We start from the raw sequence: 103,156 nt of genomic DNA, 5'->3' as shown, positions 1-103,156 counted from the left end.
ATTATAGACACCTTGTTCCATTTTTATAGACCTTGTTTCATTTTTATAGAACCCTCATTTCATTATTATAGACACCTTGTTTTATTTTTTATAGAACCCCCATTCATTATTATAGACACCTTGTTTCATTTTTATAGACACCTTTGCACAAAATTTATTTTACTTTCCTTTAAAATTTTTAACCCTTAAAATATGAGAAACCTAAATGTCAGAGATGAACTTAAGGAATATCGTGATAAAGATCATTTGCTAAGATAGAAGATGAAACGCAACCTTCTACCCCAAGAAAAACCAGGAAGATGATTACCAGGTCGAGTAACGAAAATTCTTTCGTTACTCGGCCTGGTATGAAATTTATTGATATGGAAGTTGCTTTAAATCTCAGTAAGTCTAGCCTTAAACGCCTATATAAAAAGAATCTTACGGAGAATTTACCAACCTTTAACTTTTAAAACGGCAGGACAAAAAAAGAGCGAATCTTTAAAAGATATTTCTATGGTTTCAAATATTATTGCAACAAAAATAGCCCGTAATCCTTGTCTAGGTCTATATAATTTATCCGATAAATTGCAAAATTTAAATTCCACGGGACATTACTCTAAGTCAACTGTTTACAGACTTGTTAAAAAAATAGGGTATAGTTCTAAACCCCGACTTTAATTCCACTAAGTAGAAACAGTCCTCAGAACAGGCTGTTACGGTGTCAATATGCGAGAGTAATAAATATCATATCAAATGATAATTTATTATTTCTCGATAAACCTGGTTTAAATCTGCACCTTAACAATACTTTTGGTTATCCTTTAAGAAATACTAAGTGTTGTGTAACAATCCCGAATTCGAAAGGGACTAATGTTTCTTAAATGTGTGCTATAAGCGTTATTGGATTATATGCGCATAAAACTAAAGTCGGAATTTTAAATCTACAGATTTTGTCAATTCAATAACAATAATTTACCTATTTGTGAGCAAGAGGAAAACAGATTTATAATATTGGATAACACACCTATACACAGAAAATCCGAAGTAGCTGCTGCATTTAGAAACAAAGGATACAGTCTAAAACTTCTCCCTCCTTATTCTCCACAACTAAACCCCATCGAGGAGTTTTTAAACAGTTTCAAGTCCCGAGTAAAACAGAGAGCTCTATGTAACAACCACTCCTTTGTTAATTGATTGTATTGAGGACGTGTTTAACACAGAAGTATTCGTCATAAATGGTTACTTTTCTCATATGAGAGAATTTATCGAGAAAGCTCTTGTCAATGAGAATTTTTTTCTGAATTAATATTAAAAATTTTAATTAAAAACTTCTAAGATGTTTTCATAGTTTGCCATGTAAATATTGATGTTTATATCTATATCGTTATCTCTTCTTTACGATTCAACTATATAAATAAATTATGAAAAAAATAAAAATAAATTTTATGTTAACCATTTATTTATTAAGGGTTCTAAACCCTGCATCCCCACTCCAGACGGGTAGTCTCTCCATCTTCTAAACAACTCTTCCTTATCTCTTTCAAATCATAATGCCTCTTTTTAACAATTTACCATCCAGTAGTCTCACAATATATGAATCATTTTCACTTATAGCTACGATCCTTCCGCGACCCGTGAATCTTCCCTTGTCTGTTTTCGCACGTGTACCTTAATTTTCTCTCCTAGCGATTCTTACCTCTTGGCCTACTGTAAATGTCTCTCTGTGTCTTCTCTTGAACCGACCAGCATATTTTCCATTTTCATCATTTTCAATTATAACTTCAGCAGTTTGATCTCTCCACGCTTCCATCGGCGTACATTTTATTGCTGTATGTAGTGTATTATTATATCCTTTGATTGCTCTTTCTATCTTTTCAGAAATATTCCCATCATTTTGCTTTATCAATGTCTCTCTTATAGTTCTGATGCATCTCTCGATTCTACCATTACTCCTATGAGCTTCTAAGCCCACTTTCCTATGTTTAATATCATTAATACTACACCATTCTTTAAATCTATTACTTACAAACTCTTTTCCGTTGTCTGTCACATATTCCTCTGGAAATCCATCTTCCCTTATCCACTTTTGTAATACCTCTATAACTTCACTACTCTCTTTACATCTCAAATTCGAACCCCACAACCTTCTAGTAAAGTAATCAATACCCAGTAACACATACCTATTCTCTCCACCTATGTCCATTAAATCCAACGCCACTTTCTCCAATTTCTTTCTAGTTACTACGAAATCACATCCTCCTGTGTTTTTCCTATTGTTAATCCCACATATTTCACAATTCTTAATTACCTTATTAATATGATCTTTCATACCAGGCCAATACCATCTTTGTTTAATGTTATAATAAGTGCCTTTGACACCTCTATGGTTTAACTCCTCATGTACTCTTGTTATTTCATGTTCTCTACTATCTAGGCTCAATATCTCTTTCACCTCACCTGTGGAAAATTCCCAATACTGTTTACCGTCCTTTTCTTTAATATGTTTCTGCTTTTTTCCCAAAATTTGTTTTTCGATCACTTCTTTTCTCTTGTTGTCCTTTTCTTTTTGTTCATCCGAAACTTCTACCTGATCATACTGCCTACTTAACGCATCTGCATCTGTCATCAACTCCCCTTTCACATACTCTATTGTAAAGTCAAACTCTTGTATCTGTTCTACCCATCTGTTTATTCTGTTATTATTGAAGTATGGCTTATTTCTGATCTCTGCTAATGCTTTATGATCCGTCATCAAATGAAATTTCCTTCCTCTCAAATCACTTTCAAACTTCTTTATTCCAAAAAACACCGCCAACATCTCCTTCTCACTTATCGTATATCTTCGCTCGGTAGGAGTCAACATTTTCGATGCCCATTGTATCGGAATCCACTCACCCTCTTTATTTTCTTGTAATAGAATTGCTCCGATCCCCGTATCACACGCATCAGTTCTTACTCTAAATAGCTTTTTTCCGTCCGGAATCTTCAACTTTTTCATATCTCTCAAGCCTTGCTTCATATCCTCAAAAGCTCTTTCCATATCCTCCGTCCAATTCCACTTAACATCTTTCTTTAAAGCCTCAGTAAGCCTTACTGTTCTATACGCATAGTTGGGAATAAAGTCTCTAAACCAACCAGTTAGTCCTAAAAATCTTCTTAACTCTCTAACATTCTCAGGTTTTCTATATTCCAATGTCTCCTGCTTTTTAATCTCATTCGGTCCCATGACCTCCCCATTAATTGTTACTCCCAGCAACATCACCTCATCTTTTTTGTATTGTATCTTTGTTTGGTTTATTCTCAACCCACACTCTTTAAACTTTTTAATTACCCTCTCTAGTAACTCGTCATGCACTCTTACGTCTTTACCATGAATAACTATATCATCCATATATACTTCCACGCCTTTACCTCTGAATTCATCTAAAACTCTGTTCATTACTCTCTGCATTATATGAGGCGAATTCTTAAACCCCATAACCATACTATTCCATTCGTATACTCGACCATTCACTTCAAATGCTGTTTTGTGCTTATGGTGCTCCTCAATCTCAATATGATAAAACCCTTCTTTTAAGTCGATAACCGTAAATACTTTTGACCCCTGTGTGGCTCTCATAATATCCTTAATTAACGGTAGTGAGTACTGGTCCTTGTCAACCAAATCGTTTAACGCCATCAAATTGCTTACCAATCTTACGTCCCCATTTGGTTTTTCAAGTGCTCTTATTGGACTCCTCCACTCACTTTTGGAACGTCTTATAACCCCTCTATTTTTCAACTTATTCAAGTACTCCTCAAATTTCACCCTAAGGTAGTATGGCACATTCTGCCCTCTTTTCACAACCTTTTCACCTTGCTTAGTATTTATTGGACACTTCTCTCCTGTGAGATATTTTATCTTTTCTTCTGATTCTTTAAAAACTTCCGGATACTTTTTAATTAAATTTTCTAACTTATTTACTGTTTTACATCTTTTCCCTTCATTGTTGATAATTGGTTCTTTCTGTAAAACTTGTTCCTTTTTAATTTTATATTTTTCCCTACCAGCTACACTTTCATGACATTCTCTAGCGTAATGCCCTTCTTTCTTACATATAAAACATTTTGTAGTTTCTCTGATTTCTCTTCTTTTCCTATACATCCTAAGATTTTCTTTTCTTTCTTCCCTAAACTCTTTCAACACTTTATCCATAATCTCTTTAATCATTTCTTGTCTTTCTTCTGACTCTCTCTCAAATTCTGCTCCTTTTTGTAAGCCTTTATAAATTTCCTCCCAACTGCTCCTTCCGTCACAAAAATTTTCAAAAATATAATCCTGCAAGTTCGCAGATGCCAAATCCATAACATCTTTCCACTCAACTTTCTCAACTTTCAATATTAACTTTAGTCTCTTATCTATCCTAATTGCCTCTTTCTCTAATGTTCTAGCCTCTTGACTACGGGACTCTCTTGTTTCCCTGTTCATCCTTGTGTTCGCCATGTTAACCATTTATTTATTAAGGGTTCTAAACCCTACATTTTATAACAAGGTGTCTATAAAAATGAAACAAGGTGTCTATAATAATGAAATGAGGGTTCTATAAAAATGAAACAAGGTGTCTATAATAATAATAAAATGAGGGTTCTATAAAAATGAAACAAGGTGTCTATAAAAATGGAACAAGGTGTCTATAATTATGAAACAAGGTGTCTATAAAAATGAAATGGACTGTATTAATTACAATAAAAATCTTATTAAACAAAATTATAAAACTATAACGAATATAGTAGAGAGTTTTCTTTGTACGGAGAATGTCCCACTGAGAAATACCACAATAAATATTTGCTAAAAAGTATGCAAGCAAATGGCTAAAGATAACTATCAGCCCACGCATTTGAGGCGCTACGATTTTTTTTGAACCCCAAAAATGAAGAGCAAAAAAAGGAGGAGAAAGTAGAGGAAAAGAAATATTGACCACTTTCGATAGTTAAAATTCTTTACCTAAAATAAAACGACTTTAATTAAATTTTTAAACCAAGATTTTAAGTTAAAACTTTTATTTAATAAGATTAGTACGGGTTTATATGAATTGTTTCTTCTGAATGCAAAAATGTTTGCAAAGCAATTTATATCATTTTATACACGATTTTTTTATCGGTATTACTCTTTTTACTGCAGACCAAGTTCCTTCGATCGTATTTGTATGGACTCCATTAATTGGATTTACAAAACCGATTGAATGATTTACCGTATAGTGGTCATATATTCTTATTTTTGATAGATTTGAGTATTCTTTCCAACAATCTGTATAGATTATGGAGCCAGGCAGTACGTACTCTTTGGTAAAACCTTCGAAAGTTTCAGTTTTCCTATTTTTTACCTTAAGTAAGACTATACCCCTTTCTTTTGTCCTTTCGATCATTCCAAGTTCCTAGACTCCTTCAACTTTGTGTTCTTTATTGTATTTCCTTTCCCCAAATTTAGATTCTTCAATCTCTACAATGATACCAGGTCCCCCAATCTTTTTATTACCGGTAACATTTTTGCTAACATCACTGATAATTGCATTAATTGTTTTTCTACTTATATATAATATATATTTTTTTTTAGAAGGAGTATTATGAATAAACAAAAAAATCACCTGACATATTTTTAACCATGGTAATAGTGCGTTAAAAAAGGCTTTTTATTTGTAATAATAATATTTTTTCTACATGTTCTCGTCGAACAAATGAGTTTATTCGAGGTTTTTTGCATCTTTTTAAATTACCAATGCAAAGTGGACAGAAAATAGTAGTTAATTTAATTTCTTTGATGCATCCATGATTCCTTAGATGTTTTATACTTCTCAATCATTTGTAAGGATTTATTTATTACAAATTTAAGAAATTTAAAAAAATTGTAAAATGTAAATTATATATTTAAACACAAAAAAAGGAAAAAATTTGGTTTAAAAATTTAATTAAATGTGTTCTATGTTATAATTAAGAATTTTAACTATCGAAAGTGGTAAGTATTTTTTGTCCCCTATCTTCTCCTACTTTTTTTGCACTTCATTTTTGGAGTTCGAGAAAAAAAATCGTAGCGCCTCAAATGCGTGGGCTAATAGTATCCTTTCTCCATTTTAGCAATATACATTGCGATAAAAAAGATTTCACATATAAGATTTTTTTAATTAAGAAACATCAATAAAATAATTGAAGAACTTTGTTTTGTGTCAGTAAAAAAGTTGATACTTTTTGAGACTATTTAAGTTAAAAAAATTAGTTTCATTGTGACAGGTTTATTGAGAGACTAAAAAATGATTGAATTTTGAAGGCCTATTTGTGTAATTAAGGCATATAGAACGACTATTTTACAAAAATAGTGACAAATTTTTTAAACGTAAAATCCTCGATAAATAAACAAAAACACCTTTGTGAGATATAACTAATCAATGACCACAAACTTAGACTTTTCAAGCGCAAATAACATTAGATTTTATAATGTAAGCATGCATATTAAATAATCAAATCAGGCCCACAAAAAGTCTTAACACTCAAAATAAAAAAATAACAACGCGATGTTATTATTAACATCGCTGTCATGTGGCTAACCTACGCCGACCATCAGAATTCCTAGTCAAAATGAATTCTGCATTTGTTTCGAACAAATGAGATATTTGGCACTTCTGGAATTTCCAGCAATTATGTTATTAATGTATGTTCTGCACATATTTCTACAACTTTTGTGTTACTTTTATTTCCTATCCAAGTGCTACATTTTAGGGGAAACGTTTAGAAAATGTATTTAAGCAAATTGCCTTAAAAAAGGGCACAATGTGTAAAAAAAATTCATTAATAAAACACTATTTTCTAAAAAGCCACTAATTATTGTCTTGAGAGTAACTCGACAACAATCACATGGCAGGTGTCATTAATACCTATAGGCAAACGTTTTATTAATAACTTCGAAGTAGTCGATAAACATTTAAAGAATATCACAGAAATCTAAAAGTAAAAAAGCACAACTTTTGTATTTTTGATTCAAAATTTTATAATATAAAATATGCAAGGAAGTATATCAAATAAAGAAGAAAGCGGCAGTGAAACTACCAGCGGGTGTTAAAATATTAAGAAACAATAAATGAAATATTGTTTTTGATTAATAAAAAGGGATTTTAAAAATAGGAAAGTCTTATTTTAACAACGCACTGTAACTTTTTCAAAATAGACTATAATGTCTTCACATTAGCTTAAAACAGATTTAAATCTTTATAAATATAAATAAAACAAACATAAATCGCATTTTTTTCTGCTTGAAATTTTATTGAATCTACATGTATATAAAGATCATTTTTTTTATTCGAATTAGATGTTAACAAATACTGTCCGATATCACGATATTCATATATGTCCTTTATCTACATTTACATTTAATCCTGCAGTTAAAAAAATTTCAATAAATTACATTAGAAAAAGGTTGAACATGGAAACTACATTTTTTTTAATTGCACATTTTTTTATTAAGAACATTAAAGACTCTATATTAAGAATTAAATAATACATGGGACGGAATTGTGACAAAATACCACAGTAATTATTTTATGCCATCGGCCTATCGACTAGTACTGAAGCTTAATACTAATTAGAATTATAAAGAAAACACTTGAAAGCATCTCCTTTGTGCACCGGAAAGAACTCGGCATAGGAGGATCTGGAACCAAGAACATAGTAGAGGTAGCTAGAAGATGATGTGACCATATAGAGGGCGCGGCAGTGGAGGTAAATTAAAAAAAAAACCCTATATGCATTTTTGTTAGCTAAAGCTAACTTTAGCCTTATATTTATCTAATAATTACCTTATGATTAATTTAATTTAATTCATAAGAAATTTTTTAGCAAACTAAAACAATTTTTAAAAAGTGAGGTATGGATTCAATTATTATACAATAGGCGATTCGCATTTATAAATTTATTAAGAACCAATCACATGACCAATGTTATATACAGCAGTTAATCTTTTATTGTTTATTATTATCATCTTTTGTATATTTAGAAGCAATTATATTATCAATTTTTTGTAAAATAACAAAAGATGTCAACGGAAGCAAAATTTAAGAAAAAAACAAAAATTTTACAATTTAAATACCGCACACAAAAAGATACTTTAGTTTTAAGTTTTTATTGAACTTAAGGACTAAAATGATTTAGGCTGCTGCTGAAACAATTGGCTGTGGCTACAAAAATTAAATACACGGGCAACATAGAAAGCAGACTATTTTTCAATTAAATAGTAATTTACTTATTAAAACAAAAAACCAATGTTTTTTATAACCAATCTTTAAAATTGGAAATATATTGCAAAAATTTGCAAAAAGGGGCCACGACAACATACAACGCATATGGAAAAAGTTTTTGCATAATGATCTTATGTAAAGAATTTAAGATTAAGATGTATATAAGTATCTTAAGAAACCCATCGGTTATCAGGTAGCTTCTAATTCGTAGTTATAAATCTTGACGCTACTTTACAACTTCAAAAATCATGCTTTAATAATTAGACATAGTAGTTATATAGAAAGTCAATTAATAAATTTTACCCGATGAAATATTAGTCACATAGATTGACAATCTTCTATAATGAATTGGGAAAATTACATAAGTCAACATTTTAAGAATCAAAATTTGGTCTATTGATGGATGTTTAATCAAACTAATTCTATATGTCTACTTGAAAAGACTTACAAATTTAGCAACATGCAAGATTTAAAAAAGCATAATTTCAGGTATATCTTAATTTATAACTCATACAAGGACCTTAAAAACATCGAAGGAGAATTTGGAAAAAAATATCATGTGCAAAGTAAAAAAGAGGATTCGAACGAGATGCTAATTGTAAAATGATGTTCTAATCATACAAAAATAAAAAATAAAGGCTTTTTATGATTTAAACAATATGCGCCGATAGATATTCTATCTTGATTGAGCTAAAGCATTTTTGTGTCTGTAACTTTTTGGCAAGCAGGGCCAAATTTAGGTAGATATTAGATTTTTGACAATTTTACATATTAAAATGGATTTTAATCAAACTAATATAAAAAAAATATTGATCTAAGTAAAATCAATCATTTATTTACATTAAATTTTTTAGATCTCAACGAAATGTTATTATCGTTGTTTATAATAATACAACCTCTATTTATCTTTAGATGTACATAAAGAATTAAATTCTGTTAATTCCAACACATTACTATCAGATTCGTATATTTTGCGAGTTCCTTTTTTGTTGAAGTATTTCCTAAATACAAAATAGTAAATAATCATTATAACAATAATCAAAACCATCAAAGCAGATGTATTTACTATAAAAGAAAAGTTATTATCCCAAAATGATTGGTAATACTCACTTTTTAAAAAACCAATGTTAGTGCTACCATTATTTGTATAATTTTTAAGGTTCTTAAATCCATCTTCAATATCATTATTAACTCTTGTATCCTCTAAAATGGCATTTTTGTAATTGTTATTATTTATGGTATTATCAATGGCTTTAGTGGTATTGATTTGGACAACGTCTTCAGTTACAATATTAGAGTCGATACCTTCCGTTACAGTTGTATGATCAATTTCTCTGGCAATAGTATTTATATAAACATTTTCAGTAATGGCAGAAAAATTAACTAAGTTAGCAGTAGGTATGTGCTTAAAAGTATTGGTTATAGTAGCATTAATAATCGACTCAGTAACGTTAATAAACTCGGGCAGAAAAGTAGTAGATATATAATCAATACTTTCAGTCGTAGGAGCATCAATAAACATCCTGGAATTACCTTCATATCTTACAATACCAGTAGTGTTATGATCAAAGTTTTCCATTATATTAGGATTAGTGTTTTTGCTAATATCATTTTCTGTAGTTATATGAGGATACTTTTGTATGTCGTCAATATTGACAAAATCATGTATATTAGAAGTAGAGGTATAATTAATACCTTGAGTTTTATTAGTATCATTAATCACACTGGTAAAATTGCTATAATCAATAACACTTCTTTTAGAGTGGGAACGCATATTTTCGATGTTGATTGGTGCTTTGTTTGAGATGTTGTTATAACATACGGCATTCGATATGAGCTTCTTGTTATTTTTTAACATTTGCAAAATTTTTTTTTTTAACTCAATTTCACATCTTACATGGTATCTTACAAGGCCGTTGCACATCTTGAAAATTATCGAAGGAATTTCATATTCCCCATTATATATATAGCACGTATTTTTATATATTATATTTTTTATTTCGTCTCCTATTAACAAGCTTTTATCAAGACTCTTTTTATAGCAAAGTCCTAACATCTTATAATATCCCGTTGCCACACCTACAGCGTTATTAATAAAATGTTGTTCCGTGTTCCTAAATTTACTTAATGAAAAATCCCTATGCTTCTTTAAATTAAGTTGTGGCATGACCAATTCCAAATACGCAATCTTTAACTTGAAAACTCTTTTGTAAAAACTTTTTTTAATTTTGGTGATATCAATTAAACTTCTGAATATATCATTTTCTGTTAAAGCATCCCACACTATTTCAAGATAAGTCAAAGGATGAATATAAGGCTGACCTGTCGCCACTGCAACTCCATCCAAAGTATGACAAATTTTATGATGATCAATTATATAACGTTGTTTGCTTATTGAATTCTTTTTTGTTGATATAAGATTTGGCCTAATAATAATTAGATTAAATATAGAAAATAAATGTCTCATTGAGGGTTGCTTAAATTCTTTAATGATAGAGTGCATTGTAAAATTAGTATTTTAATTTTTAAATTATGTTTAAAAAGCATATATAGACTTTAACATTTTCAAGTCAAACAAACTTTTTGATACATTAAAAAATTAATAATTTTTTTGTTATAATTAAATTTTATAGTTAAACTATAAAAGTGCACAAATAAATTTAAGGTACAATTAATCAAACAAAAAATTGATAAAATTTATTTAAAAATTACAAATTTAGTTAGCAATCTATATACTTTTATGTTGAATTTTCTACGAATACAAACTATTATTAAATGATATCAGTACCAAATAAAAAAATGATGGATTTTCAAGCCGTTTTAAAACAATCAGTCTTTAAAATAAAGTTACAAATCGACAAACAGCTATGAATGTTATTGTAAATATCTATAATAAAGGCCAATTTTCACTTTAGCCTCCCCTTGTCAATATAAATACAGAATTTTTTATTTTTGGCCTTGTTTTTTTGAAATCGAAGCGTCCAGAGCGGAAATGAACAAATAAAAATCTACATAAAACAAAAAATTAATCTCATTAAGATCTGATTTGATCAATATTTATTATATACATTATTTGAAATCTTTATTAATGACGTATTACTGTTTTATGTGGTTAAAGCAGTCTAAATTTGTAGAAATATGTAATATTCTTTGTCATTAAAATGAATTTGTTATTAAAAACAGATTCTAGGTTATGTTATTATAGTTTTTAGGAAACAATATATATTTTATTAAATTCTTTTTTAATACTTTATTGGTTTTTATAGTAAAAAAATCTTGTAATATGTAATATTTATAATCTTTTTTATCATAAATCAATTTTATATGATATTTATATTTCCCGTCCAAAAGTAGAAATGTATATTTATATAATTATAATTTATTAAAGAAATATTGTTTAAAATGAAGTAAAAACCATATATAATATAGTTTATATAGAGATTAAATAAGATTTATCTCTATTATACCAAGCAATGTATAATAAACATAAGTCTTGATTAATAAACGAAAGAAGGAATAATTTATTTATTTTTGGTAATTATGCTATTTTATTACAACTTTATTTTTTTGATTTTTGCTCCTTCACATTTTTTCCGCTTCGACTTTCGAAAACAAGGCTAAAGATAAAAAATTTTGTATTTATATTTGTAAAAGGAACTAAAGTGGAAATGCTCCATAACAAATTAATATTATATCTATTTAAATTACAGAAATTTTATAATTTACAATTGTGTATTATCTTTTTTACAATATTATATTTTATCAAATAATATACGAGCCATTTTGTTTATAAAATTATGCCAAAATTCAAATTTTAATAAAGAGCATATTTCTTTAAAATAAATTTTTTAATTTAGATCAAAGTTATAAAAAAAGATTTTAAGTGTCTCTTCGTTTGTCTATATCTCTTAAACATCTTGGTCAAATTAAATTTTTATATTATATTTTTGAATCTTAATCAGATTAAAAAATAAAATTCTATGACAATGTACCGTATATAATTAGAAAAACTTAAGATTTTGGTATAATGAAAAAAATACAAGATATTTTGTGTTTTTATAATAAAATATAATAAAAAAAAATACATCTTTCGAAGCTACATAAAAATTTAATTACAAGAGAAAATTTTAAGGCTTTTAGAATTATAATAACATTGTTTTAAGCTAGAACAATTCAAAGTGTTGTTGTACATTCGACAATTTCATCTATTCTAAAAACTCCCAAATCTTTACTTCTTCTTGACCTTCTCATATAACGACGATTATCAGAGACAAAATATTTCTTATATAAAAAATAATATAAAACCACCAGTATAATTATAATAACAATGGCAACAATTGTCGTCGGTATTAAAGAAAAAATCTTATTAAATGACGTACTTCTGTCATTAATTATTGAATTTTTTGTATTACTATTTGTTTTATCAATATTTAATTTGTAATCGTCATTAATAGAGAATTCTGATATTTTTATGTTCTTTACGTCGCTATTATTAGCAAAATCATTAACAAAATAAGTTTGGAAAGTAATAGCATTATCAATGGTGTTATTATTGAGAACACTAGGAATGATGTAAGGATAAGTAACGTTGGAAAAAGAAACACCTTCGTATATAGTAGTATTAGTGTTTATATTAGAAATACTCGTTGTATAATCAATAATATTAGTATCACGTGTATTATTAACTAAATTTTGCAGTTTAACACCAGAAATATCACTTTTTTTTAAATTATTAAAACAATAAGAAGTCGATATTTGTTCTTTTGTTTGTTTTATTAAATTTAATATTTTGCTTTTGGTACCAATCCTACAATTTACATAAAACTTTACTACCCCGTTGCACAATTTATATACAACTACAGGTAACTCGTTTTCACGATTGGGTATAAAACATATGTTTCTATTCATTATTTCTTTAGCTTTGACCTCCACGAAAATCGCCTTATCAAGAACATTCTTATAACATAAGCCTAACATTTTATAATATCCAGTTGCAACACCTATCATGTCATTAATAAAAGTTTGTTCATTTGTATTAAATCTTGTGTGGTAATTAAATTTTCTACTTTTCAAACTAAACATATGTTTTGCTAATTTTTGATACGCTTTTTTTAATTTAATTTCTTTATTATAAAAAGGATATGTTGTAATATTATTACTTACGAAATATTTAAAGGCAGAATGATCAGTTACGATGTTCCATATCATCTCAATAAAAATTTTTGGAGCAATGGCAGGTTGTCCTGTTATTTCTGCTACACCATTCGTTGTATCACAAATTTTATGGTGGTTCTTTATATACATACTTTTACTTATAACGTTACTGATTCTATTAGTATTATTATATATTAAACTGATAAAAATTATAAACTGTTTCATTGGGGGGGGCACCATAAGTAATTTTTTAATAAATCGATCTTAGTTTAAATTTCACGAAAACATTGTATTTTTTGCAAGAAAAATTTCATTCTAGTAATACATTTTCCAATAATGTTATATAGGAGAAATGACTTGAGATAAAAAAATTATTGTAAACTTAGGGTAAACTATTTGGTTATTATTTTTGATCAATAAAAACAATCAAAAATAATTAGTATTTATCATGTGTAATATCATATTTAAAGCATAAATACATATATAATCAACATAATTGTAAAATTTTCCATATATTTATTTAATATCATAATTTCATAGAAATTTTATCTGACTTTATTTGTTATAAATTATATACTATAGATAAATCGCCAACAATAGAAAAAAAAAATGAAAATATGCTCTGTTTAGTTAAATAAAATTCATTTTCATCAATACAATATTTGTTATATAATAAAAACAACTATATAAAGATTTCTAGAACTACGAAATACAATGTATTTCTATGATGTTGCATTTCGTATAAATTTTAATTAATTCTAGAACGATATGCGTTGTAATGCCTGCAATTGAAAAATTTCTATTTTTTATTCTTAACCTCATTATTAAAATTTTAGTGGACAGAGAATTGTTTGTAAAAATATGTTTAGGCAAAGATTTTTCGTACCATTTAAATTACTTAAAAATATAAAATCAGAGTTCTCTTATAAATTATCAAAAAAAAATTAAAAATTTAAGAAATTTAGACTTTACATTAAAGGAAATATATTTGTAGATTCAATGTATACAAAAAAAATGCGTAAGTAAAGAACAATAAATATTGATTTAGAAATTTATAGATTAATTAATATAACCTGATACTATATTCATTCTTGATATTTAATAATAAACAAATGCAGTGCAAAATTTATAAATTTTAAATTTGTAATATTTGATACTTTTTGCATAATCTAATTCTTTTATATTTTCCGAATGGTTTTTGGGGGTAAGGATTATAAATACCCCCTCCTTAAAGGGTGTTTTTTTTTTTCCTGAACCTTAAAAATGAAGTGCAAAAAAAAAAAGGACAAGCATAGCACTAGAACCAATACTATATTTAAACAGTAAAAACACCAAATAAAAATTTATTTGTATGTAAAATATATTTTTAAATAATTAAAATTTTTTAAGACTATTCTTCTCTAATTAATAGACTATTTTAATGTTGATTTTTGTTTATTTTAAATTTTGTGTAGAATGTAGAAGTCGTGTTTAACAATTCGATATCTGACTAGTATTCCTTTTTAACAGTCAGTTTATTATAGAAGAAGATTTATGAAAGAAACCCCTTTTATTTTAAATATTGAAAAAAAAACAAAAGGAATTAGCTGACAAAAATTTGTATTAAATTTATGTATAGTATTTTATTGTTTAAATCAATTTTTGTTATATATTTATGTTAAATTAATATTTTTAACATATAAGTACTTTGTTATTTTTGCCCTCTTACCGCTTCTGTTTTTTTTTTGCACTTTATTTTTAAGGTTCAAAAAAATTAAGTTAACTCCCCCTGAGAAGAATATTTTTGGTACCCGCCTATGGTTTTTGTAAGATTTATTTAAGTAACATCAAAATAAAAAATGATTCTTTTTTTACATTTTAAAAATATAATTATAAAAAACTTTCAAAGATAAAGAACTATATGGCTTTACTCACAGTTTTACAATCATTTGTAAATAAAATTATGATAAAAGATAATAGAAAAAGTATGGTAAATTATTTGATACATTAGAGATTAATGTATATCGTTAACGCCTGTAAATCATTTCCAAACTGAATTTTATCGATTTTTTATGATTCACAAAAAAATTTATTTAAATATAACTAAAAAAATTTTGAATTTTCAATTTAACATTTATATCATTTATGTGATTTTTTTTGAACTTTATTATATAAAAAAATCAAAAATATAAATTTTTATACTGAATAATATACATCGATCATCATAAATACCTAAATTAGAACTCGAAAGTAAATCTTAAAAGATTTAACCTTGGTATAAAAAAAATCAACTACATTTTCATATATAATAAATACACGAATAAACACATAACAACGACAATTTTACAAAATCAAAAATTATCTTTTAATCCGATTGAACAATCAAATGCTACTAATTAAAATATTTAAAACTTATAAATAATTTATATAGAAAGATATTCAACTCGACTGATTCTATTAAAAACAAATATTTCAATCTTAAGACTCCAATTTATTTAAATAAAAAATAAAATAATATGGCGCTACTTAAAAATTCGCACCCCCTAAAAAAATACGTTCACTGAAAAAATTATTTAGTATAAAATGAGATTAAATCAAATTTTAAAGGATTTTTTTCCGGGGGTGCGAATTTTTAAGTAATGGTATTTTGAACGTGAAATTTTTTTATTTTATCTATCCCTTATAATGAGCAGGATGATGGACGAAATGCTTCAATTCAATCCATACAATCCTATTTTCACTGACTATGACAGGGCAATCGACTACGGATTGAAGAACAACTTGTTATATAATTGTATTCCCTGTACTAATGATCAGTGCAAAGGAATTATGTTTATTCAAAACATATCTTTGTTTTCTCAAGGAACGGGGCACAAATGTAGCAAAAAAATTTGTAACGAAGATGTTCATTAAATAAAGGTTCTAAATATGAATCTTTAGATATTTAATTTAAAAAAAATTCTTCGTTGCATTTATGGTTGGTGTTTGTCATATACTAATTTTCAGGCTATCAACATGTGTGAAACTTCTGAACCAACATATATTTCTGTAAAAGAAATAATAATGAAAACAATTTCCAAGTCTTCTACTGTTGTTACAACGATAGGTGGAGTTGGTCAGAGGATACAAATAGACGAAACAGCTATTTGTAATGGAATTATAGTATCGAATCCGTCAAGTCGATTGGATTCTGAACCTGGAATTCAGTGGATAATAGGAGGTGTGTTGGAAGGAAATTGTAGAGAGTTTTTTTGTGCAACTAATACCCAATAGAAAATGGGAAACGATTTTACTAATATTAAAAAAATATGTAAAAGTAGGCACGGATATAGTAACTGATGGTTATCCATCCTATTCACGGGCTATAAGTAAATTTGGTTCTCACCATAGTGTGGTAAATCACTCTATGGGATTTTGTAATGAAGAAGGACAAAATACAAATTATGTAGAAAATATGTGGTCGCATCTTAAGCATGATTATAGAAAGCGTGGAGGAATTAATAAAATAAGAATTAAATGTTGGTTAGATGAGTTTAAATGGAAAAAGGAAAATATAGAATATTCAAAACCATTTACAATCAAATTAGCCTTCGTAAAAATATTTGATATTTTTCCTATGTTATAGTAATTAAATTTTTGAACTAAATAATATGTTATAACTGTTTTTTTAAATATTTTAACTTTTGTAAATTCATATTTTCATAAAAATATTGTTTTAAATATAATTTTAAGTGTTAAAAATTTTTTTTTTATATAAATTTAATTGGTCAATGTAATTTTTTTAGGGGGTGCGAATTTTTAAGTAGCGCCAATAATATTATAATTTGTTATTACTAACTGTTGTCTAACATAAAAGTGGCTTAATATATATCATTATCATATTAAAAATGATTGCACTGAATCACGAACACCGACGGTCTTAGTAGATCCAGACAATTCAAATATACATTATATAATTTAAATATATCTATAAGTCTAAATATAAAAATAAATCAAAAAAGTCATCATTAAAGTCTTTGTTGTCACGGCGATAATCCATTGAGCAAGCAATGGCTGTATTTAATCTCTTGGACACCAAATTGCTTCTATTTTCATGTGTACGGATAAATTAACCCAGATTATTCAAAAATCTATGATAATTATTAAGTTGATTCAAGGAAACTTGTGTGTGCCCCAGCCAGAAGAGAATTAGCATCTAGTGTAGGAACGGCCTCATGACCGAAAAACAGCATCACCCCTGTGGTACCTAATTTGAGCCCATGATATATGTTTTTAGTGCGAGATTATGAGCTAACTAAGAGACTATACGAAGTAGGACAATGGACGGTCTAGTGAACCCTATTCTACAAGATTCTAAGCACAATTGCAGAAACTATTGGAAGACTGGAGGTCAACGCAACTCAATAAAAAACGCTGGGATGATGGTGTGGGCATGTAGGAATCGTGTGTGCATTACAGATGATTATAGTGACTTTTGAATTAGTACGATGACGTCTATCCTTGAGTTATAATTAACCAATTCCGTTAAGTATATCCGGGACGAGATCACTCTGGACGCATTTTGAGTCATAAATGGAAAGTGTTCTCCTGAAGCCAAAGTTCAATGTATATGGCAGCTTGCTGCGTTGAAAAGTTATATTAAGAGTATTTTAGATAAAAATTCAAAGTACCATTTTAATGTGGATACAGCTCAAATCCCTTTGGTCCTTATGTAAGCTTTCGCCCCATCTTTTACTTGCAAAGAAAAAAACTCAATTGTCAAATCTTGTTAAATGCATATACACACCAGTATTACAGAACTACACAGTCTGTTTTGTTGTAATTTATTAAACCTAGAAAGACTTTACATTAAACACTCAATAAAATTTATAAATATTATCTTAGAAACTAACAAAAAATAATAACCCTAATCATTAAAACCCCTGAATTCCAAACTAAAGAACAATCTATACATAAATTTCAAGTATTTTTTGTAGGTCAAATTTTTTTTGAAAATCAAAACTTTTTTTCTTCATTGACGTAATCCAGAGGAGCTACCTCTAAATAAATAAAATTTTATAAAACTAATTGTTTTATTGTTTTTATTATGGCTTCGTTGGGCATCCTTTACGGAAGTCTGATCCCTAGCTGCATAGCCCTTCACTGGTCTTCTCTTCCAAGGGAAATGATCGTAATCTTTTTCATGATCCGGTGGGGGTCAGGGCAAAAAAGAAATAAATATTTGATTTTTGGAATAGACCGGTCGAATGGTCAATTTTTTAAAAAAGGAAAATTGAAAAAATAAAAATAAATGATTTGTAATATTTATAATACCACATTCATAATTGTTTCTTTTTCTTTCATTTTTTGTGGCAGTAATTTCTTAATACAAAATAATATAAAAAGCACAGAAAAAGTACGCTAATATAAGTTGTATTAAAGAATAATTAACGTAAAAAAAAACTAAATCTTTATGATCGATATATCAAGTCCAGGTTGGTCATTTCTAGTAAAAAATTTTGATTTATTTAACATAAGAAGTCGAGAAACTTAACAGTGCTATTTACAATAGATTCATCATTATGGTAGTATATGTTATGTAAGAATTACCATAATGAGCAGAAAGAATATTATTATAACACACAGAATCTTTATAACTTTTTTTTTTAATTTATTAAATGTAATTTGTCATTCTTATCTCCGATTTACAACCTATAGATCACTTTAATTGGCCTTTCAACATTTTATAAGCAATACATGTCATTTATTAATAGCTTTTGGAAAAAAACACAATTGTTAAGTATCATATCTTCAATTGTATCTTCCTTTGGTACCCCACTCTCGAGGAATTTTGTAACAAAAACTCAAGATTTTAAAGAACTTATTTTTTTGTGGTACCTACAACATAAGCAAGAAATTTTTGTTCATTCTGTACAAATTTTTCTTGATGAAAACGCCCTCTTGCCTTTATATCAATTCGGACATACCTAATTATAAATATGCAAGCTTTGTTTTAAATTTCGTTTTTCAAATAAAAAATATATCGAGCGATTTTCTAAACACTTTTATAGGTATTCATGCTCTGTAATGATATTTTATAAAATTTCAAAAAAAGCCAATGGTGGTATAAACGACTGGCCAATATCTGCAACACTACTTAATGTGTAACATTTTTTACTAATAAAATTGCTACTTTTTATATAATTAACGTTAATAATTAGGTTATATTAATACAATATACTTGACATCATTAAAGGGATTTAATTTTTTATCTAAAAATTTTGCATCACCAGAATAATTTTTTTAACACAAAAATGTTAATTAGACTTTCTTAATAAAATTAGTTTTGTGGTGCTAGATGCCTTCCTGGCCGCTCGGCTTGTTTAAAATCTAATTATTCTTAAAATTTTTATTGATTTTTAAATCTTTCGTGCCAACGTACAGGCTAAAAATTCATCTTTTTATATTTTATTTTTATTAAATGTCAAACTTATAATTCATTGGAGGGAAAGCTGGTCCCTTGTACAACTTTCCATATTCTTACATTATTCACCAGATTAGACATTTTCTTATTCATCATTGTTTGTTGACGAAGACGTATTTGTTTACGTCTATAACTCGGCTGTTTTAAGGCGTGGCAGCTGAGGGGTTTAAGTCTTAGAGTCCTACTTGACCATACTAGGCACAGGAATTATGTCGCGTGACAAGTTTTGTCATATATTTTTAAGGTTAAAATTCAACATATAGGTTGAAAACATTATAATAGATATTATATAGAAATGTACAAATTTAACTATCAAAATATATAATTGATAATCTTATTTAAATGATTACAAACAAAGCTTTATGTGACTTAACTGGCAACTTTTTTTTAATATACCCGATAAACCGTCTTTAATCGATTCATATGTTTAGGTCGTGATCTGACACACTACAGCAAAAATTTCTATTTACGAAACGAGTATTCATTTTCCAATTGCAAACCTATATTTTTTTATATATAAAAATCATGACCCTTGCGCACTATTTAAGAGATAGGTTATTAATATTAGAATTTAAATGCTAATTATATTAAACGAGCTATTTGGTCACTATAATTATTAAAACTAATTTATGAATTAGAACGTGTATAAAATTGAATCATATTCTAATTCGTGTACATGTATAATTGATATGTATATTTAATGTATAATTTTAGATTAATAATGTTTGAATACAATCAATTTTATTGAATAAGAAGACTTTTAAGAAAATTATCATCTTCATAAAATCATAAGAAATTTTTTTTAAAGTATACAGAACTAAATATCCCTATTACTTATTTTCGTAAAAACTTTATCTCTTATTACTTAAATGATAATTAAAATTCTTATAAACAAATAACTAGTAGAGGCAGTTTTTTGATGACTATTTGTCAGAAACTAGAATAAAAAATTATCTATCTAATTTAAATTGTTTTTTTTTTACTGCACATAAGAAAACGTTTTTGTTAAATACAAGTAAAAATATAAATTAATTAAACATATATCGTCAATTATTTTCTTTAACATGCAACAGTAAAAATAAATTTTTAATAAACGAATTATTGATACAAATATATCGTAGGATTATCATAGAAATTATTTTTCAAATGATTGCCATTGTTGATTCTTGTTTTTACAATAACAGCTTTCTTGTATGGATGAACTTTTGAACTAAACAACTTTTTAAACAGAAAATGATACATTAAAAGCATGAAAGCAGCTATAGAAATTATTATACACATTGTCGTTATAAATCGATAATTTTCACTGAAAAATAAATCAATTTGATTTTTTTTCAAAAAGCTAGCATTTTCGACTTCATAATCATTATCACTTTCTAAGTTATCATTTGTTTTTATAACAGTATCACTAACAAGAGCATCAGAATTAATATTATTTTTAAAATATTTAGATTTAAAAATATCATTTTGAAGTGCCAATTTAAATGGGGTACTATCATGACAAATTGAATTTTTAAGATCGTGCTCGTTTTTTTTTAAGATTTTTGTTATATTGTCTTTTCCCTCCAATCCAAAACAATTTTCAAAATAATTCTTTAATTCGTCGCACTTTCTATAAATTACTGACGGTAAGTTCCCTTTCCCGTTCGGTTTATAACATGTATTTTCATATACTATTCTCGTCCATTTTCTAGCATGTGTCGAATTATCTAGTGCATTATTATAGCAAAGGCCAAACTGCTTATATAATCCGGTCGTGACATTTATAAGGTCATTAATAAAACATTGTTCCGATATGCTATAATTTTCTAGTGAAAAAGGATTAGGTAATTTTAAGCCGAACTTGGGCTTTACAATTTCTGTAAATGCCTCCTTTAAAAAAACAATCCTTTCTGCCCAATAAATTTTTAATTTATTTTTAGCAAGAAAATTTATGAAAACATCATGTTTTGTTACAATTTCCCAAACCATTTCTACGTACTTTTCAGATATAATTGAGGGATAGCCAGTTACCTCAGCAACACCACCTAGTGTTTGACAAATTTTAATTCGATTACTATTATAGTCTATACCATTGGAAGTACATAAACATGTTTTTAAGAAGAAGATTAATTGAGCTAAGAAGTTAAAAATTCCCATATCATGTTTCATGGGGGCAATACCTATATTCAAATAAATAGTTTAATCAAAATTTAGTTATAAATTAACCTACTAATTGATTTTGTGAAATATAAAATATTGCCTGTTTTTTAAATAAATAAAGCCATTCCTTCGGTAGATATTATAATATTTTTTGATTTTTTTTTACGAAAATTAATTAATCAAAAACATTAATCATTTTTTTAAGTAATTTTTTAAAAAACTCTAAGCTACAAAATTTTACAACAAAAAAATATTTAAAAAAATTATTAAAATTTTCCGTTTTGTATATAAGCCCACATAAATATCTAACATGATTTTATAGCTTTTAGAAGCTTGTATAAAAAATTAAAATATATTTGACAGAAAAGCATTTATTCATATAAATATAGTATAAAATTAGATAACTATAATCTCAAAACTATTTTTTACAAAAATTTAAGGTATTTTTTAAAAATTGCATTTTACACGTCAACTACCTTTTCGCCCAACTTGCACGATTACATTTTCTTATGTACTTTTCTTTCATTCATGAATTATATGTAGAAATAGAGCAATTGGATTGTTTATCCTATGCTTAAGTACAGCACTTGTTAGGTTTTACACCTTTGTTAAGAAAAAATTTATAAAGATATACAATATGACTTTATTTTCTTGTAATATTAAGGTGCTCATTAGATTCATTAATATTTTTTTGTTTTTTTTTTCAGTTTTGGTTAATTTAAAATGTAGGTGACTCTAACCTGGACGAGAAGATTTTATTAATGACAATGGCAATCAACATGTAAGAATGTTATCAGCATAAGCAATTACAAATGTTTTTTTAGCTGAAACATCAGAAAACAAACTAAAAAGTTTTTAAAACTGAGTTTAAAGGTATAATTTTTAATAAAGGATTCTATGAAGTGTAAACGAAAATGTACAAATAAAGTTTTATTTGTAAAAACATATAGATATTTATACACACAAAATCTTTATATCTGTCACAAGAATTTATATTATGCGAAAAAGCTTTTAACAATTCCTTATAGTAATTTATGTGTCAGCCTAAAAAATGAGCTTTAGAATTTTTTATATTAATAAATTACTTATAAAACGTAACTATAGACTTAAAATAGCACAAAAACTTACAGTTCAAATAAATAAAATAAAAAGACAAAAAAAGATTATCAGAGTGAAACTTTTATTGATTTTGTTACTGTAATGGTTAATCCCAAACTTAATATTGCTTTAGTGGCATTAAAATTTTTTTTATTCTATTGCATGTTCATAAAATAAATTATGATTCTATTATCTTCTATTTTGTGTCCTGGTCATTGCATTATTAAATTATTAAAAATAGCACATGATGATCGAACAAAGGCCTTTTCTTGCATATTAAAATACAAGCTGTTGTAGAAATTTCAATCCAAAAAAGACCTTTTAGTGATAATATGGTAAATATATGTAGATTCTTAATTGGACTTTTGGCCTATTCAACTATACATATATTTAGAAGAAATAAAAGAATATTTGTGTAAATCCCTAATTAAATCAAAGTTTATGACAAAATTTTTTTATTTTTTATTATGCTTTATTTTCTTTTAAAATCTAAAACAGTATCTTTAAATTAAAAATTTTGATCTATTGTTTAAACTTAAGTGTTTTCAACTTAAGTAATAAGATTGTGAAATTTATTAATTTAATTAGGGTATGCTTAATGTAGTTCATATTTCTTTTTTAACAAAAATAGGTTCTGCGTTAGCTTCTAGGCTCTATGGTCTTTTCCAAGAAGATTGTGTAACAATATTTTAATTATATTTAAATTTATAATCAATACAGTACCAGATTAAATTAAGAATTTATCTAGAAAAAACAAATATAATAAACTATCAAGTTTTATTCCAGACCGAAGTAATTGAAGCAAAAAATGAAGATCAATAGGTTTAAAAGGTTTTATAGATTATATCTTCGATAATATAATGAAATTTGAATGAATATTTAGAAGTAGCATTTTTGATTTTATTATTTATATGATTTCTATATTTGATTAGTTTGTATTCTTCATATTTCTATGTTACCGGTGAAATTTATATTTATTTTTTCCTTTGTACGACAAGTTAATGTTTTATAATCTTTAAAAGCTAATTAATATTTATTCTACTTATATAATAGATTAGATTTGTCTTTTATACAATCTTTAGATTGGCAGAATAGAGGAAATAACAAAACAAAAAATATTTATTTCAAATTAATTTTACTACAAAATGTATTACTCATTTTAATTCACATTGAGTGCAATTTTTATGTAATTTAGATGTTTGGAACAGACTAAAGCTATAATTTTATTTTTCAAATTAGTAAACAGAATACACATGAATCAAACAATTTTATAAATATTTCATTGCAAAAAAACATTATAATGACATCAATTAAAAATTTATGAATTTTGATTTACTTGTATTTTTTTTCTGCTAACATAAAATCAATTATTTATAGCAGCATATGCTTTCACGTTTTGCAAACATGATATATATTTTGTTTATGGTATTTACCACCTACTTTATTCTTTTCAGTTTCCATTTTTTTAGAATGACTAAAGCATAGATGTAATTTCTAAAATAAACAAAATTAGCTATTGAATTTGACTTGAACAAAATTTAGGTCAGATAAATCTATATGATTCAATAGAATGACTTTCTTATGTTTTTAAATTCAATTTTCGACACCTATATTAATCCTTTATTTGTAGACTGTTTTTGAATTTTCTTGCGGAAGGGTTAAATAAGTTCTAAAAAACGATTCTGACAGTATTTTAAGACTAAGTTTTTAAAAAATAATAAAAAAAAAAACATTAAAGTATTAACATATAATATACACATTACAAGAATCAAAATAGACCATAAAATATACATTTGTTGTTGGTTTAACACGATTCGATCAAATACGCAGTTTCAATATTTCAAAACCACAAAAAACTTTGGGGGTAAAAAATTAAATAAAACTATTACATATATATGATGATATAATTAACTAGTATTTAAAAGTTTTTATTGTATTGTGTCTTTAATATGGTTGTAATTGAGAAATTTAAGGCTATTAACATCGTAATACATCTATTATAGTTGATAAGAATGGCTGATAGAAGTGTGTAAATATCAATCCTAAAGTAACAGATATAAATTCTAAAATCGTCTCATCTAATCTTTTTTATATTTAAAAAGTATTTTAGAATTGAAATAAAGCCTCTATTTGCTGTGATTGTTGTTCGTTATCAAATTAATTTTGTTCGGAGGATATATGACCTACACTGTTGATAGTTATGAAGATATACTAAAAGTAATTTTTAATAATGAACAAATCTGTGATTCATTTGTAAAAATAATCTACGATTTTCAATTGTCAAATAACAAGTTAAATTTTTTTTGATATTTTTTATACACAATTACTAAGCATGAAATTTTCTAATTTACAATCTCGAATGAATCTAAAGAAAATAATTTACAACAGAAGTAAATATTAAAAAAGAATATCATAAAATTTTAGGTCTAAAGGAAGAGGCATACCCATTATTTAAATTTTCTGCAAATTCCGTTAGAAATTTTTTATTGATATCTACATTGAAGTAAAAGTATATTATTTATTTTTCACTGTTATAAAGAGTATATAATTAATGACAGATATGTTAAAAGGGCCATTGAAGATATTTTTAGACAAAATACTTGTTTTATACAACAGGGCCACGATAATGAGCTCCCTTCTTTTGCTTATAAACTGCGGATATTTTTATACCTCGTTACACTTTATGTTATAGAATAAATGATGAAACATTTTCTAATAAAATTAAAAGGAATCAAAAACTACTGATAAAGCAATATGTTATAATCATGATTCTAAAATCAGTTTAATGGCACTTGCGCAATTAAAGATACAATGCACCCCTTAAATCGAGCTGGAAGGTTTAGGTGTTTTTATTTGATTTTTTCATACTCAGTGCAATTAGTTATTTAGGATATTTCAATTTAAAAGGTTTAAAAATAAAACGCGAACGGAAATGAACGAAATTTAAAGAACGCTACTAATTATATATATTTAAACAAATTTTAATATAATTCGCGCAAGTATATAAAAGAATATAAAAAATGATATGTAATAAGAATATTCTGTAGCATGGTTTTTTGAGGTATTAAATATAATAAAATATACAAATTTAATATATTTGACGCAAATAGTAAAGTTATAAACTTATGTTATAAAGATTAATTTTGTGTTTTATAAAGACAAAATAAAGATGATATTTTATTGGGGCATTAGTAAAAGACTTTCTAATTTTATAACTGGATTGTGAAGTCGTTCACGACTAATTTGTTTTCATTATTAACACCATACTTTAACAAGCCTCTTTTAACAGATCTAATAAAGCTGATTTAGATTTGAAAAATCTCTTTTATTTTTTATATTCTGATTTCTTTTAGAATTATCTAATTATTGACACAAAGATTTCTTTTGAGTTTTCAATAAAAACAACTTTAATTATCTTATAAGAAAATTATTACAAAAATCATTCTCAATTCGCCCCAATTTATACATTCTAATAGATATCCATAATATTGCGTCATATATCAACTTATTAAACTAATGTTATAGAAAATCGCCTTTTCTGTCCTTGCATTTCGTTGCAATAGGTAATACAAGTAAGGGGTTTCACATTTGCATGTCAGACTAAATGTATACGATAAAGTTGTGTCTTTCATGAGTAATCAATTTTATGTTACGTAAGCTTGTATTGCGAAGTATTGAATATTGTTTTTTTAAAAAATTTATATTAATTTGACTTGTTTTTTGAGGTAAAATAGATTAATCTTTATGTCTATTACTATAGTTTTTGAAATTAACTTATATTTCCTAAGTAATGATTTTGATTTTTATCTTGATTTTCGTTTTTACTGATATTAAAATTTGAATTAATAAATTTTTTATGTTAGAATACGATGAATCCTTTAAATATAAACATAATATGAAATTAAAAGTTTGATTAGATAACCGAAATTTTTAAAAAAATTAGTCATTATATTTCGACATTTTTATCATTATAAATACATAAATTTTATTGCTTCACATTACTGTATGTCTTGGCCTATTATATTTTTGTCGATGTTATATTTTTAAATGATAGTGGATACTTATTCTTTAAAAAATGAGGAAAGATAAGTTATAAATTGACAGTTAAGCAAAATTTATATATATATATATATATATATATGTATCTAAAGGCTGGTTAAAGGAAACAATCAGGCTAGATCCGAAGCAATTTACTGCTTCCTACAGGATAGAAATATCTTCTGTGGACAAGAGGGACAATGTCCCCATTGTGGATCTCATAGGAAGACCGTGGATCATTTAGCTACCAAGTGTGATCGAATGTTGGGTTTTGATTATATGAAAAGACACAACGAGGTAGTTAGATGCATTCATCTCTTACTATGTATTAAATATGGGTTTAAGAAGACAAAGAAAATACGTGGACACTCAGTACAAGAGATCATGGAAAATGATCGTGCAGAAATAAGAGTAGATACGAGAATATCCACTAATATAAAGGTAACCCATAATAAGCCTGATATTCTTGTGTTTGACAAGAAGAAGAAAGAAATTTTAATAGTTGAAGTTGGTATAACCAACCAGGATCGACTTACTATAGTTGAGAATGAAAAACTAAGAAAATATGACCTTCTTGCAAATGAACTGGGACTAATACATAAATCCCGGACAAGAATAGTTCCTTATGTAATGACATGGGATGGAGTGGTGACCAAATATCACAGAAAGTACATCAGGGAGCTAGAAATCCAACCCTACCTGGAAGCATATATCCAGTCTATTGTGATGAAGAAGACTCTAGAGTCCATCTCTTTGGAACGACGACGAGGATACGATCAGGAGGATGCAGGAGAAGAAGAAGTGGCTAGAGCTGTAAGCGCACTAGCGAATATGGCGACTGTTAAAGAAGTGGTGTCGGCAAAGGGGAATGAAGCTGCTAAAGTGAAGTTGGAAAACATTAATAATTCCACAGAAACCAAAGTCTGTGAAGAGCTGAATCCCATGAGCGATACCGGGGAAAGCTGTGCTATGAATATCTAAACATAATTGAAAATTAACTCAATAAATCTTTTATTTTATGTATCTAAAAATTTAATTTTATTAAATCCAACCCTACATAAAAGCATATATTCAGTATATTGTAATGAAGAGGACTCTTGAGTCCATCTTTTTTGAACAACGACGAGGATACGATCATGAGGATGTAGAAGAAGAAGTGGCTAGAGCTGTAAGCGCACTATCGAATATGGCGACTGTTAAAGAAGTGGTGTCGGCAAAGGGGAATGAAGCTGAAAGTTTGAAGTTGAAAAACATAAATAATTCCACAGAAACCAAAGCCTTGAAGAGCTGAATCTCATGCGCGATACCGGAGAAAGCTGTGCTATTAATATTTAATATTAATGATAAATTAAATAATCTTTTATCCTATTTTATTACGATTTTGATTTGAGTTTTTTTTAATAATTAATCTATAGTTCATAAAATGTTTATTTAAAAATTACCGAAGTTTTGATTTTTTGAATACCACTTCACTTAGATATATCATTTATAGTTTTAAATATTATTATGATACCCCATGGAAAAGTTTCAATTAGTTAAAAAATTATCAAATTAGTTATTTTATAAATACACTTTATTTCATTTTCTTTTTAGCTTCGTTTACTCCTACTGTCTATATGTCGTATTATATTTTTATATCAAATAATTTTTTTACAAAATGAAATAATTGACATGTCGCAGAAACACAGAAATTTGCTTAATTATGTATATGAATTTGAGACAGGCCTTTGCCCAGATATTAAATAAATCTAATTTTAGTTTTTCTAATTTTCTGTTCCTTTCGAGCTTTTTTTTGATCCTTTCTTAGTTTCATCTTATAGATATATTTTTTTTATATATTTGCTAATGTCATGCTGGTATATTTTCATTGAATAGTTTTTGCAAATATATTTTTTTACTGGCATTTTTTACACAATTATGGCAACTGGTTTGTCCTGTCAAAAGTCAGTTATTTTCTTAATCTTTCAACGGACCTGTCACCATATAATTTGTTTCTAAAAAAAGGCAATTATCAGTATGCACCTAGAATTGTCCATTGGCATTACAATATAAAAAGACTTAAAAAAAATAAAGCTTTTAATAAGTTATGGTCAACTCTTTATAAAGATAAAAGCTAAAAAAATTAAGCCCCATATGAAAATACATAAACTAAATTTACTTAAGCAAATTATTTTCTTATTTAATGTTATAAAAACGTCACATAGTGAAGACGATATAATAGATATAATTGATAATAGTAAAAACGAATGTCAATATTTTAACTATATAAGAGAAGAAAATGGACTTAAATTTGCCGATTTTCGTCAGTTCGGTGAATTTATTTTCGATACAATAACAAGTAATAAAATTTTTAAAAGGATGATACAAACTGATACATCTGAGTATAGTTTTAACAAAGAAAAGAAAAACTTAGGGAGGTATATTTAGAAAATTTCATTGACAACGAATATAGTATTATTGAATATAATAAGTTAAGACCGTATGAGCAAAAATTTACTGACAACCTATATATAATAACAGTAGAATATATCAAAACGTTACATCTTTGTTATAAAGATTTCATAAACAATGGTAGTTCTTCTAAAAAAGCTCTTGAAAATGCCATTAATCAAAGCATGTGTTTTATAGAGAATGGTTTGAGTAAAAAATTTCCATCAACTGTTAATAAATTGTGTAGAAAAGTCGTGCAATATTATAATGAATGTGAGAATGCAGATGGTCGAGTATACATATTCAACAATATAAAAGAAAAACATAATCAATTATTAAAGGCTGAATGTTACAATGATGATTATGATTTTACTAATATTACAAATATGAACATTGATAATTTTAACAATATGTTTGGTATTACTACGAAAGATAATTTACTATATGATAAACCGCCCAATGAATTAATTGATTCAATTGATAAATATATTGACGTAAATAATAAAGAAGATATTGAGGCGTCAGAAATTAATAATGTTAACTAAGAAACATATTATATTTTAAATTCTTTTAATTTTTTTGTTATTGCAGTAACTCTAATGATTTTATTTTTTGTAATTTTAGGATTTGGATATTTGCGTTACAAACTAAAAAAACAAAAGACATTAATTAACTCGCGCAGACAACATTTAGTATCAAGATGTTAAATTGAAAAATACATCTGCTAAAAAAATCATTAAAAGTTTTATTTCATTTATTTTTTATATAGTTTTGAAAAAATAAAAGATATTTGTGTTCTTCAATATTTTGAATTGTTTCAAAAAATTAATTTTTTTTCTAAATTTAATGTTTTTTTAAATAATTGTAAGTAGAAGTTATATCAAGTCGTTTTTTGGCCGTTGTTTTGTATAGTAAAAACTTAGTTCCGGCTATATATGTCTTATATTCGCACAAGTTCCGTGGATGTTCTATTTAATAAAACAGGCTCTAGTAGCTTTTTTAAAGTTAATAATGATGGATTTGTAATTTGGCTAAGAACTAGAGCAACAACGGTTTTCTGTGTAATTATATTTATAAATTTACAAATATTTATGGTATATTAATACATAAAAAAGCAACTTTCATGTCCTAAAAAATTATTTTTGCAGTGTTTTTATCACTACTCAGTAAATTTAACTCAAATTTATATATATAATAATATAAAGTAAATTCTTATCAACACGTATATTAAAAAAAGACCTTTTATTTCATATTATAAGTTTCAAGGAAAGGTTTAGACACGTTTCAATAAAGATTTTTGACACAAGTTTAGAAATTAGATATCATATTTTTTTAATAGCATAAAATTCCATAGAATACAAAAGAGTAAGTACATATTTTCATTCCAGTTCAGTCTTCTTGTATAATTAGAAATTAATAAATTTTTGTATCATTATTAAATAAATACTTTTTAGCATAAAATTTGAATTCAATTTGACAACACGATAAGATAAGTCAAAATAAGATTGTTGTTTTGGTGTTTGTAGATATTTTTTCAATATAATAGTTTTTATTAATTTTATTGCATAGTTCCTTTTTTTTTGTTAAAGAAATGTTTTTAAATATTTTATTGTTTGTATACAAAAAATGAATAATGAATGGAATTTAGTCGATTTAAATATTATGAACTAAATGATTAACGTGATTTTGTCATACATTTATTAATAAGGTCATCACAATAACATTCTTATAATCATATTGATTGTTAATTTGCATAGTATAAAAAAAATAGACGGTTTTAGAAAAAGTATTTTAACTCATCTTAACTACGAAAAAAAGAAATCGAACTACGAACCTTGTCTAGGTAAACGATTTACCAATATGATGCTCCTTTTCTGCTTCTAATTATGTATGTTTAAGCGAAATTAATAATTAGACTTCCAAGGTCACTTCAAGTAAACTATCCAATATATAATTCGTATTTCTTTAGCTTTGCTCATTTACCAAGTGTCTATAGAAATTAAAACCACGCCAAAGCATTTTACTACACATTTAATAATTATAGTAAGATTAAGATATAAGCCTAATGTTCTTTTGAGATCATACGTAAGCTCTTTTTGGTAAAAAATTTACTTAGAATTTTTATACGTAAATCAAACCTCTAGAATTTTTTTTACACTGGTACATGCAGGCTTACTCTACTTAATTTTAATTGCATTAAGTATTTAGATTGTGCTAAGATTCCCACATCTTAAATTGAATAATGTTCTTATCTGTAGTTTTTAATCTTATTACTTCATAATTACCGCTCATTATAATTATATGTTTGCAAAGGCTTACAACTCGAAATGTATTGGCTTTCAATCATATGCAATCATCTTGACTCATTGATTGTTAGTGGTAAAATGAATTTTTTTATTTATAGTAAGAACTTTATATAATATAAGTAAATTTTGTTGCAAAAAAGATTAGAATCCGCTGGTAGGTACATAGAATCTGATTTGTCATTAAAAGCTCTCATGTCATTTTGTAATATTCAAGATTTATCTAGCATCAACGAGTAATTTTAACATGTTTTTTTTAAATTAAGGGTAGTTATTTTTAATAGTTGTTGGCTTAGTAAATATAAATGAATCAATACTATGTCAAAATTAACGACTTATAATATGTTTTTCTTTTTTTTTTCAACAGTTAAAATGCGAAAATATGTTTTAATTTTTCATTATTTAATCTTATTTTGCAAAAAGTTCTTACACAATGTTATATGTAAAATGAAAAAAAAAATTAAGTTTTTTTATGGATGGATTTTCTCTACTTTCATAATGCCAAGAAAACTATTAAAAAAGATAAACGTATTAATGTCTCATTCTTATCTTTTTTTTTACTTGTCCCAGAACGCCCAAATATATCATTTTAGAAGTTTTAGATGAGTATACGACAATTCTGACCAACAAATATAGAACTTATAAATTTTGCGTTAGACTTATTAAAAATGTCTCCCAGATAAGATTGAGAGATAATTAAAATTTAATTAGCTAATTGTTAGTGTTTTTATATTAGCAATTATCTTTACTATATAAAACCAAAAATTTTTAAAATTTCAGCTACGCTTTACATCTTCATATTATTAGCGCAATTTCACCATATTTGTATTGTTACAATTGGTGTAATCATAACTAAATTTTCACGGGCGAAAATTTGTGAATATATTATCTTTTTAGAGGATGTCTGTATATTGTCGTGGAAGAAAAATGTTTATATGAAAATTTCCGCAAAGCGAAAATTAAAGTCTTACAAGATTTTTAATATATTTTCGCGTCGGCAGAGTGAATTCTAAAAATAAATGTCAATAATTAGACTCTACATTCTTTTTTTATAACTGCATTTTGTTATTACTACCTAAAGTCAAATACTTAAATTATTTTCAAATAATTTTCATATATGTTAAAATCATATATGCAATCGATATAATTTGTTTATCGAATATTTTATTTGCAATTTGAATTTGTATTATATTATTGTTGTTTTTAAGTTTGATCTTCCGACAATAGAACCTGAAGATCTTGTAGATAAGACACTCATTGTAAAATAAAGCTTTAGCGAAGATACAAAAGAATTTACCCAAACGCCAAATTAGCATATTTGTTCTTACCAACCATAAGAAAATATTAAACAGAATTTTGTTTGTATTTTCGACACGTTTTTTGAAATTTTTTGATGTTCTTAGCTACAACTTAAATAAAAATAAATAAGATTAGCAGTCTTGTAGTTAAGTAAGTGATCGAAGAAAAAAAAATATGGCGTTTTTTTTTTTCAATTCCAAATAATTTTATTATAGCTTTTATGTAGAATATACACCTATGATAAGTTTTAAAATCATAAAAAAAATAACCAAATTAAACAAGATTACTAAAATTTTTCATTTGTATATCGATATATATCTTTTTAAGATTGTTTTCGTTTTTCATGATCAGTTTAGTAGAGTTGTAACAAATATATATATATGTTTGTTCAAAAAATTTTTTACTTACTTCAAAGATAAAACATAAAGATTTACAATGTTTTTTCATTTGTAAGATGTAGTAGATAATTTTAGAGTATTTTTCAACTATGTGCAATATTTTATGGCGATAAGAAAAACACAATATGTATTGGAAACATACAAATAAAACAAAATTAAAGCTTTTTTTTTAAAATATCAGACTATAGTATTTTGTATGCCTCGAGTAATTTTGTTTTTTTGAAATGTTCAATTTTTTGTTTTATTAAGTTTAAAATCCATATTTGGAGTTTTTTAGAAAAAAAGCGCGCTTATAAATGCATTGCCTAAGATAAGAAGTTAGATCATATGCTTTATCACATAAACTTTTGGTTTGGATGTTAATGGCAATCCCACAATTGATATAAAGTTAAATTTTTCTTTAAGACATTTTTTATAAGCCAAGCAAAAATAAATACACTACTTTAATAAAATGAAAAAGAAAACAAAAATTAGTGAGTCATGTTACTTTATAAACTCAATTAATATATCTGTCTTGATTTTAATATGTTTACATTGATATCCTTTTAAATAATTTTTTGTTTAAGTCTACTCTTTGTTTTTTATAAAAAATTAATAAATTAGGTATCTAGAAAACATGTCTTAAATAATTGTTGAAGAATAAAAACAAATCAATTTCAAAGACAATGTGTGAGTTCATTGTAATTTAAAAAAACACCAATACCGTCTATATGGCGTTCTTTTGAAGGTGTTTTGATGTATTTAAAAGATATTCATTAGAAGTTGTCTCATAAATTGTATTTATTCGACTATTAAAAGACAACATTAGCAATAAGTACTATTATTACTTTATAAAAATTTTTATCAAAATATCATATAATGCATAAAGAAGACATTTTAACTGTAGTAAAATAAATCGCAAAAAAAAAATATTCAAGACATTTAGCAATAATAATTTTAGACATATAATTTCTCATGATACACTATTTTTAGTAATCTGAGACAATTAAAAGCCTATACGATTCGAAAATTAGACTTACAATAAGAAAATTAATAAATATTTAAAGTAATATATATTCTTATGATTTAATATTTTAAAAGCATAAAATCATGTTATATACAAGTATTTTTATGAAATTTTATATAAATCTTTAATAAATGTTACTTTACATGTTTCAATTAATCTGATTACCGTTGCTTTCATATATCAATATACTTAAATGTACAAAAAAAATATTTTTATTTAATTTATAAAAATATTTTTTCAGACAAAATGAACTTATTTTTAGAATTTAACATAAATTTTATGGTTAACTTTTTTTTAAGTTATAATGAAAAAATATCTCTACCCTTAATGATATTGATAAAAAAATTTTTTTTTCAACAAGTTATTTTCTTAGTTACTTTTATTAAAGGGTCATACAATAAAAGAGACATATTAGATATAATCGTTAATAGTCAAAATGTTTGTAATTATTTAGATAAAATATTGGAAATTAATAACCTAAAATACAGCAATTTTCGTTTTTTCGGTAAATTAATTTTTGATACGGTAACAAGTAACAAGATTTTCGAAAGAATGATACAAAATGATACATCAGTCAATAGTTTTAATAACAGAAGAAAAATGATTCTTGATGGTTTTTTAGAATATTTTAATGATGGGGGTTTGATGTAATGAAGTATAAAAATTTAAAAGCACACGAGCAAATGTTTATTGATAACATGCATGCAACTACCTCAGAATATTTCAACACGCTGCGTCTTTGTTATAAAGATATCATAAATGAAAATAATTCAATTAAAAATTCCATTATTGACGTTATTAACCAAAATATGTGTTTTATACAAAATGGGCTGATTGAGAATTTTCCCTCCTTTGTCTCTAAGATGTGTAAAGATGTGGTTTCATACTACAGTTTTTGTGGAAAATTAAGTGGACGGGAATATATGTTTAACGTAATAAAATTCAAACACAATCAAATAGTAAAGGCAGAATGTTTCAATGAAAATTATGATTTTGTAAATTTCAATAATATTGATGACATGGATATTGATAGTTTTAACAAGATGTGTGGTATTATTACGAAGGACAATGTTTTATATGATGATTATGCTAATAGTTTTTTCGATTCCATCGCCAAATTTAACTTTAAAAGAAATAACGTAACAAATACTATTACTACTGAGATTAATAATATAACAGATACTATTACTACTGAGATGAATAATATGACGGATACTATTAAGTTTGATCATTATATTAAAAATAGTAATATTAATGAAGAAAGCTCTTTGTTTGTTAGTAGTATTAGCTCTATATTTCTTGTAGTATTGCTAACGACAATATTTTTTATGGGGCTGGGACTAGGATATGTGTGTTTGAAGAAAAGAAACCAAAGGCGTTTACTCGAATCTCTTAGGCAACAAGAAACAAGTTTATGAGATATTAATACAATTAAACATCTTATACTAATAATTTATAAAATTTTCAAGTTTTTATAATAAATTTTTTTATTAATAATGGAGCAAACAGGCTGAATTTTGAAATTTATATATGATATATTATAACAAAATTATATTAAGTAATAAATCCAATTTTTTATCATTTTTTTCTCGAAAAAAAATAGATAATTTATTTGCATTTTTTTTTTTTTTTTAATAAAAATACAGAACCAATCATTTGAATTGTTTGATTGAATTTTTAAATAATATATTCCTTTGATAAAAATACTTTTTTTAAATTAGACATCGGTTGTCTTTTACGAGAAAAGTATTTTTGAAGTCGAATTTTTAGGGTTTTACTTACTCTAAACTTCATACTCGATTTTAAAATAAAAATATTGCAATGTCGTTACAGATAATAAGACTGTAAATATTTATTTAAAATATAATTTATAACTAATTGAATGTTTTCTACATATTACTTTTGTTTATCAAGGCATGCAACTCATCTAAAGTAAAAAAAACCCCGTTTATTATAAATTTATACATTATAGCCATATTTTTTTAGTTAAAAGTAAGTATAATATAAATGTTAAATTTTTCTATATGTATATGATATCAAAAATATGAAACATCAAATTTTATGTAAAAAGTCACTAAATTATTCTTTCAAGAAAAGTTGTTAACCATTATGGAAAAACTAAAACATTACTCCTCATATTCACTTTTTTCCGGTTTATTTCGGTTAAATAAACAGAAATTTCAAAAATTAATTTACAAATTAATATATTTGAGTACTGATACATTTCCCCCATATGCTATTAAATGAGTATATAAATAGTTTTACGGACTTTTACACTTTATTCTTTTTTCACATATATATTAAAAAAAACTTAAACCCCTCAAATGAATTCGTTATTTTATATTTTGCCAATTACGTTATTTCCTGAAGTGATAAAATGTAGTAATTTCGACAATGATTTACTTAGTAAAGTTTTAAATGACGCTAAAATTTGTGATTCCTTAGATAAAAGAATTTATGAAAATAATATTTCTAAAGACAATGTTCGAATATTTTACGAAATTTTATGGAATGCAATAACAAATCATACTATTTTTAAAAAAATGACACAAGTAAATCGATTAACAAATAGCTTTACAAGCAGAAGTACACTGATTAAAAAAGGATATTTGCAAATGTTAAATCAAAATGAATGGGATTATATGGTAGAAAATTCTCTCACGAAACCTGAAATAAATTTTATTGAATATCTATTTCTTGGTGCAAAAGAATATTATGAAATGTTACGGCACTGCTATAACCCTCATAAAACCCAAAGAAAACTTACTAGAAAATTGCTAGAAGATTTTTTCGAACAAAATACATGTTTTTTAAAAGATGGCATTAATGAAAACATTCCTTCTTTTGTTTACAAACTTTGTAAAGACCTTATTCCACATTATAACAAATGTTATGGAAAATTAGAGTTCCAATTTCTCTCCGGCGAAATTATTAAAAAGCATGATCTATTACTTAACCCAAAATGCATTAATAACAACTATGATTTTACGAATATTACAAGTATTTTCCCTAAAGGGTATAATTATTTAGCCGAAAATATGACTATTACAAGATCTTACAAATATGATTCTACTGTTTTCTTTGAGAGTGCTATTTTTATAATTGCTCTAATTTGTTTAATAATAAGTTTTATTGTTTTTTCTTATTACATATACTATAAAAGATGTAAAACTCCTCGATCTAATGAGATAGTAACACATTCGATCATTTTTACGTTATAATTGTAGTTTAATATTTTCTTTTATAATTGATTTAGAATTAGTTTATAATAAATTAGTGTATTTATTTTGAAAATATTTTTTTTTTGCTATATATGTAACAGTAATTTTAAAATACTAAATTTGATTGTTTGTAATAATTTTTTTTGTATTTTAGTTTGAATTACATTGTCCTACTACTAAAAATCAAAAAACAACGTAAAAAATATTTCTATTTTACATAAATAATCAATATATTTAATTTTATAATTGGTTTTTATATAGCATCTTCTTGATAAATTTTAAAATAGCAAGCTTTTCTATTTCTCAACGTAGTATATACCGTAGATAGAATTGGGTTATTGGCCGGCCTTGGGACTACATATTTTTTAAAATTATTATCGACCTTTATGTGTACTCTTACACACATGTTTTACATTGTAGTTTAAAATTGCTATGCAAGTTAAAAAAAAATATTATTAAGAAAGTAAATTTGCCGTAAATGCTTGTAGCTTCTCTTGATAAATAAAGGCGAAATAATTTCTTATGTGATGATTTTTAATAGAATGATAACTAATTTTCACCGCGCAAATATCAAAGAGCTCTGATTTGTGCCCAGAACTGAAGAATTTATACAACCAAGAGTTTTTAAATGACTTTATATGTCAACTTTGTCATTCAGACTAGGTATTGATACTGATCAGGAAAAATATTTGAGAATTCAATGCGTAAATTTCAGAAGGAGCTCCGGGGACTTCCAGAAGAGATTGTAAGCGTATCTTGTAAAAAGTAATTAGTAAGTAAGATAGTATATTTTTCCCAAATAAAGTTTAGTGCGCCATAGATGATTTTACAATAAAATAACGACTTCGTTATTATCATAACATAATTTTCCCAAAAACAACCAAAGTCGACGTTTTTCCACTGCGATAAATTTACATTATTTATAATAATTTATGAGCATAAATTGATAAATAATGCACTAAGATTGCAAAAAAATTATTTTTGTAACTCATTTTTTATAAAAATTTTTATTTTCCTTAATTAGCAAATTTCATTTTAACGAATAAATAATAAATTTTATCTATAATTAACACTTAGTTTTGAAATTCAAGCAGTGAGAACTAAAGACGGAAATAAAAAAATTAAAATAAAAAAGGCGTTTCGATCTAATTAAAATGTAAATTTTCATAAAAAACAATAATCTGTTTTTATGGTGTACATTTTAGGAATCTGTCTTCAAAAAAGTAATAAATAAAATACATATAGAAACCTTTGTTTTTATGTAATATAATTTTTTTTCTTAGACATCTTTTTTCATTATATGATATTCTACCTAGTTTTTAGCATAGAAAAAATAATTTATTATATTTTTATCATTTTGTCCTTTTTAGAATTTCATTGGTTTTATAAAGAATAAAAATCTAAAAATCAAATACTGAAGCTTTTCTAAAAAAATATTATTAAAAGATTGTTTCCAAAAATGTGTTAAATTTTTTCGTCAAAAATAATTGCTTATTCCTACATAATAGTGTTTATAACAATGTATAATAAAAATTAATTCCTTCATAGAAGTATATCGAGACTTTTCTTTATTTTACATTGCAATATATAATTAAGCTAAGTCTTGTTCAATTAATATTGATTAGATGAATGAAACATTTTAAAAGTTAAAAAATTTTACTTTTTTATGATATTATGCCAAATTTTATACTTTTTTCTGTTCTTTGGGTTCTACAAGGTGTTGCTTCTACTGTAATCCAACAGACCCAAACTAAAAAAATCTGTATTTAAATGTTAAGGAAAACTTTTTTAAAAAATGAATATTTTTCGTCTCATTTATTTATTATCAATGGATAAAATTTATATTAAATTAAAATTTACTTTTTGCAACTTTAATCTAATAACTAAGTATGAATTAAAAAAAGTAAATTTATATATAATCACTGGCAATTATTGTTGTTAGAACTTCGCTTTAATTTTGGAGACTAAATACATTTACTTGATTTTATTACATTTTTTTTGCTTTTTTTAGAATTCCGTTCTTTTATTCGTTCAATTAATTACACTTGTCAAATTTCATTTATAAAAAAATATATTTGAAAATAACGTTTTGGGCGATTATGTTTCAAATCCGAAATTAGGTATGAAATCTGAACAGTTTAGAATTAAAGACAACTTTATTTTTTTTTATTATATTTATATCAAAAAATTAATCGTCCCCCCAATGCGTTCATTATTTTTTATCCACTCTATCATATTCTTGTCGGGCATGATACATTCCAATGAAGAACATGCTGCTATATTAGCCAATTATATTAATACTGATAATTTATGTATAGGATTAGATAGTAGAATTAATGCGGATTTTCTTATTCGTGAAAAAGTCCGTTTCTTTTTTGATTTTTTTTGGAATACAATAACTAATCATGAAATTTTCAAGCGAATGATTGAAGATGACATATCAGATTTTAGTTACAATAACGTAAGTGTTAAACTAAAAAATGCTTTTTTAGAAAATTTATCTCTAAAAGAACCAGATGAAAAATATCTTGATGCCCTTACAGTTAATGAAACAAGATTCAAAGATGAAATGTTACGTGCCATTTTTGTTTTTTACGATATGTTACGTATTTGTTTTAAAGATACAATGAGTAAAACAATGGCTCCTCTAGATGCTATGAAAATTTTAATACGAGAAAATACATGTTTTATTAAAGGCGGCATTAGTAGTCATTTGCCGTCATTTGTTTATAAATTGTGTAATAAGGCATCTGTATATTATAATCAATGTCCTGAAACAGTAAGAACAGACGATAACTTAAAAGCAATACACTACAATAATGAGGTCTTTGATAGAGGCGAGTGTCTAAATAATCATAATATCGAATTACAAAATTTTAATACTAACTTTACAGCAGCTCTTAAAGATATAAACAATGTTATAAATGCAGAAGTCAATGATGTTGGTGAGTCAAGTTATTATTTATGGATTGTTTTGCCTGTTATTCTAATGTTCTTTGTAATTATTTGTATTTTTAGCTATTTGGGTTTTATATATTACAAAAAAAGAGATAGAAAGCAATGGGACGAAGCAGCAAACTCATCCTTTGAATATATATCCTAAAACAAAATGTAATTTATTTATTCACTAAATATTTAGACTAAAATAATTTGATTAGTAGATAAATAAAAAATTGTAAATATTTATACTTTGGCGTCTTTTTATGATATTTGATAAAAAGCTTAATATTATTTTTAAATATTATCACATTTTTCGTCAGCTAATCATAAAATTCAAAGTTTATTATAACTATAGCTAAATAATGCAAATATCTAACCAAGTAAATTTTTTTCGATAATTTTTTTTGGATTATGTATCGAAGCAGCGGTAGAATAAATATATTCTTCTGATATCCATTATCTGTATAATATCATGAAACTAGAAAAGTCTTAAAATATAATTTCTTCATACACATTAGTTTATCATTTTGCCCCATACAATGTTAAATTGCTTTTTTTATTGATTTTACTATATAGTGCTTTTTAATTTAACATTTTTTCCCTCATATATATATATATGACTCTGTTCTATATATTGTATGTTTCATAGGAATTTAAACATGCACAATCATATAAAAACGTATTTGGCTTAGTGGTATTAATATAAGTTTGTTGTATTTTTTTTTTGAAAACTTCTATATTTCCTGTTAATATTTTCCGATGTTTTTGTACATTATTATGCAACAAGAGCGTCTAAAAACTACTTATAATCTCATTTAGTCATATTTATTGTTTTATCTGTATAAATTAAACCCAATTTATTTTAAGAATACATCTTATTAAAAAAAAAGTCATACAGATTTAATTGCATATACTAAGTTTTTATGGCTCATCTCGCAGCAATAAAATCGCACAGCTCTTATATTTTTTAGATAAAAATTTTCTTTTAAATTACGCACTTATCTTTAGTAATTTTACTTTAGCACTTTTCTTATCAAAAATTTTTTTTTTATTTTTAGACTAAAAACATAAATTACTGTAAAGACTCATACGGTTCTATAGGAAGTTTCTTTGTAATATTTCAGTTCTCTTATTTAAATGAATTATGTGAGTGTTTTTGATTGAGAAACCTATAATATTATCCTTAGCTTTAACCATGTTAAGTATATTGATTACTATAATACAGTATTTTTTCGGTATAAATATATACGTTAACTCGGTATTATTATATTTTAAAATCACTATAAAAATGTTAATAAAAGATTTTTTATCAACACTATATTCCTTCAGAACAAACTTTTGATAACTTGCCCAACATAGACTAAAAAAGTCAAAAATTGTGAGCAAAAAGATAAAATATAGAAAATGTATTTTTAATATTTTTTATTTATTTAATTATTTACACCAAATTTAATTTATTTCAAAAACTAGTTTCTGATGGTATGAATAAGTTTTTTATACACGAATTTATCTTAAAGTTTTATTTATGAAATAACATATATTAACTTTAAAATATAGGTAGAGCCGTTCTTAAAAATTTTGTTTTTTTACGAAAAATAAAAAAATTTTAACAAATATATAACGAAATTAAATTTTGTTTTTTTAGATCAAAAGTCTATTTAAATTGTTTAAAATAATTCTTGGGATTGTATTTTAGGTTTTTACAATTAAACTAAAAATTCATTCATATAGTTAATAAAAAAAAGGGAATTTGAGTTTAGGATATAGTATGTCAAAAAAAATTTATTTAAACGTTGTTCTTATCTGAAAAAAAGAATATTTAGCTGATTCACACCTAAAGAGGAAGAAAAAAAAAATAATGATAATTTCTGAATGATTTTATTCCATGATAAATAGCTATATCTTAATAGGAAACTTTTTAACAGTTTACACAAAATTGTTGTCATTTCCCCATCTTACTATTTCAATGTTCAAATATTTTGATGTTTTTTTAATAATTTGAAAAATTTTAAAAATAGTTTAAGTTTGAATTTACAATAACTAAAATGACAAAAAGTTGTTTTAGGACATATTATAACTAAATATAATTATAAATGATGTTATTAAGTTCTTAACATCAATAAATTATTAAAATAAAAAAAAATTTAATTTTGCATACAAAAAACTGAAAGAGAGTTATAAAGATAAAATTTCAAATAACGAAGATGAAGAATAAATGAAAACCTTTATTGTGAGAAAGGTTTTTTTCTACTCTAAAATTATAATTTAAACTTTGTAATTATATTACTATAAAACCGAACAGAAAATACCCTTTAACATGCAAAATACTGTTGTAAAACGTCAAAAATTGTCTTATTGTGGATATAAAATTTAGATAAACGTATAGTAATTGAAAAGACATTTAGTTAATTTTTTATTTGATAGTACCAAACAACGTTAATTTGTTTAAATAAAAAATAAAACCAAAAAATAATTTTTCAATAATCTCCTATTCCTAATAGTAAATCGTATTTGTTGAGAATATAGATTTAATAAATTTAACCCTTAACTTACAATTATCTTTAACAGTATTCATTAATCTCATGTGATTTTAAGTCTTTGCATTTTCGCTGAATGACAAAATATGTGTTCAGTATTCTTAAAATTTACTTTTTTAATAAATTTAGATTTTAAGATTAGTCTTTCTCCTTATTCATTATGGCTAATGTTCCTTTTTACTTGACCAATAGATGCAAGCCTCCTTTATCATGAAATTTTCTCCATTTACACCCCCCAATGAACAAGAAAACTATAAGCGTTTATTTTATAATTACAATAAGTACAGTGATCTTCTTATATCTCATATTTTCACGTAAAAACAATGATTCTTCTTCTATAAATGAAAATGAATCTTCATTTTTAAAAGAAACCAATATTACAACTTCTGATGACAGTGATTCCTATCCATTCAAAGATGAAGATTCTCATTCTTCTGAAGAAATTGAAATTATTTCACCTCCTCATGAAGAGAAAGGTGTTATACCGTCATCTCCAAAAGACATAAGTTCTTCATTTGCAAAAAACAAAGAAGTCACAAAAGACATAAGTTCTTCATTTGTAAAGGATAAAATTGAAGCTCAAAAAATTAATAATGTTACAATAAATGATAAATATATTGATAAACTTAACATTGACAATGGCGTGGAATGTTTAAGACAAATTGGAAAAGGACTAAAAAAGGAACAATATATAAATATACTGATAGCACTAAAAGTATACTCTACTTTTAGAACTAGCTGGCTAGACTTAAATGAAAAGGCGACCAATATACAGTTAAATAAAGCAAGATCTGATAGTTTTATGTCTTCAATAAACACGATTGTATTTTTACAAGAAAATGGAATAAATAAATGTTTAAACGTTTTAGAACAGGAATACGTATTCATTTACTCTCTTTTAGTTACATTTGTTGCGAGATTTTATGATACAGAAATCAATGAAAATATTGAAGAATATTTCAAAGAACCATTTGCATCTGCAAAAAAACAAGCAGAAGATATGTGTAGTGATAATTTAAAAGAAAAACTTAATAAAACAACAATAACAATTTTAAATGCAAGAAAAAAACGAGAATGGAAAATTAGCGATTTTGTATGGGTTAGAATTTGTTTATATTTGGATAATTTAACGAAATTATATAATCTAAAAAAGAAAAAAATACAATATTCTAAAACATAAATCGAAATAATATATAATACGAGATATAAAAATTTTACTCAAAAATTTATCATCCTATGAGAATACTCTAAAAATATTAAGCAGACATTCTATTTTATATGCCCAACTATCTTACATCTATATAAATATTTTTTTAATATTGATGTAAGGCCAAAAAAACTCCAAATTTTTAATAATTGCTTACAACACAGAATCAACAAATATATCGATAGGGCATTATTAGAATATAAAATATTTTCTGACTTTATATTTCATTGAATCTTAAGTATGTTTATCTTTGTTAAAATTTGTTTAGATATGTTGCCGTTTGTTTATTATCTATTAATATTAGTTATTAGAAGACCTCTGTTTTAATCAGAAGCATAGAGATAAAAAGATTAATAAACTTCGGTTATTAGATTTAAAATGTCTTTGGGAAAATTATCTTTTTTTTTTTGAAAATCTTGAGAATCTATCTCCGAAATTATTTTAATTCTTAAATTTATATCTTTTTTATAGTATTCATACTATATTGTAATAAATGAAAAAAATTCAACTAGTATAATTTTTAATATGTTATTACAAAGAGAGAATTTTTTATATCAATTTTTGCTCTTGCTCCGTAGCTTTATTTCGCTTTGTGTTCTCCTCTTGTTAAAGTAAAACCAATTACTAATCAAATCCAAGAATAGACTCATATTAGGACAATTTCAATTAAATTTAATATAATTATTAATAAGAAATATGTGTTGTGGTATAAAAATGCAGATATTATTATGTGATTTTTAGTAAACATAAACAGAATGTGCATTGGCCGATAATTATTAAGTGAACTATGATGGTTCTGGTAATACCCACTAATTTACATTTTAAAATTTTTACTTGTTATAAACTATTAAATAATAGTACAACAATTGACTAGCTAAAATTTTTATGACGACTTGAATCTTTATAAAATCAATCTTACATGTTTAAATCATTCTTTTGTTAAAAACTTCGCCGAAAAACATTTTAATTGTTTTCATATATGATTCGAATTGAATTTTTTAAGCATCTACTTAAATTTAATGTTTTAGTAATCAATGAAATTGCTGTAAAAAATATCAAGAAAGATAAATTTTAGATTATTATATGAAAACAACATATAAAAATATTAAAATTTCAATTTTAGCGTTTTATAAATTGTAACAATCTATAACTTTTCTTTTATGTATTTTTCTGAATCATAAATGTGCAAATGTATATTTCTAGAAACATCAATATTGTAAAATTTGAAAATCTTTATAATTGTAAAATCATAAATTTTCTTTATGTAGCTCGACAACATAATCTATATTCGATATTCTTTCTTCCAAAATAAAAAATGTTTAAAATACAATTCTCAGTATTTTTTAATCACATATGTAATACCGCGCGTTTAAAGTACAGTTTTATATATTTTGAGGTACGCTTATGAATTAAACATATTCTACTAGATTAGATATTGGTGGGTTTTTTTTTAGTCTAAGCTTAAATTATAAATATTGTTTAGGCAAAATATTTCAATGATATGAAATATTAAAAATAAGCTTAAACATCTATAACGTATGCACAAAAAGTATGTCAAATGCTCTATAAATACTGACAATTAACTGTGTAAAATACAATTTTTTTAGAAGAACGAACTAATAAAAGATTAAATAAAAATTATCAATGATGTATAAAAAGTGCCAATTTAACTTTTGTATTCAACAATTTAACAATTAAATTTAAGCAAACTATATGAGAATTACGTCTCAAAGTTTTAGTTTAATCAAATAAACATATATTTTTTATACAAGACAACAATAAATAGATTATGAGTGAAAATTGACAATAATTGATTCTATGTATAGTTTTATATATTTAGAAAAGTTTATAGTGCATAGAAAAATTTTCATTGTGGTTTGGAATGCTCAATTTATCTTTTAATTTAATCAAGAACTTTGTTATTATAAATGAAATATTATATATATTTGTAGTACTTCTTTTATATTAATTTTAAACAAATATGTTTGTCATCGAATTTTATAAAAAACAAACCAAAGTATTTAGCTACTTACATATAACTATAGGACAAAATTCAAAATAAGTAAATACGTTCTAAACCTGAATATATATGTAAATTATAGCTATAGTAAATATAAAATTATTTTTTAGTCTTACTTATTAATTTTCATATACATTTGCAGATATCAGGTGCAATAGCTTCTTTTTTATTCTTTCTAATAAAAAAAAATTTAACCACAAATTATGAAATGATTTTAAAGAAACAACACATTTATTTCGGATTAATTAGTATATTCTTTATATGATGTTCTTCATAATTAAAAATAGACACGCGCTTGTTTTTAGCCGTCTAATATATTTTGTTATTCTCATTTAAGGTGATATTTACCGTCTAATTAGTGTCATTTTTTTTTAATTAGAAACTTGTCTTTTTTTAACAAGATCGTATATGATTGGCATACAAAGCATAGTTATGTTTTAATTTAATTTATCTTCCACAGATTATAAAATGATTTACTTGTACGTCAATTATAATATTTCTTATTTTCAAAAGAAACATCATATATAGTTATATTGCAAGCCAGATAATACTTAAAACCATATGTATATCATAACATAACTAAAAAAATTTCAAATTTGGATTTTTTTTTTGTTAATTAGATTCATTTACTTATTTATCTATATGGTCTGTTAAGTTAGTCGAAAAATTCGATAGGATATATTAGATTGGAATTTTTTTACACAGAATTTATATATTCACTATAATTTTTCAAATTACATTTATTATTGTAAATGGTTCTATTTTTTCTTATATTACAATAACAATATCTTTTGCGAAAAAATCGAGAATTTTAAGTCTTATGTTTTGTAAAGTGAGCTAAATAAAGCTAATTTTTGTAGGCTTTGCATTTTAAGTCCGTATTTTGTAAATTTCAAATATCCTTATAAGATGCCAAAATTTAATATACTTATTTAAATCAATTAATAAACATCGAATAAAATTTTACTTTGCTTTTACATAAGGTTAGACGGCGAAAATGTTACAATTCAATTTTAATAAGAATATAGCTATTTTTGTATAAATTTTTTTTTTAATATTACCGTCAATGCAACAGTTAAACATTTTCTATCAATTGATCATGTTTATGACATTTTTTTCAAAATGTAGTAATGTCGTTGAAAATGCTTTAAAAGAGATTATTAACAGTGATAAAATTTGTAATTCTATTGAAAGAGATAAATATGAAAAAAATCTGGCATTTGATAATGTACGAATTCTTGGAGAAGTTGTATGGAATACGATAACAAGTAATACAGTTTTTAAAAATATAACACAAAACGATACATCAGAAAACAGTTTTGCTAACAGAAGCTCTATTATGAAATTAGGATATTTAGATTTAATGAATACAGAAACTCATACTACCAATTTTTTTGAAATTTTTTCAGAAGGTGAACAGAACTTTTTAAATGAAATTATAACCAATACTTATAACCTTTTTATAACATTACATCATTGTTTTCAGGGAACAGTTCACAATGAAACGTCTGCTTTAGAAATTATTGAAAAAATTATTACGGAAAACACATGTTTTATAGCTAATGGCATTAATGAAAATCTGCCCTCTGTAGTTTATAAACTATGTGATGGGTTTATTCCGAATTACCAGGAATGTTTTGGAGAAAATGGCATGGAATATCTTAGTAATTATTTAAAATATAACGAAAATGAGTTATTAAAATACAAATGTATTATTGATGATCGAAATACGAGAGAATTTATCGAATATACTAATAAAATTACAGAGGATATAATTATCGTAATGGTATCTATTTACTTAATTTTAGCTTTTATTTTCTTAATAGGTTTTTTCTGGTCTAGATGGAGAGTTACAAGAACAACAGAACGAACACTATTGAAAGATCCGATGATTTAATGGAATTAGTTTCAATTCCTTTAAACGAATAAAAGCATGATTTTTTAAATATATCATTTTAATAAATATTTTTATTCATTAAAATTTATGAGTATTTAACAAGAATAAAAATTTGAGATTATATATTTTTCGATTAATTTTTTATTATTATAAATAAACGGTATTGTTCTCAAAGTATTAATGATGGCTGAAAATACATATGCACAATGAACTTTATAGGAGAAAAAAATACGAGAATATTTTGAAATATAAAGGCAGATTATGAAATCCAAAAGGATTAATATCAATTTTGAGAAAACAAAAAATTGAAAAAAATTTGTATCCATATGTAAAATCTACTTAATTATGATGTTTTAATTTAATACACATTTTTTTTTAAAATGCAGAATTTCATTGCAATTTTTAAAAAATTTTATATAGATTCGTTGTTCGCAAGTTTAATTATTTGCAAAATCCAAAGATACATCTGACAAAGATAAAATTGAAATCGAAACTTCAAAATGAAGTTTAAGATTATATTCGTAATTTAATACATATTACATAGTAATAACGATAAAAAAAATTTGTTGTCAAAATAAACAACAACATTTTCTATCATAAAATGCTTTTTAGTATTTTGTGTGAAAATTTAAGTAACGAACAACGAATCATTGCCATTTTAATATCTTATTGTTTTTAAAGGATCTAAGACAACAAGTTATATAAATTATAAAACTTTTCAAATGCAAATTTTTTTAAAACTTAAACAATGTTTTTATGCTAATCACAATTACACAACTACCAATGCTTCAATAATAAAAAAAAATGTATGTTAAGTGAAGGAATTAGTTTTTTTTACCGTCCTAATAATGTTTTATTCTCAAGTCTTTTTCGATTAAACGTCAATTATTAATATCTTAAATATTGTATTTGATATTGATAACTCATATAAGATCAGAAAAAAGCTTTATAAATTTTAATTTTATCTCAAACAAATCACTTTTTAAAAACTTAATTTAGCATATTGTGGTATAAAAACATAAAAAATATATTGCCCCAAATGTGGTCGTTATTTTTAATTCAATTAGTACTAAGTACGACAATTAATGTAGAATCTAATAAAAAATATATTGATTTGATAAATTCTATTATATACAACGAAGAACCATGTGATTCCCTGGAAAAAAGAATTCAAGAAAAAAGTCTGTCAGAGAATAATATTAGAATTCTTTGCGAAATGGTGTGGAATATAATTACAAACCATGATATCTTCAAGAGAATGATTAAAACTGATACTTCTATAAATAGTTTTAACAACAAAAAGACAAAATTATGGCAAGGATATATAGACTTGATTTTGAATAAAGATGTAGACAGCGATTTGTCAAATTCCTTTACTACATTTGAAAAAAAATTTATTCAAGAACTTATAAACAGTACAACAGAATATTATGACATATTGCGTATTTGTTTTAAGGATGTGTTAAATAGTACTAACTATACTAAAGATTCGCTTGAAAATATAATTAGTATTAACACGTGCTATATAAAAAACGGAATACAGAGAAACATTCCTTCTTTTTTCTTTAAAAGTTGCGGAGATCTTATTGGACACTACACAAATTGTGATAGAAAAGAATTAAGCAATCTTATTTACAACGAAGACCAATTGTATATTGCAGAATGTCCATATGATGATATTAATTTCAAAATAATTGGCATGGAAAATACTAATGTAAGTGATGTACTTGAGCATATAAATTTTGAACATTTATTTAATATTAAAGAAGAAGAAGAAACAGCAAATTTATGGAGTAGTATGTCTATTTTTATCATCATTTTAATGTTGACTGGTTTAATATTTATGTTTCTTGGGTTAAGATACATAAAAAAGTCTAAGAAATATAATATTAAAAACAAGAGCCATACCAGCCCCATTTAATTTAAGTATTTATTGATAATAATCGATACTGATGTAAATCATCACCATTTGTCGATTAATAAAATGTATATATGTCGAAACCATAATTTTCTATGTTAAATGGCGCTCATTTTTTTTTCAAGTAAGTTCGTTTATTATAATTGTTCTAATATTAAAATTGCTTTCACTCATAAAAATATATAAATTCAGATTTTGTTCTTATTATGAACATGTTTTTGTTTTTATTAATGAATTATCTAATTTATGATGTTTAAAAGATGAAGGTCCAGAATTAAATGTCTTAATTTTTTTTGATCTAATCAGTAATTACTTATTATGTATTTATTGATGACCATACTTTGAAATACTTTTAAAGTATTATATAATTTTATATTTATTTATAGACTGCATAATGGAGTCGTATTTGGGTTGTGTTTGTCAGATCTACTTTTTTTTTACAATTTAATATTAAGTGCAATAGGTTTTTATTACTTTATTTGGAAATACTCTCAAAAAACATGAAAATATATTTTTACATTTATTATTTATATCATTTTTATATCTTCACAAATAATGTTGTCACATAAAACGTATTTTAATAATTAGCGTATTCAATAATTAAACTGACAAAAAAAACAATACCATCCTGTCTATATAAATCAATAATAAATTCTTTATGCTTTTGTCTTTAAACTTTACACAGACTCACTTACATCTAATTTACATTTTAAGTAAATCTACACAAGTTTTGTAATAAATATCCAATTAGACATTTAAATTGTTTACAAAAAATTTTAAAATAATATCTTTTTGACTTAAAAAACAAATAATTAGTGTTTAATGACATATAGATGTAAATATGAATTAATCAACATAGAACCTATAATGTTTTAAAGTACGAATCTTAGTTTACATTGTTTAGCCGTAATTAGCCATAACCACTTGATTTCTGAAAGTTTTTAAATTGAACATAAAACCTACGTTTTTAATACTTATTATAACTTTCTATTGAATTAATATTGATCAAAAATATATAGATATTAATATATAAGATCATAAAATCATATCTTTTTTATAACCCATATTGATATAATAGTGAAATAAAGATTTAAATTAAATAATAAAATATAAATCAAAATGCACAATAGCTTACAAATTTTCATCAAAAATAGTCAAAATACGATTTAAATAGAAATTTTCGAGCGTGAAAAACAGATATAAACTCGTACAGATTATGTAATTTCTAAAATCATAGTTTTCGGGCTATCAATACAATGAAAGTAAAGAAAATTCTATAAAAATTAATTTATAGTATGATATTTTTTTTAAAAACAAAAAATAATTATGTTGAAATATAAATTGGTTTTAATTCTTATTTCCTGTATTATCTAAATTATTTAAAAATGCGTCATTAAAGCTTTAATTATATAAGAAAACAAGTATTTTATATTCTTAAATATTTTTTTTATAATAATTAACGATTCAGATTTTTTTTCTATTATTAAAAGTGCAAGACAATATTTGCATCATTAGCTTATGTTATTTATTGATCATATACAACTAAAAAAAGATTATTTATCAATAAAACAAGAATTGGAGGGTAATGTTGTGGTACTAACATAGACACATATGTCTATATACGTTTAACACTTTTATATGGGAGATAAATACTATAAAACAAACATTTATATTTAAAGTTTAAACTTTCTTTATCAATCGACACGTCGTCGGTTTTCAATAAAAACTCTGATCAAAACATAGTAAGTATAAAAAGACGATTTTGCCATAAACAATTCCTTTGTTTCTCTCTTTTCACGTTATCAATAATATTTTAAATCGTTATTAGAACAATGATATATTAAACAACAACTTTTCTAACATATAATCGACAAATCAAAAAAGAATCAAGTTATACAAAACCTTTATACAAATGTACATTTTTAATTAAATTTTTTTGATATATTTATTTAGTAAAACATTAGTCCCCTTAAATGAAAACTTTATTTTTTATTTATATTTTCTTATTATTTATAAGCGCTACAAAAACAAATGTTAGTGAAGATAATATGCTAGACATCATTGTAAATAGTGAAAAAATTTGTAATATATTTGAGAATAGATTTCAAAAAAACAATAAAACTTTCGAAGCATTTCGTAGTTTAGGTAAGCTTATTTGGGACACAATAACTGGACATGATATTTTTAAAAAAATGACAGAAAAGGATAATTCACAAAAAAGTTTTGCAAATAGAAGTGATTTACTAAGGAATGCATATTTAGAATACTTCGATTTAAAAGGTTCAAACTATACATCATTCAATCAACTTACAAAGAATGAAAAAAATTTTATTGATGAAGTTACGTATTCGTCAATAGAATACTATAATTTATTACTTATATGTTATAAAGATATTATTAATAATTCAAATTCAACCACAGATGCCATTAAAAAAATAATTATTGAAAATATGTGTTACATAGAGAGTGAAAAAAGTAATAATCTTCCTTCACTTGTTTATAAGTATTGTAAAGACTTATTTATACATTATAAAACATGCTATGGGACAAATGGAATAAAACTTTTATATGAAGATATAAAAAATAATTATTATCAACTACAAAAAGCACAATGCATAAATAATGATTATGACTTTAAAAACATCACTGAGACATTTACTGTTGAAAATAATACTATATCTAATAATATTACTGAAGTGGTCAATGATAAAACTTATAATATGATAACAAATGACATTTACATCGATGATACTGGCATTAAAGATATTATTTATATAGATAATCTTTCACAACTTGAATTACATAACACTACTGATATCAGTTCAACTGAAATTTATTTTATATTTGAAAACAAGACCAATTATTACGACGAAATTTATTTACTAATTTTTATGTGTATTATATTAATGACTTTTTTCACATTTTTAGGATATAAAATTTATAAAAGACGTAATAATGAAGATAATCTAGATTTAAGACGATTTTGAATTAGCCAGATTTATTTTACAAGTAGAATCTTGATTAGTCCAAATAATTTGTGAACAAATAAAAATGTATATAATTTTAAGATATTATTTATATATATATATATATATTTATATATATTTAGAGTCGACAGTATAAACAAATCATGTATAAAAAACAATTGTATAACAACCCAAGCCACTAGTTTGCAGTCAAATCAAGAAATTAAATTTTCATGAAAAACAAAGATTGACATAGTTTTAATATCAACATGCGAAAGAGACAAAAAACTTACTACCATTTTTTTCTAAAATTGCGTCTTTCTTTATAATTACAATGTAAAATTATTTTATTATGAGGTTTCAAATGAAATTATGAAGAATTTATTATTGCACATAACACAATATTTAGTTTAGAGCCCGAATGTACACATTTAAAACAAATTTAAAGGACCATAAAAGCTTATGAGTGTAATCCAGACGTAACATATATTAAGTACAAGAAAAACTACCAAATATTCAACTAGAATAAATCCTAAGTATCATAAGGCTAATACCCGAGAAGAATGTATCTCGGGAAAAACTAAAAGAATCTAAACAAGGCTAATTTACACTTTATCACGCCCTTGTCAGTATAAATAAAGAATTTTTTAGTGCAGCCTGTTTTTTAAGTTGAGGCGCCAGAGTGGAGAGGAATAAACAAAAATCTTCATAGTACAAAAATAGTTCAATTTAGATCTGATTTGATTAAAATTTATATGCAACAGTATTTAAATTTTTTTTTTACACTATTATTTAAAATATGTGTTTAAAAGCAGTCTAAATTTGTAAATAAATTATATTATTTTGTCATTACAATTGTTTTTTATAGCGTTAAACTTGTTTTAAATCAGTTTTTGTTGTTATAAACAGATTCTAGGTTAGATATTTATCATTTTAAGGTATATATATTAATTAGGTCTTTTTTAGTACTTCATTGATTTATATAGTCAAACAATTTTCAAAATGTTCTTTTGATAGTCTTTTATGTCCTTTTGAAATAAGTAAAACATCAATTTTATATGAGTTCATATATTTTCCTTCCAAAAGTTAAATATCATATATTTATATAATTAATATTTATTAAAGAATTATCGTTTAAAACGATGTAAAAGCCTTATGAATATTGTTTATATGGAGATAAGTCTTGATTAATTAACGAAAGAAGGTATAATAAAAACGAAAAAATTTTTATTTAATTTTTGTAATTATGTTATTTTATTAAAACTTTATTTTTCTGCTCCTTCACATTTTTCCCGCTTCGACTATCAAAAATCAGGGCTAAAAACAAAAATTCTGTTTTTATATTGGTAAGGGTGGTAAAATGAAATTGCTTAGTTATAAAAATAATAACATGGTTTGTATTACTAATAAGATTATCAAAAAATTTTTTATTCTTTTCAAAAAATAATAAACTCATATAAAAAAGTTATTTATTTTATTTTTTTTGATTTATTTAATTAAATTTATCATGTGCTTGATTATTTTCATTCAGGTTCTAAAGATTTTCTGATTCAAAATTTTTGATTTAAATTATTTTGATTATAGATTTTTTCATCTAAATTAAAATCGTTATTTACCGAAACATATAAAGAAATTAATATTTTGCCCTAAATGAAGTGGCTAAAACTTATTCTGTCGATAATATGTATACAGCAAATTATAAAAACTGAAGAGAGTTATAAAGAAATTATTTTCAATAAAATATTTATTAATGTTAAAAAATGTGATACAATAGAAAAAAGAATTAATGAAAACAATTTATCATTAGAACATATCAAATTTTTTTTTGAAATTGTTTGGAACACAATAACAAACCATGAAATTTTTAAAAGAATTGTTCAAGATGATACTTCGGAAAATAGTTTTTTAAAACGGAAAGATCTTTTAAGAGAAGATTTTTTCCAAAGTTTACATAATAAAGAGCGGAATCTAAGATTATTAAATACACTTACAAACTCTGAAAAAATGTTTTGCAGTCATTTATATATTTGTGCTAGAGAATACTATGATATGTTTATCAATTGTTATAAAGATACATTAATTGAATCTAATTCTCTTGTGCAGACACTTGAACACATTATTAAGAAGAATACATGTTTTATACGAAATGGGATCAATGAAAACCTTCCAAAAGTTGTTTTTAAAATGTGCAGAGGTCTAGTTAAATATTATAACGAGTGTTATGGGGAATTTATCAATGAACACCTTAACAATGAGTTAAAAAATAACCAACTTCAGCTAACAAAAGCTATATGTCCAAAAGACGCTTTAAACATGAATATTACGGAGGTGTTTTCTAATGGAATTGTCAATACAAACATAACAGATGTGTTGGAAATTGTTGACACTAATTATGGCAAAATTAATGTATTTTTGTATACTGCTTTTTTGATATTTGTGTGTTGTATACTTATAAGTTCAATTGCATTTATAATATTTAGTTGGTCAAAAAAAAACGAAAACAATCAATCTGATGAAATTGAGCTTATTTCAACTAATCCTGAAAGTATAATTATGTAATATTAAGTTATTTGACAATAAATTGTATATTCTTGTGTTAAAGCTTCAAATAATACACTTTATCATTTAAATATAAAATTAATTTATTTATTATAGTCATTTCCTATCTATTACATTTATAAACCAAATCTGATCACTTGTATTAATCCGGATTCTTTCTTTGATTATAACACAACATGTTTTTTTTTTCTATATAATATCAAGATTCATCATTTATTAGAAGCGAATTTTGAAAAAAATATTTTTGGACTTAATCGTTTTTTTTACAAACTACGTTAACATTTTCTAATCAAATTTATAGAAGTACTTATTTTCTTTAGGTTTTAGTGTGATAATTTAAACTTATGAGAAAATAACAATATTTACAGTAAATTTAAAGTTATTTAGATCATTTATAATAGATCAAAGTAATTATTTAACAGCAAATTTTTTTTTGTTCTAGTTGCGTCTCTACTATTTTGTAATATATTTTGTTACAATGAAAATTAATATATACAATATTCTTTACTCTTTTTGTTTTTCACCAAATGTCGAAGCTTACATACTTGAATTTTGTGATTTTTTATTAGGATTCTATAGATGCGTAGATGTAAGTAAGAGATATATTAAGTTAGAATTTTAAATACTTAAACGAATTTAACAAACATATACAAAAAATTTAATATGATTGATATGTTAACAAGAAAAATCCTTAAACATGACACACAAAACTTTTATTTGTATCTTCTAAATATTACAATTAAATACTAATAAATGGATCGAAAGGCTTCCTATTTATATATTTTATAAAGCAAACCCTTTGTCTATTATACTTTAGATAGTAATGTAAATTTTTATTTCAATAGATTATGCCGACTCAAAATAAACAACTTGTACAAAATAATAGATAGATTGTAAAATTTTATCTCGTATAAAGAGTGAAATCTAAAATTTAACCTTTTACAAAATGTTTTATTTGATTGTAAGACAATATCAACTAAAAATTATTTGCTTTTATATCTTCTAAACATATGTAAAATAGAAAAACACTTTTTACTATATTAACACCTATAAATGAAAGGATATTTCCCCCAAGTGTATAATTTTTAGTAATATGAGGCCTAAGACTTATTTCGTTAATTTAAGACACCTTGAACCTCTTTAATATCAAAAAAAAATGATAACAAGATCCATTTAAATAAAAAGATTTTATGAAATAAACCTTAATCAATATCTTTCATTACTTAACCGATTTATATTTTGAGACTCTGTTGTGTTTTTCATATTACATATATACCGCTCTTTTAGGAACTAAATTAAAAACTAAGTCAAGATATTTATATGATTTTATAAATGCTATAGTTGTACGTTTTATATTACAAATAGATCTAATATGTTTATATACATTAAATCAAAAAAATTCATAATTTTTTTCAACAAAACATTTTATGAATTATTATTTAATAAAAGATAACTCAAAGCTAGCGCACATATGATGATGCAAAAGTTAAAAATAAATTCCAATGCCTTAATGAAAATTTCCTAAAACTTTGATCTGCATATATATTTTTGTACATATATTATTATTTGAAAATGTAAAATGTTTTAAATTACTTAAAATAAAAAATTTTCTATCCGCATACATCAAAAATCTAAATTAAACTATGTTTTTACACCACGTAATAATGACGTAAAAACGAAGTTAACTTAGAAAAAATAAGAAAAAAAATCTACAACTGAACTAATGAGAAAAAAACTGATGTCCAATATATATTACCTAAACTTTTATTTTTATTTTCACAACTGACATTTAACAACATAATATTTTACAATTTTTATTAAATCATATGTTATTCCGTATAAGGCTAAATATATGAAGTTAAACGTCGAGTATTAATAAACCTTATGTTTGATATCAATTTATAAGGCATTTTTAATTGAATTTTATTATTGATTTATTAAATCGGATTATACCCTCTAGGTTATACGTATTTATATTTTTTTAAATTACATGTTAAATGCAATATATTAGCAAATATTTATCAAAAATGATAACTTAAATATTACCTTGTCTAATGCTTTATTCAATATACTATATATATATATATATATATATATATATATATATATAGATATTCTTGTGTTTGACAAGAAGAAGAAAGAAATTTTAATAGTTGAAGTTGGTATAACCAACCAGGATCGACTTACTATAGTTGAGAATGAAAAACTAAGAAAATATGACCTTCTTGCAAATGAACTGGGACTAATACATAAATCCCGGACAAGAATAGTTCCTTATGTAATGACATGGGATGGAGTGGTGACCAAATATCACAGAAAGTACATCAGGGAGCTAGAAATCCAACCCTACCTGGAAGCATATATCCAGTCTATTGTGATGAAGAAGACTCTAGAGTCCATCTCTTTGGAACGACGACGAGGATACGATCAGGAGGATGCAGGAGAAGAAGAAGTGGCTAGAATTGTAAGCGCACTAGCGAATATGGCGACTGTTAAAGAAGTGGTGTCGGCAAAGGGGAATGAAGCTGCTAAAGTGAAGTTGGAAAACATTAATAATTCCACAGAAACCAAAGTCTGTGAAGAGCTGAATCCCATGAGCGATACCGGGGAAAGCTGTGCTATGAATATCTAAACATAATTGAAAATTAACTCAATAAATCTTTTATTTTTATATATATATATATAAATATATTTTGAAATATCAATATTGGTAAATATAAGCTAAAGACTAAAAATATATGCAACAATTTATATTGTTTACAACGAATTATAATTTTAATAACTAAAAACTTTTACTTTGTAAGTTCTATAAACAACACGAAAAAAATAAAACAAGTCTAATGTCAATTTTGTATTAACATTCACAAAAATACTGTTGAAGTGTATAAGTTTCGTTTTTATATTGTACATTGACTTTTTTATATTTTTATAACTTAAGTAGATGATAATACAAAACAAAAAATTTCTTTTTACTAATTAGAGGTAATTAAAAAGTTTACTTATGCTTGGATTAGTTTCTTCCTACCTTACTGAAATAAGTGTAAAGTTGAAAATCTCTTTTTTGCTTAAAATCAGTTAAAATTCTTTTAAAGTCGAATAATTTTAAAAAAATCAACTTTAAATATAATTTATTATATATGAAAGGAAAGACACGAAGAGTCTTCTGGAATTTTTTAGTGGTTACAATATATATATATATTTAAAGTAGTAAACTAACATCGGCAAAGTTTATTTTATAAATATTTATAAAAAAAATTTATTGCCCATAATGAAGTATTTACATGTACTAAGATTTATTGTACTGCTATCTAACGTTAATAATACTAGTAATAATGTTGTAGATTTGTTAAAATCAGTTATTAGCAATATAGAAATCTGTGATTCATTAGATAGCACAGTTTATTTAAAAACCCAATCAGATGATAGCATTAGAAGTTTTTATGACATTGTTTGGAATGAGATAACAAATCATGAAATTTTTATCAACCTGACACAAAATAACACTTCGGAAAATAATTGGGATAATAGAAGATCGACACTTTATGAGTGTTATTTGGAACGTCTAGGTCAACAAAAATGGGATTATAACATTACAAATTTACTTACATCCTCCGAAAAAATTTTTCTAAATAATATAATAAATATTACAGTAGAATATTTTAATATGTTACGCGTCTGTTATAAGGATAATATAATTAAGTCAAATTCTACACAAGAGACTTTTGAAGAAATCATAAGAGAAAACACCTGTTTTATACAGAACAATCACAACTCAAGTCTTCCAATAATTGTTTATAAAAAATGTAAAAGTCTAATTAAAGCTTATTACGGCTGTTATGGCAAAGAGAGCGTAGAATTTCTCTATGATAAAATCAATCAAAATCAGAAACAAATGTTAATTGCAAATTGTATGGATGAGAATTATGATTTTAAAAATGCAACTTATGATATTATTACTAATTTGGAAAATATTATCGATGAAGATTATACTAGTAATAAAATTAACAATGTAACAGAACATATAGTTTATAATATGTTTAAAACATTTCATGAGAATAGAACCGATTCTTTTTTAAATGTTTGGTTCATAGTTTTTATAGGTTTTATGTTAATCGGAACTGTTCTGTTTATAGGATATAAATTTTACAGAAGAAATAAGATTCAACGATCATATGATGTCGAACTACAATCTATTAAGCGATAAAGTTTATCTTTGTCCATATTTAATTTTTAAAACTCATAACCAACCAATGCGATATTTTTAATAATTAAATTTGTATATAGTTTTTATCTATTATTTAACAAAAATACAACAATGATAATGTTTTTTGTTATCTTAAAAATCAACTTTTTTGCATTTTTACATAATTCATGATGGCATAATACACTCTGGTTTGCTTGGGTTATTGCAGAAATTGGTTTAAAATACTATATTTAAATATACACGTAATAAAGCATTAAAGAAATAAATAAATTGAAAGTTATACCAAAAAAATCATAAAAAGAAGAATTTTTAACTGTAAAGATATACTCAAGATTTATTTCTTAATTTTTTACAATTGAATAATTATAGAATGTGTGGAATTTTTTTATATTTTTAAAATATTATATTAAAAAATGATAAATGCCCTAGTTTCCAATAGTAAAAATATCTTTATAATTTATTTATTAAAAAATTCTGAAAAAACAGCACTGCGTTTATTATAAAAATATATGTATGAAAATATCTCTGTACAAATCAGAAAAAAACAATTTAGACATTATTTTAGATCCAAATAGAGTATTTTATAATTTTTTCTATACTGCGATAAAACATTTATATCTATAGTTCCATCAACAAATAGAAAACATTCATACTTCCTTATAATTTTATTAAAATACACCCATTTGTCTAATTCAATTTATCTGATCTAATTGAAAAAACATATTTCGATCTTTTTTATCTCAGATATTTCTACTAAATATATATTACTTAGCTTCTTTATTATAAGATAACATATTTTTTGTGCATACCAAATAAAAAATTTTTATTCCTGAAATATACTTCGGGTCATAAGATCCATCATAAAAAGACCACGGATCTTTTTATTGATATAAAATATTTTAAATTTAGATTGAAATTTTTTGAAACTTTACCCCATGAAAAAAAATCTTACACACCAAAAAAATTAGGAGGATTACAATATTTGCGTAGAAACAAAGGCAACGTAAGTTTTACTGCTTAGGAGTTGCAGATTACTAGGAAATTAAAGGGTCATTATACCAAAGTATTTCTTTTAATATTAAATTTTTTATTATTTGGATATGGAAGGATCTTATTTACGGGTGGATCTCTTCCAATAGTATAAAAATTCTTATCTAGCAAGTCGTAAAATCAGACTTTTTTTGGGTGGGATCTTATAACCCGGAAACCCCGGTAGAAAAAAATTTAAAGAAAATCTTGCAATGTTTTTATGGAGTAAATCATTTTAAAAAAAAATAAAGAAATTTTTAGCTTTAACATACAAAGATATGTTTTTTGGCGCTCTAAGGAAGTTTTAATCCATTCTTACAAATTTTAATTTATAATTTTAAATATAATTTCGACATATAAAGACAATACTTTTTTATGAAATGTTATAAAAAATGATCAATATAGAAAATATGATTAGAAATTTTTACCCACTTAAACTAAATTTTATTTTTTTTAAAATTGTTTTTTATAAGGAACATACTTTGTTTGCTTTTACATTACACGATAAGAATATGATCCAAATAATATTTTATAACTAACACTTCTAATAAACATAATATATTTAAAATTAATTGTTGGTTATAATTAAATTGTATTAATTACTTCTGTTAACGATAATTGTAAGTTAAGGGTTAAATTGTATTAAATATATAATTTTCTTCTGCGATATATCTAAAACTGAGTGATGTAATTATCTTTACTACTTGGTTCTCAAAATAAAAATACAATTTTAATGTTAACTGACTATGGACTGGGCTTCGATCTTTCACGTCTTACTATCCCTTCTTGTATTGGTCTTTGCGGTACTCTCTTTCCCTGTTATAATACATAAAGTCTATGGGCATGAGATTTTTCTTTACACATGTCTCCCAACAATAAAACTGAATTTTATCCGTCTATCTCATTCTTCAACTACAACACAATTTGTTTTTGATTTTCTTCTCTTTTTAATCTCTCTAAATTTTGAACACTGGTGGTTTAGCTATATTGCCATGATAGCTTAAATGTGAACAGTGGGATTACCACTAAACTACAAATGTCATGTCTTGTGCCAGATCTTATTGCAGTTCATACCGTTTCTTTGCTACTACCATAGATCCCTGCGTCTTCACATATCCGGGTCCCTCGACTGATGCAAGTCATCACCATCTTTTCTGTTAGACAATCATCCATCCTCATTTATACATAAACTGCATTTTTTAATGCTCTATGGAACTTGACAACTCTTCTTTTGTTTATGTTTAAGAATGATAATTTTTATTCTTTACCATGTTAAGTTTATTATTAGTTAAGGGTTGGATTATTGATTATATATTCATAAAAATAAATAAAAAATATTTTCAAATAAGTATTTTTGTTTGAATAATATTATTTTTACAACTCTAAAAAGTTATATGATTACGATTATATTGATATCAATAGGTTTTAAAAAGCATAACTTAATCGAACAACTTAAAAATTACTATTATGAATCAAGAACCAATATACATAAGAACATAATAGTTAAATGTTATGTTGTTTTCACGTAATTATAATAAACGGATTAAATTGTACGTTTTTTTGGTTTACAATTATATAAATAAATTTCGAACTCGATTATAAAATTGTACAATTAGGCTATGGAAACAGATTTGAGATAGTATGGAGAAGAATTTATAAGATAATATTCTAAATATCAGCATTAAAATCTGAAGAATATTAAGTATCTGTCCCCCGAAACAAAGTATAGATTGTTCATATTTTTTTTTCAGTTTAGTTGTAATGAATAATTTTTTTTCAAAAACTCAATGGTAAATATTACATAAACTCAAGTGTCATAGATTTTATGAAAAAAAGTTAAAGTTTTTGCAATTTATTATTATAAAATTGTTGAGATATTTTGCTATGAATTATTATAACTATTTTTGTTTTCAACCACATATAAAATCTCTTCGTCGGCCTTATAAATTAAAATTTAGTAAAAGTTTACATAATATTCTATGACAGAAATATTTTTCATATACTAATAAAAACCGTCATATAATTCTTTTGCATTTTTTGATGCCTATATAAAAATTTGCTGTTTTATAAAATGCAATAAAAAACATTCTATAAAACGAACATTTACTCAAGAATATGTTTTTTTACCATGAACTTTTTTTTTGATATTATTGCTAAACTTGAAAATTTACAAATTTTTTTAGCAAAACAAGAGCTATATAATAATCATAAACATCAAAAAGGGGTTTCATTTTTTAATATACTTTAATTTGACGGGGCTGTATTCTTTTCATAAATGAACAAATATATTTAATACAAAATTTATATGTATATTTAATGAATATAAAAATGCATTTTTGTCTTTTTTATTGTTTCTTTGTAGCTTTGTTTTTTTATTTTTCTAACAAATTTTTTTATCAATTTTTAACCTAATTTATATTGTTAGAAAAATTTCGTTTTTTATAAAATTTTATATCAGTTAAGTTCCAGATTTGGTCTTGCTAAAAAAAACATATTCCAACTATCAGATTTATTTTAATTATTCTCCACTGATAAAAGTCAGATATTTCATACATTTTAGCGGTAAATCTATAAATATATTATGATGAATTTTTTGTTTTCTTTGTGTATATTCTATACTTTATTTTTGTATAAATAATAAATTAAACAATATTATAAATGTTTGAAATAATTTTACATTATAAGAAATTACACTTCCGACATGAAGCATTAGTAAAATTTTTTTGTATACACATACATCTCCAAATTATATTGGATCCGCCAAATTTAGTATTATATTGTTTTATAAAGGAAAGTTATAGTACTCTAGTCATTTATAAATGAGAATAATTGGTTATTAATTTAATAAAAATTTAAGATTGTTCTTATTAGTCACTAAATATAGGTTTTTTTTTCTAAAGCCCTTAATGAACGTTATTTATTCATTTAAAACTTTATTACTTATTGTGAATTTAATAAAAACCACTACATATGAAAATAACATACTTATGTCTATAGTAAAAAGCGACAATGAATGTAATCCTTGAATGACAGAATTTTAGAATTAAATTTATCTGATGAAAATGTTAAAATTTTTTATGACATTTTTTGGAACACAATAACAAACCATAAAGTTTTTAAAACGTTAACAGAGAAAGATGTCATGGAAATGAGCTTTGCTGATAGAAAATCTTTATTATATGATGGATATTTGCTAATGAAAAATTTTATAAAATTTGACAACGACAAATGGTATAAGCTTACGAACTCGGAATTAGATTTTATAGAATATTTTATAAATTTCGTTGAAAAATTTTATAAAATATTACGTATTTGTCACATTGATGCGATAAACAATTCTATAGGCATTAAAGAGACTCTGGAAAATATAATTAAAGATAATACATGTTTTATAAAAGAAGGTATTAGCGCAAACTTTCCTTCTTTCATAATTGTGTTATGTGAGGAAATTGTCCCCAATTATATAAAGTGTTATAATAGTTATGCTGAAAAACTTTTGAAGAAAGAATACAATAATTTTCAGGATAACTTTATAAAAGCAAAATGTTCAAAAGCGGATTTTGATTTTTTTAATAAAACATTGATTATTGATAGTGAAATAATCGAAAAAAGAGATAGAAATTCGACAAGTATTCATTATATAAATGATAATTTTACTGAAATTGACGCTAATAGCATAATTAATTTCATAAAGCTAAAGAAATTTAATATTAATAATACTAAACCTTTATTTAATATAAACAATTTTAAACAGAAGTCTTCAATGTTTTATGGGCGTTTTGTGTTTTTAATGTTTATATTTGTGGGGATTTGTTTAATTCTTTTAGTATTAGGGGTTAGATATTACAGAAGGTATCATAAAAGAATTACGAATCAAAGACATGATGAAAACCAGACTGAATTAAGTGAATTGTAAAATTCTTTAAGTTTTTGTTTTTCTGTAAGAGTAAGAAATGAAAACTTAATTAAATTAACAGAAAATAAATTTGTACATAGTTTATAGATTTCAAATAATATTTTCACGAACATATTTTTTTGTATAATAATATTAGAAAATATTGAAGTTTTAAAATAATTAAATATGGTAAATTTAAATTTTACCGTATATTGTTATAGCACATCTTGCCACGTATTGTTAATGAATGCATAGCTTTAAAAAATATTGTTTCAGTAAAATTATTTTCGTTTGTAACTCTAAACTTTATCATTGTTTTTTTTTTAAATACACTACTTCTTTGAGAGTCGCCATATTTGCTAGTACGCTTACATTTATAGACACTTCATACTTTAATACTAAAATTAATATTATATTTCATTTTCTATAATGAATATATAAGAATGAGTATATAGAAGTTCGGATAATAAACCGGACATTGTCGTAGTAGATAAGAAGAACAAATTGATACGAATATTGAAATAGGTGTCACATCACAAGAGAATCTTCAGCAAGTAGAAAACGATAATTTAAGAAAGTATGATGTCCTTGCGAATGAACTGGGCCTAATATATGGTTTTAAAACAGAAATAATTCCCTACGTAATCACTTGGGACGGTATAGTGACTAAGTTTAACAAATCTTATACCACTAGACTTGAAATCCCTAAGAAGGTAGAAGCGTACCTCCAGATAAACGCTAAAGAAGAAGCTAGAAAGCATTTCTCTGGACTACCGAAGGAGTGGAGACGAAGCCGATGTGGAAAGAACCATGGAGACGAGAAGCCTCCTACAAGCAGGAGACGTCAACGCGGAACTTATCCTTGTTAAACTATAAATATAAACTACAATAAGCATATCCTAATTAAATTCATTTATTTTTTTTGGTCAAAGTTACCATGCGACATATTTAACTATTTTAAATTATTCGAAAATGATTAGCGGCTTATAATTGTACTTTTATACAACTGCTAATTCGTATTCAACTTCTTTATTAAAAAATCGGCGCAACGGTCAAAACCCGGACTTTCCTTAATATTTTACGTACTGAATCCGGGTACTGACCGTAAAGTGGGGAAATGTTTTTTACGAACCATATCCCCAAGAGTCGAAATTATACAGATTTGTTTAAATTTCATTCGCATTAACATTTCTTGAGTTATAAACATTTTTGTTTTTTAGATGATTTTTTCAAAAATATTTTACCCTTATGGTATGTATGGAGCCGCTTGACAGTAGGTCAAAAATATTCCAAGACCCACATGAGGCAATATGTTGGTTAGTGGATGAAAATCTACTAAAAACAACAATGGAATGTACGAAATGTCCTGGTATAATGATATTAACACCGGACGATTCGTACATGAACTGCCACCGGTTTAAGTGTAGGGGGAAGACTGTATGTGGAACATCAATCGGAGTTTTTGATAAAACTTCATTTTCTAATCCCCGAATACCTATATATAATTATTTGTATATTCTGTATTCGTTCACTGAAAAGCAGTCTACACTAAACCTAAACAAAAATTCCCGGGTGTCTGCTTCCAGTGTCTTCAGGGCTAAAAAAAAAATATACGAAGCACTGAAAAAAGAAAATCTCAAACACCAAAAAAAAATTGGAGGATTTGAAGAAGTGACATAGACCGATGAAATGGTTATAGTAAAGGAGAAGTTTGTCAAATCTCCATCGGAAAGATATGACACAGTCAAAAACTGTGTGTGGTTGGTAGGGACGATAGACGAGCGAACGTTAGAACTGAGAATCGAAATAGTACCTAACCGGACTATACAGACGATGACTCGGTTTTTTAAAAAGTATATAAAAAACGACACTACATGCATAACTGATGGTCATAAATCTTATCCCGCTGCAGTAGAATCTATCAACGGTGATCATCGCGTTGTAATTCATGATGAAGGCTTTAAAAACGAAGCAGGAGAGACCACAAACTTAATAGAAGGTGTTTGGTCACATCTTAAATGTGATATAATAGCTAGAAAAGGGATCAAAGAAAGTGCTATCCCTGATTTTTTTGGAAGAATTTAAGTGGAGAAGAAGATGTGCAATTTATAAAAACATCAAAAGTTCAAGAGAGTTCTTCATTGAAATTATCAAAGTTTTCTTAAAATAAAATGGTTTTTTATTATTATTATTTTTTTTCGTTTCTCTCCAAGGGGGGACCCTTAGAGAGAAAAAAAGTCCGGGTTCTGACCGATGCGCCAAAAAATCTATATGTAAAATCTAATGTGTTTATTATATTCGGAAAATACATTTAAAACGCATCAATTATTTTTTAATACTTAGTTTGGTTGTATGGATTATGATTAAGAGAAAAAAAAATATCTAATAAAACTGTAACTTACGTAACTAAAAACAAAGATTATATTCATATACAACTTTTTTTATTCTTAATATTTATCAGCAAGCGTTATCTTAAAAGTATAAATGAATTTAAAAATTACGAGCTAAATATTAATTAGACTTTAATTTACCATCATATAATTTTGAATATTATATTTTATTTCTAATACAGTAAATTTTAATTTGGTTTTTTATAAAAAAAGTGCAATAACATGTCATAATCATAATCTTAAATATCTTCAATTTTTACGTATTACACCTCAAAAAAAAATTTATATTTTTATAAATATGAATTATTTTCTCTGTAATTAAAATAAATAATTTAAAATTCAAAAGATTAAACATAAAATTTATAAGCATTATGACACAATTTTTGGTTTGCTTTGAGAGTTAAAAGAATTATTTAAATTTCGATTCTGAACTTATGGTTATATGTTTTCAAATTTATGATTATTTTTTGACTAAAATATAATTTTTTGAATAATATGCTCCAGAGTATACTTTATATTCTAAGTACTCAGTATTATCACTTTCACACTATTTTTAAATCTTTATTAATAAACAAAAATTTTGACTTTCAATTATATATGTAAAAATCAGAAGCATTCGATTCTTTATCCCTACGTCTCTAGTATAATTGATAAATAAAACTTTTTAATCAATATATTAGAAATATGCAGAATACAACATTGTAAATTTAAGATACCTATTCAACATAATCTAATGTTATCCTTTAAAAGAATTCTCATAACAGAAAATTAATTTTTTCTACGACGAACTTTACAAAAAAAAAATATATATTCTTGCTGTAACAATTGGTAATATATGACTAATTCAAGAATTATATTTTTTTATTTTAGGTTGAAAAATATTGTTCTTTGTCAAACAACAATAATTAATCATTTGTACATAGATTATATTAATTTAAGCAAACTCGTAAACGATCTTTTTATACTAAAACATAACACAAAGATATTTAACATAAATTTTAAAAGTGAAAAAAGTGTTTTATGATTAACCCCCTTTCAAGGGTGTTAACTTTATTTTTTAGCCCAAATTGACTTTACGATCACGAAGTTACACTAGCCTTCAAACAGATGTAATATACACTTATTAATTAAAATAATAAATAATTTTTACGAAAAGAGAATTTTATTCTGATATCTTTAATTCCTCATCATAGATATTTTTAATAATTTGACTTATTTTATAAGAAATTTTTTAATTAAACCATGTCTCAAATGTAAAATTTGTGTTGGGTTGAAAAAATCCTAATTGATATTCCTTTCATATGTTTTTTTATCTATAATAAATAATTTTTAAAAAATTCATGTACATTTAATAAACTGATTAAACATTTAAATATAACTTGGTAAAAAATGCAATGTTTTATCAATTATTCAAATACATAATATACTATCTGATATCGATCTAAAAAATTATATTTGTTATTTTATATAAATAAGTGCTTAATGTTTATGTCTTCTTTTTTACACTTATTTTAGAGTTGGTAAAATTAAAATGAAACCATAGGAGGAATGTTTTGCATCCAAGCTTCATTTTTATCCATGATATCCAGATATAATTATAGAACAATTGAACTTATGAAAAACTTTTTAAACCTATAAATTTTTTGTAATCATACTTTTTTTTCATTAGAATATTATGTTTATTACATCAAAAAGTATGATTGAAAATCCAATAGTTGGACCTAAATGTATACATACCAAATATATACAATAATATTGGAATTAAATAAATCTATGCAAAAAAAAGTTAAAAGATGAAAACTTGTTTTTTAAATCCACGCACATCAAAAATTAATATATTAATTATTCAATTAAAAATATTTATTGCTCATTTGTAGAAACGTTTGATATGAACTAACATTTTTATTTTTTTTAATAATTTGCTTTATTTCAAAAATAATAATTCATAATAAAATGTTTTTAAAAAATTATATCCCAAAATGTTGATTTCTATACTTTTTCAGTACATTATATTTGGAATTAGTTATATAAAAAGCATGATGAATATGTATGAAATAATAAATTCCATTTTTAATGGTGATAAAGTTTGTGATTCCTTAGATAGCAGAATATATCAACTCAGCTTATCAGATAACGAAATTAGGAGTGTTTATGAACTAACATGGAATATAATAACTAATCATGATATTTTCAAAAGGATGACACAAAATGATACATCTATTTATAGTTTTAAAAATAGAAAAATTTTAATTTGGAATGGATATTTAAAAAGATTAAGCCTTGAAAAATGGGATTATAATTTGATAAAATCACTTACTACATTCGAAAAGAAATTCATAGGAGATTTGATATCTAACACTTTAAACATATTTAATACATTACGTATCTGTCATAAAGATACTATTAACAATTCTGACTCTATAAAAGAGGCAATTATAGACATAATAAGTCAAAATACTTGTTTTATATTGAATGGTATAAATAAACATTTACCTTCTGTTATTTATAAGACATGTAAAGGTCTAATTGGTCATTACAAAGAGTGTTATGGTGAATTTGAAATGAATTATATTTATAATACAATAAAAGAAAATCAAAAGCAATTGTTAATAGCAGAATGCTTAACTAGTAATTATGATGTTTCTAATATAACGGAAACTAGACATTTGCAAACATTTCAATATAGTTTTGGGACTACAGATTATAATTGGAGTAATGATATTTCTATTCCTATACTTTTATTAGTAATCAGCTGCTTCTGTGCTTTTATAGGATATATATGCTATAATACTAGTAGTATAAAAAGAGCTGATGATATAAGAAGAAATCAAAATTTTATTTGAAATTATTAAAAAAGTATTTTGATGTTGAAAATTAATAAAAATTTTAAATTGTATCTTTACTTTTTTAAAAAAATATGTTCAAATTAACATATAATGAAAAAATTGGAAACCTAATGGGAGACTTCTATTTTGTAAATTTTATAAAAAATGTAATAGGTTGACATATTATATTTGTATAGGAATGATGCGAGTTTCTATTTTTTTTTGTATTGGTTATAGATTTATATGCAAAAAATACTTTTAAACTTCCAATGTATAACTCATATAATTTTAATTAAATAATATGTTTACTAATAAATTTTACTACAAATTTTTTAAAATTTTATGTCTAAGCTTTTATATTTTTAATGACAATATTTTATTAGTTTCTCTTTTTTTTGTATTTTTTTTCACTTAATGCATTTATTTAGATGTGCTGTCATCAAAAAAAATAATCCTCAAATACAATTAAGACCAAAAAATTTAATATTTTTTGTTTTAAGATAAATTTTTATAAAATCCAGCTATTTTATTGTTTTGTTGTAAAATTTTTTAAATTTTTAAATTTTAAATTTTAAATTTACAAAAGTTAATTTGAATATAAAGATTTGTGTTTTTATAACCATCATTTAATGTAACTTATTGATACATTATGTTTTTCTTATAGTATTTTTGATTTTTTATGTCATTTTATATTTTAAATAAAGTTTTATAGGTTAATAAATTTTATGATGAAAAAAACATCGGAACTATTTACTGCTTTATTTTGAAAATATCTAATATAATTTCATAAAAAATATTTATTATGGGAAACACGATGTCATGTTTTAATATATTTAACATTTTATGATATGTGTAAAACGATGCTCATTAGATTATTTAAACAAAAAAAAAAACAAATTCTATACATTAATTCAAATATTTTCAAACACAATATAAATTTAATATTATTGTATTTAATAAAAATATTTAATGTTCCCTTTAATGATTATATTTTTTATTCAAACAGTATTGTTAATACTAGATACGTATAACACAATAGAAGATTCTATTAAGCAGCATATTTTTGATAAAAATGTTTGTGATACATTGGAAACAAAGTTTTATCTATATAATACTGTATCAAGTAATACTATGACAAATTATTATTTAATTGTATGGGATGTAGTTACAAACAATGATATATTTAAACATATGATACAGCATGATATTTCAGAATATAGTTTTTCAAATAGAAGTGATTTATTAAGAAAAGCGTTTTTAACTACATTAAAAAAAGATAAATGGGATAATTACATAATGAATTCTCTTATAGACAACGAACATGTGTTTATCAAATCAATTATCGATATTGCCTTTAAGTCTTTTAATACGTTACATATATGTCACAAAAAAGCATTAACTAATATGCAATATATTATAGGGCCAATTAAAGAAATTATTAAGAACAATACCTGCTTTATATTAAATAATAACAGAGAAAATATTCCACTTCTTGTTTATAAAATGTGTAGAAATTTTATTCCACATTATATCAAGTGTAATAAAAAGGCCAACCTAAGCCAGTTAATTGAAAGTATAAGAGTTAATTCCGAATTAGTTTTGAACGCTGAATGTTTTAACGATATCTATGAATTTAAAAATTTTTCGACAATTCTTTTTAGTGAGATTGATAACATAAACAATGCATTTAACACGGACAATGATAATGTAACAGCTATATCGAATACTAACAATTTTAATATGACGCAAATTAAAAACAACAATACTAATGAGTCTAATACTAATTTCTGGGGAAATTGGGGTCAAACAATCTATATATGCGGAGTGATACCAATTGTAATTTTCTTTTTCATTTATGGTGTGTACTTCATAAGAAGATACCAAAGAAAGACACGACGATCATAGATGTTCGAAATCGAGAATTAAATATTTTTTTTCGTAAAATTTTAATTAATGCTTTAAAAATTTTATTAAATAATTAAAACCATATAAAACTTTTAATAAAGGAAAATAATCACAAATAAAAATTAAAGCAAAATAACTACTATTTTATAAAAAGTAAGTTTTTTAGTTGTTGAAGATATATGTCTCCATGATTAGCATCTCATAAAATGTGATTGTGTGTTAATAATTCTTTAGTAATATAAATAAAGAACCTTTAAAGCAATAATAAAATATATCTAAGTTGATTAAGCAAGTGATAGGTATAGTAGTAAGAAGAAACGGCCTCGAATTCGAATATTGGATAATTGTTAAAATAACTGATATCATGAATCAATCTGCTTAGTGTCTTATAATTCATTGAATTATAATATTATATACAATATTCTAAATATTTTTTTAGAATAAAATTTTTTTTTGACGTGTATTTTCATAATTCAAATTAATACAGAGGTTGAATTGTTCAAGTTACATGTTTGAATTAAAGCTTGAAATAATAAAAAAATTTTAAATAAATTAAAAGTCCAATAAAAAATCTTTTTTTGCTCCTGACATTTTGGGCAGACTTAATATATCTGTAATGGCTAGGGCACTTACATTCTTAATCTAAACTCTAAACATCTATAAATTGTGCTGTAATTTTAAAAATTAAAATTCTGCCTTGATTTTTGCAAAGAATCCCTAGAATAAGTTAATTGCAGAGAATGAGTAGATAGAATTTATAATTGATACCTTAATTCTTCAATTTCTTAAAACTAGTAAACGATCATACTCAGCCATATTCAGCGATATAATTTTACCGGGATTAAATACATCACAAAGATAATACATATATGATAAAGTGAAAAAACCTTTTAGAATTGTATGCTAAACTTCTGAACTGAATAAGAAAATAAATATTGATATTCCAAGTGCAGTAGACATTTTGGCAATTGTTTTCATTATGTTTTCCTAGTATTCGTAATAAGTTTACTCCAGTTTTATCGGTAAACTTCATTTTCACACGAATGGTACTGATTTCGAGATTATAAAACTTCTATTGTTTCTATGAGTTAAAACGATAAATTACAATTGAATTTTTTTTGTTATACCGAGATTTATAAGTTTCATATATTAAAGCTATTGTCAAGAGATATTTGTTGTTGATATTGAACTCGTTAAAAATTTCTTAAAGAGTCTAGGGTTGGCAAAAACAACTATTAGTTTCAATAACACGGTACATAAACGAAATCTTTTTTATTTTTTGCATAGTTGATTGGACTTATCAAATTGTTCGTGAGTTTCCTTATGATGAATGAAACGGTTTTGCGATGTAAATTAAACATATTTGAATTTTCAGCCATAAATTTTTTCTGAGTTTTGTCAAACACATACCGATGTTTCATAATTTTTTTACCATTAAAGTTTTATAAAAAATTCAAGCATTTGGATGTAATGATTCAAACCCCAAAATTGGTAGTTTAATCAGTTGTATTAAAAAAATTTAAATATATTTATAAGTAAAAATTTTAATTGTATTATAGTTAAAAAACAACAAAATCGAATATTCCTTAATTTTTTATTTATAACAAGTTTTTAGTATATTCACATTTTACACATATGCAAATTTGATAGAAGAAACAAGGAAAATTCATTTAAGATGGAATTGCACTTTATAATTATTTATTAGCAGTTTGCTATATATGTCTTTAACATCAAAAATAATTTAATACTGTTAGTATAAAAAAAGTTAATAACATAACGTCGTTATCATTAATTTATTTTACATATGTTTTTATACATTTAAATAATACTAAGCATTTCTGCTAGTATCAGATTTAATTTTTATACAAATTTATTTTTATTTTGGTATTAATTTATTGCTTTATTCGTTTGATGTAAACAATAGAGGTTCTTACTTATTATTATGGCTCCCAAAATTTTTTATAATGATTATGATATGTTATTGATGTTTTATTAATTAAGATATCTTGCAAACACCTTTTTGTAGAAAATAAATATAAAATTTAAATAAAAATTAAGAAAATTGAATAAAAAAGAAGCAGAGGAGAAAAAAATCGGAATAATAAAAATTATAAACACACTCTAATATGTTCAATTATAGTAGAATTGAATGATAAGCTATTTTACCCTAATACACCTTTAAAAAAATCTGTTTAAAACTACACAAAGACATCGATTCCCTAGTCATAACTATATAAGTCATGCATTTATGGTATATGACAACCAAGGCTTTGATTTTTTATTACCAATGCAATATTTGTTTATAAGTTTCATGATAAAATAAGATTATTTTTTTATATTCTTTAATAAAAATAAGATTATTTTTTATATTCTTTTAAAAAATAATGTTTTAACTATAAAAGGTCTTTTATTTTTTTTGTTAGTGTTAATGATAATTGTATGCTAAGGATTAAATTTCTTAAATATATATTTTCACAACAATTAGATTTTGTTGCTACATATATAACACTAGGGTTATTGTATTTTGACAGAACCAATTTCTTAAAAAGAATAACAATATCATTTTTTTTCTTCGAATTAGCCATTTAGTATATCTTTTTATATAAATATGAGATATATAAGTATTATAAAGTCTGTTAGATATCAAAATAATTTTTCATTTATTTTTTAAAAACAAACAAATTATTATATCTTTTGTATAGAGGTCTAGAGTGCGTTATAAAGCCCCTATAGCGATTATTAATTCGAAAAAAATATTTCTTGATCGAAAAAACTGTGTTATTGTTTAGTATGACATTTTTAAATAGTAAAATCCATAGAAATATCTAATAAGATTGTTTGTTTACAAACAGCAATGAAGCATTTGAAGTCGCATGTCTTTTTGCAATCGATTATAAAAATAAATAATTTATAGAAATAAGAATTATAAGTAAAAATTACACAAAATTTTGGGGATAATTTAACCTTGTATTATTTTTTTTCCTATTATTAATTTAAAAATTTTATTCATAAAAATTTGAAAATATTTATTTGAGTCGAAATTATATAAAGCAAAATACCATCGTAATTAGATAAATATCAAAAAATTTAGGTCATATATAATTTCAATTCATATTGTAAGTATTTTTAACATGTACAGATTTGGTAAAAAAACAATCAATATATTCAATTAAATTTTATGTTTTTATTACATACATTCTTTATATTTAAATCTATATCAAGTATTATTCTATGAATTTTTCTATCAATATATTTTTTAATTTGTTTAATATTTGTTTACAATCGAGATTAGATTTGATTGAAGAAGTATTTTAGCTTTCATTAGTTTATATTATTATGTACGAACTGCCAATTGTCAAATTTAATTTACCTAATTTAAATTGATGATAATGATTTGTATGTAAGAAGATGCAACAATTTAAACAATTTAATAATTAAAAAAATATTTTATTTAAATTAGATATTTTGCTTTATATAAATAACAAAAAAAAATTTGCCCTTTATGAGATTATATAAATTTTTTTGTAGTTCGGTATTTTTTATGTTAGGTTTTGTAAAATCTAATGGCGAAGATGATTTTTTATATTTTGTTATTAATGGCACCAATGTATGTGAATCATTAGATAGCAAAATTAATAATCATAATTTGCCAGAAAACCATGGTCTTTTATTCAGTGAATTTATTTGGGACACGGTAACAAATCTTGATTTATTTAAAAGGTTAATACAAGATGATAATTCAGAGAGAAGTTTAATAAATAGAAGAATTCAGTTAAGAGATGTTTATTTGTCTAATTTAAATCTCAAAAATTGGGATATTAACATATCGAGAACTCTTATAAGACCAGAAAGAAAATTTATCGAGGAATTGAAAAGTGGAGCGATTGAATATTTTGATATGTTTCGTATGTGTTATAAAGATATTATAAATGAAAGTAAAGAACCAGAAGAAACAATACGAGGTATAATTAAGTTACATACATGTTTTGTACCGAATGGTATAAGTAGAAATTTACCATTACCTGTTTTTAAAATGTGTAAAGGTTTAGGATTTAATTTTGTAAAATGTTTTGGAACAAAAGGAATGAAATATATAGTCGATGAAGCCAACAGAAAACTCGATCAAGTATCTAAAGCCGAATGTTTTATACCAATTTACAACATTACAAATATAACTTATACAACTACAGAAGACTACAACACAGCTGAAACTACAACTGAGATTAATAGTTTATATGACACTACAAATAACAATAATGAAAGTTATATTGACAATACAACTTTTAATTATTTAAATTATGCCATTGGAAATGAGCCTACTAACACCAACTTATTTAAAAATGATGTATCAACAGAAACTGAATTTTTTGAATATAGTACTCAAATTACTACAGAGATGGATGATATTTATAAAGCTACAACTGATAAAAATATAAAGCAAAGTTCAAATAATATGAACATAACTGGAAATACGATGGATTATGATTTTATTTATAAATTTACAAATTATTCTAGTGGTTCTGAAACAACTCGCAATTTTAATAGCAAACTCGATATAACTACAGAATATTATTTAAGTACAGATATTGCTACAAATTGTATGACAAGAGAAAACATAAAAAGTAATAATGAAACAGAAGCAACTATAGAAAATAAAATGATTACTGAAGTTTATACAGATTTTAATATGATAGAAACTACAACGGAATATAAAAAAAATCCAGAGTCTACGATAATAAAAAATGTACTTAATGAAACGACTACTGAAAGTAATAATGAATTTTTTGATCAAGCTACTGAAGAAAGTCTAATAAATACGGAGACAAACACTAATCAAAATAACATCACTGATTATACTAAATATTTTAATATTATTACTGACATAACTATCGAATACAATAATAATATTACTGAGACAACTACTGATTTCAAGGAGTTTATAGTGTCTAATGCCGATTATAATTTATTCTCCGATGCAACTATTTCTTCTAATAGTGTAATTAAATCTACAACAGATTTTGATATCCCTACAGATACTACCACCGATTTTAACGGCATCAAGCGGGATAATGTCGAATCTACTATTAAAACCGAAAAAAATTATGATTTTAATACAATAATCGACTCTATCACAGGTCATCAATATATTTCTACAATGCCTATTGGTTTCAATGAAATTATAGATACAACTACTGATTCTAATACTTTTACAGAAAGCACGACTAATTATAATAATAATTATGATGCCTCTGAAAACTATATTATATCTGATAACATAAAATCAGAGCGTTTAACAATGTTAGAAATTGCAAATACTAATTCCTTCGAAAATAGAGGTTTTGATAAAACAGTGCTTTTTATATTTTTTAGTTTTATTCTTATAGTGTTGGGAATTTGGCGTTACAAAAAAAGGTGCAACAGAAGGTATCGGCAGTATTCTTTAGTTTAAATTGAGACTACTTTATCTTTCAAAAAAACATATTTTCAAAAAATTTTATTATTGTAATGAAAAATAAATTGTATATAGTTTTTTTCCCTAATACTTACACATGAATAATGTTGTATATGAATAAATTTAAATGATCAAAAATTTATAAAACATCCGGAGTTCAATAGATTATAATTTTTATTGTCTAATTTGTTTTATAAAAAAGTCTGTTACGTCAAATAACAATAAATCTATACAATTTGTTCAAAGAGCATAATAAATAGAAAAATAAAATATTTTTGCTTAAACTAGATATTACAATGTTAAGTAAATTTTTATTTATAATCTGCTTCAGAAATTTTCATTTCATTTTGTAATAAGCATAAGATATTTAAGTTAATTATTTGCAGGTGAAATTGTGATGTTATAAAGAAAATATACTTAAAATTGTAAGTTTTCGTGGCTTTTTTAATTCATAGAGTTAAGTTGTCTATTTTTACAACTAATTATGTAAACAAGTTATATGTTATCAATTTGTCATTTAAAAGTCGACTTAAACAGTGAAACTTATACTGTACATATAAACATCTTCAAAATAAGCATTATACTTTATTCACTGTTTACACTTTTTGTACCGGAAAATTTAATTCTATTTTAATTTGAGAAAAGATCAAAAATATCGGATTCAGAATACATTATGATATTGTATTCCTGTTTACTAATTTTTTAAAAAAATAATTATATTAAAAAGGTTTTTTTTTGATTTTGTCGCAAATACCATTCAATGACAATTAAATTAATAAGATATTTCACTAACAGCATTTCATTTATTAAAAAAAATAAAAAGAAACATTAAGTAAATTATAAAGCTTTTAATGACTACGATCATGTCGTAAATTATTCTTTATATAAAAACAAAAACAATGTGTTATATATGTTAAAAAAAAATCTATTCGAATATTCAAATAATAACACATTTTTTTTATATTTGATCAAAATTAAAAAAAATTATCTATTTTATGTGTTTTTAATAAATAATTACAAGCAAAAGAAATGTTTTATTAATCTATATATTAATTTGTTCTCGTCGAATTCTTTCAGATTACAATTCGTTAAAAAAGGAAAAATAATGCTATGGTAATTTATTATGAGACTGTATTAAATTTACTTTTTCAAATCTTCTACGAATTTCAAAATTTAAAAATAATGTATTAAAAAAATGATTGATGTATTTTACAAGAATAAAATACATTTTTTATAGTTGACAACGAGAGTTTTGTATTTTAGGTTATTTTTATAATTACCATAATAAAACATGTTATAAATTCTAAGCAAAAAAAATATAAGAAAATTTAGATTTAACTAAATGTATAATTCATTCGTGGTCCGTATATTTTATTATGAGAAGTATTCTTAGATTGATTAAGAAATTTATATATTTTGTAAACTGATTGAATGATCATCTGGCGAAGAATAAATATATAATTAAAATTATACATCATTTTAGACCTATTAATCCGTAATAAAATTTTTTATAACTATACCCGAACTTTTTTAATGTAAAACATTAAATGTAAGGTATAAACAATAAATTCGATGATAAAAAGAGACGCATTAATATAGGTCAAATTTTCAAAATTACAGTTAAATTTGTAATTTAATTGGAGTTTTATTTTAAAATAGCGTACACTAGAATATTATATAGCATTTGTGTTTTGTTTTTAAAAATTCTTGTGTTATAAATTCGATTATAACGCTTATAAAAATTTTATATCAATTTTGAGATTTTTATAACTGCATTTATCTTTACAATTTTTTACAAAATCTACATGTATTAGTTATTACAAAGATATTTTTTCTAAAAAATGATGTTTTTTAAATAAAGGTTCTTTAAAAAATTATTTAATTATTTTTATAAAAATAATATCTATCTTAAATACTAGAATTTATTTAATAAATTATGTTTTAGAAATTAAAAATCATGTTTTTAAAAATTAATATTTTTTTACAAAATACATTGTAATAAGTTTGATTAGGACTTAGTTCACTTTAGTAAAAATAAAATTGTAATTCTTTGATAAATAAATTAAAATGAAATTTTGCAAAAGTTTTTTAGAAATAAATAATATAAAAAATGGACAAAAGTCATTGATAGAGTAGGACTTCTCTTAAACTATTTAAATAATGTTTTTAAAATTTCTCCGTGCGCAATTATATTTAAATTTATATTGAAACCTAATTCCTAAGCTTTATATACGTATAAATCCACCATTAGAATCGTTATGATTTTTAATTTACACAAAACTAATTATTTTTATTGTTTTACATTTATTACAAATTTGCTTAGAAATTAAAAATCTTAAAATCTTTAAAAAAATCCTAGGTTTATTTTTTTTTACTATAATTTTTGTTTTTATAAATTTTTCGACTTTGAAATTAAATATTTAATGAATTTAGTTTTATTTTAAAAAACGTAAAATATGCTTTTAAAACATTTTTAAACTTGAAGTTTTTTGAATTTTATAATATATAATTTATTTGGGTATAATATTCGGCTTATTAATTACTTTTCACAAGATACGCTTACAGTCTCATCTGGCAGTTCCAGGACTTCCTTTTGAGATTCACTCATTGGGCTCTCAAACCCCCTCCTGATCTGTATCAAGCCCATGTCTGGCTGACATAGTTAGGCTTTCTAAAGTCATTTTAAGGACTCTTGACTGTATATATGCTTTCGTTCTGGGTTCTTATTTGAGCACTTTGATATGCGTACGGTGAAAATTAGTTACTATTCCATCCCACGTCATCACATAAGGAATAATTTTCGGCTTGTATTTGTAGAGAGAAGCCACATGATTTGCGAGCAAGTCGTATTTATGTTTCTTTTCTGTTTCTACTGCATGGAGGTTGTTTTTATATTTTATAACATTTAATTTGCGTAAAATTTAATATACCTAATTAAAATTGAAGATATTGATTTGTATGTAAGAAGATGCAAAAATTTAAACAATTTAATAATCAAAAAATATTTTATTTAAATTAGATATTTTGCTTTATATAAATAACAAAAAAAAATTTGCCCTTTATGAGATTATTGAAAATTTTTTGTGGTTCAGTATTTTTCATGTTAGGTGTGGTAAAATCTAATGGCGAAGACAATTTTTTATATTCTGTTATTAATGGCACCAATGTATGTGAATCATTAGATAGCAAAATTAATAATCATAATTTGCCAGAAAACTATGGTATTTTATTCAGTGAATTTATTTGGGATACGGTAACAACCCTTGAAATATTTAAAAGATTAACACAAGATGATAATTCAGAGAGAAGTTTTTCAAATAGAAGAATTCAGTTAAGAGATGTTTATTTGTCTAATTTAAGTCTCAAAAATTGGGATATTAACATATCGAAAACTCTTATAAGACCAGAAAGAAAATTTATCGAGGAATTGAAAAGTGGAGCGATTGAATATTTTGATATGTTTCGTATGTGTTATAAAGATATTATAAATGATAGTAAAAATCCAGAAGAAACAATACGAGGTATAATTAAGTTACATACATGTTTTGTACCGAATGGTATAAGTAGAAATTTACCATTACCTGTTTTTAAAATGTGTAAAGGTTTAGGTTTTAATTTTGTAAAATGTTTTGGAACAACAGGACTGAAATATATAGTCGATGAAGCTAACAGAAAACACGATAAGGTCCTAAAAGCTTTTTGCTCAGTAGATAATGAATACTCAGAAAGCGAAAGTTTTTTAAATAATAGTATAAACAAATTTAACAATATAACTAATAATTCTAGTGTATTTGCGTTTAATTCAACAGAAACCATGAACAACAAAGCTAATCACATTGAATTCTGGGAACGACCTGGGTTTATATATCTTTTAAGTTTTATTATAATCGGCATGATTTTTATGTTTTTGGGTTACATATATTTTAATAAAGGATCTAAGAAATGTAGAATTAAAGTATCTAATTATTCTTAATAAAGTTATAATATATTTATTTGGGAGTCTTTGATATTAATTAAAAAAAATAATGTTATGAGATTTATTTTATTTTTGCGTTTTTACGTTTTAAAAAAATATAAGAAAGTAGTTTTTATTTTTTTTGATGTAATCCCTTATTTTAATTCTAAACAAGTTTAGCCAAAAATATTTTTTTGTAAAAAAAACATTTAATATCGAATATATATTGTTCAAAAATATGGAAAATATTAATCGATTTGAACAAAAAATTTTGATTTAATACTTTTCAAAAAATTCTTGATCATATTATTCTACTTTTTTATATTTTAATAACTTAGTTCTACATTACCTACGTTATAAATTTTATGTAGTTTTTCTACAAAATTATATTATTCGAGAATTTAATCATATTGTTCAATTCCAATGCTTAAAATACGCTTTTTAAAAAAATTGTTTTGTAATATTTTTTGTCAAAATAAACTTTGTGTATGTTTATAATCGATTTACTAAAATTAGAAAGTATATGTGAACAAAAGCATATAAAATTTTATTATTTAACATTTGTCCTTAATTATTTTTCTTAGTTTTTTTCGCTGAAAACATCCTTTTATCTTTTGTCATAATAAATGAAATTAAAAATATAATTCGTATAGCTTTCTTTAATGTTTAATATAAACAATTATCGACTACGCTTTGGCGCTGTCAAAATAATTAAAAAATAGAATATTTTTTTGATATATAAACATGTATACAACTAGCCAATAGTTAATTTTGTATGTAGGAAGTAAGAGACTAACCAAAGAAAACAGATGTCGTAGAATTATCTGACAAATATATATCGACGACATTTCAATGCATATTAAGCAACAAACAAAAAAATTAGTAATATGTCTACAAATGTTAAGGCATTATTGTTATACGAAGTTAACAATTAGTTAAAGATTTAAAATAAACGTAATAAGAAGTTTTCACTGAGTGTCTCATTTTAAGAGAAAGAAAGAAATCTTAATAAATATATTAATACATAATTTTTAAATACTATTCCGTAACACTGAGTTTCTAATGATACAGAACAGGCGTAAAGTTATATCCATATCAGGAGATTTAGATTTTATGATGAAAATTTTGATATTGACATTTTAGCTTAAAAGCATAGAGACAAGATTCTATGATTTTCGTAGCTAAATATCTCATAAAGTTGATTTGTAATCACTAATAGCAGAATCTCAAATTTTAACTCATAATTCGCATACGACAGACCACTTTTTTTACAACCTTAACAAAAGATTTATAAATTGCGATATAAAGATCCTGAAAACATTAATACTTTTGGGAATAAATCTTTAAAAAAATGCAAAAGAGTGAAACTTTGGTTTTTTTGAATTGAAATGATGTCTCTGACATTTAAATACAAATTTTTTTTTATTTAATGGTCTAATAAATTTTATAGTTTATTTTTAGTTTTATTTGTGCTTTCATAATAACGTCGAGACAACCATGAAAGGTAAAAGATAAAAGACTTAATATTTAAGCTTTAACTATAAAACATGATAATTTGTTTATTGTCCAATTAATTAGAACAAAACAAGTGTATTTATATTTCGATGTGGTGAAATTTTAGTTTATAAATCATTTATCTATAATTTTAATAGCTTATCGCTGTATTAATTAATAGTTAAAACTGCGTATAAAATATTCAGAACAAAAACAGTGATCTTGAATTTGGCATATATAATTATTAATATAAAACCAATAATATCTGAGCATAAATATACAAAGATAATGATATGTCTGTTTTAAACTTAAAATCGATAAAACTTCTCATAAAGGTATAGAATGTCGTACAATAAAAATTTTTCACTAGTATTCTTTGATAATCAAGAATGAAAAACATTATTGCAATTAAATATAAGAATGTTTTAAATCAAATGATCTAATGTGTTTTTGATAAATTTTTCTGAATTGAAAAAGTATACATATTTGAAGTCTTATCAAAAAAACACATAAAATAACACAGTGTCTTTACTTTTGATACAAAATTTTGAAATTTAAAGGCTTTTTTCATTTATCAAGAAAAGAATTCTTACATAAAATATACATAAGTATAGCACAAAAAAAGAGTTAATACACTTTTTAAGTAATAAAATCACAAAAATAATTTTAAAATAAGAGTTTGTCCTTCGCAATTTTATAAAGAAATAAATCATTATAACTTAAGCTTTAAAGTTCATTCAAAGGTAAAATTTTTTTGCTATAATATATTATTTGTTTTAACAGATTTTTATTAATCTTTGTATCTAAAAGAAAGAATATTAAGCTGAAAAATCACGTCATAGTCTCTTCTATGATACGACCATTTCATTCTTTTTCTGTATTAAACTATTTTTGTGAAGGTCAAAAGCGATTTTTTTTTTATAAATGTCATATTTCAATATCTTACCGTAAAATAGTAATATAGAATATTAGTGGTATGAATTATCTATAAAAAATTTTCCATTTAGCATTAATTTGATTCAAATTTCTAATGTAATGGTTTAGATAAAAATGTTTATAATAATAAACGAAGGGATAATATGTCAAATTAAATGTGGAAAAAGTTGTTATGATATAATAAATAGTGAAGAACTTATGTATCAATCAAAACTAAATCAATTTTCGTATATAATTTAAATACTCATAAACCATAAAAATTTAAAGTAATAGCAAAAATGCAATAATTTCATTTAATCAAACAAAAGATAATTTTATGTTGTTCTCTTGAGACAAAATATTACATAAGGCAGGCAATCGTCGTTTCTCTGATTTGTTTTTCAAAAAATGTTTTAATCGTTCAGATAAATGATTAATGTATTAAACAATTTTAAAATTAATAAGACTATATGAATGCGATTTCTTTATATCTTATACATGATCAATAAAATGATAGTTTATCGAAATAGACCCTTCATTTATTTAGATCTTGCTCGGCTGTAATCTCGACAAAAATATATTATATATATATATATATATATGATATTTCAATAAAAAACAAATAGAAAAAAATCAAGTTATATTTTTGAAAAGAACATTTTTGATATTAATGCTAAATTAAAATCGAGACCATAAAAAAAATTAAAGATATATCTTACGTGTCAATTGCCCCTATACTTACTTTTTAACGCAATTTATTTATATATAAAATATTTTTTACCAGCACCTTTATAATTATTACAACTGTTGGTATTTCAAATGCAAAAAATAATATTCGATAATATAACAAAAATAATTGCTCTGTATACGAATAAATTATGTGCAAAAGATTTTTAATAATGTTTTTTTTAATTTGATTATGGTCTATATGCACTTGAGTTACAGATGCTTTAAATTAATTGTTGTTACTCAAAGATAAAACAAAATTAAGATAGAGATATTATTATTTTATTACATTTGTTTTGTCTATTTAATAAAAAAATAAATATGTTTTTTTATAGTGCTTTTTTGGTATTCGATCGGGATTTTTTTTAAAAAATTTGAACCCCTAAAAATTGAAAATTCTGATACTAAAATTTCTGATCGAATACCGAAGAAAAGCACGAAAGTAAAAATCAAGCCAATACAGCGGCCTTTACAGTTTTGACGTTTTTTAGACCCATTTTTTGGGTTAGACTTGTTGATTATGCAAAAAAATGTGTTTTAAATTGAGTAAAATCATTAATATAAAATGAGAGAAGGACTAAAAGAGCAGCATACAAGTGTACAAACTAAAATGCAGTGCAAACGTATTAGTAAATAAAAAAAAGAGTTTTTTGAAGAAATACTGCGAATTAATATTTTTAATTCGATATAGAAGGTCTATTTTACATCGAAGTGTTTTTTGGAGTATTATCATCGACAGTTGCTATGCAAAAAAAGCGACTTAGAGAAATTTTAAAAATAGAATGTCTAAAAGATCAATTATTGGTGAACCAGGTAAAATTGTTCAATATGTTAGTCTGTTATTTGAGAAGATGTAAAATAAGATATCCAACAAGTTTGATCATTCAACTCCTATTAGAATTTGGGTTTAGTGCATAGTAAAAGCTGTTAACCCCTAAGCTTTAAATTACGAATTGGATAATATGACTACCAGTGTTATAAAGCGATTTAAAATGTAAAACAGGTATAAGTTAAATTTTATAGTGATGATCATGCAAATTTTTCAGCTGTGGCATAACATCTTTGTCTCAACATATTTCTAAACTCTTTTCGGGTTCAAATCTCCAGATGGAACTTATACCAACAATATCGAGAACCTTTGTTTTCTTATAAAATCTAATTTAAACAAAAAACATGGAGTTAAGTCTAAGAAATAGATACTTGGTTTATAATATTTTTGTTTAGTCAATTTTTAAGTATATTGAACAGGAATAAATAAGTTTTATGTTTGTTATCTTGATGCTTATCTAATTTTTTCAATTGAATTATATTTGTAGTATTTTTGCCTAATTTTTCACTACAAGGGTTATTAATCTGATCGAAGACCAAAGAAGCTCCTCTTTTAGATTTTTTTTATTTAGTATTTAAAAATGTATAAATTGCATAAATTTAAACTATGTCTGTCTTTTTTATCTCAGATACGTTTTAATGTGTTTCAATGTACGAGACATATATGACTTATTTTTATTTTAATAAATGTATCTTCGAGTTACATTTATTTTAGAATCTTTCGTTACAGTAATATACAATTTTTAATAAAGTTATGTTTTTATTACAAAGATTTTGTTTAGCCGATTTTAAATTTTGTTAATTGAAAAAGTGGACGTGTCAAAATCCAATATACTTAATTTTACATATTAAAAACATAAAATTTTATTAAAATACCAAAAATTATGAAAAATGTACAAAAAGATATACAAACTTTTAAGGTCAACTTATATTTATATACAAATAATTTTTTTCCACTACCCATAATGAGATATACATTTTATTTAAATACCGTTATATTTTTTAAAAATTTTATAGAAACCAGTATAAATGTTGATGATTACCTGAAAGAAGCTGTTAATGGCCTCGATATTTGCGACCCATTGGTTACAGAATTGTATGTAAATTACTCGTATGATTTAAAATATCATATTTTCCATGATTTAGTTTGGAACGCAATTACAAATCATGAAATAATTGCAAGAATGACTTCAAATGACACTTCAGAAATTAGTTTCGCCTTAAGAAGTAAGATAATGAAAGAGAAATTTTTTGAATTCTTAATATACGGCGATTATAATCCTAATATAACTGTTTCGAAAGCAGAAAACGATTTTATAACTGAAATAGTATCTAGCGCTACAATATTATATGATATATTACGTACGTGTTATAAAGATGTCATAAATAGTGCCGATTTTACAACAAAAGCTATTATAAAAATTATTAGACAACATACTTGTTTTATCCAAGATGGAATAAGTGATAATATCCCGTTGCCAGTTATAAAATATTGTAAAGGTGAATTAAACCTTGCTGAAAATTGTTTAAATGAGACGGTAGATTTGGATTGTTTTAAAAAATTTTTAAAATTTGATAGTGATCAACTATCTAAAGCAGAATGTCTAAGTTCGACTATATCTTACTTGCCAAATGATCTGATATCTAAATTTATTAGAGAAAATATGATTGAAAATCTTACTGCTGAGATAGATAATATCTCTATGTTTATCGATAATGAATGCGATTATGATACTACGAATGAAACTCATATTTCAGAAATAAATAACATTTCTAAAACATTTAGTGAAGAGTTTGAGCATATTACTAAAACTAGTATTGCAGAAATTAATAAGATAAATAAAATAATCGATGAAAATTATGATCATATTGGTGAAAATATTGCAGCAGAGCACTATAATTCAACAAAAACTAGTAAAGAATTACTTAATGTCACTGAAAATATTTCCACAGATATTAATAATAATAGCCTAACTGATCAAAATGAAAGATTACAAAATACTACTAAAACTTTGAGTATAGAATCACAGAAACTTTCTGAACCAATATTTAAATTAGAAAGTCTTGTTTCCACGTATGCTCCAGAAATAAATACAGTTATAAATGAAAAATCTTCCAGAGTACAAACATTTGAAACTACAGAAACGCCAAATATTTTCGATACAGCTAATACAGAATTCAACATCATAACTAGCTATATGGGAGTTTGGGGATTTGCAGCTGCTTTAATTTTTATAATTTCTATAATATTTGGAATAGTATTCATTTTGTTCAAATACAAATTTCGTAAGCGTAAACATTATAGAGAAAACTTAGTTTTTATATCCTCATAAAGATAGGCTTTATAATATTTATTTACAAAATTTTTAATAACTATTAAAATTTTTAGATAAGTAAACGTGTATATAGTTTTTAATTGTTTTTTTCATGTAAAAAAGATACAAATTTGTCAATAATACGTATTTTTTAAATTAAACCATATGAAGTAAGCATGGTAATATTAAAAAAATTATGACAATTTTGTTTGTACAAATATAATCATCATATTTAAAACACATTTAGAGCCTTAAAATGTCTTTATGATAAAAGCATATACTTTTTTTGTAAAAGGTCTTTAACTATTAATTGTTTTTAGTTTTGTCTTGTTACTAAAATTACAAAAAAAATGACAATATTACAGATTTTAAAAATATAAAAAAATTAAATGTTAATATATTTATTTTAACAAGAAATTATGCAGTTTTAATAATTTTTTTAAAGTATTAAAACAAATATTTCTCTAAAAGCTTTTAGATTCCATTTGCACTTTTTCTACAAAAATTTCTCATATTTTATGTAAAATACCAAAAGTAAATTTTAATTTTTATGAGTATTTTTGGCATTTTGGAAACGTTGGTAACCATTGAGTCTTTTTAATTTGTCATATAGATGTTATTTTTAGAAAAGTTTATTAATTTCTGGTTGTTCCTGAGAGTTAAATATGTGTCTATTATGTTTTCAACACTAAAATATATAAACTGTAAATATTACGTACAAGTTAGTTGTCTATGAAACGAGTGACGATCAAGAACTAGAGAATATGAACGATTTATGTTGATAAAATATTAGGTTTATTGTTTGTATGTTTTCTTTAATAATCGCATAAATTGGCTTAATTGAAACATAGTTTTGTAATGTACGGAAAGCTAACTTTAAGCCGATACATGTAATAAAATGAGATTTTTTTTAGATACTTAATTTTTGAAATATTTCAAAAAAATGTTTATACGTTATGTAAGATCTAATTAAATCTTTTGATGTTTAAAACTTTATTATTTCTATTTTATTGGCGTATTAGTCTATACTTTTATAGTTGTATGCGCCTTTACTTGTTTTAAGCACATGACCTTTTTTTTCAATATCTGTCGTAATCTTCTGAAAAATCGTTAAACATGTGAAATTGATCTAAAATTATACTATTAAGATAATATGTATTGTTACACAATTTTATTGTAAAAAAAGTGGTTTTTAATAAAAACATCTGCAGTTATATTATTATAAAAGTGATCTTTTTAACATATGTTGACTTTGTAGATAAGACGAACAATATAAATAAATTCAAAATAATCTTCATGGATTAAGTTGTTTTTAAGGAATAAATCATTTTGAGTTTTATAATATAACAAATTTTTTAATGTTATTCTTAAATTATTGGTCTTTATTTTTTTTTTTCATCGAACATAAGCTTTATTGAGGAAAATACCTTTATAAACAGTTTAAATTTTTATATAAAGAAGAAAAACCAACTTAAATATAAGCGAACAACATGTACATAATAAAGTACAAATAATAACCAAAGTTTGTTTTGTTTCATATTTTTTCTTGTAATAATTATTTTAAAATTTTTGACTTTGAATAAATTTTCTCATATTCATTTCAAACATCAATTTTTTAAATTGTAATAAGATATAAAATAAGATATTATTTTGGTCGTTTTTTATTCGAAATATAATTACAAAACTAGTCTTTAATCATGTTTTTAGTATTTTTTAAATTTTCCAATTTAAAATATAAATAATAATATATATAAACCAATGAATTTACTTATACTCAATTATAAAAAATGTTACAAACTCAGAGAAGATTTTTTTTTCTAAATTCGTTGTGTTTAATTAGTATTAAAAAATTTCTCTATTTAATTAACCAAATTGATATTTTTTTTATAACTACAAAAACGAAATTTTAAGGCCGTGTAATAATGTCACACTTTTAGCATGCGTTCGCTATAAGCTACAGAAATAATTCGGTATAAAATAGTCCTTGAGCAATGCTAAAGTGTGTTGTGTAAAACTTTATTATTGTTTTTAACAAGATATTATAATTAGGACCTAAGCAGCAAAATTTTATTTTTATAGTAACACTTAAATAATGACCTTTAAAATATGGGCTTATTCATTTGTGATAGATTTTCAAATAAATGTTTTGTTATTGAATAAAATAAAACTTTCTTTGCGTAAAAATTCCATGTAGATTACAACGAAAAGTGACCGTCTAAAAATCTTTTAACAACTAAGTTTTATGCATAATAATTATAAAAAATTTGTAAATCTGTATTCCATTGTTTCTTTATATTTTTTTTTATTCTTAGCTTTACGTTTAACTATTTAAATTAACTTCATGTAGATTTATGAAATTTATTAAATTTTGATTTATAAATGCAAAACAACCTTAAAAATATAATAATTAAAAAGATTTTAAATTTAAATTAAATACAACTTTTTTCTAGAGTGATTAAATTTAGTATTGAGCGTAGGCTATCTTGCAAAATAATATAACGAATAAACCTATGAAATTATGATGTGATGTTGTTATGAAAAGTTTGAATACAAAAATCGTGTGACTATAATTTAAAATAGTTTCATCTTATTTATGAGTTGTCTTAAAAAAATTGTTAACTCATATGTGATTTCCACTTTATAAATAGTAAACAAAGAATCAGTTTGAGCCTTAATTTTTTGCTAGTATGTTGGTATTAGCAATTTTACATTTTTAAATATAAAGCTCACACAATACATATGAATAAATATGTATTATAAGAATGAACATTACGAATAAACGACATTCTATTTATCGTTATTTTACAGCGATAATAGCCTTATTTAGAAACGACCAATTACCGATAAATAACACATTAAAAGCGGTTTTTAATATCTAAAGTATATCAAGAGAAATCAAGAAATAATTATAACAAGTATAAACTTCTTCTAAATTTTTATTTTTAAATTTTTTGACCAAATACATTGATAGTATTCTCTAATATCATTATATTTTACTCTTAATCATTAATTCGAATAAATTTCTACCATTTACAAAGCTTTTATAACAAAAACTTATGTTTGTTTTTTTTGTTTTTTATATTAGTGTCAAATATACTTAGATCACCAACCCTTTTTATATAAAAATCATTAATAGAATTATCAATTTTTTTATTACACTGTCTTTTTAAGCCGGAAAGTGTCTAGAATGTTTCTTTTTTATCAGAAGAATCATCATTGTTAAAGATAATTGTAAGTTCAAGGCTAAATTTATTAAATACACGTTCTCAACAATCATCATTATTCTTTAGACATGTAGTATAACAAAAGCTTCCGTAACATAAACCTGCTAAAGACTATTTTGTTGATCCGTTATGTAGTTGAAAATATTATGTTAAGATCTACATCACAATAACAGATGTCATAAATATCTTCTGTTAAATATATTTTAATGGCGACCCAATGAGTCAATAAACAAATAAAAAAGAATTTTCCCAATAGGTTTTTAAATGTAAAAGGCGTTAGCCTATAAATTTATTGTTTAACATTCTATTATTATTAATGAACTATAAAAGAAGTTTTTCTTTGAAGGGTATAAAATATAAGATAAGCAAAAAAAAGGCAAAAATGAATATTATTTTTTATTATTTAGAAGCTTTTTAAAATATGCAAAAGCCCCAATAATACAGACAAATAAAAAATATAAAAACTTTTATTATAACTGTCAACTAGTTCTTTTTTACAATGCAATCTATGTAGATATTAATATAAGCAGTCAAAGAGTTTATAAAAACTCTCAACTTGATTTGATTCTGAGAAGACTAGTTTGCCATTTAGAAAATATTTTGTTTTTTGTAAAATTTTATTAATATTTAATTAATTCTTTGCGTTATCAATTTGAATCATAGCTTAAATATTATATGTTTATTTTTTTTTAACTTGCAAACGAGTTTTTGAAGGTTTTGATTTTAAAAATGGAAATAAAGATACATTTGGAAAATAATGTACTACTGTTAGTTTCCAGTTAAACCAATCTTTATACAGTTTTATTCCTTAACATCGACAAGATAAAATTAAATCTTTTGAGGTTTTTTTGCGACGATGTGCTTGGACTTTATTTTGTTTTAGAGGTTGTGTTTGCATACATATATTTCTTCAATGCAAATTACTTTTATAATGTATTATCTTATACTAAAGTATGGTTCTCAACACCCCGATAATTTCGGCGCTGGCCATTCGATGCTGTCTATGAGCGAACGAACCTCTGTTTATAAAATTAAACAGAATTACGATCAATTAAGAGATTAAAGCAAAGATGTGTGTCGTAAAAACTGACTATCAAATAAAATAAATGCTTAGGACATAGTCTTTGTGCCGAGTTTCGATTGGTGATCAAATTTATGGCTCAGATGTCTCCTTTGGGTTAAATTGCGATGTTGCCCCCACCCCTAAAAAAATAAAAAAAAGACAAAACTAAAATTTATTCAATTAATTCAAAATCAAATTCAGGGGCTAAATCGTAATTTAAAAACCATATATTTTGAACTTCAAAAAAGCATAACATTCTTTCAAGTAGTGATTCTCTGGAAATTAACTTCAAACGAGCTATATAAAGTATTCGAATTAGATTCATTAAAGAACCATGGCAAGTTCCTTCTTTGCGCAATTCCCTTTATATTACAGACCACATTCCTTCAATTGTTTGGGTGTGGGCGCCTGTTGTTGGATTTACAAAATTTTGGCTATGATTTACAGTTAAATGTAAATAGTAATAATCCGGACATAGTTCCGAAAACCCTTCATGATCCCGCCAACAATCAGTAATAATTGTAGATCCAGGTGCGATTTTTCGTTTAATTAAATCGACAAGAGTAGTTCTTAATCGGTTCTCAACAATGTCGAAAAAAAGAATTGCTGTCTTCCCTTACAACTCCATCAACAGCCCAATCTTGGTATTGAAGGATTCTACCGTTATGGTTTTTACTTTCAACAAGCAATGTCTCGTCTATTTCAACTACGCAATTTAAACCCCCCTATGGTTTTGTTTTGAAGGTAGTGAAATAGGAAAAGAATACGGCGTTATTAAAACGCGTAAACCAGCAAGATACGGTTCTACTATCTATATCCAATTCGATAGTAGCCGAAACATTGCTTACACCTTAAACCCATTCACACAGCAAAATTAAAAGATCTTCGATATCTAATCTAGAACTTCTAAAAATGCTTTCTTTGTAAATGTTACCTTTGTTTGAGTTTTTTCTCCCATTTCGTCGTAAGTAACAACGATATTTGTCCAAATCATTTTTAATTTTGATCATGAGTGTCATGCACTTATTGCACATTGGTACCTTTATTATATTTTTTTCAAGAAGAAATAAAAATAATTCCTCTTTTTTGTATATTAATTTTCTAAAATTCTTTATGTTCATTTTAGGGGCATAATTTTATTCCTTTTTTATTTTACCCCTTTTTTTTATTTTTTAATGGTGGGGGGGGGGTCAACATCGCAATTTAACCCTCCTAAGTCTTTCTGATAAAGCCAATTATTTTAATCTAGATGTTTTCGTGCTTTAATTTGTGTAAAAAATGAATCTTGTATAAATTTTGAAACTAAAATTAATAATTTAATAGATTAATAGATCATATATCGCTGAATATTTAGTTAATACCTTTATCTTTAATGTCATGGATTTGAGTCCAATATAGAATAAAGTTTATCTAGCAATATTGACTTAGTAATATTTAGTTTAATATTTTATAAGTAATTTAATATCAATAAGAAGTTAAATTTAAATAACAAAGTTTAAATAGATAAAATTTAAAAGAGTATTATAAATATCAAAAAGAATTTGAATCGCGCAACACAAATTATAACTGATCGTATTGCAAAATTTGATTTTTGAAAATAATCAATATAGAATTTTTTGTCATTTTTAAAATCAATAAGTGTTATAAAAGATTTTTTCTTCGCTTTTGTAACGCTTCAATTCAGTTTTTCAAAAAATTCATAGAAGAACCTCTTAAGGAGGAGAGGTAGTTTGGTACCTTTCGCACGCTATCAAACCATATAATTTATTCTAATAAAATTTTGTCAAGTAATATTTACAATAATGTCAAATATTAATTTTGATCCAAATTCAATTTTATTGATAAGTATTTTAGTTTCCATTTCTTTATTTTATAATGTAAAACTAGACAAATGTCGATTAAACATACTTAAACAAATTTGAATATGTATATTTTATCATACAATTTTATTATTTAAATGAGTTACTTTTTTTTAATTAGATAGTACACTAGTTATAAAAAATACTATACCCTCCGTAATATTGTTAAATTTTTTATTAATTTAATCATCTTCATGTAAAGTGTGGCAATATTTAACAATAAATAAGATTATTTTTATTCTGTTAATAATGGCGACCATGAAAAGCATTAGATAGCAAAAATAATGATCGGAATTTAGTATGAACCATGGTCGTTTCTTTAATAAATTTATTTGTAACATATTAACAAATCTTGGTATGTTAAAAGAATGACACAAGACGATAATTCAGAGAGAAGTTTTGCAAGATAAAGAATTCAATGAAAAAATTTCTATTGTCTAATTTTATCTTTATACTTAAATTTACTTATCGAGAGCTATCACAAAAATAGATAAAAAATTTATCGTGGAAATGAAAGGTGAAAAGAAAGAATGATTTATATGTTGTATATAATAAGACATTGTATATGATAGTAAAAATACGAGGCATAATTATGTTACATATGTGTTTACAAAAAGGTATAAGTAGAATTTTACTATTACCTGTTTATAAAAAATGTAAAGTTTTAGCATTTAATTTTATAAATTGTTTTGTTACAAAAGGAATGTAATTTAATGATAATGAAGCAAAAAAAAACACGATAAAGTACTAAATTCTTAATATTTATCCAATAATAAATTTACAGAAAAAAACGAAAATGCCAATGGCATAAAATTATTTAACAATATAACTGATACGTCAAGTAAACAGAACCTATAAACAATACAACTAAAATGAATTTTAGATACTGCCTTTATTTATATATCTTTTATGTTTTATTATAATTGTTTGAACTTGTATGTTTTTAGACTACATGTTAATCAAAAGAAATCGATTAAGGATGAGACGGAATGTATATAGTTCTCTCTTTAAAAAATTATATTATATTTATTTGTGAGTTTTCGATATGAAAATTAAAAAATTAAGAGTAAATTATTGTTTAATTTTTAAATTCGTATTGAAATTTAGCAATTTATTTTTAATCTCATGAAATAAAATGCCTCAATTTTTTCTAAACGGTTATTATATCCAGATATTGTTTCAAATAATTAATGTTTTGCTGAAGTGTAATGTTTACCTCGAATGTTTATTGTTCAAAAAAATGCAAAATAATAACTCTCTGTTATTAAAGAAATTCCCTTCGATGTTTTGGTCTCAATATGTTTTTTTTTAAAAAAATATGATAGGTCTTGACATGTTTAATGTAATATATTGACAACTTTCAAAATAAAAATTACTTTTCGTTTATGTAACTCCGTATAAGTTATTTTTAAAGTACTAATGATTGAGAATAACTTTTTTGTGGTCGTTTCTCTCTGCTATAGAAGTGTACAAACAAACTATTATTTCTATATTAAAAAAAACGTAGAACTAGATATCTAAAGTCTGACACGCCAACTGTCTGCTTAAAAAGGTTTTTTTGTTTTCTATTAACCACACGTTCGTTCGAAAATTCATAATGTGGACATGTCAACAATCAATATAATATTTTTAATTTATTGTTTAAACCCATTAATTTGTTTCATCTCTTATATCAAAAAAATAAACGAAAAGGTAAATTAGAATTTAAAGTCAACTTTTTTTCTACATAAATAAATTTTTTTTTGTTACCCCCAAATGAGGTATCCGTTTTGTGTAAACATTGTTTTATTTATGTTAAATTGTATAAAATCTAGTATAAAAATCGATGAAAGTCTTAAAGAAGCGATCAATAGCACTACTGATGTTTGTGAACCATTAGTAAAACATTTTTATGAAAATTTTTCACCTGATTTGAAATTTCATATTTTTTATGATTTTATTTGGAATTCAATGACAGACCATGAAATTTTTTCAAGAATGACAGTAAATGATTCCTCAGAAAATAGTTTTAAAAACAGAAGTGATTCACTGAAAGAAAAGTTTTTTGAATATGTTATATACGGCAAATTCAATCCCAATAATATTATTTCTAAAGAAGAAAAGGTACTGGTAACAGAAATTATATATGGTTCAACAGAATTCTATGATATACTACGAATGTGTTACAAAGACGTCATAGATAATTCCAATAATGCAACAGAGACCATCCAAGAAATTATTAGACAACATACATGTTTTGTACAAAATGGAATAAATGCTCAACTTCCCTTGCCTGTTATAAAGATGTGTAAAGGCCAATTAAACACATACGATGATTGTTTTGGGCCAAATGGAAGAGAACATTTTGATATTTTCATAAAAAATAATAGCGAATTATTATCAAGAGCAGAATGTATAAATTCAAATGTATATTATTCGCAAATTGATCTAATACCTAAGTATAGAAGAGACAGTACAATTGAAACTAGTACTAATGAGATAGATATAAATTACCAAACTAATATCAACGAGGAATCTAGCATTTCAATTGAAACAATTCTTACCGAGGTAAATATTTTTAATCTATCTAAACCCATTAAAAATTTTTATAATATAACCGAACATATTAGTAGCGAAGATCAAAAAGATACTAGTATAGGAGGTATGAAAGCTGAAAATTTATTATTAGGTAATGATAATCTAATAAACGGAACTATTCCGGAAAACCATTCTAAAATATCAAGAAAATATACGGGCGAATCATACAATTCTTTTGATCCAACCACTATAGACACTAACAAATTAAGTGACTATTTGGCGGGTTGGGGAAGTTTTGCAGCTATAATAATTATATGTTTTATAGTACTTAGTATTATATTTATATTTTATAAGCGTACAAGCCGTAAGAGGCGGCATGTTGTAGAAAATTATGTTTATATAAATTCAGAAACTCCGCTCGTAGGTTACTATTCTACAAAGATTTAAAATAAATCTTGGAACTTTTTATGTTTAATAAACTTGTAAATAGGATTATTGTAAAGTTATTTTTTACAACATAAAGCATTTTTCGCTAAAAATTTTTACTTATAAAATCTATAAATAATTTCAAATCTCAATTTCTTTGTAATAACACATTAGTAAAATAGTTAATATTTTTTAATTTAACTAAAACTTCTAGAAATTATAACATTGATGCTACCTTAGATCGTGTCGTTAATTATATACAGAATAGAAGGTTTATTTTAAAAGCCTTAAATAATAATAGGGATTTTTTTATAACTAATATAATCACTTATTTAATTTGAAACAGTGAAATTTTATAGTCGAAATTTATTTGTATTAAGAAAATAATATAATATAAATATGTTCTAAATACTGTTTTTTCAGCTCTTTTCAATTTACATAATAAAGTCTTCTTTTATTCTTATATTAGCTTACAAAAACAAATTTTTATGTAAAAATATAACGATCTCTGTTTTTTTTTTTAATAATAAGTTTATATTTGACATGAACTGGAGTAATATCTCCGTTTTTTAAATACATTTCTAAAATATTTGTATTATATTTCTTTTTATTTGATTTGTTATTAAAGTTACTCTTCATGCTCGGTGTCTTCTAACTTTTTTGGACTATTTATATTTATTTATGAAACATAACGTTTCATGTCCGATCGTTAGAGATCACCGCCTTAGACTATTCGTTCGGGGCAGTGTTTTACTGATTAAAGTTTTAACACAGTAAAACACAGATGTCATGGTTTTGAGGACATGACAGTCTGCCCCCCTACAGCTTCAACTGTTTAATATGAACCCAGTTGGGCATGTCTTTAAGTCGAACCCAACTTCCTTTCTTACCGATTTCCATAACTTTAAACGGCCCATAGTATTTCCGCTCGAGTTTATTATTGCTATAATTTTTTAAGTATACAATGTCATTTACTGCGATACGTCGCTTATAGTTCACTTCAACTGCAGGTATGTTTCGCAAAAATGGCACATTAACCCTTTTCTCAATGTCATAAAAACTATTCTTATAAATTGCTTCTATAGGCGCAATTCCCAGTGTGGTATTAACATTATTATTTATCCGATGTTCAATTTGCATAATAATGTGTTTTATATTCTTTCCTATATTCATTCTCAGCACTTCTGCAATTGTTTGATTTATACGTTCTGAAATTCCATTGCTTTGAGGGTAATATATCGGTATTAGCCGATGTTCGATTTGTATTTTATTAGTATAATCTTTCGTTTTTTTACTTTTATATTGCGGACCATTGTCCGAAATTAGCGCTTTAGGCTTCGCAAAATCATCACTCCATTCGTTTAAACACATAATAACTTCCTCACTCCTAAACTTCTCACCAAACCAAATTCTCGTGAATCTCGAAAACACATCGGTTATGGTCAAGATATAACCCTTATGGTTTAGAGAGTCGCCCTCAAACTCCTCCAGGAGAAAAAGACCAAAAATATCTGTGCTTATTATTTCAAATGGTGCACTGCTATCTATTTTATTTCTTTCTAGATTCTGTTGTTTAAAATCCTTGTTTTCTTTACATACGATACACTGATTGCACACATTCATTTTCTCAAATAACATTGCGTCTAATTCGCAACATTCGTCGTTATGTAGAAATTTCAATCTCTCCCTTCCTACATAAATTGTTCCTTCTTTGTAATTTACTACTACTTCGTTTGCGACTAGGAATTCATTTCCTAATATTACATCATCGCTGTTGTTTTTTAATATATAAAATCTTACGTATTTTTCTTTCATTAGATTCTTTAATGTTATTCTAACAAGTACTGTTTTGTTAGTTATTTCCTTTTGCTCATTGGCAAATTTTGTTTGGATTTCCACATCTTCAATGGGTGATAATTTCAATTCTTTGATCTTTTTATTACTAATAAAATTTCTTGTGGCACCTGTATCGATTAAAAATCTGGTTTCTTTCTTCTCAATTGAACCTTCTAATTCAATTCCATTTATTACTTTTATTGGTTCTTTGATTATCTTAAGATTTTCTCTCGTTTCTTTCTTCTTATTTTCATTTTGTCGGTCTTTATTGTAATAACAGTCTTTGGTGTCGTGGCTAGTGTTTTTGTGTATAGAACACCATTTATTTATATACGAAGATCTTGGGTTATTCGTCTTGTTTGAAAACTTTTTACTGTATGATCCTTCTCTTTCTTGATATACTGGCTCGTCATTAGACACCTTGTTTATTTTCTTAGTTTCTGCTTTCTTTCGAATCATTTTCTCAATATTTTTTAGGTGATTATAAGCATTTAAGACGTTCTCGCCTAAGTTATGTTTTATTATTTCAAACGTAGAGTTTCTTCCTAACCCTTGATAAAAGCATTCGCTTAAATGTCTGTTAAATTCCGATTTGCTTATTTCGTAATAAGCGCTATAGATACTTATCTTGTTGTAAATCTTTTCATAATAGTTTTCTATAAAAAGAAAATCTATTTGTTTTACCTTAAAGGCTTCTTGCAACATTTCTTTAGCATCTTGCTCAAAAATATGTTTAATTAAGTTTCTTTTGGTTGTTGCTGCATCTGTAATGAAAATATCCGCTTCTAGGCGTCGATCAGTAATTAAATTTCGTAGTATCATGATGCCTTGTTCAGCATTCCATTTGTTCTGTGTGGCTATTTCTTCAAATTCCTTAAACCAAGGAATGAAATCGAATTTTTCGATGTTTTTTATTATTTTTAATTTCTTCGTAAATTCCAGGTCCGAGTCTGGAACTTTGATTTTGACTTGTATATAGTCATCTTCGTTATTTCGTTTTTCGTTTTGTTCATTTAATGTCATTTTGAATTCAAAATGACATGAACTGGAGTAATATCTCCGTTTTTTAAATACATTTCTAAAATATTTGTATTATATTTCTTTTTATTTGATTTGTTATTAAAGTTACTCTTCATGCTCGGTGTCTTCTAACTTTTTTGGACTATTTATATTTATTTATGAAACATAACGTTTCATGTCCGATCGTTAGAGATCACCGCCTTAGACTATTCGTTCGGGGCAGTGTTTTACTGATTAAAGTTTTAACACAGTAAAACACAGATGTCATGGTTTTGAGGACATGACAATATTGTAAATAAAAATTTTATTTAAATCACGATTGAAAGATATCAATATCTTTTTTTAACTTGAAGTTTTTTAAAAATTCGGTGTTTAAAAATAAATAGATGTAAATTTATAAAAAGAAATTTAACTCGAGTTAAATCGAATGTTCATGTTTTTTTACAATGATACTGTTAGTAAGATAACTTCAAAATTGTATAATAACATTAAAGATATTCTGATACCGAAAAACACTAAGTCCTTCGCGAAGGAGTTCACATTGAATTTGTACTTTGATAAATGTTTTTTCCCATTATTTTTACTAAACTGAAGATTTGGTATTATATTTATACAGGGAATTAATATTTGTACTTTAATTTTATTATATTAGTTTAAGTAAAAAATGCAATTAGATTTTGTTATTTCTTTATAAAGCCAAATTCAATGGACTTTAGAAGTAAAATTATTACAAAAAAAAATATTATTTTTAGAAATCAAGACTCATGGAGTTAGATTGAAAAAAATTGGTTCAATTTATATATATTAAGACATTCAAGTAATTAGTTTTACTTGTTTGTATTTTTAAATTATTGAATTTTTTACCCTAATTATATTTATTTAAAGATATTAAAAATGCATATAACTTATTCCGCGTAGTACAAAAAGATTATGTTTTTGATTATTATACAAGATCTTTTAATCTACTTATTGAAAGTTATTCTTCTCGAACAAATTGACATAGTATATACATATCATTTGTAATTTAATATAAACGTTTAAGTGAAATTTATGTTTTTAAAAAAAATACGACCACACTGAAAATGCTGTGATTTTTTATGTCTTTGTCATAAAATTTTAAACAAAATATTTTTACACCCAATACAGGACAGAATAGGTTATATTATATTTTGGTTTTAAGTATATCTCTAAAATTATGTTTATTTAATAGCTGCTAAATTATCCGCTTATTTCATAAAGACATGCTGACAAATTATAAAGATATAAAAAAAATTACGTAGAAATATATACAAAATTAAAATCTGTTCTAAAAAATAAAGACTCAAAATTGTCATTTGATTTTTATTTTTTTATTGAAACGATTTTTGGAATAAATGCGCTCATAATCATCAAGACGTTGTGTTTTTTGTATAAAAAAATAAAAACAAGTCTAAATTACTTAGTTCGTTCTTTAGTTTTTTAATTAAATTCTCGGAGATTAAACTTTAATTACAATTATTTGAATTTTTTTTGCCACAGTAAAATTAAATTTTTTACTATTTAAAATAGGAAAGTTTATAAGATCTATAAAAGTTACAATTTGAAGATTCATAATATAACTTTACTATATTTTTCTGGAAATATGTCAATCTATGACTAATTCCTTATGCTAAATCACACATGTAGCGTATGTGATCTAACAATAAAATAATTCAATTGACAAAGAGGTAACGCTACAAGTACAACAAATATAGCCTTATGTCTGATAAACAAATACTAATGTAACACATTACATAATATTCAATAGAATTTGAAAACCGAATCCGGTACTATCTCTCTCAAAACTTTTATTAAAAAAACATCTAGCAAAAATTATGAAGAAACAATAAATACATTATTAAAATAAAATAGTATTGATATGAGCAAACTAAGTTTTATTACATATATCTCATGTTTATTACTTGGTATAAACTTTCTTTTTTTCACAGCGCTATAAAATCTAGTATACAAATTTTTAGCAATTATCGATAGGTATTGTCCTTAAATTAGATTTTTCAAACCAAAAATTTTTAACTTGATTATTTTCCATTTTCCAACAAAAAACTCTACTAAAAAAATATCATTTTTGATGAATATTTATGTTTTGTTTTCTCTAAGTAAAGATTATTTATAATAACATAATTTTGTAGAACTAAACTAGAAATTTTACCTTATTAAATTTCTTAGAAAAATTACTAACGATTATTTTCGTTCCTTTTATATATTTCTTTTAATTTTTTGAATATAATTATTTTACCATGTCATATCAAATAGGCACAATTATTCTGAAGTTATAACATTAAATCTATATGAAATTAATATATACGATATCATTTTCAATGAATTTATAATACTCTAAATTCAATGTATATTACTATTTTTACACTATAACAAAAAAAATTAAATATCAATAGCTCATATTTTTTATTTATATTTCCCAAATGTGTGTGCAAATTTAGTTGTACCGTAAAAATGTTCTAATTACGCTTTTCAAAATTGCTAATAATATTACTTTACAAATAAAATGTACGATGGTATTTTCAGAGACATTATTAAATATATGTGTAATAATCAAGGCTACTGATCGAATGAGAATAATTTTTAAAATATCTTTTTTTAGAAAGCAAAAAAATGGCGAATCATATAACAAACTATATAATAAATACGAATATGGCAACAAAATTATGAATTATATAAATTTATTGAATATTTTTCGATGAATATAATACATTTTGTCTCCAACGGTTTAAGTTATTACATAAGTTGTTCAATGGAAATAAAAAAAGAATCTTTCTTAACATCATGAAGTAATATATAAAATAATAATCCACGTTTGTTTATAAAACTGGTAATAAAATGTATTTTTAATGTTTCTAAAAATGTAAAAAGTAAACTAAATTGTTTTGGTTATAGACTGAGCAAACCCTTAGACAAATCATATATAGAAATATAAAGTTACATATATCATCGAAAAAAAATGCACGTGTTGGATGTAAGCATGAAAAAACTTTTTTTAAATGAGAAGAATTGATATGAACTTTGTAATTATTACGCTTAAGCAAAGCCTTTATAATGCTTAAGCATTGCTATATATTTTATTATTTTTATAATCATATTATACAAGGTGAAAATGAATCAAAAAAAAGCATTTTATCAACTTATTAAAACATTTTTTGATTTTAACAAAAGACTCATAAATAAATACAATTTAATATTTTTTATAAGTAAATATATGATCAGCATAATCCTACAAAAATAAATTGTCTTTTTATTTTCTACATTGACATCAGCTAGAATTTGTCACATAGATATAAATATATGAAAACCACATAAAAAAACAGATAGGAAAAAATCGGGTTATATTGGAAAATAAAATTTAGATAATGAGTAAATGAAAATCAGAATCATATGAAGAAACGTAGCATATTTTATACTTTAATTA

At 24.4% G+C, this 103,156-nt stretch overlaps 21 protein-coding genes across 21 annotated transcripts; 18 read left to right on the top strand and 3 right to left on the bottom strand.

The window, feature by feature from the left end:
* Positions 1–9,141: 9,141 nt before the first annotated feature.
* On the bottom strand, positions 9,142–10,710 carry VNE69_05212 (putative SP-containing membrane protein; the record flags this gene model as incomplete). Its single annotated transcript, XM_065473696.1, has 1 exon — positions 9,142–10,710. The coding sequence occupies one exon, from the start codon at positions 10,708–10,710 to the stop codon at positions 9,142–9,144; it is 1,569 nt and encodes a 522-aa protein (XP_065329768.1).
* Positions 10,711–12,416: 1,706 nt separating this feature from the next.
* Positions 12,417–13,622, bottom strand: VNE69_05211 (putative SP-containing membrane protein; the record flags this gene model as incomplete). The annotated part of the gene is made up of 1 exon (XM_065473695.1): positions 12,417–13,622. The coding sequence occupies one exon, from the start codon at positions 13,620–13,622 to the stop codon at positions 12,417–12,419; it is 1,206 nt and encodes a 401-aa protein (XP_065329767.1).
* A 7,315-nt stretch (positions 13,623–20,937) lies between these two features.
* On the bottom strand, positions 20,938–21,990 carry VNE69_05210 (putative SP-containing membrane protein; the record flags this gene model as incomplete). Its single annotated transcript, XM_065473694.1, has 1 exon — positions 20,938–21,990. One exon carries the CDS (start codon positions 21,988–21,990, stop codon positions 20,938–20,940), a length of 1,053 nt encoding a protein of 350 aa, XP_065329766.1.
* Positions 21,991–27,501: 5,511 nt separating this feature from the next.
* On the top strand, positions 27,502–28,098 carry VNE69_05209 (reverse transcriptase; the record flags this gene model as incomplete). The annotated part of the gene is made up of 1 exon (XM_065473693.1): positions 27,502–28,098. The coding sequence occupies one exon, from the start codon at positions 27,502–27,504 to the stop codon at positions 28,096–28,098; it is 597 nt and encodes a 198-aa protein (XP_065329765.1).
* A 1,152-nt stretch (positions 28,099–29,250) lies between these two features.
* VNE69_05208 (putative SP-containing protein) lies at positions 29,251–30,092 on the top strand (the record flags this gene model as incomplete). Its single annotated transcript, XM_065473692.1, has 2 exons — positions 29,251–29,498; positions 29,531–30,092. 2 exons carry the CDS (start codon positions 29,251–29,253, stop codon positions 30,090–30,092), a joined length of 810 nt encoding a protein of 269 aa, XP_065329764.1.
* Positions 30,093–35,236: 5,144 nt separating this feature from the next.
* Positions 35,237–35,971, top strand: VNE69_05207 (uncharacterized protein; the record flags this gene model as incomplete). Its single annotated transcript, XM_065473691.1, has 1 exon — positions 35,237–35,971. The coding sequence occupies one exon, from the start codon at positions 35,237–35,239 to the stop codon at positions 35,969–35,971; it is 735 nt and encodes a 244-aa protein (XP_065329763.1).
* Positions 35,972–36,877: 906 nt separating this feature from the next.
* VNE69_05206 (putative SP-containing membrane protein) lies at positions 36,878–37,774 on the top strand (the record flags this gene model as incomplete). The annotated part of the gene is made up of 1 exon (XM_065473690.1): positions 36,878–37,774. The coding sequence occupies one exon, from the start codon at positions 36,878–36,880 to the stop codon at positions 37,772–37,774; it is 897 nt and encodes a 298-aa protein (XP_065329762.1).
* Positions 37,775–39,977: 2,203 nt separating this feature from the next.
* VNE69_05205 (putative SP-containing membrane protein) lies at positions 39,978–40,877 on the top strand (the record flags this gene model as incomplete). The annotated part of the gene is made up of 1 exon (XM_065473689.1): positions 39,978–40,877. One exon carries the CDS (start codon positions 39,978–39,980, stop codon positions 40,875–40,877), a length of 900 nt encoding a protein of 299 aa, XP_065329761.1.
* A 2,612-nt stretch (positions 40,878–43,489) lies between these two features.
* Positions 43,490–44,431, top strand: VNE69_05204 (uncharacterized protein; the record flags this gene model as incomplete). The annotated part of the gene is made up of 1 exon (XM_065473688.1): positions 43,490–44,431. The coding sequence occupies one exon, from the start codon at positions 43,490–43,492 to the stop codon at positions 44,429–44,431; it is 942 nt and encodes a 313-aa protein (XP_065329760.1).
* Positions 44,432–47,544: 3,113 nt separating this feature from the next.
* VNE69_05203 (putative SP-containing membrane protein) lies at positions 47,545–48,375 on the top strand (the record flags this gene model as incomplete). Its single annotated transcript, XM_065473687.1, has 1 exon — positions 47,545–48,375. One exon carries the CDS (start codon positions 47,545–47,547, stop codon positions 48,373–48,375), a length of 831 nt encoding a protein of 276 aa, XP_065329759.1.
* Positions 48,376–49,414: 1,039 nt separating this feature from the next.
* VNE69_05202 (putative SP-containing membrane protein) lies at positions 49,415–50,296 on the top strand (the record flags this gene model as incomplete). Its single annotated transcript, XM_065473686.1, has 1 exon — positions 49,415–50,296. The coding sequence occupies one exon, from the start codon at positions 49,415–49,417 to the stop codon at positions 50,294–50,296; it is 882 nt and encodes a 293-aa protein (XP_065329758.1).
* Positions 50,297–52,266: 1,970 nt separating this feature from the next.
* Positions 52,267–53,280, top strand: VNE69_05201 (putative SP-containing membrane protein; the record flags this gene model as incomplete). The annotated part of the gene is made up of 1 exon (XM_065473685.1): positions 52,267–53,280. One exon carries the CDS (start codon positions 52,267–52,269, stop codon positions 53,278–53,280), a length of 1,014 nt encoding a protein of 337 aa, XP_065329757.1.
* A 1,629-nt stretch (positions 53,281–54,909) lies between these two features.
* VNE69_05200 (putative SP-containing membrane protein) lies at positions 54,910–55,818 on the top strand (the record flags this gene model as incomplete). The annotated part of the gene is made up of 1 exon (XM_065473684.1): positions 54,910–55,818. The coding sequence occupies one exon, from the start codon at positions 54,910–54,912 to the stop codon at positions 55,816–55,818; it is 909 nt and encodes a 302-aa protein (XP_065329756.1).
* Positions 55,819–59,086: 3,268 nt separating this feature from the next.
* On the top strand, positions 59,087–60,022 carry VNE69_05199 (putative SP-containing membrane protein; the record flags this gene model as incomplete). The annotated part of the gene is made up of 1 exon (XM_065473683.1): positions 59,087–60,022. The coding sequence occupies one exon, from the start codon at positions 59,087–59,089 to the stop codon at positions 60,020–60,022; it is 936 nt and encodes a 311-aa protein (XP_065329755.1).
* Positions 60,023–64,193: 4,171 nt separating this feature from the next.
* Positions 64,194–64,967, top strand: VNE69_05198 (putative SP-containing membrane protein; the record flags this gene model as incomplete). Its single annotated transcript, XM_065473682.1, has 1 exon — positions 64,194–64,967. One exon carries the CDS (start codon positions 64,194–64,196, stop codon positions 64,965–64,967), a length of 774 nt encoding a protein of 257 aa, XP_065329754.1.
* A 4,348-nt stretch (positions 64,968–69,315) lies between these two features.
* On the top strand, positions 69,316–70,179 carry VNE69_05197 (putative SP-containing membrane protein; the record flags this gene model as incomplete). Its single annotated transcript, XM_065473681.1, has 1 exon — positions 69,316–70,179. The coding sequence occupies one exon, from the start codon at positions 69,316–69,318 to the stop codon at positions 70,177–70,179; it is 864 nt and encodes a 287-aa protein (XP_065329753.1).
* A 963-nt stretch (positions 70,180–71,142) lies between these two features.
* On the top strand, positions 71,143–72,448 carry VNE69_05196 (putative SP-containing membrane protein; the record flags this gene model as incomplete). Its single annotated transcript, XM_065473680.1, has 2 exons — positions 71,143–71,962; positions 72,366–72,448. 2 exons carry the CDS (start codon positions 71,143–71,145, stop codon positions 72,446–72,448), a joined length of 903 nt encoding a protein of 300 aa, XP_065329752.1.
* A 3,159-nt stretch (positions 72,449–75,607) lies between these two features.
* On the top strand, positions 75,608–77,515 carry VNE69_05195 (putative SP-containing membrane protein; the record flags this gene model as incomplete). Its single annotated transcript, XM_065473679.1, has 1 exon — positions 75,608–77,515. The coding sequence occupies one exon, from the start codon at positions 75,608–75,610 to the stop codon at positions 77,513–77,515; it is 1,908 nt and encodes a 635-aa protein (XP_065329751.1).
* A 3,064-nt stretch (positions 77,516–80,579) lies between these two features.
* On the top strand, positions 80,580–81,491 carry VNE69_05194 (putative SP-containing membrane protein; the record flags this gene model as incomplete). The annotated part of the gene is made up of 1 exon (XM_065473678.1): positions 80,580–81,491. One exon carries the CDS (start codon positions 80,580–80,582, stop codon positions 81,489–81,491), a length of 912 nt encoding a protein of 303 aa, XP_065329750.1.
* Positions 81,492–86,401: 4,910 nt separating this feature from the next.
* VNE69_05193 (putative SP-containing membrane protein) lies at positions 86,402–87,769 on the top strand (the record flags this gene model as incomplete). The annotated part of the gene is made up of 1 exon (XM_065473677.1): positions 86,402–87,769. The coding sequence occupies one exon, from the start codon at positions 86,402–86,404 to the stop codon at positions 87,767–87,769; it is 1,368 nt and encodes a 455-aa protein (XP_065329749.1).
* Positions 87,770–95,652: 7,883 nt separating this feature from the next.
* On the top strand, positions 95,653–96,799 carry VNE69_05192 (putative SP-containing protein; the record flags this gene model as incomplete). The annotated part of the gene is made up of 2 exons (XM_065473676.1): positions 95,653–96,697; positions 96,786–96,799. 2 exons carry the CDS (start codon positions 95,653–95,655, stop codon positions 96,797–96,799), a joined length of 1,059 nt encoding a protein of 352 aa, XP_065329748.1.
* Positions 96,800–103,156: the final 6,357 nt, after the last annotated feature.

This window comes from Vairimorpha necatrix, chromosome 5 (assembly GCF_036630325.1).
Source record: "Vairimorpha necatrix chromosome 5, complete sequence".
Taxonomy (NCBI): domain Eukaryota; kingdom Fungi; phylum Microsporidia; family Nosematidae; genus Vairimorpha; species Vairimorpha necatrix.
The sequence above is the reverse complement of the archived record's forward strand: the minus strand, read 5'-3'. Positions and strand labels throughout refer to the sequence as shown.